The sequence below is a fragment of the Periophthalmus magnuspinnatus genome, chromosome 21 (genome assembly GCF_009829125.3).
Source record: "Periophthalmus magnuspinnatus isolate fPerMag1 chromosome 21, fPerMag1.2.pri, whole genome shotgun sequence".
Lineage (NCBI taxonomy): Eukaryota > Metazoa > Chordata > Actinopteri > Gobiiformes > Gobiidae > Periophthalmus > Periophthalmus magnuspinnatus.
In genome coordinates this window covers 28,522,874-28,667,052 of record NC_047146.1, presented here as the reverse complement: position 1 = coordinate 28,667,052, position 144,179 = coordinate 28,522,874, and the positions used below count along the sequence as shown (strand labels likewise).

The 144,179-nt window shown below is 39.9% G+C and overlaps 5 protein-coding genes and 1 long non-coding RNA gene across 10 annotated transcripts in view; 5 read left to right on the top strand and 1 right to left on the bottom strand.

Moving 5' to 3' along the window:
• LOC129457312 (uncharacterized) overlaps positions 1-7,603 on the bottom strand; it is a 348,575-nt gene extending 340,972 nt beyond the window's left edge. The window contains exon 1 of the long non-coding RNA XR_008649187.1: positions 7,471-7,603. This is a non-coding gene — a long non-coding RNA (uncharacterized LOC129457312). The remainder of the gene's footprint in view (positions 1-7,470) is intronic.
• The window catches only part of mphosph8 (M-phase phosphoprotein 8), a 44,505-nt gene extending 21,008 nt beyond the window's left edge, over positions 1-23,497 (top strand). The window contains exons 9-14 of the mRNA XM_033987593.2: positions 900-986; positions 5,739-5,896; positions 14,811-14,962; positions 17,416-17,540; positions 17,623-17,706; positions 19,241-23,497. Coding sequence (XP_033843484.1) covers positions 900-986; positions 5,739-5,896; positions 14,811-14,962; positions 17,416-17,540; positions 17,623-17,706; positions 19,241-19,291 — 657 coding nt within the window. The 3' untranslated portion in view covers positions 19,292-23,497. The remainder of the gene's footprint in view (positions 1-899; positions 987-5,738; positions 5,897-14,810; positions 14,963-17,415; positions 17,541-17,622; positions 17,707-19,240) is intronic.
• Positions 23,498-38,707: 15,210 nt separating this feature from the next.
• zmym2 (zinc finger, MYM-type 2) lies at positions 38,708-80,602 on the top strand. The gene is made up of 27 exons (XM_033986515.2): positions 38,708-38,796; positions 44,568-44,663; positions 48,157-48,349; positions 50,677-50,876; positions 51,904-52,036; positions 52,679-52,800; positions 54,588-54,736; positions 55,437-55,599; positions 57,566-57,778; positions 57,940-58,090; positions 58,808-58,932; positions 59,954-60,076; positions 60,571-60,721; positions 61,031-61,203; positions 61,465-61,630; positions 63,301-63,329; positions 63,713-63,848; positions 64,107-64,228; positions 64,318-64,417; positions 66,090-66,179; positions 67,758-67,870; positions 70,572-70,710; positions 71,248-71,393; positions 73,465-73,579; positions 77,303-77,626; positions 78,847-78,952; positions 79,358-80,602. The coding sequence occupies exons 2-27, from the start codon at positions 44,583-44,585 to the stop codon at positions 79,575-79,577; spliced, it is 3,783 nt and encodes a 1,260-aa protein (XP_033842406.1). The 5' UTR covers positions 38,708-38,796; positions 44,568-44,582; the 3' UTR covers positions 79,578-80,602.
• Positions 80,603-84,988: 4,386 nt separating this feature from the next.
• crfb1 (cytokine receptor family member b1) lies at positions 84,989-108,961 on the top strand. 3 transcript variants are annotated; one of them, XM_055230740.1, is made up of 9 exons: positions 84,989-85,085; positions 87,243-87,418; positions 88,288-88,405; positions 96,179-96,330; positions 96,809-96,975; positions 97,068-97,218; positions 97,285-97,415; positions 106,921-107,113; positions 107,874-108,961. In XM_055230740.1, the coding sequence occupies exons 2-9, from the start codon at positions 87,373-87,375 to the stop codon at positions 108,260-108,262; spliced, it is 1,347 nt and encodes a 448-aa protein (XP_055086715.1). In that variant the 5' UTR covers positions 84,989-85,085; positions 87,243-87,372; the 3' UTR covers positions 108,263-108,961. The 3 variants fall into 3 exon arrangements, with proteins under 3 accessions (XP_055086715.1, XP_055086714.1, XP_055086713.1); XM_055230739.1 differs by having other exon boundaries at positions 85,010-85,085; positions 87,135-87,418; positions 107,874-108,960; XM_055230738.1 differs by having other exon boundaries at positions 85,015-86,963; positions 87,135-87,418; positions 107,874-108,960.
• A 741-nt stretch (positions 108,962-109,702) lies between these two features.
• Positions 109,703-124,877, top strand: crfb2 (cytokine receptor family member b2). 2 transcript variants are annotated; one of them, XM_033987483.2, is made up of 8 exons: positions 109,703-109,844; positions 112,140-112,222; positions 113,233-113,362; positions 113,473-113,645; positions 118,502-118,647; positions 118,721-118,877; positions 118,973-119,085; positions 122,493-124,877. In XM_033987483.2, exons 2-8 carry the CDS (start codon positions 112,177-112,179, stop codon positions 122,991-122,993), a joined length of 1,266 nt encoding a protein of 421 aa, XP_033843374.1. In that variant the 5' UTR covers positions 109,703-109,844; positions 112,140-112,176; the 3' UTR covers positions 122,994-124,877. The 2 variants fall into 2 exon arrangements, with proteins under 2 accessions (XP_033843374.1, XP_055086716.1); XM_055230741.1 differs by having other exon boundaries at positions 118,559-118,647; positions 122,493-124,816.
• Positions 124,878-127,515: 2,638 nt separating this feature from the next.
• Positions 127,516-140,996, top strand: LOC117389760 (interferon alpha/beta receptor 2-like). Of its 2 annotated transcripts, none has more exons than XM_055230745.1 (6): positions 127,516-127,652; positions 131,488-131,614; positions 132,782-132,957; positions 133,837-133,985; positions 138,341-138,494; positions 140,179-140,996. In XM_055230745.1, exons 1-6 carry the CDS (start codon positions 127,616-127,618, stop codon positions 140,286-140,288), a joined length of 753 nt encoding a protein of 250 aa, XP_055086720.1. In that variant the 5' UTR covers positions 127,516-127,615; the 3' UTR covers positions 140,289-140,996. The 2 variants fall into 2 exon arrangements, with proteins under 2 accessions (XP_055086720.1, XP_033843375.1); XM_033987484.2 differs by having other exon boundaries at positions 140,170-140,996.
• Positions 140,997-144,179: the final 3,183 nt, after the last annotated feature.

The following is a 144,179-nucleotide window of genomic DNA, read 5'->3' as shown; positions in this document are numbered from 1 at the left end:
AAAAAATGTTACCTTTATGACACTTAAACACAATTGCATAATAATTTGAAATGCGGTGTATAATTGTTGTTGTCATTTTTAATTTCACTTGCAGCAAAAAACAATAAAAAGGTGATTGCTCAGACAAATTGTAAGGTCATTGATGTTTTTACTTTGATTTAATAATTATCATGATAATATTGTTCATTTTGGTCAAAATAACCGTGAATCTAAATTTTAATATCATCCAATACTTAATTGTTGTGCTGTTTCGTGCATAAAATTAGTCACAAGCTACCCAGCTACTATTAGCTAAGCTAACAGCTTTTCAGTTAGTCACTCTCACATTTTTGGAGACAATTTAACAAACATCAACCAGAACCATAAATGTGCACATTGATCACAGGCTCCTGAAAATGTGTTGTTTAAATCCATTTTATATTTTGTCTTGAGTTTTCAGATGATTAAAACATTTTGGCAGTGTTTACTAATGTATGCATAGTGTCTCTATAGTAACTGCTGAACTTTCTACTATAAAGATACATGTTGAACACCCCCAGCGTGATGTCACTGTAAAGTATCAATATTTGTTTAAACCCTCAATCGTTTAGGTAGGTTCATGGTCCATAGGTGTATACGTGTTCTGATACAGCACAAGCTTAGCTCATTCTAAAGAAAGGTTCATTTTTGTCCAATGGATGTGACTTTTTTTTAGTATCAATACCTGGTCAAATCAGTATCTAGTTTGGATACTAGCTAGTATCAATTCGTATCTGATTTTCAATACTAGACATTTCTAGTTTGGTGGCATATAAGAAACATATATCATAGTTTTACATCAGTGTCTAGAAAAAATATTTAATAAATAAATCTGTGTTCATCCGTAAGTACATACAACATTAACTTTTTTGTTCTTGTAGAATTTTCTGACCACAGTGGCCATCTTGCTGGAGGCGGGGGCATATGTCAATGCTCAGACATTAGGAGGAGAGACTGCACTGATGAAGGTAAGCATGCCTATATAGGTCTTATCTTTTGCCAGGTCAATAATGCTTTGCCAGGTCAATAATGTATTTCATAAAGTGTATGTGGACAGTGATATTTTTCTGAATGTCTGTCATTTTGTAATACTCAACATAATACTGGGTGTACCTCTTAAATAGGGCTGGGTATCATTAAGAAGTTGCTGATACAATTCATACATAGGCCATGATATGATATGCATCTTGATACAGTGCACTTTCGACTTGTTACAATTCGATAAAATATGTAGGCAAGGCAAGTTTATTTGTATTGAACAATTCACACACAAAGTAATTCAAAGTGCTTTACAGAATAAGAAAGACATTAAAATCACACAAATCAAAACATAAATGATCACAAATAATCATCAGAAAATTAACATTAAAACAGACGAAAAAAGAGAAGGGTGCAGAATCAATATGCAGAGCTAAACAGAACTGTTTTGAGCCTGGATTTAAACATTGTCAAAGTAGAGGCCTGTCTCACATCTTCAGGAAGATTGTTCCAGGTTTTAGCTGTATAAAAGTGAAACACTGATTTCCCATGTTTAGTCCTGACTCTGGGCACCAGCAGGAGGCCGGTCCCTGAAGTCCTCAGAGTGCGAGATGGTTCGTATGGCACTAACATGTGGGAGATGTACTTTAGTGTCCAGGCAATGTAGAGACTTGTACACAAGCAGAGCTGCTTTAAAGTCTATTCTCTGCGCTACAGGAAGCCAGTGCAGAGACCTGAGCACAGGACTTATGTGCTCGTACTTCCTGGTTCTAGTCAGAACTTGAGCAGCAGCGTTTTGGATGTACTGCAGCTGTCTTAACACTCGTTTGGAGAGGCCACTGAGCAGACTGTTACAGTAGTCTAACCTACTGGAGACAAATGCATGGATAAGTCTCTCCAAGTCTAGTTTTGACAGTATACCTTTGAATTTTACAATGTTTTTAGATAAAAGCTGCATTTGTTATTGATTTGATGTGGCTATTAAAGTTCAAGCCTGAGTCCATTATTACCCTTAGATTTCCACCCTGGTTTGAAGCTTTTAGAGCGAGAGACTGGAGGTGACTGCTGACACTTTCTCTATGTTTCTGTGGACCAAAGACCATGACTTCAGTCTTGTCTGAATTATATATTTCAAATCGATTTGGTTCAGTAAAAAATAAGGGCTCTGGGCCCTTCCTTATTGATCAACCCAAATTTCACAAAAAAACAAATAAATAAATGTTGCATTTATCTTCCATTTCTTGAAGATAATGAATTGAAAACAAAGTGCATTTGTTTAATGCATGTCACTATCTAGAAGAATACATAAAATGCTTATTCATCCTTAGCTTATATAAACTCAATATTTACTTGTACAAAGCAGTAGCATGCAGTTACTTTTATGGGTAGGCAAGCAGACTTGGGGTGTAAGTCAATATTTAGTCGATAACCTTAGTATATTTATTTTTACTGTCATATTAAATGCGTAAAGAGCCATTTGGAAGCCTAGACCTACATAGTTTATTAATATTTGTATTTAACACCCTGTTTTTACAAAGAGGACTACTCAGTAGACTATTTGTTTCTTCACAAATTTGTCCTACTCCTACACCTCATTTATGCAGTTCAGCTTTTAGCACTATTGTTATCTATGTAATTATCATTATGCATCTAGAAACCATATTAGTGATGTATGACAGCTCTACAAGTGTGCAATACTTACTACACAAAATGTACATTCATGAACAACAATGCACTACTCAGACAGGTGCACTGCTCAGACAGGTGCAAACATCCCCTTAAACACAGTCCTGTGTTAGAACAGCACACTCACACTCACAGATTCAAATCAAAGCCATGTCTTTCTTGAAGAAACTGTTATCGTCTCCTGCTGCACATGTACACTTGGATCTGGACATGGATCTGTAAGATGGGTTTATGCAGCACTGTTTGAGACGGCTATGATCCTCCGTAAGTCTTTAAAACAACTGACTGGCTCATGGATTTATTAAAATAGCTGGATAGGGTATTGCTTAGAGCTGTCTTGAGTTGAATTAGTGGCCACTCATTGGGACTACAACAAAAAAATCCCTCCTGCCAAGAAAATATTTTTCTCATCGAGCGCAACGTGATTAAAAACTGCTCGAGTTCGGCTGACAGGGCACCTACAGCTTACACAAAGGTCAAATTTGGTCACAATTTGTACCTATTTTCAGATCATACATTTTTTCTCAGCTCAAAATCTGTTGTCTTAAAAACACTTTTTAATCATTAGCTTTGGCTACATTAGAGAGGTCACGTGGTACGACATGTATGAGCATGTGAGCAATGTGAATGAGCCGAGCTGTCATGAACGAGCCGAGCTGTCATGAACGAGCCGCAGGTTTAGAACATGGTTCAGAAGCGCCCTGAAAGCATAAAGATTATAATTTATTATTTATTTATTTATTATTCCTTTGCCAACTTTGCGCGACAAGAGTAAGTGCAGCAGCCACAAAGTCTCATGGCGAGTAGTACCTTAAGACTAACATAGCGACATGTGCCATTGAGCACGGCCTAATAACTTCATTGGGCAGTCATGTTTAGGCCCCGGGGCTTGGACTGGCTCTACAATTGTAAAAGCACATGTTGAGTGTGTGACGTGGCACAGCCTCGATAACACATTAAAACAAAACAAGTTAACCGTGTTTGCTGCGTCGTGTTCTCTTCCCAGTGGCCTGTAGTTTGTAAAGGACACTGACTTCAGTGGGATTATTTTGATATAATTTGTAACTATTTAATTATACTTTTGATGCGCAATGATTTTAGATTGTATTGGACAAGCAATGCTTGCCTTGATTGCCCTGGCTGCATGCCACTGGTACAAAGGGACATTACCGTTTAACAGCTCGAAAAGCTCACAAGATTACCACTATATCATGTGATACTAAAAGCCTTTGTTAAACCACTACTGGTACGAAGTTAATATGAAATACGCCCATTTTAATAATCAAAACAGTGAATATGTGAAATATATTGCATAAATTAGTTTTCTTCCTCTAAACAAGCAACAAAATTGTCACGCTGTCACATCTGGTAGAATGTACACAAAAATACACTTGGTTATATATCAATACAGCGGCCCATGATATTGACACTGTATCATCAAATCATACAATATATCGATATTTCAATATTTTTGCGCACCCCTATTTTTAAAAGCTCTATATTATGCAAATTTGACTCTTGAGCTATTAACTATATTATAATGTTGTTGTCTCAAAAACATACCTGGAGTTGTGTTTAAGTTTCATTCACATATGTTTGAGTAATCCTGGAATTTACACCTAGAGTTGCAGCAACACTTAACGCATGCAAATGTGTATATTTTAAAAGCGTTAATTTCCACCAGAGGCATCACAGCCGCTCCTGCAAGGCTAGCCTCTGTATATTCTCATGTCTGAACACCAAATTGTTTTGTACTGCTTACATATTAATTGTTGGTCAGATGAATTACGTTTTAAAACTATACTAGTCATTCCTCAGCTATTGGATACAACGCTTATTGTTTACGCGGCTGTAGTGGTTTTAGAGAATGAATTTTAAAAAGGCATCAGAAGTTTCCGTTTTCCTGTCTTTCCCCTGTTGAGCCTGAATACGTTCTTTGACTGTGAAATATTGGAACGTCGACGTAATTTTAGTGGTACATGTGGTGTAATTAAGCCCCTTGGATGCGCATATGAGATTGCTGGTGTAGAGTGTCCGACCTGTTAAAATGAAAAGCGATTCCTGCTGCGCTTTCATACTGTTACTGCTTTGGTGTAAACTGGAGATCGTTTCCAAAGCTCAAAATGCTCCATTCCACCTTGTGATGTAATTTTGTGGTAGTTTTACAGTTATGCACTATTTTTAACCTCAATTAAACTCAACAACTCTGCAATACACTTGAATAATTCTACTACTTTAAAAAAAAGTTTTACCTTTTTGTTCAGTTGCAAAGGCCACAGAAAGTAGAAATGTAGTTTCAAATTTTGGCAATTCCAAGGCTGAAATTATTCAAAGAATTCTACTGAGGACATGTGGAGTTTAAAAACACACGTTTCTTGTATCGCCACTCAATGACATCACAAGGTGGAAAGCAGTGTTTTCAGTTTGATAGGCCCTTTAAAGGTCCTATATTACACAAAATCTACTCTGGTAAACTTTAAGCGATAATATAATGTTACCTCATCAAAAACATATCCAGTTTTTTTCCAGAGTTTTGTTTTGTTTCATTAGTACCTGTTTGCGCAACACTACATTATTAAGCTTTCTACATCCCCCAGCTCAAAATGCTGTGTTCCACCTTATGATGTCATGAAGCTGCATCAAGTTAACATCTACCTTTTACCTTTAATTCAGGAAAGATTGGTTTCCAGGGTTGAAATTATCCAAATGATTCTAGTGAACGTGTCTGGAGTTTAAAAACACAATGAAGCAGATCTTTTATTACAACTTAATGGCATCACAAGATGGAAAACATACAAATATTCAGGCTTTGTGTGTTAAACATGTGTGAATGAAGAAAACACAACTCCAGGTATGTTTTTGATGAGGATACAAAATTATAATGTAGAACAGAAAATTGCGTTATATGGGCCCTTTAAACAAATACAATTGTAAACTCTAAAATGTAGACTTTCCTACAAAATGTGTTTTAACAATTGTTTTTAGCAGGCCATGCTAAGCTACAGTCCACACTAAAGAGCATAGCAGTCAGTCCTCTGTCCACTGTTCTCATTCAGGCCTGTAAGAGGGGAAATCTTGACGTGGTGCGCCTCCTACTGGAATATGGAGCAGACTGCAACATCATGTCCAAACACGGGAAAAACACTGCCATGTACTTCGCCAAACTGGGCAACAACCTGATGGTGTGCGACCTCATCAAGGACCACACCAGCATGTAAGTAGTGACAACACAAGGCCTCAAGTTCAGTGTATTCATCAAAGGCTCGTGGGTTAGCATCTTATTCTTAAAGAGGGTGTATTATGTAAAATCTTTTATTAAAAAAAACCCATTATTGATGCCTCATAAAAAAACATCCCTGAAGAGCTTTTAGATGTCATCTAGGCATGTTTGAGTATGTTACTGATCTCTCCTGGGCCTTATTCAAACCCTCCTTTATGGTTAGCTGTAAGATTCTGTGCAATGCTCAGCCCACAAGCCTATGTCAACCCTACTCCCACACGACATTTCTGCAGAAACAAATAAAAGCAGGACACAAAACTGTACAAAGCAACTTGACCAACATTTTGCAATGTAGGCGATGCACGCTGATTGTGTTGTGATAGTGCTTTGAAGGAGGAGTGATTTAATGCAAGGAGCAAAGGGAGGGGACATTATGATGATTATGAAACTTAAAAACGGAATAATACGTTGTTCTGGGAATATAGCATTTTCGAAACAATTAAAGGTAACACGGTGATCTAAATTGTTATGTTTTACCAGTAAAATACCCCCTTTTTAAAGATGGAGGGCATTCTATTACTGTACACTGTATTACTCTGATTAAAGTGCAAATGATGGGTTGGACTACTCATTCCACTTTTGTAGAATTTTGTTTTTTTTAGAAATTTTGTTCAAAGTTTGATCAAAGCAGGGACAGATCTTTGGATTCAGTCAAAAAAGTAGGAAAAAATATTAATGAATATTTGATGATTTTACAGCTGTTTTTGTAAGACATTTATGTCTTCAGTGTTTTAAGTAGTGTTCCAATACAGTAGCAAAAATTGGGGATTGTCCCTCCTCTTTGTCCTGCAGTCCAGGTATCACAGTGCAGTTCCTGACAAAAGTCTTATCGCTTATCCATTTTGTAGAAACAAAAGCTTATAACCTTTAAATTAATTGATTGGTCTTAGAAATGTCTCATATGAAAGCTAAAACCCTCCCAAATTATGCTCAATATACTAAAATAAATTTGCTTCACTGAAGAAAGATTGATCATTTAATGAACACAGAAAGGTCAGGTTTTGGCAAGACAAAAGTTTTGTCGCCTACAGAAAATTGATAAAATAATTTACTTCAAATACAAAAATATGTTGCATAACGTCAGTGAATTAAGTAGTGGTGCTGTGAGATCCATATTTAATATCTTGTATGACTTCCATGAGCTTGAGGGACTGCATCCATGCGGTTCGACAATGATTCATACAATTTGTTGATGAAGTCATCAGGAATAGCAAAGAAAGCAGTCTTACATCCCTCTCAGAGTTCATCATGATTCTTTGGTTTTGCCTTCCATGCTTCCTCTTTCATTCTACCCCAGACATGCTCAATGATGTTCATGTCTGGTGACTGGGCTGGCCAGTCCTGGAGCACCTTGATCTTCTTCGCCTTGAGGAACTTTGATGTAGAGATAGAAGTATGTGATGGGGCACCATCCTGATGCAAAATTTGACCCCTTTTATGGTTGGTAATGTAAGAGGTAGCTAATATTTCTTGATATTTTTGCCTTCCACCCTGCAAATGTCTCGCACACCCCATACTGGATGTAACCCCAGACCATGATTTTTTCGCCACCAAACTTAACTGTTTTCTGGGTGAATCTTGGATCCATGCGGGCTCCAGTAGGTCTCCTGCAATATTTGCGGCGGCTGTGATGTAATTCAACCGAGGATTCATCCACCTTCTGCAACTTTTCCAGTGTCCATCCTTTTAGCAGGCTGTGGGCCTTGCCAATGCCACACGTTTTTTTTTATTGCCTTTTGTTTAGTGCTGGTTTCTGTGCACTGATTTGACCATGGAGGCCATTTCGAGACAGAATTCTACAAACTGTTCTGGTTGACACAGGGACTTGAGGTGACCAGGCCTGGTGGAGCTCTGCTGCAGTGGAAAATGGGCTGGCCTTGGATTTTGAAATCAACAAACGGTCCTCCCAAGCAGTTGTCTTGCGGGGTCTGCCAGACCTGGGCTTGTCAAAAACATCTCCAGTCTTTTCAGATCTTTTTCTTTTTCTTTGTACTTGATGCTGAGACACATTGAAGGTGTCAGCCACCTCAGCAGTGGATCTGATCTTCAGCCTCTTGATAATTAATGCTTTGGTCTCAGAGTGGATCTTAGGCATGTTGTCAGAGGTCAAGTTGCAGTTGATGTGAAGGTCTGGTGTGCTGGGGTTCTTTTTATACACACCCACTAATTGATTGATCAGTAACTGATCACAGGTGAGGCTGTAATCTAGGATTGGGTGCATCATATGACAAAAATCTGACCTTTCTGTGTTCATTAAATGATCAATCTTTCTTCAGTGAAGCAAATTTATTTTAGTATATTGAGCATAATTTGGGAGGGTTTTAGCTTTCATGTGAGACATTTCTAAAACCAATTGATTAATTTAAAGTCAGGTTATAAGCTTTTGTTTCTACAAAATGGATAAGTGACAAGACTTTTGTTAGGGACTGTAGTGTTCAGGGGGAGCTAGGTGAACTTAATAGCTCTGTTGTTTCGGTTGGTGATGAAATGGGCCACATTTACTGTCACATTTGAAAATTAATAATGCACAATCATGGATTTTTCAACTAGTAACCAATAATTTGTCATCAATAACTGATAAAGTAAAATCGATAATAAATGTAAAACTTTTTTTTATTTGTTTGTTTTTTGGTTCATAGGCCTAAATGTGACTAAATATGCCATATACCATACTGGACTCAAAGTCACATTTAGCACACATAGTTTCGCCAGGGGTGTGACTTATACTCAGATGCAATTTATATGTGAAATTATTAAAATATATAATTTCACATCTTCGTTATTGTCACACTGACAACCACATGAGGGCACTCTAGGCTTGTGTAGCAGTATGGCAGCCATCTATTTCCGTTTCATCTATTTCCGAAGCATACAAAGTTATTCAGAAACGGCACCGAGGATGAAGAATTTAATGGCTTTAATGATTTGGAGTGAGATTGAGAGTAAACTTGTTAGCTTGTTATTTATGCTTTAGTTAACTGTTAATACAGTGAGGCAAATAAGTATTTGAACACTCTGTGATTTTGCAAGTTCTCCCACTTAGAAATCATGGAGGGGTTTGATATTTTCATTTTAGGTGCATGTCCACTGTGAGACATAATCTAAAAAAAAAAATCTGGAAATCACACTCTATGATTTTTTTTTTAAATAATTTATTTGTATGTTACTGCAGCAAATAAGTATTTGGACACCTGTCTATCAGCTAGAATTCTGACCCTCAAAGACCTGTTAGTCCACCTTTAAAAAGTCCACCTCCACTCCACTTATTATCCTAAATTAGAAGCACCTGTTTGAGGTCGCTAGCTGCATAAAGACACCTGTCCACCCCATACAATCAGTAAGACTCCAACTACTAACATGGCCAAAGACCAAAGAACTGTCCAAATGCACAAGAGACAAAATTGTAGTCTTCCACAAGCCTGGAAAGGGCTACAGGGCAATTGCCAAGCAGCTTGGTGAAAAAAGATCCACTGTTTGAGCAATTGTTAGAAAATGGAAGAAGCTAAACATGACTGTCAATCTCCCTCGGACTGGGGCTCCATGCAAGATCTCACCTCGTGGGGTCTCAATGATCCTAAGAAAGGGGAGGAATCAACCAAGAACTACACGGGAGGAGCTGGTCAATGACCTGAAAGAGCTGGGACCACCGTTTCCAAGGTTATTGTTAGTAATACACTAAGACGTCATGGTCCAGAGGAGTCATGGGAGAAAGTCATGTGGTCAAATGAGACCAAAATAGAACTTCTTGGTCTTAATTCCACTCGCCGTGTTTGGAGGAAGAACAATGATGAGTACCATCCAAAGAACACCATCCCTACTGTGAAGCATGGGGGTGGTAGCATCATTCTTTGGGGATGTTTTTTCCTGCACATGGGACAGGACGACTGCACTGTATTAAGGAGAGGATGACCGGGGCCATGTATTGCGAGATTTTGGGGAAGAAACTCCTTCCCTCAGTTAGAGCATTGAAGATGGGTCGTGGCTGGGTCTTCCAACATGACAATGACCCGAAACACACAGCCAGTATAACCAAGGAGTGGCTGCATAAGAAGCATATCAAGGTTCTGGAGAGGCCTAGCCAGTCTCCAGACCTAAACCCAATAGAAAATCTTTGGAGGAAGCTTAAACTCCATGTTTCCCAGCGACAGCCCAGAAACCTGACTGATCTAGAGAAGATCTGTGTGGAGGAGTGGGCCAAAATCCCTCCTGCAGTGTGTGCAAACCTGCTGAAAAACTACAGGAAACGTTTGACCTCTGTAATTGCAAACAAAGGCTACTATATCAAATATTAACATAGATTTTTTTCAGGTGTTCAGATATTTATTGCATCAGTAACATACAAGTAAATTATTTAAAAAATCCTACAATGTGATTTCCAGATTTTTTTTGATTATGTCTCTCACAGTGGACATGCACCTAAGATGAAAATTTCAGACCCCTCCATGATTTCTAAGTGGGAGAACTTGCAAAATCACAGGGTGTTCAAATACTTATTTGCCTCACTGTATCTTACATTAACATACCAGACACATATTCAGTTCCCTGTCTATGCTTCATGTAGCTGAATAAATATGTGTTATGTAACAGTTGATTATACATGTTACAGTTTACTTGTTTGACCAATAGCTGGCACTGGTGTGTTTTTAATCCCTGTAAGAAAATGTATTTAACTCGTTTTCTTCTATACATTTCATATATAATTTCCCATTATTTATTTCCCCTTCATTTAGAAGACCATAGGTTCAGCCTTTTATGCTAATGCAAAGTCTGACCCAACAGAGCACTATTTAAGAAACAATTGAGTAAAATTAAAAAAAGTAAAATATAAAATTTTTGGTATGTGGTATGTATATTTTCCGTTCGTTCATATGCAATTTTGTGTGTATATGATATATGAGCCAGAGCTTATGTTATATTTTATGTGTTTGTTAGTTCTACAGTGTGAACTGTGATGAAGAAGTAAGACCACAGTAAACATCAGTGAAAAGAACTCTCGTGTTTGTAGACAAGCCGGCATATGTTACGTTAGCGTAGTGTATATGACGTATGTAATGCTTTTTATAGGCTTACATTAATTCTCCTTGCACCATTGTAAATGTGTCGTATTTTTCTTATTATTGACCCTCAGGCTTTCCTTTAAAAAAAATAAAAAGTCTCATTTACAACCTTAAGGACACAAATGTTTTTGTTTTTTGGACTAAATACAAAGATCTATTGCCACTCTAATCAAAAATCATTTTTAGAAAAATTAATTTATATTTAACCCTTCAAATGCCAGTTTGAAAACTTTATTTCACATGTAGTTTAAAAATGACCTCTAAAATTGAAACGTCTTCCAGAAAACTAAAGCCGGATTGTAACGGGGTACATTCTTATCTGTGTCCTAGGAAGTTTCAACTTTGTCTAAAACTTGACATTTTTTTATTAAAAAAAAAAAGTCAGGAAAAAAGTTAGCTACTCCATCCAAGGGCTTTATAACAAAGGAAATCAAGAAAGGTAAATTATTACTTTAAAAATGTGCCTTTATTTTTTAAATTTCTTTGGGATTACAATGAAACAAACATCATTTTATTGATAGCTGGTTTTATTTATGTTAAATTTGTCATTTTTGCCTTTTTTTTTTTTTTTTGGAAATTTAAACTTTTGTATCAGTGAATGTGGGGTGCAAAAAATGTGTGTTTTCCCCATTATATATAATGGGGCCTATATAAGGGAAAAGGTTGTATTCAGTGAAAAATGCCAAAATGAACAAATTTAACTTTCCTTAAAAATAAAACCACTCATACCTGAATCTTTGAATATATTTCCATTATTACAGTTTACAGTAGAGTTTTCTCAAGGCTTCATTATAACCAACTAGAAGGACACCCCAGAAGTGATTTTAAACTGATGCTACACAAAAATTTAAAATGCCACAAATTTTAGAAAAAGTTTAAACTTTCTAGGATACATAAATGTTCCCCATTATACCCTGGCTTAAGTTTTCTGGAAGATATTTCCGTTGTAGAGGCAATTCTTATACAACAGTAGCTCAGTTGGTAGAGTGTTTGTCCACTGAGCCAAACGGTGGTGGTTTGAATCACGTGCTCGACATAAACACCACTGGTAGAGTGGCTAGAGCCACTGGCCCACAGGTTGGCAGTGCAATTCCAGCTCCCACAGATTAACCCACCTTACCCCCAGTGTCTGCGTACACTGGTGTATGAGTGTGTGTGTGACTAGGTGAGTGGTTCCTTGATGTAAAGCGCTTTGAAGGTGGAAAAGCATTATATAAAAATATAAGCGTTTACAGTTACCATTTACTATGTGAAATTAAAGTTTTCGATTTGGCAATTAAGGGGTTAAAAACCTGATGATTTTTATAAATTTTACATTTTTATTAGAGCAGGGATCGATTGATGGGTTGGATTTTGTCCAAAAAGTCTGAACAAATATTAATCTATGATGATTTTACAGTTATTTCTGTAAGTGTACATTTAGTCTTCTCAACCAGGTGCAACAACCGTGGAATAAACACCATGCTAAACTCCATTCACAATAAAGCGATGAGTCGACATGGTATTTTGTAGCTTTAATGTGGACTCCTTTACCATGACATGGAGTGAAAACTGTAGTCAAAAAATTTAAAATATTCAGTTTACATGAATTATTGAACATTACAACCATCACCTCCATGCAGTCCCCATTAGCAGTAACCATTGCCACTTCACATTTCTACATTACAATCATCATGCCCCCTTTAACCAAAATTTAAAAAATTGCACAGAATAAACATTGATTTATAAACATAAGCTACTGTATTACGAATTACAGTAACTTACGACATTGATTCATCAGCCCTTAACAGTAGATGCAACTGGATTCTCCCTCTAGCTGCAAGCCATGTGTCTTCCCTCTTTCTAGTGGGCTAACATAACAGGAAGTGATGCGCCTGACTTTGTATAAACTTTATCGTCAACCAAACCAATACAACACTGAAGAGATAATTTAATGAATATTAATCAAGACAGTACATTTATGTCCTTAGGGTCTTAAGTATGATTTTCCTTATCTGATGCTTAACAAAAAACTTCAACAAAAACTCTTTACCATTAACTGAATTGAAATAATAACTAAGTTTGTGGCAAAATAGATGAAAATATCCATTGGGAAGCCTGAGGGTAAATAATATGCTTCAGATAAGCCATAATCTATCTGTGGGTTTCATATCTGTGGGTTTGTGCAACACAGAGGGAAAGGGACAGGTCCTGCAGCCCCATGGCTGCTCCTTTAACACGAGATGGATTCTGCAGCCCAAACCATGGATCTGTAAGAAGAACTAGGCAAGACAATCCCCCTTCGTACCCATGAGAGCTCGATTAATGGCTGCTCCCTAGGTACTGCAGCTTGCGGGAACTCCAGCCCAAAAGAATTATTCCATAAAACACAATTCATTTTTGGAAATTCAAACTATTTTCAGCTGACAAGGCATCCACAGCTTTCACAAAGGCTGTTTTTTGTAAGGATTCTATTCTATTTTCACAACATGAACTTTAAAAAAACAAAAAAACAAACAAATACAATTTAGCTTTGTAAGATTTAGTCAAGCCCGGTATGAGCCCACACTAGCTCTGCTCTGACTCTCACTGTGGCGTGCTCTTCTACGGTCGCAAGAGTTGCGAGGGCCCTTTATCACTGCTTGCAGTTTTAATTGTATTTTGTATTTTGACTTGTTGTACATTGATCTTGAATGTCTTAAAAGGCTCTCAATTAAATATTAAATAATTGTCATTATTGTTATTGTTGTTATTATCATTAATATTATTATTATATCTGAATTACATTATTACGTAGAATTTACCATAAATGTTACCTAGCAACCAGCTATAACTAAACTAGTCTTCATCTTATTTACCCAATAGTTCGTATTTGACAACTAAAAATATGACAGCACCCTTTGTTTTGTTTGAATGTTTAAACTGTCAGAAAATGTGTTCCTCACATGTAAATTGTCCCTGCATTTTGAATAGAAGTGTGTATATTGATGGCAGACCGGGAGATATTCCTTTTTAGAACATTGCTCTTGTCATTTTAAACTCTTTTCTCAACTTACCAAATTCTTCATAACTTGCCACATGACTGATGTAAAGCTAGAACAAATATTTAAAACATGAACTATGCCACCAGAATGTAGTAACAAAAAAATATGAATCATTCACAGTCACTTTAATCTTGAGATTCCGTGGTTAGCAACTCTTGTAGCTGACTGACTAGCCCCATGAGCAGTTTTAATCTGTTTAATGTTTATCTTAAGTTCTGTACTTAATAATTTGGGTTTGACCAACTAAGGAGTGCAGCCTGTGCTGTTCAAAGTACGGAAGTTAAGAACTACCAGATTGTATGATTTGAGCAGTTTGTTTTTCCTGATTCCATGGCAACTTTGCATGGAGCTAGTTATGCTAACCAGCTAACTCTATTGGCCCATCTCATCACCATAACAAAACACCAGAGTGGAGTGAGAGTGAGGCTTAGAAGAGGCTTTCCTGTTGTGTCTCCAAAGTACACCTGGCTCCCCCTGGATACTACTGTAATGCTGCAAGACACAGAGGAAAGATATGTCCTGAGAGCTTTTACACATCTTACACTGCCCTAACACTGGTAGTGTAAGATGTGTATCAGCTTAGACTGATGAGTCTACCTGTTTGAGCTTCTCTGAGGCTTTTGTTGAAGCTTTTCTATTATTGTTGTATTTTACTGTTCTGTATGTTTAAACTGCCCCTTGGGGACAAATAGTTATATTGATTGATTGATCTATTTTTTGTTGCATTGATTCCCACTGGAGATACTTACTGTGTTGTGTTGTCTCTAGGCTGTGCAGTGTGACAGATGAGGTCATCAGGGCGTACTTTGAGTCCCGTCTGGCGGTTCTGGAGCCAGTCTTCCCCTTGGCCTGTCACCGCCTGTGTGAGGGACCAGACTTTTACATGGAGTTTGGATACAAGCTGCAGCCACAACCTGAAGGTACAAAAATATGTTTTGATACTTTACAGCTGATGTCCTCAACATTCCCTGGGGGTGTGATAACTGGAGGCACTGCTCTGTCAGAAACTTAAATTAGATTTTAATCTGAGCTTTGTTTTAACACAATCTTAAAGAACACTTTTTATGCAAGATGGACTTTTCGACCATAACCATTTTAAAGTTAATTCCCCTCACCATTTACTCACCCGAAGTTTTTTAGTTGGAGTGAATTGTGCATGTTTGAGCAATATTTAATCGCATACAGAGCAGTATACACTAGGGATGGGACGATATACGATAATATCGTTAATTGCGATAAAAAACGTCTGCAATTAATTGTTCGTGGTATTTTTTTAATAACCGTGATTATCACACACAATTATAATCACCTTTATGGCATCATACAGCCTCATGTTTGCAGTTTCAATACAATGTTTAGATGTTAATACTGGTGTTTCTCCACAAGGGGGCCTCTGTCATAGCAATTACACTTGTTGGCTTCCGTGCATACTGGGCAGCACAGTTATTGCTGTCTGAACTATATTCTGCCAGATATCAACAATAAACAAAGTCTGATCCGTAACTCTCCACAGGAACGTGCCAGAGCGCACCTCAGCACAGATGAGATGCTAATGTGTATATATCTTATATTTTAAACACCTTTCAAACAATAGACAAATGAAGTCTAATTCATACAGCTAAACACAAATGTGCCAGAGTGCATGGTTCAAATGCGCACTATGAGCACAGAAGCAAAGCTAACGATTGCACACGATATATTTTACCTACAATTATGTCAATAGCAAAATAAACAACGCTTACCGATCGAGAACGGCATCCAATCCATCAAAAATAAGGTCCTCTACTACTCTACTCCTACGATCACGTACTTCCTTTGTTTTTTCAGTTTTGTCATGTTTAGAACGCAAAAAAACAGTGGGTAAAATGTACACACATTATGCACTGTTGTATCCACTCGGCTTTGTTTACGCACTTGTCATGCTCCGTCTGTTTACGGAAAACCACACCATGCCATACATCGTCGTGTTCCAATGCTCATTGGCTGTAAGGGGAAAATGTCACTAAACGTGTGTAATTAGTTGATTCTACAAGGGGTTACTTGATTCTACAAGGGTGCTACAGGTGACTTTCAGTCACCTGTAGCACTAATTTGCTGTCTGGGACTCAAGTATCCCACAACCCCCATCTTATTGGCCAACACTGGTGTCAATCAGAAGCTAACACATTTGGGCACTGAGGAACGAAGTTGGCGCAGTCAGAAGTTTATTATGCCTGAAATCGACAAAAGAAATGCAAAAAAGTGATGGAGCAGATTTCACGTTTGGAATACTTTCCTGCAGCAGATTGGACATGGACGATCTAACTTATTTTGTGGAAATAATTTCTTCACTGGATTATGTTCTCTGGACCTGTACAGAACAAATGAGACGAACTTTCTGAGAATATGTTGATGTTTGACAGAACCTGAGCCCTCAAAGGTAAGTGAAGTCCAAATCAAAATTTTTGGCTTTTCTTAAATACGGCTTTCCTGTCAGTACTGTGGTGATTGCAGGTGAAAATGATTTGCATATTTGGGAAGACAAGCGCCATAGGTTTCATTTGATGTGTAGATTGTTTGTGTGGGTGATGCAAAAGTATATGTACATTGCTGTAGAGTTGTAAAGTAGGGGTGACGGCCCAGGGGCCGGTCGGGGGAACATTAACAGGGTAATAATTATCGTGATAATATTGTTAATTGCGATTATTTTGGTCACAATAATCATGAGTCTAAATTTTAATATCGTCCCATCCCTGGTATCCACCTACTGCTCTGTACTGTTTGTTCTCAAATTTTATTTTCTTAATCTTTGATACGTGTAGGATTCAACAGTAATGTGTAGTAATTTTGTTACAAATGGAAAAAAGAAAGAAAAAAAAACACTTAACGCTTTGTTGTGATGACGTTTTTACGGCAACGTCAGCTCACATTGGGCACCATAGTTTTCTAATGTGGAAGTCAGCGGGCTTGTTCTTTTTTATTGTTATTGTTATTTTAGATGAATATTATGATTTTTAAATATCCAAATTATAACATAATGAACATAATGAACCAATATGTCTTCTTTAGATAACAGCTTTTAGTCACTCACTTTAAAAAAAAATTGAAAATCAAACACCTAAATGGGCCCATGAGCACCTGTAATGATCACAGGCTCCTGAAAAGTGTTGTTAAAATCCATGTTTTATTTTTTCTTGAGTTTTAAGACTTTGATCTTAAAACTGATCAGACCGTGTTGCGTGCATTGTACCATCATGGTAACTGCTGAACATTCCGCCATAGACATACATGAAGTACTCTGCCCACAAGATGTCACTGTAAAATATCAGTGTTGACTTTTGCAGGACAGTGACACAAATGCATGCCATCTGCCCTTACCTATTTCACTGTGCAGGCTCCGGGATCCTCCTGTTCATTTTCCACGCTAACTTCCAGAATGAGATCACAGCTCGCCTGTGCGGCCCCTGTGCGGTCCATGCAGTGGTTCTCAACGATAAGTTCCAGCTGCCCATCTTTCTGGTGCTCGCTCCTTCTCTCTCTCTGTCTCACCCTCTTTGTGAGTCTGCTACTGTAAAACTAACACATGTCTGTGCTCTTACAGGACAGTCACTTTATTTATTCGTTTAGTCCTGTCCCAGGCATCAACAAACTCTTCATTCGCCTGGCAGAGTCTCCCACAGCAAAGGTAGGTTTGCCACTTAGCTTATTCAATTACCCCTTTCACAAAATGCTTATTAAGTCCAGCTGTAGGTATACAATCTTCATTTGGCAGATGTTGCTGCTCTTCTAATGAATAATTTTAAGTAGGTGACCAAATGAACAGTGTTGCTGAAAAAAGTAGAAAAACATCCATTCTTACAGGCTTGCATCACCACAAACCTAACTCTTATTTGGTCTGGAGGATGGTTTCCTCCTTCTTGTGTCCTTGGAAATGTTGTTCCTGGCTATAATTTTCAACAGTATGGAATAAAAATATCTATCTCCATGTTCTGATGTATGGATTTAACTTGAATCATGCAGTTGACTTTCCACCTCCAGAAAGGTACACACTATCACTTGAACCTGAGTTGCCAGTGTCTTAGCCTGCAGATAGGAACGCATCCACGTTTTTCTCATTGTCAGTATGTGGACAGGCCATGTCTCATGTCAAAGCTCAGAACCTATAGAATTTACAGAATACTGAACTGCAGAGACTTCACTAACTGATTAATGATTGGGTGCAGGTGCGGGGGTTTAGGTAGTTACAATCCAGATCAGAGAGATTCCTTTAAGGTTTAAACCAACTGGATTTCAGCCAATTTTTTCCAATTTTTTGTGATTGTTTTGTAAGGACCAAATCAAGTTTAGCTTTTACTGATAACAACTGTGGTGCTGATTTAAACAGTTACCTTGTATCCAGAAACATAGTTAGGTCATTTTAAATAAAAATCTTGCATAAGGATCTTTCAAAATTATTTCCAAAGGAGACAAAACAAAGAAATACACATACTTATTGGCAGCTTAATTGGATAAAACATCTCATTTGATAGCTCAAGAAATAACAGTCCAAAGCCTCTAATTGTCATGTTGAATTTAGCATTTTTGTTTAAATGAGTATTCTGGCCAGACAGTGACACACACCACTGGAAGAGCGACATTTTGTTTCCAATAATGTGGTGTTGCTGGAATGCTTTTTTAGAGGATTCAATTTGGCAAACAGTTGTCAAAAAAAGAAAATCCCCAAGTCCACTTTTATGGACTAGCTATGTTATCACTATATTATTAAAGAGGGGGTATTATGTAAAATGGACTTTTTGGAGCATGTTTTAACATTCCCTCATCAGAAACATGCTTGATGCAAATCCACTTAACAGTTCGCAGTATGATCCTGTCCAATGCTCAGCCTACAAGCCTACGTCACCCATTTTCCATAAATATACAAAAGCATGGTAGAAAATAATACATTGCAACTTCACAAACCTGACATGATGTGCAGTAGTTTCATTGGTGAAAAGAACACTGATTGGGTTGTGATACCACTCTGAAATGGGAGTGAACAGAAAGGAGGGGGATCATCACTGAAACTAAATGTTAATACATTGTTTTTGGCAAATACAGCATTTTCAAAAATGGTAAAAGGTAACATGGTCATCTAAATATGTCCAAATATATGTGTTTGTAGTTAATACCCCATACAAGTGTAATAACTGCTCTTTAACATTAGTTATTTACTTGCTCAGGTCAAGCTGCTCATCTCTGCATACAAAGTTCAGCTGCAGGGGACATTTTGAGGACATCACAGGGCATCTATGGAACACCCAGAGCTCTAACCATGTGCTTGGACATGGGCAATGAAACAATTCTCACTCTGAACACTACTCCAGAGACAACAAGGGCCGGGGGCTCCTTCTGCTGGTGGACGGTGTCGACGTATTTTTTTACATTGCACATTGCTAGTGGTGAAAGACTGGTACTTTTTAGAAAAAAAAAAATTATATACTTGAATCAAGCCAAGTGTTCATAACTTTGGAAAGCTCCTGTTGCTCCTGTTTTGTGAGATTGCTGTTAATATAACCACTACAAAGCAATGTGTATATGTGTGTGTTTGTGTGTATTATGTTTTTGTATTGTGATTCCTATGAGTGAGTCCTATACAACCATTGAAAACAATACGCCCTTTCTAATTAACTGAATAATGAAGTGCTGAATAATGGGAGATCAGACTACTAATTTCACCAATATTTTTTAAAAAATAACATTTTTTTCTCAACATATTTTCCACAAACTGCCACTTAACTGATGTAAAACCATGATAAAAGCAAATCATAATTAGAAAAACACGAAAACCTGTCATATGCATTTGAAGATACAATGATGCACAGGTCCTTGAGTGATCACCTGTTGCCTTCACTATCTCTAAATTATAGTTAAATTTACACAAAATAATATCATTTTAAACACAGAACAATGGTTTCTTTCATTTTATTGTGGCCATGCAACTTCTTAAAAAGTTCCAAGATAGCTTGATTATAATTTAGAGATGGTAAAGACAACAGGAGCCCAGTGAAGGATCTATACCAGTGTCTAACCAGAAAGTAAAATTATAAATGTCACAGAAATTTTAAAAAACGAGGCAAGATTTTTTGTAAAATCTTAAATATAATGATAACTATGGTGCGCACAAATCTCTTTAATCCATGTTAGAATGTTGTTACCTCATCAAAAACATACAAAGAGTTGTCTTGCCTTTTACACATGTTTAAGTAACCCTTTATTATTAGTCTGTTTACACGTCGAAAGTTAAAAATGCTCTGTTCCACTTTGTGATGTCATGAAGTGGTATTTTCAAGTTGACAGCTACCATTTGCAGTTTGTTTAGATTCCAGGGCTGAAATCATCCAGTTGATTCTGGTGAAGGTGTATGAAGTTTAAAAACACAGTGGAGCACTTTCTGTATTACCACATGACATCACAAGGTTGAACAGTGAGTGTTTTCTGTTCAGGAGAAGAACACAACCTAAATATCCAGGGTTATATGCAACGTATGCTCTGGAAGCTTGTATGTTCCATCACTTGCTGACCTAAGGCCATGCAAAGCTTCTGAATGAGTCACCACAGGGCAATATTTGACAGGAGAATTAATTGGGATTTTACCTCTTTAGAGCATGAACCCCTTTAAAAGTCCTATATTACACAAAATTGTTACCTCCTCAAAAACATACCTGGAGTTGTGTTTTGTTTCATTCACACATGTCGGAGTGATCATGCATTATTAGGTTGTCTACATCTTCAAAGCTCAAAATGCTCTGTTCCACTTTATGTCATTAAGTGGAAGTTTTAAGGTGAACAGCTACTTTTAGTGTCAATTGAACTGATTTACTCTACAATACAACAGAATAACCACAATTTGTTCTTTAAAGATAAAATGAATTGTACAAACGCTTATTTTTATGTATACAGGGAGAGTCCTCATGACTCTCATTGCACTTTAACAGTGCCCTGTTAAAATAAAGAGCAATACAAAACAAAAACTAAACAAATAACTGCATAGGTCCAATAAAAACAGCTGCAGATGTGATTATAAATATCACGAGATTATTAAAGTGCATTTGTGGCACCAATGTAGGCAGGCAGGCAAGTTTATTTGTATTCGTACACGAAGTAATTCAGTCCTTTACAGAATAAGAAAGACATTAAGATCACAATACAGCAAATCAAAACAAATAATCATAAATAATCATCATAAAATTAACATTAAAAGAGAAGAGTGCTTTCAGTCATATCCACAGTGAAACAGAACTAGAGGCCTGTCTCACATTTTCAGGAAGACTGTTCGAGGTTTTAGCTGCATAAAACTGAAACGCAGATTCCCCATGTTTAGTCCCAACTCTGGGCACCAGCATGTTTTTTAGATGGTAAAAAGCTACAGATGTTATTGATTTGATGTGGCTGTTAAAGTTCAAGTCTGTGTCCATTATTAGCCCTAGATTTCTAGCCTGATTTGAAGGTTTTAAAGAGAGACTGGAAAAGACTGCTAACACTTTCTCTCTGTTTTTGTGGGCCAAAGACTATGACTTCAGTCTTGTCTGAGTTTAGATGGAGAAAGTTTTGCATTCACACACTGGTTTTGCATCCACACACTGATCTGTTGGATGCAGTGGCAGAGTGAATCCACTGGTCCATATTCACCTGCTGCTAGTGAGGCATAGATCTGAGTGTCATCTGCATAGTTGTGGTAGGACACATTATTGCTGTGTATTAACTGGCCTAATGGCTGCATGTAGAGATTGAACAACAGGGACCCCAGGATTGACCCCTGGTCAGGGACATTTTATCTGAAACACATTTTCCAGTTTCAACAAAGTACTCTCTGTCTTCTAGATAGGAGTTGAACCAGTTTAGTGCAGTACCAGAGATGCCCACCCAGTCCTCTAGTCTGTCCTCTAGTCTCTGTAACAGGATCGTATGATCGGCAATGTCAACATCAGCACTCAGATGTAACAAGATCAAGAGTGAGACTTTGCCTGCATCAGTGTTCAGGCAGATGTTGTTTGTCACCTTGATAAGAGCAGTCTCAGTGCTGAGGTGGGGTCTTAAACCTGACTGGAAAACATCAAAGGAGTTGTTCATTTGGAGAAAGTTAATAAGCTGTTGGTAAGCAACTTTTTCAAGGACTTTGCCTAAAACGTCAGATTTAGGATCGGTTGGTAATTGTTCAGCATTGTGACATCAAGACTGCTCTTCTTTAGGAGAGGCTTGATAACTGCAGTTTCCAAACCTCTTGGGAATGTTCCGGATTGAAGTGACATGTTAACTATGCAAATGAGTGGTGATAGCGAACTGTTGAGCACAGGCTTTAAAAACCTAGTAGGTAACACATCGAGGCAGCATGTAGATGAACTCAGACTGGTGAGAATCTCCTGGACAGTTTTGTCAGTTACAGGTGCAAAGTGAGTTAGCTCTAAGTATCTAGGTGGCTGGAGGGGTATTATTTGGTTGTGCAATTGATGGCATTTTTAATGCCCTAAACCTTGTTTCTGTGTAAACTCCGCACACCCGACTGGGCGACAGGTGCGTAGGAGGTGAAGCACTTGTCTAAAAATTAAAGAAAAACTCCAGCACACTGTCTCACTCTTAATGCAATTTATTCCATACAACGTTTCGGTCTCTCTGATACCTGAAGAAGGTCAGAGCAACCGAAACGTTGTATGGAATAAATTGCATTAAGAGTGAGACAGTGTGCGGGAGTTTTTCTTTAATTTTTAGACAAATGCCCTGAACCTTGTCATTAAAGAACACTGCAAATTCATTGTACATAGACGTGGAAATTAGTTCTAATGGCAGCGGAGCTGGAGCATTTGTTGATCTGTTAACTATTGCAAACAGGATGCTAGAGTTGTTACTGTAACTTTTGGTAATGTAAGAAAAATACCCCTCCCTTGTTCTACATAAACTGTGGCTGTACGTGTATATTTTTTCTCTGTAAATCTCATTATGAACCTGAAGCTTTGACTTGCACCATTCCCATTTGGTCCCCCAGCACTCCCTTTTCTGTGCCTTGACCGAGTCATCATTTCTCCATGGTGCTTTCTGCTTGTCTTTAATCATTTTAACCTTTATCAGTGCAATGGTGTCCAGAACATTTAAAACACTCCAAGTCACGTGCACCATGAACAGTGCACCTATGTTATCATTTATGTGTCTCCTTCGAACAACCGCAGGACCAGCCGCTGGTTTGGCAGACAGGTTAAAGAAGAAATGATCAGACCAAGCAACATCCACTACATTGACATTTGAAATATTTACTCCTTTTGTGATGTATAGTTCCAAAGTGTGCCTTCTGTTGTGGGTGATCTCGCTGACATGCTGAGTCAGACCAAAGGTTTCAAGGACAGAACTGAGCTCTTTAGTTTCTGTCAAACACATTATCCCTGTGCACATTAAAATCACCTGTAATGACTAATGACTAAACTATTAAAGTTTTTTGCATATAACTGAAAGTTTGCATGTTCTTGAAACATTCCATTTTTGGGAAGCAAAATAATCAAACGCTTTTTTTTTCTTTTTAATTCCTAGAGCCAACATCACAAGCAACTTACATGGACACAAAGGAACATGCATTCACACTAGAAATGGACTGATATATAGAATCTCCAGCACAGTTCTCCAGAACACACACACAAATTCTTACATTTCAGTTCTAGTGCAGCCAGTTTTTAGATGTAGACAATCCTGGGATCTTGTATTAATAGTTCCTGCAAGCAAGTTATTCACGCAGTCTATCAAGTAATCCCTTAGAAATACATTTTTGTTCTCTTCTGACATAACGATGGCCAATCTACTTTTTTAAAGTGTACAGTGATGTTTTAAATTCATCACCTGTTATAAAATGAAGGGCTGAGTGAAAGTGTACCTACATTTTTCACAGTAGATGCTGAAGTCTACATGTATATTACCGGAGGGCCGAGCGGGAATGGCGCAAGTCAAAGCTCCAGGTTCATTATGAAATTTACAGAGAAAAGATGCACATGTACAACCACAGTTTATGTAGAACAAGGCAAAGGTATTTTTCTGACATTATTGGAAGTTGTAGTAACAACTCTCGTATCCTGTTTGCAACGGTAAACAGATTAACAAACCCCCCAGCTCCACTGCCGTTAGAACTAATTTCCACATCTAAGTGCAATGAGTTTGCAGTATTCTTTAATGACAAGGTTCAGGGTATTAAAAATGCCATAAATTCCACAACACAAATAACAACCCAGCACCCACCTAGACACTTAGAGCTGACTCACTTTACACCTGTAACTGATAAAACTGTCCAAGAGATTGTCACCAGTCTGAGTTCATCTACATGCTGCCTCGATGTGCTACCCACTAAATTTTTAAAGTCTGTGCTCAACAGTTTGCTGTCACCACTCACTCACATAGTTAATATGTCACTTCAATCTGGAACATTCCCAAGTGCTTTGAAAACTGCGGTTATCAAGCCTCTCCTAAAGAAGAGCAGTCTTGATGCCACAATATTGAACAATTATCGACCAATCTCAAATCTGCCATTTTTAGGCAAAGTCCTTGAAAAAGTTGTTTACCAACAGCTTATTAACTTCCTTGAAATGAACAACTCCTTTGATGTTTTCCAATCAGGTTTTAGACCCCACCACAGCACTGAGACTGCTCTTATCAAGGTGACAAATGACATCCGCCTGAACACTGATGCAGGCAAAGTCTCAGTCTTGATCCTGTTAGATCTGAGTGCTGCTTTTGACACTGTTGATCATGGGATCCTCTTACAGAGACTGGAGGACTGGGTGGGCATCTCTGGTACGGCACTAAACTGGTTCAAGTCCTATTTAGAAAACAGGGAGTACTTTGTTGAAATTGGAAAATGTATATCAGATAAAATGTCCCTGACCTGTGGGGTGCCCCAGGGTTCAATCCTGGGACCCCTGCTGTTCAATCTCTACATGCTGCCATTAGGCCAGTTAATACGCAGCAATAATGTGTCTTACCACAACTATGCAGATGACACTCAGATCTATGTCTCACTAGCAGCAGGTGAATATGGACCAGTGGATTCACTCTGCCACTGCATCCAACAGATCAGTGTGTGGATGCAAAACAACTTTCTCCAGCTAAACTCAGACAAGACTGAAGTTATCATCTTTGGCCCACAGAAACATAGAGAAAGTGTCAGCAGTCACCTCCAGTCTCTCTCTCTAAAACCTTCAAATCAGGCTAGAAATCTAGGGGTAATAATGGACTCAGACTTGAACTTTAACAGCCACATCAAATCAATAACATCTGCAGCTTTTTACCACCTAAAAAACATTGCAAAAATCAAAGGTATACTGTCAAAGCCAGACTTAGAGAGACTTATCCATGCATTTGTCTCCAGTAGGTTAGACTACTGTAACGGCCTGCTCACTGGCCTCTCCAAACGAGCCTTAACACAGCTGCAGTACATCCAGAATGCTGCTGCTCGGGTCCTGACTAGAACCAGGAAGTATGAGCACATAAGTCCTGTGCTCAGGTCTCTGCACTGGCTTCCTGTAGCTCAAAGAATAGACTTTAAAGCAGCTCTGCTTGTGTATAAGTCTCTCCATGGCCTAAGTCCAAAGTATATCTCCGACATGTTAGTGCCATATGAACCATCTCGCAATTTGAGGACTTCAGGGATCGGCCTCCTGCTGGTGCCCAGAGTCAGGACTAAACATGGGGAATCAGCGTTTAAATTTTATGCAGCTAAAACTTGGAACAGTCTTCCTGAAGATGTGAGACAGGCCTCTACTTTGACAATGTTTAAATCCAGACTCAAAACAGTTCTGTTTAGCTGTGCATATGACTGACAGGTTTTTATTCTGCACTCTTCTCTTTTAATGTTGATTTTATGATGATTATTTGTGATTATTTATGTTTGATTTGTGTGATTTTAATGTCTTTCTTATTCTGTAAAGCACTTTGAATTACCTTGTGTACGAATTGTGCTATACAAATAAACTTGCCTTGCCTTGCCTACATGTCCATAATCTAGTACAAAAAGAGAGGTTGCTTGTCGTAACGGCGGGGTTGGGGGTAGACCAAAGACGTGCAGGATTCGGGACAGGTTTACAGTGTTTTATTTACAGTTAGTGAAAAGTACAAATAATAGTTCGATAATCCAACAAGAGCCGCGGGCAGGGTGTGAGCAAGAGCCAGGGGCGCATCGGGGAAAAGCCGAGACGGGAACAGGGATCCGCCAGGAGCGGGACGCAGACCAGAACCAGAGGGAGCCAAGCTAGAGCAGACAGGAGAGCGGGAACCGGAGCCGAGGCGTGGTACTGCCGGGGTCCAGGACGAGACAGGGAGGTGAAGGTAAGGAGTAGACAATGCCAGAGCTGGACCGTGGAGTTAGAAACAGGGCCAGAAGCCAGGAGCTGTGGAGGTCAGGAGAACCGGAACCTGGGAGGCAGCAAACTCCGATTAGCATCAAAAAGGGCAAGAGACAAAAATGCGTTGACACGCGGACGGTCTGGCCCCGAGTGTCTTCTCCCAGCTCTTCTTAAGCACGGCAGGTGGTGGTGATTACCCTGATGGGACACAGGTGCGCGCGGGAGGAGCCGAGGGCTCCGCCCAGTTCCGGGTACAGACAGGTGAGGGAGGGGGTAGAGCACACAGGGGCCGTGTCTCAATTCGCCAAACTGGCCTTAGGATCACCGTTCGAAGTGTGCGTCGAAGGGCAGTTACGTAATTTCCGGTGCAACAAGGGCTGTCCCATTTCAACCCACCCTGCTGAATGCGCCCGACAAACCTGCCCTTCCCTTTCCACGTTTCCATGGAGATCGGACGTAACGTGAAGTGTGCTTCCATGCACACTTCACGCACTTCTATATCCCATCATGCACCGCGACTACGCAAGAAACAGAAGAAAATGGAGTCCGCTGCGCAATATACGTTCAAATGTTTGTACTGGTTTACCTCATCTACAACAGTGTTAAATCTGAATAAAGATCTGTACTGTGTGTTTGATGATTAAGAAGGAGGGGAGTTACATGGAATAAAGGAATGTTCAGTTGCTACACAATAAGAAGGCATTATTATCATTAGAAAATATTACTGCAAAAAGAATAATGTAATAATGTTTGTTTCTATTGTAAGTGTCAAAGACCAAGAGAATGAAACATAAAGTCAGAAGAGTTTAATGAGTTCCACACAGGTAATGTGAACAATGAAGCAATGGACTCTCAGGAAAGGACAGAAGAGAGTCCTGAGATGTGCACAAAATCTTCATGAGTTCCGGTACATTCCATACGTCTGCGCCCCCTCGTGGGCACTTGTCATTTACCGTCGTGTTAGTAAATGAAGATACTAGCTTGATGTAGCGCTGCATTGTTAGAAAATACCTCACAATAATAAGATGGAATGAACTGGCACGGCATAGAAGGTAACCAACGCCCTTTACTGTTATTAAAGTGGTGTAGCCACTGGCCAAAATACTGAATCGTTAAACTGCAATATCCCACTATATGTACCACTAATCAGTGTTCTCTGGTTTATAGACTATGAATGTAAAAATGATACTGTTACCTCTGTCTCTGTTATTACATTTTCACAAGGTATATTTTGTTAAAGTTATGAAGTAGCTACAAATGAGAAAAAAATTACCTCAAACGTTATATTTGCCTATTGATATTCAATCTAAAAAAAAAGAAACGGCTGTGACGACGACATCTCGGCTTTTCTTCTATTAAATAATAAATAATTAAAAATAACATACGTAATGTACGTATCGTACACTCAAAGACAGCGGTGGAAGTGCAGTCCGTGGTGTGGGCCTGTCCCACTTCAGCAAGATGGCGGCTACACTGAAGAGGACAGATTCTCGTCTGGAACCTTCAAACTACACTTTGAAGAGTACTTCGAAGGGTCCCTTCAAAAGGTGCATTTGGCAAATTGAGACACGGCCAGAGAGGCACAACAGGAACAGAAATACACACATCATGACATTGCTTGAACAATTTTCTGCAATTCAATGGAATACAAGATTTGTTTCTGCAATAAAAAATAAAAATGATAACTTTGAAACTGTTACATAATTTTGAGATATGTATTTTAAAGGTCACGTAACAGGCTGTTTATGCTATGTGTAAGGAGTCACTCAGTTGGCCTATTAGGAGCAGACTCCAGCTTTAGATATTGTCACTCAACAGTTTTTTACCTCCCTATTTAAATGACATGAAGTTGGTGGCTCTGACTAAACTTCAAGTCACCGAAACTGGGAGATGAAATTGGACCAGACATTATGCATTGATTTCCCATCTTTAGCACTATGTTTATAAGTGATTAAAAGTCACTGTCCAACGCTTTGGACTGTTGTAGTTTAATGTCACTGGAGCCGATGTGCACTCTCACAGTTGATATGTCCGTACAACTGGACAGTGTCTGTCAGCACAGTGTTTATGTGTGATACCTGAGCTCCAGGGTGGCAATTGTTTCAGCAATAATGGAACATAACAAAGTACAAGTAGTAAAGTACTGTACATAAGTACAAAATTTACACTCACCTAAAGGATTATTAGGAACACCTGTTCAATTTCTCCTTAATGCAATTATCTAATCAACCAATCACATGGCAGTTGCTTCAATGCATTTAGGGGTGTGGTCCTGGTCAAGACAATCTCCTGAACTCCAAACTGAATGTCAGAATGGGAAAGAAAGGTGATTTAAGCAATTTTGAGCGTGGCATGGTTGTTGGTGCCAGATGAGCCGGTCTGAGTATTTCACAATCTGCTCAGTTACTGGGATTTTCATACACAACCATTTCTAGGGTTTACAAAGAATGGTGTGAAAAGGGAAAAACATCCAGTATGTGGCAGTCCTGTGGGCGAAAATGCCTTGTTGATGCTAGAGGTCAGAGGAGAATGGGCCGAGTGATTCAAGCTGATAGAAGAGCAACGTTGACTGAAATAACCACTCGTTACAACCGAGGAATGCAGCAAAGTATTTGTGAAACCACAACACGCACAACCTTGAGGCAGATGGGCTACAACAGCAGAAGACCCCACCGGGTACCACTCACCTCCACTTGGACAGTTGAAGAGTGGAAAAATGTTGCCTGGTCTGATGAGTCTCGATTTCTGTTGAGACATTCAAATGGTGGAGTCAGAATTTGGCGTAAACAGAATGAGAACATGGATCCATCATGTCTTGTGCAGGCTGCTGGTGGTGGTGTAATGGTGTGGGGGATGTTTTCTTGGCACACTTTAGGTCCCTTAGTGCCAATTGGGCATCGTTTAAATGCCACGGGCCAACTGAACATTGTTTCTGACCATGTCCATCCCTTCATGACCACCATGTACCCATCCTCTGATGGCTACTTCCAGCAGGATAATGCACCATGTCATAAAGCTCTAATCATTTCAAATTGGTTTCTTGACATGACAATGAGTTCACTGTACTACAATGGCCCTCACAGTCACCAGATCTCAACCCGATCGAGCATCTTTGGGATGTGGTGGAACGGGAGCTTCGTGCCCTGGATGTGCATCCCACAAATCTCCATCAACTGCAAGATGCTATCCTATCAATATGGGCCAACATTTCTAGAAGAAATTTCTAAAAGAATGCTTTCAGCACCTTGTTGAATCAATCCCATGTAGAATTAAGGCAGTTCTGAAGGCAAAAGGGGGTCAAACACCGTATTAATATGGTGTTCCTAATAATCTTTCAGGTGAGTGTAGGTATCTGTACTAAGTAAATTTTAAGGTGGATACTTTTCACTTTTACCTCATTACATTTGAGAGAACTCAACTATATACTCAACTATATTTTTTAACTGGACAGAAAAGTAAAACTATTTTTTATTATAATTTGAGAGCTCCTGAAAAAGCTGAGGGGTTTTAACACATTCATAGTTCAAGCAAACAAAAAATACAATTAAAACCAGCTAGAATAGTTTCTGTTGAATAAAATTCACCACAAATCTTTATCAAAGGTCGCTGGTATGGACGGGCTTGACTTGGGACACATGGAATGTAGGGTGGATGTGGAGGAAAGGAGGAAGCTGCAGCTGTATGGCAGACGGGTTAATGATCTTCATGATTTTGAAGGGGCCCAAGAAGCGAGGAGAGTTTCTGGGAGTCAGTCTTAAGTGGAATATTTTTTGAAAAAAGCCAGACTGACTGACCATGCTGATATTTAGGAGTGGGGGTGCAGTGCCGGTCTGCACCTGCCTTGGTCCTGGCCCCAGATTGGAGCAGGGCAGCTCTGGTCCCCAGAATCTGCGGCAGCATTGGAGGTTGTGTTGTACGGATGGTACCGGGCTGGTACCCTAGGGAGGCTTGGAATGGGGATATACCTGTAGCAGAACTCACCAGAGAATTGTGCGCGTACTCGATACATGGTAGGACTGTGCTCCAGGCAGAGGGGTTCGCAGATACCACACAGCGTAGCTCCGTCTCCAAGTCTTGGTTGGCCAGCTCCGTCTGTCCGTTGGTAAGGCTGACAGATGTGCCCAGACCCTCGCAGAAGGAGTGCCAAATTTGGGATGTGGGGTCCCTCGGTCCGAGACTATATCCAAGTGAGCCTGAATACATGGTTGGTTATTTGGTCAGCCATCTTCTTGGTGGCCGGGAGCTTCGGTAGGGTGACAAAATGGGCTGCTTTGGAGAAATGGTCAACAATAGTGAGGATGACTGTGTTACCTTGGGACGGTGGGAGACCCGTCACGAAGTCCACTGCCACATGGGACCACGGTCACTTCGGGACTGGGAGCAGTTGGAGCAGACCGGAAGGTGGCGAGTGGGAGGCTGTACCCCTGGCACACCCCTGGCATGCTGAGACGTAGGCCCTGGTGTCCTTGTCAACGGTGGGCCACCAGAAATGATGTCTCAAGAGGGAGAGTGTGCGATTGACCCCTGGGTGACAGGCAAAGCAAGAGCACTGGACCCATTCCAGTACCTTGGAGCAGACTGTATCTAGAACAAAGAAAGCACCAGGTGGGCCATTACTTGGATCAGGGTGGTTGCTTCGGGCCTCCCGGACCAGGTCTTCAATTTCGCAGTGGACAGCCGCGACCACACATGTAGGGGGTATGATGGGCTCCAGAGCGGTGGTGGTGTCCTCCTGAGATAGCGTGAGAGAGCATCTGGTTTGACATTACGGAATCCCGGGCGGTAGGTCAGTATAAAGTTGAACCTACTAAAGAATAAAGACCAACAGGCTTGACGGGAATTAAGGCAATTGGCAGATTGAATGTAAGATTTTTTTGGTCTGTCCAAACCAAAAAAGGATACTCCTCCCCCTCCAACCAGTGACGCCATTCCTCCAGAGTGAGCTTGACTGCCAGCAGCTCTCGACCCCCCACATCATAGTGGGACAGACAACGAGAGAAAAAGGCACAGGGATACAATGTGTGGTTGTGGGGTTCAAACCTTTGGAAGAGGACAGCTCCAAGACCAAGTGTCTGAGGCGTCTACCTTCATGACGAACTGGCGAGAGGGGTCGGGCTGGCGTAGAATCGGGGCCGAGGTGAATAGGTCCTTGTCAAAGGCGCACTGGGCCTCGGGGGTCTAATTGAACAGTCTGGCAGGAGAAGTGAGTTTAGTGAGGGGTGCAACAAGACGGCTAAAGTCCTGGATGAACCGCCTGTAGAAACTGGCAAACCCAATAAATCTTTGAAGTTGTTTTCTGTTATTAGGTGATGGAAAATCAGTAACAGCTTTGATTTTTTCAGGATTAGCTCTGACCTGTCCACGCCCCTCGATGAACCCCAGGAAACTGACCTTATCTGTGTGGAACTCACACTTCTCGGCTTTGACGTAAAGTTTGTTTTCTAGCAGATGCTGGAGGACCTGGCGTACGTGATGCTGATGTTCCTGCGGGGACGATTAAGGAAGTCTTGGAGCATGTCGTTGATAAGAGCCTGGAAGACTGCTGGAGCATTGGTTCATCCAAATGGTGTGACTAGATATTTAAAATGTCCTAAGGGGGTCTTGAAGGCAATCTTCCATTCGGCCCTTCCCGTATGCACACCAGGTGATATGCGTTCCAAAGATCAAGCTTGGGGAAGATGGTGGCTCCGTGGAGTGGCATTTTAAAGGTGGAGTCATTGAGTGGTAGAGGGTATTTATTTTTCACAGTGATGTTGTTGAGGCCCCTGTAATCAATGCATGGTCGTAGTGTTTTATCCTTCTTGGTGACGAAGAAAAACCCTGAGCCCATGGGAGAGGAGGACGGACAGATAATACCATCGGCTAGGGAGTCCCGAATATACTGCTCCATAGTCTCCTGTTCTGGTTTGGAGAGATTATAGAGACGGCTGGAAGGCAAGGGGGGCAGACATTATGGGGGATCTGGCTCATCCGGAGGATGACTACGGATGGAGTTAGCGCCCCAAGCGGGAGACAGGGCAGACTGCAAGCAGTTGGTGTGAGAAGAGGGGCTCCACTCCGAGACCTTTCCCCTAGCCCAGTCAATGACTGGGTTTTAAGCCACCAGCCAGGGATGGCCCAAGAAGATCGGTGTCGTGGGGGCAGAAATGACGTGAAACCGCCTAGTCTCGTGGTGGTTGCCAGACGAACATAGGGTGACGGGCTCAGTGACATGCATTACCTTGTCTAAAAGTCCCCCATTGAGTGCTAGAGCTATGAGGGGCTGTTCAAGTGGCTCCAGCCTTACGCCCGACTGTTCGGCCATCTGCTGGTCCAGGAAATCCTCCTCCGCTCCAGAGTCAATGAGGGCTAAGACAGGTAGTGTAACAGAGCAAAAGCACAAAGTAGTGTCGAGTTGAAATTAATTATTTTTCTTCCCTGGGACACACTAGTACTCCCAGTCCTGCTGGTGGCTAAGAAATGTAACCGTTTGCCACAATACAGGCTGCATAGAAGGCATGGATGGGACTGGAGATCGGGAACAGGGAGAAGCCCTCTCTCTGAAGTTCCTGGCTCGGGGCAGAGAGGAGAACTCGGCCAGCCTCTTATCAATCTTGGAGGCCAGAGCAATCAGAGTCTCCAGTTCCAAGGGGAGTCAGGTCTTTAATAGGTCCCCTTGTGTGGTTCTGGGATTTTTGCTCACCATTCTTGTGATTGTTTTGACCCCATCGGGTGAGATCTTGCATGGAGCCCCAGATCAAGGGAGATTATCAGTGGTTTTGTATGTCTACCATTTTCTAATTGCTCCCACAGTTGATTTCTTCACACCAAACTGCTTCCCTATTTCAGATTCAGTCTTCCCTGCCTGGTGCAGGTCTACAATTTTGTTTCTGACAGAAGAGCCTCTTAAAGAAGAAGTTACAGGTCTGTGAGAGCCAGAAATCTTGCTTGTTTGTAGGTGACTTATTTTAGCAAGGAATTTACCAATGAATTCATTAAATATCCTATAATGTGATTTCCTGGATTAATTCCCCCCATTCTGTCTCATAGTTGAAGTGTACCTATGATGAAAATTACAGGCCTCTCATCTTTTTAAGCCACAACTGGTGGCTGACTAAATCCTTTTTTGCCCCACTGTAAGTGGTCAAAATGAGTTTCCCCCACAGGGTGGCTGAGCACTCCCTTAGAGATAGGGAGAGCAGCTCCTCCACGTCAAGAGGATAAAGGCTCGGGCTGTCTGGGCATGTCTCACTGGGAAAAGACCCCGGGGAAGACCCAGGACATGCTGGAGTAGCTATGTCTCTCCACTGTCCTGGGAATGCCTTGGGGTCCCACTGGAGGAGCTGGAGGATGTGTCTGGGGTGAGGCAGTTCCCCCAACCCAGCCCCGGATAAGCAGAAGAAAATGGATGAATGGTATTTCAATACGTTTACTTAAATAGATTTTTTTACTTGAGTAATTTTTGGTCCGTAACACTTTTACTTAAGTAACAAAATTGAGTACTTCTTCCACCACTGGGTCTCAGCCTGTGGGATGGTTACATGGTGTACGAACCAATGAAGGGCCAACTCCCTTACCAACTGAAGCCGAGCTGATTGACGATTAATCACACGTTGCTGCGGAGACTGTTTGGCCTTTTTCCTTGTTTTATAGTATCTTTATGGAGATGGGAATTACTCCAATTTTGTTGTCATAATGCAGTGGTTGCCGTTGTAATGTCCCGTGAGTAGCTAAGAGGGAATGGTAACTCCTTGTGACTTGATAGACATGGAAACTCAATCAAGAATGTTAAACATATTTGATAGCTCCAATAGGTGCCTCTTATTTGGACTTGCTTGATGATGAGAGTGCTTTCTCTTTTAATTGTAACGAGGGACCATTTGTGTGAAGGAGTAGAGGAACCTTGACAGACCCAAGTATAATACTGAACACAGGTAGAGTTTGACTGAGTGCATTTACACCAAGAACAGCTACAGTCACATCTAAATCATTCATCATGGCGATGGACATGAACTTTGATTTTTCCATTGTCATCACTGAGTCAAGGAGGTATGGTGATCTAGTTCTGTCTTCTCGCTTCTAAGACGTTTCAACAACGCTAAAACAATAGCTGTAACTTCATAGTTAGGCAAGTCCAGGGCTGCAAATTATTCAAATGATTCTAGTGAAGCTGAGTTTAAAACACAGTTGAGTGCTTCCTGTATCACTTAATGACATCACAAGATGGAACAGAGTCTTTTTAAGTTGAGAGAGGAACACAGGAATATGCAGGAATTGTGTGCTAAACATGTGTGAATGAAACAAAACAACTCCTGGTATATTTTTGATGAGGGAATAACATTATAACATGGATAAATAATTTGTGAAATTGGCCCTTTAATACTTAGAGTGCAATTGTCCTGTTCTGTTGTCCATGAAGATGTTATTGGTTTGCCTAGACCATAGGTGTCAAACTCTGGCCCGCGGGCCAAATTTGGCCCGCAGTGTAATTATATTTGGCCCTCAAGGCAATTTCAAATTAATATTAGAGCTGGCCCACCGGTATAATACGGTGGCAGCGCTGTAACACCGCATTCACCACTTATACTACAAATCCAATAATGCTCTGCTGTTGTTTTGGCGCATCAATTAGGACAGAGGCAGACCAACCTCCAAATGGAGCTGATTGAACTGCAGTGTGATGAAACGCTGAAGTCAAAGTTTGATGCTGTTGGGGACGCACAGTTTCCACAGTTCATCCCTGACACGATGCCTCAGCTCCGCACCGAAGTTGCTCAATTGCTCTCCATGTTTGGTAGCACTTACCTATGCGAGCAACTTTTCTCCTCAATGAAGATGACGAAAACGTCTCACAGGAGACGTCTAACTGACAAACACCTTTGTTCAATAATGAAGGTTTCTTCAGCTCAAACCCTGAGCCCCGACATTGATGAATTGGCATCCAAGAAAAGATGCCAGGTATCTGGCTTGGGCGCATCAGAGTAGATCAGTGTGTCGCAAAATGAGCAGTAAATACATTTTCTATGCACTTTTTCTTGCTACTTCAAGGCCTGAATGATTGATTTATTCATAGTTGTTATGTTATTTTATTTTCAAATTTATTAGCCTGTGTAAGAAGCTAATTTTCACATTTACCTCAGAAGGCTGCAAACAGAAAGGAGGCATTAAATTTTTATTTAAATCTTATTTAATATGCCATTTATATGTTTTTATTATTATTATTATTATTATTATTATTATTACTACTACTATTATTATTAGTATTATTAGCAACTTGATTTTGCATGCCTGCACTTTAAAGTTATATAAGCCTTGCTTGTTCAATATTCATTGTTAAATCAAAACTTGTTTGGTTCCACATTAAAAGGTTCATTTGTTCAACCTTGGCCCGCGGCTTTGTTCAGTTTAAAATTTTGGCCCACTGTGTATTTGAGTTTGTTACCCCTGGCCTAGACAGTTCTATAGTATGGGATTAGACACGTATATGTCCATGGAAAGAAACAGGTGACACTACCAGGTCAAGTCTTCAGCTAAAATCTGTGGGGAGGCACACAAACAATGGATGTTTCTCACTGTATTTTTTTAGCCATAAAAACACTGGTAATGGAATAAATGTCATACTGTGAAACATTCCAAAACACACTTTTACTAAACTTTACAAAGACAAGTCGATCTGGAGCCGCATCTTGTCCTGGTAAAAACAAATATGACGGTTTATGAGTAAAAAAGGGCCGAGAAACAGGAGATTTCTGCAGAATCAGCAATCGAAGGACCAGACTCTTATTTATCTCAGGTAAAAGAAGTCATATCTTTTGTTCTTATTGATATGAGAATTGTGAAGAGAAGAGGTCTTCTGCATTTGAGAGATACGTGATACAATGACTGTGATGGGACTGTCCCAGGTTAGGACAGAGGTTTGTCACAAATACAAATTGGTGATCCAAGAACTTACTCAAGTAAAAGTAAAAAAAGTGACTTACTCAGGTAAGAGTAACGTAAGGAGTAACATCTGATTTTTTATTTAAAGTCAATGTAAGTAATTTTTTGTAATGAACTAAATCTGGTATTTTCAAAAGATAGACATAACAATTAGACGAACTAAATCATATCTGAAGGAGTGGTGCAAGAAACACAAATCTTCAAATCATTTAATACTGTCAACATAAAGCTTTTGTCCCTTGTAATCTTGGAGTGGAAAGAGTAACCAGAACTTTTATTCAAAGGTAGGAGTACTGTACTTCAGTAAAATTTGAAAGTATGCTGCTTTCTCAAGCAAATGCAACTGAGTACTACCCACCTCTGCATATAGTTGTACATGTACTAGTGGGGAACTTTATTATTTTTCTGTACTACGAAAAGATTAGAGCTGTAGAGGGTTGAGTAACTTCTGTGACTCGTTCTCGACATATCCTCACTATGAAAGTGTTTCATTACTTCTTGCAGCTCTGTTTTAGTGGTATTGTACATTTAGAGTAGTTTTTGGAATAATTCTGCTTTTTCTTTATGTGCAGAGGTGGGTAGTTACATTTAACTGAGTACCTTTTTAAAGAAATTGTACTTTTCAGATTACTTTTCTGGTAGCATACTTTTACTTCTACTTGAGTAATGTTTTTCTATAAGTAACAGTCCTCTTACTTGAGTAAAAGTTTTGGTCACTCTTCCCACTGTAAGTCTACAAGTGACAAAAGCTTTATGTTGACAATATGAAATAATTTGAACACTTGTGTTTCTTGCACTGCTCCTTCAGATATGATTTAGTTTGTCTCATTTTTGTTTCTGTTCTTTGGAAATACCATATTATGTGCATTATTTAATGTTCTGCCTTTCAAATATGTTAACTAACTTTAAATTATAAACCAGATGTTACGTGCCCACAGTTAAGTTTAAGTTACTCTAATTTCTTGGACCACTGCTTTGTTCTTGAGTACAATTTTGGGCTACTCTACTCTAATCCTTCTGGTCGTGTCAGTGGGTTTCAGTTATCACATATCGTCTTTCTACAACAACATGTCACACTTCAAAATTTGTTACCATGATGGGCCTAGTCTCAATTTTATTTTTAACCAGGAAGAGAGAAGGGCATACACACAGGACCTTCTGTAAGGCAAGAGGACTAACCACTGTACCACTGTGCTGCCCATTTTCACCCAATAGACAAAAAATGGTCTACTATACTAGTAAACCATTTTTTTCACTAGAATAACATCAATGAAAACAATAGGTCTATAATAATAAAGTGTATGCCTTTGTGTGTATTGAGTCAATCTGATGACTAGGCTCTCAGCATATTGTCACACATTATTACTGTATGTAGCCTAATATGATTTATATCATCGTTACCCTGCCTCTCTGATGCCGCTCTAGCTAAATAAACTATTTGCCAAAATGTCTAAAGTCTTCTGAAAAAGTCCTCTTAACATTCTGAGGGTCCACCACTTGCTTTTCTCCACTGAAATGTTATTACTTTACCACAAATGTTACACAATATAGTATTAAATGAATGTGTTTTGTTGAAGACAAGTAGGTGATGAATCCAAGTCTGGTTACAAACACCTGCAATTGAATGAATGCAAGAGGTTCTAGTTTGCCATACCGAGGGACATTCAACATCTCCATGGAAAACTGCCACCAAAAAAGAGTCAGTAAATGTACACACACTGTAAGACACTTGAGGAGCACAGAGTTATAAACATGTTGTACTAGTCCTAATCTGTCTCTGGGGCCCACACCTGGGGCTCTGTAACGGTGGTTCCGGCCCTGCCACTGTGATCACTAGTGAACCCTCTCAACTCAAATCCTGCCTCCTGATTGGTCAGCGGAGGCTCGAGACTCGTGGTTGTGGTCTCTTTGTTAACCACGCAGCCATTTAATAAACGTACGCATCTCCTGAGCTTTTGTACCTGCGAGGCGCAAAAGGCGCGGTATAGCGCCAACTCCGCGTCTCACTGGACTTAATTGCGAGCAATGCAGCCCTTGATTGGTGACGTTGCGCCTGCGCAGTCGAAGTAGCACAGCGCGTTAAATAAAATAGAGGGCTTACACTGTTACTAACACACAGACAACATGGTCATTCACTCATGGAGTCACCGGTACCGTGGGCTTTATTTGATTCTGATGATACAATACAAACTCACTGACATCCCATAATGATGCCGTTCTAGAGACAGATAGCCCAGAAAAGCCCTGTACGTGTTGCATATTTAAAGCATTTTCTGGTCATCGTTGAATGACCAAGGAACATGCGCACTCCACGCAGGACCACGTTGTAAATTCTAGAGCTAGCAAGCAAGCTCTTACGAGAGAGCATTGCATCTGTGCTTTGGAGTTGGCCTTCTGCTCAATAGACAATCTTGGGAAAAAAGTGGAAAGTTGTTGGCAATGCGCATGCGCTCCCTGGGATTAATGTCAAGGCACAAAAGTGGCGCTACACCGTTTGGTCTCCTCCGGTAAGCGAATTTTACAGATGTTTGCTTCCCGCACCCTTGTTCCTCATGTCGCAAACTAAGTGAAGTTAGAAGAGCGGACGTGCAGGGTCACGGGGCGCCCCCGTGAGTCCCACACGGAAATGAGGCGAATACGGGGGCAATAAGCTGTTAAATTGGGCAGATTTGCCCCTGCTCTCTAGTATTGTTCGGTTAATGGCGGACGGTAGGCAGCGCTGGTCTCCACACCGGGTGCAGAGGGTGAGCCCGGGCTCAGAGTGGAGCACGGCAGCCCATGCCGCTTCATTACGCGCCCTGAGCTCCACAAACTCAGCACTTGTTTTCAGGGCCGTTGTTTACGGCTGCATGACTCCAATAAGACTGTGCGATCTCCGTGAGGGCGCTCATGGTGGCGAGTGTAGTCAGTGTCGCTGATTGAGGCGCTGTGTGCGGACAGCAACTTTCCAATTAAAGGCCACTGCTCACCGGTAGACTTTAGCCCGGTGCTCCGGGAAAGACCTATGCGGTGAGACCACGCCGAACACGGACTCAGTGCGTGTACCGTCACAGGGCCGTCTGTGGCTCCGTAAGTTGCGCATATTTAGGCCTGGTTGCGTAGCCTAAGTTGCGGTCGTTTTGACAATGGCGCAGTGTGTGTGAGTGCTGTCCTCTCCTCGATCTGCGCCACAAGCTGAGGGAAACGGGGCTGAATGAAACACTTTTCCAACCTAACCGCAAAGGAGCGACTAATATAAGGTCTCTAGTATAGTCTGTATGCAGCTTTTCTCTGTAACATGTGCATATCTGTGTGTGATTGGTTCTGTACTGAGCTCACAGGCGGTCTCCGAGATGATGCCATTTCATTTATTAGCCTTCACAAAGTAGAGCTAAATATGTAAATAACTTTTAAATTTCATGCTTACCTTGATAAATAACACCTCAATACCAGTTTTAATTTAAGCATTCTAAACGTATATCGTAAATCTATTTTTGTCGTACTTCACTCGTCATCCACACCTCACCTGGTGGTGGTAAGCATTACTGTAGCTCCAGCTCCCTGGGGCAGACTCTTGGACGCAAGGCTGCCATGTGCACCATTGGCCCCTCCAACCATCACCGATCACTCACACACCACATTCATACACAGACTAGGTGGGTGAAAGGTCTTGCCCAAGGACACTACAACAGTATTTATGTCTCTGCTAGAATTCTTTGGAGGACAGTGGCAGAGAGGAGGAGAACGTAGGGACCAGAGAAGATGACTGTGGAGGACAGAGGGAGCTGTGAGAAGAGGAGGAGGATGCAGAAAGGATGAGAGGTGATGGGAGACAGATGGAGCAAAGGGGAGGACCCACAGAGAAGAGGACTGAGGTAGAATAGAGGAGGCAGGGGAAGCAGAGAGGAGACAGGGGGATCACAGAGGAAGAGAGGAGGACAGAAGGAGGAGAGAAGACTGAGATAGAGAGAACAGTTAGGAAGAGAGTGGATGGGGACTGGGGAAGAGGACAGGAGAAAGGCTATTTAAGGGTCATTCCACAAAATTGTGCCTTTTCAAGTTTTTGGAATGTGTTATTTCTTTGCATATTTGAAGTAAGCACACATTAAAATATCCAAAAATGCTAAGGCCCACCTCAATCTACCTTCGTTTTTTTGAATGGGATTGTCCTATTCAAAATTGGCAGTTTGACAACAGGATTGACTGCCCCCCAGATTTCCCAAAAACTTTCCACATTTAAACACATCTACACAATCATCCAACTATGTTTGATTAATTATTATTGTCAATGATTGAGCAGTTTATTTTTATATGGTATTGGAAATCAAGCAGTGGTGATAGTTTATGGGTTTCACCTAAACAGTGTGGTTGTGACATTTGAGTTATTCCTTAAAGAGGGGATATTATGTCAAATCAATTTTTTGAGCTCTCCACCATGTTATAATGTTATTCACTCATCAAAAACATGCCTGAAGAGCTTTTACATGTCATCTATGCTTGTTTGAGTATTTTTATCTTGCTAAAGACTTCTCTTTAGGGACAGATTCAAAAACACAAATTTGTGATTGTTGGCTTTATTTTAATTGCTAACATAATTAATTATAATTAAATATATTTAAATTTGTTTAAAATTATTGAATATAACATAGTATAATTCACATTTAAAAATTTGCTTTCATATACATTTTATGAATGTTAATTACTTTGGAACCATAGACTCATCATAGCATCATAGCAACCAAAGTGCCAATCGAGATTGAGGCTGTTGAAAGTCCACGTTTAGCAACGCTGTCAATCAAACCTGTTACAAATGCTAGCAGGAGCGACCTTGGAGAAAGAAGGTGCCTCAGTGATCTGTTAGTAATATTCATATTTTGATTTAGGAACAAAATTGAGAAATAAACAAGCGGGTTAAAAAAGAACATTTTAATACAAAAATGATGTGCCTGAGAGCAGTTACAGATAGAGTTGCAATGTTTTTTTAACAGAAGGTGAATTGGAGCCAGACTCAATTGGAGCCCGGAAATTCGCCCCTGGTCGCTTCCTATTTGGAACGCAGTGGCTAGCAGGTTAGCTATGTCCATTTACATGTATAGTCTATGTTTAGAAAAAAGCACCAATTTTTGTGTCAGTCAACCTGCCAGGCTTGTTCTGCATGCCATTTTGTTCTGTTCTCTACAAGCAATATCCTGCTTTATGGGTATTGTGTCAGTAGCATAATGACATTCAATATTATTGTTTATCGTCTACATTTTCTTAAGTAATAGATAGTAATTCAAAATTTGTTAGCACAGGTCTACTGTTTGTCAGTAAATCCTGTAATGGCTTAATAAATGGAATTCAACTTTTCTATTCATTTGATGGTTGGGACAATTGACTCCAATAAGGTCTTTGATTAGGAAGACATTTCTATGGAGTTTGCATGTTATCCCCAATTCTGTTCTGGATTCCTTTGGGTTTACTGGTTTCCCCGGCCACTAAAAATGTATTCACTGCGGTCTATCTACTGCTCCTGGTATTTGAACTGTGCTAATGAAGATCGAGATTCATTCATTTCTATTTGTCATTGATATTTTTTTTAATTGTAGAGTCCACAGCTAATCACCTGTGTAAAAGAATCCTGATAAATGTTTTTTGCCATACAGCCCATCCCTACCTGCTCTTCCCTGTGGGCTCTCATCTGAGATCAGCCTGTCTCAAGGTGGCATGGCCATTCAAGACTAAAGTGCACCACAGGACAATTTTGCCCAATTTAGGTCCCCGATTTGCTTCTCCCCAACTTCAGGGAGGCATAACTTGACTTTGGATCCTCATATCTGATTTTTTAATCTGCTGCCCTTCTCGTGTTCAGTGCAACTCTGAACTGCTCTGTCATATCATAAACACAATGCATCAGCGCTACGGTAACAGACAAAAAAAACTGTATCAGTGGCAGACAGAATGACACAGTGGCATAAGAACAAACTCAAGAAATGGCGAGAACAATTAGGCATCTTTATTACTAACCTCTTGTGAAGTTTTTGTGCAGCATTGTCTCCATATTCTCCATTAGAATGTGTACTCCATAAATAATGACACCCAGTCCACAAACCCTATTAATCCAGTTTGAAGCGTTCTTTAAAAGTAAAAAGCAGAGAGTAGAGCCTTACGTGTGTCTACATCCACGCAATGAGGATCAGGGTGAAGCTGCTGCAGATTAGCAATGGTGACTCTACTTCCTGCGTAATTTATCATCAGCCTTCTGTGTATTAAAAAACATTTATATGAACTATTGCACCACATTTTACAAATATTAATAATAACACAGTTTTGACTTGTATCTAAAGTAGAGGTGCAATGCTGTGACATTTGGAACATTTTAGAGCTAGTTGGTTTTACTGTAAATAGGAATTGGCTGACACGAGGAGCACTATAGTTTGGATAGCTCACAACTTATGGCTTGTAGTGCGCTGTCTCTTCGCTGCCATATCCCACTGCAGTCTTTGTACTCTACGATTTCAAATCTCACCCGATTCTCCTCATGTCTGTGGTGTGCGCTTTTTGTTGCATGTTTAAAACTCAGGCTTTAGAATATTGATTGATTCACAAGGGAAATTGCTTGGACACAGTAGCTCACACATTACAACATTATAACAAAGGGCAAAAAATATAAATTGTACAAAAAATCTAAATATGTTGCAAAAAATATATGCGCTAGACGCTAAAATCAGCATCTTGTGATTCATTCTCTCCTCCTATTGGTCAGCATCAGCAATGCTCTGAATGAGTGACAAGCAGCTGCATTTAAAGGGCTCATAGTATGCTATTTTCTGATGATATGTTTCCTCATTAAAAACATACCCGGAGTTTTGTTTTGTTTCATTCACACATGTTTAACACGCAAACCCTGCATATTTAGGCTGAGGTATTTTCTCAAATGAAAAACACTCTGTTCCACCTTGTGATATCATGGGATACAGGAAGAGTTTTTAAACTCCACACACCTTCACTAGAATTATTTGGATAATTTCAACCCCTGGAATTGCCAATCACTACTGAACAAAAGTGTGGATGTTAAATTGAAAAGTACCTCTTAATGACATCACATGGTGAAACAGAGTATTTTGGGCTTTGGAGATGTAGACACACTAATAATAAAGGGTTACTCATATGTGAATGAAACAACTCCAAGTGTGTTTTTGATGAGGTAACAACATAACATGTTTTAAAACTCACAAGAGTCAATTTTGCGTAATACTGGGCCTTTATTTTCAATTAAATTAAGTTTCAAAAGAAGCAGGCGACTTTAGTTTCCTCTTCAAGTCAGTAGTTGGCATATCATGGCCCTACATGAGACCTGTGAAATAAGGCACAATAACACAAACATGTATTTATAACAATAATTAAAGAAGTCTAATTGTAGCGTTTACAATTTGATGAGTTTAGATTAATCTTGTTGCTGCAAATAGGATAGAATGTTTTCATTTGGCTGTGAGAATAGTTTTGGCAGAGTAGCCATGTGCTCTGGGTTTAGACCACATGTGTCAAACTCAAGGCCCGTGGGCCAAATGTGGCCCTTGACAGGGTAAATTAAAAGGTATAATCGTCTTAAAATGTCATTTTACACAGCCATATTTTAACATCTAGCCAAATACATATTTAATATTTGTAACTTTAATAAGTAAAAAATACATAAACAGTTAATTAACAAGTTAAAAAAGTAGTTTATTTTTATTTTTTAGATTTATTTTACATCTGGCCCTTTGAGGGCAGCCGTTTCGCTGATGTGGCCCTCGGTGAAAATGTGTTTGACACCCCTGGTAGACTCTCTTTACAGGCCTCAACAGATAAAATGTTTAATAGACGTCAGAAGCAGCTGCCCATCCTGCCTATGCACTGTGTGTTGTGTGAGAATGTTATGTTAGACAAATTTCATATTTTGCCCTAAAATCAGCACTAAATTTTTTCTGACTTAGACAAATGCCTTTGTATGTTGAGGAATATAAAGGGCTTGTTCATGAACTCTGTTGTGAAAAGCCATCTTATTTCCTTTTAAAACAAGAAAAAATAAAACGACACATCAAGTAAAAAAAATGATGTGAAGTACCCACTTCAAAAAAAAAGAGAGATTTCAGTTGAAAAAAGGTCACATTTTTGACTCTTGAATTTTTTTCTGTCCTTCATGTAAAACCTGTATGTTTAGTTTATGGACAGAAAAGCTAATTTGCTCTTGGATTTTGTGCCTGGGGAGACACATGATCTACCCGCACACCTGTCACCTGACCTCAGCCAATCACAGCATGCCTCTTTCTCTTGGCAGGTGGTTGCCGTAGTGATGGATGGGGAGCTGGACCCGAGTGCTGCCAAAGAGGATGCCTTCTCCCCCGCCACCGACACCAAAGAGGAGTCTCCCATGGTATCAGTATCCTCTACACAAGACACTAAATGCTAAATGTCTAAATGTTTCCATCAATTTTGGAAAATCTTATTGACTTTTGTCCTGACAAATGTAGTACGCACAGTATATTTTAAAGTACTTTGACTGCAGTGTGCCTAAAGAGGGGGTATTATGCAACATAGATTTTTTGGAGTTTACTATCATGTTATAATGTTCCGTAATCAAAATTCGAACCCTCCTTACGGTTAGCAATACGTTACTATCCAAAGCTCAACCCACAGGCCTACGTCACCCATGCTCCCACACGGCCATTTTTCATGAATACCGTATTTTCCAGAGGATACTTCGCTCCGGAGTATAAGTCGCACCAGCGAAAAAATATGTATGAGTCGCATTTTTTGGGGAAATTTATTTTATTTTACTTATTTGAGACCAAGAACAGACATTTTATCTTTAAAGGCATGTTATAATAATAACATTAAAATAGAGGACAACAGGCTGAATAGCAGTGCAGCACACTAACTTGACACATTTATATTTATTCAGCTACATAAAGCATAGACAGCAAACTGAATACGTGTCTCGTATGTTTATGTAAGATGTTAACAGTTAATCAGATATGCTACGCTAACGTAACATATGCCGACTTGTCCACAAACATGAGAGAAATGAGAGTTCTTTTCACTGATGTTGACTGCGGTCTTTCTTCTTCATCATAGTTCACACCGTAGAACTAGCAAACACATAAAATATAACATAAGCTCTGGCTCATATTACATATACTGTACACACAATTTCATATGAACACACGGAAGAAATGCATACCACTTTGGCCTGCTAGTAAACAAACTGGTGAACCAAAACCTTTGTTTTACTTTTCAATTGTTTCTTAAATAGGGCTCTGTCAGGTCAGACTTTGCATGACCGTAAAAGGCTGAACCAGAAAACAGGTAGTAGTTTTCCTGACCTTAAACTAGACTTATGAAAAACTACAGTATTACAGTATTGTTCCAAATGAAAAAAATATCACCTTTATGGTCTTATAAATGAAGGAGAAATAAATAAGGGGAAATTAAATATGAAATGTATAAAAGAAAACAAGTCAAGTAAATTTTCTTACAGATATTCCGAACATACCATCGCCATCTAGTGGTCAAACAAGTGAACTGCAACATGTATAATCAACCGTTACATAACACATATTGATTCAACTACATGAAGCATAGACAAAGAACTGAACTGAACAGTGGTATGTTTACGTAAGGTATCAACAGTTAATTGGATAACTAAAGCATAAAAACAAGCTAACATGTTTACGCTCGATCTCACTCCAAATCACTGAATCTATTGAATTCTTCTGAACAACTCCAAAAACAATACCCTGCTCTGGAAGTAGATGAAGAGCTACTTCCGCTTTGCTGCCATACTGGTACATAAGCCCTAGAGTTCCCTCGCGGAGTTGTTAGTGTGACAATAATGAAGATGTGAAATTATATATTTTAATAATTTCACATATAAATCGCATTTGATGATAAATCGCACCCCCGGCCAAACTATGAAAAAAGTGCGATTTACATTATGTGTTAACACTTAATACCCCATAGAAGTGTAATATCCCTCTTTAAACGCATCCAAGAGAATTTGTATCTAAACGAAGACTGAAATATGAACTGCTAAACTAATTAAAGAATCCCATTTGAACATAATTTATTTTTTATTATCGTAAATTTCGGACTACAGAGCGCACCTCAATATTAGCCGCACCAGCTAAATTTGAAAAGAAAATCAATTTTGTACATACATAAGCCGCACCTGAATATAAGCCGCAGGTTTTCATATCGTAACATGAGATATTTACACAGAAAGACGGTGCACGGACACGCTTTTTTTTAAAACCTGCCTGAAAATTGGCACCAACACGACATCAGCACGGGATGAACACACCTGCAGGTTTAGAAAATAAAGCTGCACCAACATGGAAAATCTGCTTTTATTTCCTGTGAAAACTTTTGTCGTCTTTTTACATTGACCAAGTTGGATTCATTGATGCCAAGCTCACGTGCAGTGGCTCTATTTCAGGGGTCGGCAACCCGCTGCACCGAAGCCGCATGCCCCTCTTTCAGCCTTATACTGCGGCTCTGCGTGGCTTGGGAAAATACATTTTAAGTGTTTAATTGAAGTGTATTTTATTTGTGTTAGCTCTTTTTATTGTAGTTTAAATTGGAAGATTATTATGATCTTAAAATAAAATTATATTTTCTTATTTTTCGTTGCTCAAAATAAGCGTCACACTCGCGGAATAATATTAAAAACTAACACCGCTCACGTCTCACATCTCACAGACACAGACACTGACACAGACACAGTCCTGCGTAAAGAGCCCTGATTTTCAGACACTGTGCGCACAGGGGTCAGGAGCAACTTTCGCCCGTCCCTAATGACACACTAATAAGGTCATCCCTAGATGTATCATGAAAATCCTGCTGGAAATCGCCACAGAAATCTATTTGATGTAGTAGCAAGTATATTATCTGCTCTTGTCTCCGCGATGACGTATCACGTATAACACATCAGACATGTCGCCCAAAAGTAGAGCCACAAGCGAGTGAAAATGAGCCAAAACAAAAGTCTTTGGAGAGCTTTTAACAAAGGGGAAAAGGACAACTGAGGAGCCAGAAGAGGAGACTACGATCTCCAAGAAAAAGAAAGATAAATTTAACAGACAATACCTACTTAAAATCTGGGTTTGTCGCTACAGGTGACTCTCGCGCAGTCCGCTCTGCGTAATATGCAAGAAAAGCAAATGAGGGAATGAAACCTTCAAAACTGCTTTGGCACATGGAGAATAAGCACCTGGGATTAAACGATACGCCTTTGGATAATACGCCATTTTTTTTGGAAAGAAACTGCGGAGCAGAGTAGACATAATCACATAATCAGCGCAGGGCTCCCTCTGATGCAGCGGTTTGGTGAGTTGTATTTTTTTATGCACTTAAGTTGTTTTTGCCATATTTATCTGCCACGTGTAGAAGGCTTGTCCGTGAAAATAAAACCTACATTATTCCGTTACATTATTATTATTATACACATTGTTATCGTCATTTTAGATGTTATTTTACGTGGAAAGTGGGTCCAAATGGCTCTCACGTGTTACAGGTTGCCGACGCCTGCTCTATTTCCTTCTTTATCTTAAAAACGGCATCATATCCATTTCATGATGCGCAAAATGATCGTTCAAAATCAAAACTAGTGAATTCTTCAGAGCAGAATCTTTCCCCACGTCTGTCTCACTTTTACGTTTACAGCTAGAGAGCGCCCCCCAGGGGCCGTTATCCAGTAAAATTCTATAAATAAGCCGCACTGCTGTATAGGCCGCAGGGTCCAAAGCGTGGAAAAAAAGTCGCGTCTTATAATCTGAAATTTACGGTAATCATTGCAATATTAACTTAAAATGTGATGTTTAGTAGAGTACTCTGTGATTTGTGTTGAAAATTGTTCTGTGTGTGTTTAGGAGGAGAATGATGATGATGATGTGGTTCTGGTGGAGGAAGAGACCCAGGACAGGCCCAGCGCAGAGCCTCCTGTGAATCTACCATGTGAGGCCCCTAGCCCCCCTGTGTCTGCCTTGGGCCCTGCACCAGCAGAGCCCATAGTTATCGACGATGAAGAGGAGTCGCAGCATAAATCCCCTTCAGCCAGGAAAAGTCAGTTTTGTTTCAAACTACTGCAGTATCATACGTTTCAGTCATCAGCTGTCCATTCCTCATACTCACCCCTCTGGCCACAAAACTGGGCCATACACATTAGGGACTACGGATTATAGTGAATTGTGGAAACCCTTGTTTTATTAATGCCTCATTTACATAAACTCTGTCAGGTCTGTGGTTCAGGAACAGGTCTGCAGTAACAATTAGAACGTGTTAAAATTAAATGAGACGATTTGAATTTTGAATTTGAATTTTAATTGAGTATGTTCATAAATCATGTAGTACATGTCATTACAGTCCATAAAATAAAATAAATTATCTTCCACAAAAAACATTGAACATTCTCAAAAGGGATGTGGGAAGAAGTGTACACTTATTTAATCCCACCCCGTTCTTCTGATTCAAACTTTGAACAAAAATTTCTTCTTCTTCTTCTTCTTCTTCTACTTCTACTTCTACTTCTACTTCTATATTCATTATTCTTGTTATTCTTATTCTCCTTGTTCATGTTATTATCACAACAATCACCATAATCTTTCCTGTACATCATCACTGAACCATTCTATCAACAAAAAAGTATACATATAACCACTGCTACCATTAATTAGGATTTTCTTTTGGTATATCTGGACAGAATATGACATTTATACAGTTTTTTAAATTGCCTAATATTTGAACATTGCCTTAAATCTTCACTCAGCCCATTCCATAATCTGACCCCACAGACTGAGACACAAAAGCTCTTCCTTGTAGTGTGCACTTTAACGTGTCTAAATTTTGCCATTCCTCTAAGATTATAATTCCCTTCTCGCTCACTAAATAAGTTTTGAATGTTTTGGATGTTTGGCAATTGATAATTTCTTGCTTTGAACATAATAAGCATGGTTTGGTATTCCGCCAAGTCCTCAAATTTTAGTAATCTAGACTGTAAAAATAAATCATTTGTGTGCTCCCTAAATCCCACTTTGTGCACAATTCTAACTGCTCGTTTTTGAAGAATAACTAAGGGTTGTATATTTGTTTTGTAATTGTTCCCCCACACCTCTACACAATAAGTCAAATACGGTAATATCAAAGAAAAGTATAATTGTTGGATAGATTTTAACTCTAATACTTCCCGCGCTCGTGATAATACTGCTATACTTCTAGCTACTTTTGTTTTAATATATTTAATGTGTTCCTTCCAGTTTAATTTATCATCTATTATTACCCCCAAAAATTTCTCTCTCTAAAATAGTTCCTTCCACTGACACCTTTATTTCATTATCTATCTTCCTATTTCCAAAAAACATTATAGTTGTTTTGTGTAAATTTAATGTTAACTTGTTTCTTTTAAACCACACTTGTAACTTTTCCATTTCTGAACTTATTGATTTACACCACTATGTCACGTCTCCAATCTGTCTACGGCTCTGCAGCAAAAAATACGGCAGCAGTCTACTTTTGATGGATGCTGCAATAGTATTCATGATTTTGTACCAGCTATTTATAGGCACACATAAGATAAACACGAGGCGTTTTCATTGGGATTTAATTGTAACAAGACCGAACCTTTCTGCTTGTTTCTGGTAGACCAAATATAGAGATAGACGTGTATACCGGCCAACTTGACTGGCCAAAACTTTATTTGTTGGTGGAGCTCAGTGTTGAGCGTGACTCTCGTGGTCATGCTCAGGACTTATTACATAAAGTAAATCCTGCAAAAGCAAGCGCACACCACCTCTTTCTACTTTTACTTTAAGATGTGACGGTGGGGCACTTATTGAATGTGGAGGGGAGAAAGCATAATGTCTCTGTGGATTTTCACATAACAGTGAATAGAGGAGAGGTTAGAGGAGCAGAGACGCATCTACTCATTGTAAATAGGAATGCATGAAAGGACCACAAGGCAAATGCACGTCTGATGGCGGAGTTGGTTAAAATGAGGCATTAAGGTCCATTGTGTAACTTTTCTAATGGAGGGTCTGCCACCTGTAATATAAATGTAATAACTCTGCCTGGTTTCATTGATACCATTGATTTTGCTTCTTACAAAAACGAAAATTGAATCAAAAATGTGCATTGCTATAGAAATAGCAAAGCAATACCCTCTCCATGGAGCCAAGCAGGTGATGAACCTGATCAGAAAAGTTACATAGTCCCTAATTTAAATCATGACAAAAAAGCAAAGAAATTATAAGAAAGAACTTCAGACTGTCACTTTTGGTGGGTTGTTATTTTAATAGCTGCCCACGTGTCCTGAAATGCTTTGAAATGTGGTGGAACGTATGTGGAAAGACACAACTTACTGTCCTGAGATGTATCTCACTGCTATTATACTGCAGCGCCTTCCTGTGGTGCCTCACCTGCTGCCCTCACTGAGCCGGACTCAGAGATAAGGATAGCCAGTGTGACCACTCTGGGCTCCAGGGGTGTGAAAGGAGGAAGCAGTCCATCCCAAGCCGAGAGCCAGGAGGAACATGACATGGCTCTGAGAATCACCTCTGTGACATCTCTGCAGGATGGAACCTCTGACCAAGCTGTGGTGAGTGCTCCCAAAATCTCACATTACAGCACAGTCCTGTGCTGGAAGAGAGGGCTGTTCCGCCTGAGGGGAGGGATCTGTCCTGTGCTGGGGGCAAGGGGTCTTCTACTTGACGGGAGGGACCAGTCCTGTGCTGGGTGAGAGGGGTCTTCTACCTGAGGGAAGGGACCAGTCCTGTGTTAGGAGAAAATAGTCTTCTACCTGAGGGGGAGGTCCTATGTTGGGGACAAGGCTCTTCTACCTGAGGGGAGGGTGGTCTTCTACTTTAGGGGAGGGACCAGTTGTGTGTTGGGGGAGAAGGGTCTTGTACCTGAGGGGAGCGACCTGTCGTGTGTTAGGGTAGAGGGGTTTTATACCTGAGAAGATGGGCCTGTCGTGTCTGTTAGGGGAGAAGGGTCTTGTACCTGAGGGGAGGGGCCTGTCATGTGTTAGGGGAGAGGGGTCTTGTACCTGAGGGGAGGGACCTGTATTATCGAAGAGGGGTCTTCTACCTGAGGGGAGGAAACAGTACTGTGCTGGGAGATAGGGGTGTTCCACCTTAAGGTTGGGAACAGTCCTGTGCTGGGGGTGAGGGGTCTTCTGCTTGAGAGGAGGGACCAGTTCTGTGCTGGGTGAGAAGTGTCTTATACCTGAGGGGAGGTCCTGTGCTGGAGACAGGGCTCTTCTACCCGAGGCAAGGAACCTGTCCTGTGTTGGTGAGGAGGGAATAGTCCTGTGCTGAGGGAGAGGAGTCTTCTACCTGAGGGGAGGGAACAGTCCTGTGCTGAGGGAGAGGGTCTTCTACCTTAGGGCAGGGAACAGTTCTGTGTGGGGTAAGAGGGGTCTTGTACCTGAGGGGAGGTCCTGTGCTGAGGAGAGGGCCTTTCTACGAGAGGGCCTTTCTACCTGAGGGGAGGGAACCAGTCCTGTGCTGGGAGAGAGGGGTCATGGAGAATACTTCGGCTTGTACACTAGCACTATCTTCACATAAGGCTCCAAGTGTTACCTTTGTGACAGTGAAATGAAGCTGCTGTGTGCATCTGTGCAGGAGGTGGACCACAGCGAGGAAAATGGCCTATATATCAGTAATGCCTTCAGTCTGGACTTGGACTCTTGTAGTGCACGGTTGGGTCCCCAGGGAGAACCAGTGCACAATGGAGACTCAGGCCCGAACAGAACAGGTCAGTCCAATGCTCAATTCTATTTACTTTTTTATTCAGAGACAAAAGAAAAAATATTGTTTTATTTAACACCCACATTACAAGTCCAAAAATGTGTTTTCTGTATGGTTGATTGACATTCAAAAGAAAAAATTAAATAAATTTATTTTTCAAAGTTAAAGTTTTAAAAAGCTTTCGAGCTGCTCCTACAATCACAAGATGGCTGCTGCAACTGCCACGGCAACAGAATCCATGCTTTCTCTAACCACTTTGTTTGAAATGATGGAATTTAAACGGCACATTTTCAGGAGCCTGTGATAAATGCAAGCCTTCACTGTCCCGTTTAAGGGGTTTGATTTTTGACCAAAAAAAAGTAAATGTGACTAACTGAAGAACAGTTGGGCTGATGTAACAATGGTTAGAATATGTTTAGTGTGTAGTCTTTTGTCTTCTACAAAAGCGACTTTTAAAAGACCATAGACTAAACCTACTACTAATTTTCAGTAAGAGTTGGTCGTTCAAGCCAAATAACCATGAATTACTTGCCTGATTGAAAGTGCTGATGTAATGTAAAAGACTAGACAAATGAGCAGATTTTTAACTTCAACATACATTTCTATGAAAAAAAGAAGAAAAAACTGTAATAATCTTGTATGTGCACAGACATGTGGCTGTCCCAGTCCGCCTCTGTACAGCAGAGTGACAAGCAACCTGGAGTGGATCCTTCAGCCAAGCCCCAGAGCCAGCCCACCTCCAGTCCTGCAGGGCCCACCCGCACGGTCAAGGTCTTCACACCACACAGCACACACTGAGCTTAGAGAAATGTCCTCCCAAAACACTTCAAATCAGGAGGCAATCCTTTGCCTGACAGCCATGTAAAGAGCTCGCCATTATGTCGTCATACCACAGGCTTTACTGGAGTTAATTCCAATGTGTCACTGTGACGGACAGGGTCCCAAAAAGTCATTATGAGTCATTATACACAGGTTATACGTTGTGCTCATGGTATATTTTTAAATTTAAATTTCTTTGTTACACAGGTAAAATAGGAGCTTGTAATTCCTCCTTGTAACTTGGTGCTTAAGTAACAGCTCAAGAGCAGTGCAAGTTATGTTCTATGTAAAAGACATTTGGTGTTAAAGCAGAATTAAGTAACTTTCAGCCATAGAGCTTCCTTAAGAACACACTATCAGGGAATGGAGTCAGACTCACTTTTTTTTCTTTTATCTTTTTTTATTGAAATAAGGCCATATAATCACAATCTAAATCATATAACTAAATAAAAAACATAGAGCCAGAGTTTCCCAAGATTGTCTTTGTGTTGGGTCTGCTGGTTTTCCACACTGGAGACGTTTGTAACCACGATTTTTAGTTGGTTGAGCTATTGTTTATTGCAATCAGCGCATCAAGACTGTACACAGAAGAACTGGGCTGCTCCTGAAGTTTGCACATGAATGACAAAACAAACACAAGTACAGTGAAATATATTTGGCAAAAGTCCCAAAATAATGTAGGTGAGATATTATTTAATTAAATAAAACTGAATAACAAAAATAAGGCAGTCCCTTATCAAATAGTTTGACTTTGTGTGAGAGTTCAGTTCATTCCTTTTTTTTAGGATTTAGTTCGGTTCAAAATTCAGGTTACAATTCGTAATCATGCATGTCCAGAATCCACAGACTGCAGGACAAAAACAAAATTGGTTAGTCCTGCCAGCTCGCCATCAGTAGTGGGATCACAGTTCAGTCCCATCAAAAAACCTGACAAGGTTAAAACAGGGGTCAGCTCATAGTTATCAGTAACATTTAATCATTAAACATTCTTAATCCAATTACTGTTGCACAACATCATTTCAGGAATCAAAACATTTACAAAAGAACGCTACAGATTACAAGCCGATAATACTGTCAGCAGTGAGCCATTAGTGTAACAATGGGCCTTTACTGACAATTAATCTCAAATACATAAACAAAAAGCACAGCTTAACAGCGCTGCCGAATGAAAGTGAACATAATAAATTAGGTTGAGACGTTTCATTCATTACTTGATTTATACATTTATAAGCAAACACAAAAGTACTTGCATTATTAGTGGAGCTTCAATCCACGGAAATGAACCACAAGCTAATACGCTCTAAACTCGGCACTAGCTTTGAATTTAGTACATCGTAACAGTATATAGTAAAGATAGTTTGGACAAAACTTGCCATTGAGTTGTAAGTAAGCTAGAATGTGTAAATAAGGCTTAAAGCCGAGTAGTAGCTGACCAGTCCAAACGCCAGTTGCACAGACACCGTATGAGTGGAGTAGGAGAGGCGCAGGAACAGCCAGGTACAGAACTGTACCGGTTATTTATTATTCAACCAATTGGGGCTGAACAAATTAGGGAAGAGCACTGATCAGTTAAGGGTAACCCAAGGTAGCAGGGGTTACACGATGGCTTCTTCAAAGACGATGAAAAACATATTTGACCTTTACAGGGACTTACAAAGATGTTTAATAAGGTGAAAAGTTCTGCTGTAATGATGGGCCACATGCTGAGGGAAAGCCTGAATCTGTGTGTGCCGTTTCAGGTAACTTGTGCCAACTGTAAGAAACCTCTAAAGAAAGGGCAGACAGCCTACCAACGTAAAGGCTCCACTCACCTGTTCTGCTCCACCACTTGCCTCTCAGCCTTTTCCCACAAGCCAGCGCCCAAGAAGAGCTGCACCATGTGTAAGAAGTGAGTGCACAGCAGGAAGAACCAAACCACCTCCATAATACCACATAATGTGTCTTTAAAGGGACGTGTTAAATATTATAACAGCAGTGTTTTCTTTCTTTACAAAAACATCACTGCTTATATAATCAGGTTCGGAGATATTGGGGAGACTGGAACACTATGAAGAAATCCTCTTGGACTAAAATGTCAATACTTGTGACATTAGCTGGGGATGTTCATTAGCAGACACTGTCAAAAAAGTTTCAAGATGGCCTGAAACCTCAATAAAAAAACAAATACCACAAAGTGGATTTAAACAGCACATTTTCAGGAGCCTGTAATTAATACAAGTGTTTGTTGTCCTGTTTAGGAGTTTGATTTTCAACAAAAAAGGTGAGAGAAAACTGTTGGCTAATGCTAGCTAGCTTGTGACTGTAATTTCATGTGTGAGAGATTTGTTTAACAGCAGAAATCAGCTCACCTGTTGTAGTTCCAACTAAATCAGCTCTTTACGGTCAGATTGTGCTGAAATAAAACTCAGATCTAAGTCTAATACAGCTTCTGACATGGTAGTGCCCAGGTAGCATCACACTCTCACAAAATGTTGATGACATCAGCTACAATAACCAGCATAGGAACTGAAGGAGGACACTGTTTTGGTACCAAAGTGCTACTATATTATAGTGATTTTCCATATAGAAATAGCCTGTTTCTCTCTCAGGGACATCACCAACATGAAGGGAACTATTGTGGCCCAGGTGGACTCCAGTGAGTCTTTTCAGGAGTTCTGCAGCACGGGATGTCTCGGTGCCTACGAGAACAAGCAAAACCCGCCCAAATCTGGAGTCAAGACCAAGTGCACAGTCTGCGGCAAACTCACTGAGGTTTGTTCTTTTCTCACATAGACACATACACTTTTTTTCTCACTGACATGAAATCAGACTAAACTGTTTTAGGTCAGTTAGATCGGTCAGGCAGTTATTGTTTCTATTTGCCAAATGCCAGAATAATGATGATGGAAGTTTTGGAAGCTTCTGATAGGTTTATAGACAACATTTAAGTTAATTAGAGTGGGTGTATTTGAAGGCACACCTAAAACGCACTGCTTCTTTGTGTAACATTCTTGGAAAGTCAAAAGAAATCATCCAAGATATCAGCAAAAGAACTGAGGACTTGCGTATAATTGTAAACATCAGACATCTTGAAATTGCACTCAAGAATCAACCAGACTTGTGCAAGTATAGACACCATGGGAATGTCCAGCTATTATACCGCTCTGGAAGTAGATGGGTTCTGTGTCCCAGAGATGAACGTGCTTTGGTGCGAAATGTGCATATCAACCCCAGAACAAAACCAATAAGCATTGTGGAGATGCTGGCTGAAGCTGGTAAGAGTGTGTCATTATCCACAGTTTAATGAGTCCTGTATCGACATGGGCTGAAAAGCCAGGAAGAAACCATTACTCCAAAAGAAACATAAAAAAACAAATGCACACAGGGTCAAAGACTTTAATTTTTGAAGATATGCCCTGTGGTCTGACGAAAAACAAAAATTTAACTGTTTGGCCCTAATGAGCATCATTGCGTTTGCAGAAAAATGGGAGACACTTGCAAGCCTGAGACGACCATTCCAACTGTAAAATACAGGGGTGGCAGCATCATGTTGTTGGCTTGTTTTGCTGCAGGATGGACTGGTGCGCTTCAGAAAATAGATGGCATCGTGAGGAAAGAACATTATGTGGAAATATTGAAGCAACATCTCAAGAGTCATCAGCCTGGAAGTTAAAGCTTGGATACAAATGGGTCTTCCAAATGGACATTGACTTAAAACCTACTGCCAAACTGGTTAAAAAAGTGGCTTAAAGATAATGATGTCAGTCTTTTGGAGTGGCCATCACAAAACCCTGATCTTTGTGCTACTGGAAACTTATGAGCAGACCTGAAAAGGCATGGGCAGTCTACACCCTTGGTTCAGTTACATCAGTTCTGTCAGGATGAATGGGCAAAAATTCCTGCCAGTCATTGCTTGTGGCTTGTGGAAGGATATCCAAAAGTTTGACCCAAGTTTAAATACAATGGTACCAAATACTAATGAAATATATGTAGACCTCTGACTTTGAAGAAAGTAATGAAAAAATGTCTAAAAATCCTTCACTCATTATGCGGGTGTTTAGCAAATAGAAATAAATCCTAATTGACCTAAAACAGGAAAAGTTATATCTGATTTCATGTCTGTGGGGGAAAAAAGCACATGTCTTTTTATATTTTGTATATAAACTTATGATTTCAACTGTATATTTAGACTACCAGTTAGAAGTTTGGACATACTTTTTCTTTTATGATTCTGTTTTCATGATTATTTACATTGTAGATTTTTACTGAAAGCATCAAAACTATGACACATATGGAATGTATTAAACTAAACTCAAAACTTATCTTAGATTTGGGATTTTAAAAAATGGCCATCCTTTGCTTGGATCACTACGTTGTACTGTGGCATTTCTTGACCCAGACAAGGAACAGGTGTGAAATGAAAACACATTTTAGGGGACTTTACCAAGAAGCTCATTGAGAGAAGGCCAAGACTTTGCAGCACTGTCACCAAAGCAGAGGGTGCCTATGTTATTTTTTTTTTACATTTTATATTGTAATTCTATATTTAGTTTTTTTTTTTCTTTGCTACATAATTCTAAACACCTTGCTTCATATATTTGGCATCTTTAGTATGCATATAAAATGTAGAGAGTATTGAACCTAAAGAAAACTAAATGAGATGGTGTGTACAACCTTTTGACTGGTAGTGTATGTCTAATGTCAGATAGCTGTTCTTACTGTACATTTACTTTCTCAGATCCGCCATGAGGTCAGCTTTAAGACTGTGACCCACAGAATCTGTAGTGACACCTGCTTTAACGTGTATCGCCGTGCCAACGGCCTTATCATGAACTGCTGTGAGCAGTGTGGGGACTACCTACCCAGTCGGACCTCTGCCAACCACTTTCTCCTGGTGGATGGGCAACAAAAACGCTTCTGCTGCCACAACTGTATCAGAGATTTCAAACAGGTGTGCCTCTTCCCCAAATACACCTCATAGCATTCCATTTCACATCGCCTTAGAGATTAATCAAATAACTATTCCCTACGAGCATTTTAAACACATTTCATTAAAGATGAAATAATTGACTCTTAAATGTTTTTGCTAACCCGTCCATCTTCCTTTTCCAGGCTCATAATAAACTGGCGAGCTGTGTCACATGTAAAACCCTCATCAAGACCGGGGAGGTCCTGCACAGTATTGTAGCCAATGGAACAATGGGCTCCTACTGCTCCATCACCTGCATGAACAAGGGCAAGACTTCCCCAACCTCCCTGCAAAGTGAGTTTGTGCTCCGACCACAGCCAGAATATCATTGTTCCCCTCTCCTACCATCACAGTGCCCCTTCTCTTCCCAATGTTTTTTTTTTTTTTTTTTACACTATGGCACATGAAGCATGCCCTCTGATTCGTAGTCTTTTTCCTGTGTTTCAGTTGATCTGTGTCAGGTTTTGGTTAGCCAAAAGACTGAAATGGGAAAGAGAAAAGATTTGGGCTAGCGCAGGGTTCTGCAACCAGTCTCTAAAGAGCCATATGCAGCTCTTTAAAGCCTCCAGTGCTGATCTTTGCACTTTGATTGAGAGAAAAAAAAGTTTTGAAATTGGGTTTACTTAATTTTGTATTTGACAGTGTTTGAGCATATCAAAGAGAATTCTGTTTATTTATTTAATTTTTTTATTATTCATCTGAACAAATCCCATGCATAAAATTGTAAAGAATAATGATTTTGTAGAGTAACACACATAAAATGCACTAGAATGCAGCAAATTACATATAATTTCCTCAAAACCTCCAGACCTCCTAAAAACAACATACAAACAGTCGACTTACTTCTCTTAAATTATTTTTTAGTCACTTTCTCGTTCCTTGTAAAAAACATATGGCTCTTTTGGACTTAAATTTTCGTAGCTGCGCCATTCTCACAGTAAAAGCCTCAGAGTGTGTTATTGTTTGTGGGCGAGTTTGCTGCAGGGCCTTACTATGTGTTGATGCCTCTAGACTCTGATGCCAGAGAGCCTATGTGTCACTTCTGTAAAAGGAACGCCTTACCACAGTACCAGGCCACACTGCCCGAGGGGACCGTCCTCAGCTTCTGTAGCTCTCAGTGTGTCACCAAGTTTCAGGTTTGTTTACTCTACTGACCTCCACAAACATCATCTACTGTCATCACCGTACACATGTCAATGGGGCCCAGAATGTACACTGGCGGTGGTCTGAGCGTTACACCTTTATCTAATTTTTCTCACAAACTCCATGGCCATGAACTAATGGTATGCCAGAGATTTTCAGTGCAAACCAATCAGCACGCAGCAGCACGTGGCTGTTCACTCACAACACAAAGAAACAGTGTCTGGAGATTGGCTTCATATGAGAATAATGCACGTGTGAGAAGATGGTGAACATTTGCAGACAACAAAACCGTAACCTTTTGAGTCAACACAACACCACCACCACCACGTGGCTGTATATTTAGAGTTAGTTAAAGATTTCCTGAAATTACGATATTACAACAGACATCCACACCAACTAATTATTCTGTTGGTTTCCTTCTTTTGTGGATGCTTTTGGTATTGGTGATTATGTTTGTAAAGTTGCTGTGAAAGATGGATACAGTGTAGTTATTTTATAATAAATACATGATAGATACGAGCCTTAAAAGGCCATGATAAATGTAAAATGTACTTGTGCTGCTCCAACTACCCAGCTTTGTACCGTGCCCCACAGAGCACATCTTCGGTCATGATTGAAAGCACGGCAAAAGTTGAACAGGTGGGTGGTGTTTGAGCCGGCATGATAGCAGAGGATATGTAATGTATTGCGATAGCTTTCTAAAGTCTTTGCCTCAAAAAGTTACCAATTACCAAAAAACGTGCAAGGCACATTGATTTTATTCCCTGATAGATGTAGATCATGTCTGTAGACAACGAGGTAGTCCCTTGGTGAAGATCTGTCAACTGCATCAAAAAGGCTGTTGGCCCACTGGATAACTATAGTGTAGCAGATTCAGACCTTTTAAAGGTCTTTAATTCACATTTGCAATGAAACAAAAACAGGATGTAAATATGACAAACATTAGAATCATAAACGTCAGAATCATAAATACTAAATGCAGTGACTTGACTATGTCCTCTTTACTATTTACAGAATACTACTCTCCAAAGCAGCACTAATGGACAAACAGCGCCCTCTGCAGACAGTGCTGTACAGCTCAAATGTAACTACTGTCGTGGATCCTTCAGCCTGAAGCCAGAGGTGCTAGAGTGGGAGGTGAGCCCATGTATCATTCTGAACCTCACTGCATTTTTAAGAGATTTGGAAACTACATACTTGTAAGAAATTGCAATAATTATCTACAATGACCTCTTAAATGAATCTTGTTTTATGTTATGGCTCTACATGTTTAAGCCATAAAACATGTAGACATGTTTAAATATATTTAATAACATACTATTAATACAAATGTCTCATGGCAGATTTAGACTTTAGTGATCTTCTGAGATGTTTTTTTCATTCTGATGCTGATGTACATTTCTCAGAATCCAGAACAATTTGATGAGCTCTGGACAGTATTTTGGGTCATTTTGAATATTGAATATACATTTTAGGTCATATTTATTTTTAAATCATAACAGCAGATCAGATGTCTATCCTCAGCTTTTAGAACCCTGGGCTTGGTCATTATTATGCATTATAAACCAATTGGAGGTGGCGGTATGGCTGTGCTCAGTGAAGTGACGCTAACCCTGTGTTACTGTTCTCAGGACAAAGTTTACCAGTTCTGCAGTAGAACGTGCTGCGATGACTACAAGAAGCTTCACTGCATTGTGACGTTCTGTGAATTCTGTCAAGAGGAGAGGACTCTGCATGAGACAGTCAAATTCTCTGGAATCAAAAGGCCTTTCTGTAGTGAAGGTACGGCCCTGTCAAGGCAGCCTTCAGCACCTTGCCAACTAGACACTGTACTTTCTGAAGAACTACACGGCTCCAGATTGCATCCAAATACATAAACTTGTGGCGCCTGTGAGAGTTTTTCAAAACCTTTCCACATTTGCTACCTGATTTTTTTTCTGTTTTTTATTATGATTTACAATTGTTCAGTATATCTGTTCATGCAAACGTGTATGTATTTGTATTTGCCTGTACACCAGCTGATGAGGGGTCTGCTTTATTATACCTGCTCTCTCACCGTAACTGTCATTGACATGTGTGTGTTTGTGTCAGGCTGTAAGCTGCTCTACAAGCAAGACTTCATCAGGCGACTGGGGCTGAAGTGTGTCAGCTGTAACCATTGCAGCCAGATGTGTAAGAGAGGAGTGACACAGACATTGGGCGGCATGACGCGGGACTTCTGTAGTGACACATGTGCGCACAACTTCCAGGAGTGGTACAACAAGGTGCGCTCCAGTGCTCCAGTGGTCTGCAGTCTTCTACCTCCACACTGCGCCTTTTCTGCTCCCTGCTACTCTGTTTATTTTTATATAAATGTGTAATGACTTTTCTGTAACAATGTGTTGTGTTTACAATAAGGGGTGTTTGAGCTGAGCCCATGGTGCTGCAGTCCTGACTTTGTGTTGTGTTTACAGGCTGTGCTCTGTGACTTCAGTGGTGACAACAGAGCCCATGGTGTTGTTCTGACTTGTGTGTTGTGTCCACAGGCGGCCCGCTGTGACTGCTGTAAGGTGCAGGGGGCACTCACAGAGACTGTCATGTGGCGCTCGGAGGTGAAGCAATTCTGTGACCAGCAGTGTCTGCTCCGGTTCTACCTCCAGCAGAACGAGCCCATCATGGAGACTCAGAAGGGCCCAGAGAACTCTAGTGCAGGTGCCACTCATTCCCACTGCTCCTGCTTTTCTAATGTTTGGATAGGCAATTATATTAATAGTCACCACTCTGTATGTGTTGTAAAATAAATTGTAGTAGTCCGAGAGTTGTAGAGAAGAGGCATGACGCTGGAGTTGTAACGCAGAAGTTAATTTACCATCAGTACAGGACCCAGCACCTGGAAACATGAACCCTTAAGACATTATGATAGTGTTGTCCATCTAATACTGTCCAGTCTGTTGTAGGGAATATTATGTTTCTGATGGAGTAGGCCAAGATAACAAAGACTAAGCTGGAGGTGAAAGCCCTAGATACAGCACAGAAATGGAATTTCTCTAAAAGTATGAGGTAGAGTTTAAATCAGGCCCATACAATGTATAATTAAAGCTGACTAAGGGAGTGTGATGTCACCCATGATGTTTGGTGAAGCTTATCAAGGCTAACAGTTACAGTGGCTAATCAGCAACCAGGGACCATATTTGGAAATTGAATATGGTCCTTGGAGAAAATACGGTAGTCTATAGTAGTGGTCCCCAACCACCGGGCCGTGGACCAATTGGTACCGGGCCACCGGCCGTCCAAGAAATAGTTATTTCTGTTGTATTTATTATCTGAGTGTGAACAATCGTTTATTTTGAAAAATCTTTTATTTTGCAAAATGACCGGATTCTCTCGGTTACATTTCCGTCACTTGAGCGCCGACAACTTAACCCACAAATTAGCAAAATGAGTAAAAAACAGACGTCTTTGGAAAGTTTCTTTTCAAAGGGGAAAAGGCCCAGTGAAGAGACAGAAAAAGAGCCAACTTCCAAGTAAAAGAAAGCTTTTAACAGACAATACCAGGAGTTCTACTTGAACTATGGATTTATCGCGACAGGTGATTCCCACAGACCAAGACCTCTGTAATAAGGCAATGAACCCTTCAAAACTGCTCCGCCACTTGGAGAGCGCCCCCCCCCCCATAGGCTATTAAACATAAACATAATCAAATATGTTTTTCACATTTATTTATTTATTTTTAAAATGTTTTTGTCCAAAAGTCTGTCAGTGTATTACCACATCTCTGCCTTGTCCCCAGCAGCAGCCTCAGTAGGCTCTCCTCCCTTGTTCCCTCTGATAAGAAAAACTAAAAACAGACACACTTGCTCTCCTTACAACATGTTTAATGGCAAAAAGAGAGAAGTAACAATGTCTAAACGGATTGTTTACTAAATAAAATGTCGGCGATGGTGTTTGAAAAAAAGAATGCAGTAGCTAATGACTTACAAGCACATTTGATTAACATGCATAAAGTAAAAAAGTGTTTTCAGAGTGTTTATAAGAATATAGCAGCAGTAACCCTCTACATAGCTGTTTACTTTGTGCATCTGTGAAAGGAGCTTTTTTCCCAGCTTTTCCTGCCTGTGACAAAATGGAAACACAGCGCGCATGGAGAGACATGTGAGAATTTAATGCAACACGAAACGATTTGAAACATCAGAATCTAATCTCTAAGAATCATCCCCTGGCTAGTGGTGGTGACTGTGCATATGAGCATATCTGGTAGCGAAGGAGCAGCGTGTTGAGTCCCAGTGTTTAACCTGTGGCTGGTCCAGTGCAATCTGGGCTCTCCCAGCACACAATCTCCAGCGCGGGTCTCACTCAGTTGTCTCTCTCTCTCTCTCCTGCAGGTTTAGACGTGCACAGTGCCAAACTTGGGGTATGTACATTATTTTTCACACTTGTTTTATAAAACTACTGATGGCGAGCATTAGTTTGGACTAGGCAGGTTGAAGGCTGAGAATCTAAAGGGTTTCAATGGCTTTATGTTTTAAAAGGGTGTAAGTGAAGTAGTTGACTAATTTCAACAATTAATCTTGTAATTGTATTATCAATTTTGCTCTTCAGAAATTTGCAAAAAATTCACTAAGTTCAAGTAGTTCTCAAGAGATTGTGCCAGACGTTTCAAGTTATGGTTGTAACACTTGTGCCCTATTCTCAGCCCCTGTTCTTTGCTTCCCGGATCCATTATGAAGTACTAGACAAACAACATAACCTAAGTAAAGCAGACCTACTCTAGTACATGTTGTTTCTCCCCGTTAGCTGGTGAATACGGGCAGCATGGGCTTTGGAGGACTGCTTCGAGATGTGAAGAACAAGGCAGTGCTTTGCAAACCTTTGACTCTGACCAAGGCCACGTACTGTAAGCCCCACATGCAGAGCAAGCCCCTGCAGACAGGTACTGATCTACTCCTCCTTCTCTGCCCCCCTGCTCATCCTCTGCTCTTCCTTTGCTCATCCTCTCCATTACCTTTGCTCAGCCTCTGCTCCTCCATGTCTCCTCTTCCCCTGTACTCATCCTCTGCCCCTCCGCTGCCCCTCCGCTGCCCCTCCGCTGCCCCTCCGCTGCCCCTCCGCTGCTCCCCCTCTGCTCCCCCTCTGCTCTTCCCCTGCTCTTCCTTTGTGTTTTCATACAAGCTCTTCTGTGTGCCCTCAGATGTGGATGATGGCTTGAAGAGGGAGTACGTGCCTGTGCCTATCCCGGTGCCCGTATTTGTCCCGATGCCCATGAACATGTACTCCCAGTTCACACCAGCGCCCCTCTCTCTGCCTCTGCCGGTAACATAAAATGCATTTCCAACTGCTCATGCTTTCTCACACTGATCACTGGTCAGTGATGTCACCAACAATATGTTTGTTTCGGTCAGGTTCCTGTGCCTGTGTTTCTGCCCACCAGCCTCCAGGGGGCAGAGCAGATCATACAGATCCTTCGTGACCCTCAGTTGGGCTCAGATGAAAGCAAGCCAGGTACTCAGTCAGATTATAGAAATCAACTTTTTGCAGCTTCTACCATGTTATAACGTTACCTTATCAAAAACATGACTGAAGTTGTTTTAAATGTCACCCATGCATGTTTGAGTAATCTTGTAATCTCTCCTGGGCCCTATACAAACCCTGCTTACAGTTAGCTGTAAGATTTGTCTAATGCTGCGCCCACAAGCCTGTGTTACTCATGCTCCTACATGACAGTTGTCCATATACAAATACATTGTACAAAACAATACAATACAGTTTTAAATGATGCACTGTAGTAGTTCATTATTGGAATGCATGCCTGTTTTAATATGATGGTGCTCTGAAGGGGGAGTGACTTCCTGTATTCCCACATGACATCACAAGGTGGAACGAAAACTGAAAGTGAAACTTATAAAACTTATGTTAATAGTTTTTCATTTGAATTTTGCATTTTCAAAACAAAACATGGTAACATGGTGATCTAAATATGTTATGTGTTAGCACTTAATACCCCATAGGTGTAAAATACCCCCTGTCTGAATAGTCCACCAAGTTAGGAAGAGTTGAGAAGAGAAGCATGCATGCTTTCTTTCATAGCTCCTTTAGCATAGGAACCTTGTGAGCTCTATAACAGAGGTAAGGACCTTTGGGGCATCCTACAATACAGTGCGTATTTCCTCAAAGGTTTCTGAACACAGCTTATCTCTGTGCAATGAGTTTGTTTCATTGACCCATAAACTACCTGTATAAACCCAACTTTATGTAAGAATGAAAATAAAAGCTTTTAGTTCATCACACATCATGCATTTTATTTTATTAGACCATATTATGAAGTGCATGTATTGTAAAGTGTTTTGTGGGTGTTGTAGTTTTTTTTTGTTTGTTTTTTTAATTAAGTAGCTGTTCGATCACATGAGATTTTTGGTGTGCATCTTAACCTTCCACTGCTTACGTTTAGCACACAAATATAGCTATTACATTTTTGAATCTAAATCAGTAAGAATAAGGAACAAACGAGAGAATGTCGTAGCAGTGAGGCCGTTTCAGTGGACACAATAGAGACACAAGGACCTCACATCTGAAGCTGGGCCTTGGTGGAGACTGAATTTTGAAGGTAGAGGATAAAATTTATATTTTAATATTATGGCTCATTCTGAATAGTTCGGATCATAGGTCCTAGCACATGCTCTTAGCCACTAACTCCTTTAGCTTTTGAGCTACACCATGGGGTCCATCTGATCATTCTAACCTAAATCCTAAATCCATTAGATTTAGGATTGAGGTTAGCTCTTGTGTTTCTTGTGATGATGCTTAGGGCGACGTCAGGTCCCATCGGGCATCGCAGTTTTCTAACGCGGATGTCAGCTGACTTGTTTCTTTTATCAAGTCATTTTAGATGAATACTGCGATTTAAAATGCCCAAGTTATAACATAATGATCTGCAGGTGTTACATGTATGTCTGTGTCTATATAGCAGACACAATCACAATGGGGCTTCTTTATAAATGTATTGTTTAACTCACTTGTCACCATGTTTTTGATAATCTGGTTTCTCTTGAGCTCTAATTATCATGCTTTTATCAGATTTGTCCTACCTAATGATGTGTTTAATGTTTGTAGCTGAGATGTGGATTTGACTTTGGGGGAATAGCTGACAGTTGTGTGTTTTATGCGCTGAGTGCAGATGTGAAACAGGAGCATAGGGAGTGTGACAAGGAGCAGTGCGAGGCGGACCTGGACCTGGAACTGGACCTGGAGTCAGACCTCTGTCCTGGTACTTGTCTGTGTCTCTGTGTCTCTCTTTTGTCATCTCATTATCGTCTCATTATTTGTCTGTCTCTCTGTGTGTCTCTTGTTGTCTCAGTTTGTCTTTCTCTCTGTGTCTGTCTCTGTCAGTCTGTCTCTGTCTCTCTCCATCTGTCTCTGTCACATTGGCTCATTCACAGACCCTCATTCAATTCAAGTTATTTTTGTAAAGCCCAAAATCACAACAGCACTTGCCTCTCAGAGCTGAACACAATTACTGATTCAACCAACAGAAAGTTAGAAAATCAACAATGAAACAGACACTGGTTAATAACAGACACTAATTAACATTAATCTACACAATAGGAGCAAATGGATAACTGTCCCAGAACATCCCCTGTCATTAGATCTTCCTACTTGGCAAAGAAAAAGGGAAAACAAATTTTTTGAAGGGATCCACTAGATGGACAGGCTGCAGATTTGTCCAGGACTGATGCGCATCCATTTTCAGATAGAGTTCAAGTCTGGCCAGAGCCCACTCAAGACTAAGGTACAGAGGGGGGCTTATCCATGGTAGGATGCAAGTCATCCAGCCAGGTGAGGGAAGGGGAGGATCTGGGTCCACACAACAGGATCAAGGTATAGGAGGGGCATCTAGGGGCCAGTCATCACTGGCCCCAAAATGCCCCTCTTATATCCTGAGGGGCATCTGAAACAGTTGTGCTCCCCCAAAGGGGAGTGGGACAGAGAACAAACATGTTGATAGTGATGAACAAGTTACAGGTGAACTGAATAGTGAAAGTAGGAGCAAAGGGAGAATAGCGCTCAGGTTACCATACTTCTCCCAGCAGAGATGCTTCCAAGCCAGCTTAGCTGAAACTGTGGGTTTTATTTCTGTTCCTAACTGGCCAAGCATAAGCTAATTTAAAGATAAATGTTGGAAAAAAGCAGCTTTGCAGACTTGGTTTATATGTGCTGTGAATGCGAACTTTTGGTCAAATAAGACTCCAAGGTTCCTTACAGTAGAGCTTGAGACTACATTGACATAGTCCAGTGTGACCTGGTCAGAGATCCTCTCAGGCCTTTGGGGTCTAGAACAACAATGACCTCTGTTTTGTCAGGGTTAAGCAGCAGAGATAACCAAGTGTTATTCAGGTTTTTATGTCCTTTACATAGGCACTAAGTTTGTCTACTCGTTCAGTCTGACCTGATTTCATTGATAAGTACAGCTGTGTGTCATCAGCATAACAGTGGAAGTTAATGTCATGTTTTCTGATGATATTACCTAACAGCAACATATAAAGTGTGAACAAGATTGAACCAAGTACAGAACTGTGTGGCACACCGTAGGCTGCCTTAGAACACGGTGAGGAGCTCAGTTTTACATTCACAAACTGGTACCAGAGAAGCAGGATTTAAACCAGCTGAGAACTCCCCCCCTACCACCCCACCACCACCAGTCCATTGTCACCAGCTAATAACAAGCAATTTGTGACTTTGACTAGTGCACTGTCAGCTTTGGTGAGCGTTGAATACAGATTGAAAGACTTCAAATAAATTATTAGACTGTAGCTTCAGCTTCTTGACATGCTGTGTTTCCCCTCAGAACCCTGTGCAGGTCTGGGCTCACCTGACCTCCAGGAGTGCACTGATCCTTCCGCTTCATCTGTGGAAGAGCACCAGGACAGCACTTGTCTACTGCCGCAGCCTATTAAACTGGTATGTGACCATCTACTGCGGGGTGGGGCCATATCTTTTGGGTTGTCGAAAGAATAAAAAATCAGATAGTAATTGATGCTACAACTGGTACTGAAACTACTTATTCATTTTAAGAAGTTTTGATACAAAAAAAGTCAGATCAACCAGACAGAAAAGAGCCTTTCCTGAATAGCTTTAGAATAATCTTGAGCTATTTCAGAATGATAAGACTACACAGACTAGTGTACGCCCATGGATTACTACGGGACATTGAGGGATTACATAGATATAAGGCCACATGGCAATGTAAAAATGAGTACTACCATTTAAATGGTAAATGGTCACATTTTATATAGCACTTTTCCATCTTCAAGGCACTCAAACCGCTTTACATCAAGGACCCACTCACCCATTCAGACACTATTGTTTGAATGAATGTACCAATAATATTTATAATTAAAACTTTTTTGTTCAGTATGATGAGAGGAATATGTGTACCAAATTTCAATGGTCTATGACAAAGTAATTATTTTTCATCCCAGTTAACCAAAGCCCATGTATTTCAATGAGAAATGTCAGACGTTGCCATGGCAACACCTTTCAAAATAGAGGTATGGTGTCATTGACTTTTTTGTTCAGTATAGGAATAGGGATGTTCATGCCAAATTTCAAATGTTTGTGACAAAGTAATTTTTTTACATGCCATTTAAAATTTTCAAGGGGGCGCTGTGGAGCAATGTAATATTTGATATGTGTAAATTGCATATCTATTCAGATCAAGATTTTGAACAAAATGTATATTAATGCCGGGAAATAGGATACTGCATGTGTGAGTTATGCACATTTTAACACTTCAAAATATTACTTTTTTATTTGCAGGCTGGCCACACCCACATTTTATGATGTAGAAAAATCCAAGACAGTTCCCTATAATCCCACATGGGTCAAGTTCATTTTGACCAATTTGCAAGTTTCTTGAATGAAAATCCAAGGCGCAAAAAATCCAAATGTGAGAGGTAAAATTTTGGAAAAATGGGGTTCCGCCCACAATGGCCGACTTCCTGTAGGGTTTAGGGTGGGGTCATAATATAATTTTTTACTTGTCTTGACATGTTCTATGTTTGTACCAAATTTCATTTGTCTACAATGAAAAAGGTCTCTCATTGCCGTAATGCATTTTGATTTTTGAGAACTTGAATTTTGGGTCCAATAAAATTGAGTTTTCGTTAATGTTCAGGGGGTCAAAAATGACTTCAAAGCGGTAAGTATAATAATAATAATAATAATGGAATTTTTTTTTCCACCCATTATTTTTCTCCTAAACCATAACAGCTACAGTCATGTGACTTTCTCACATTGTGCCCCATCACAATTAAGGCCCCTGTGAATTTTTTCTGAAGTCCACGACAAATCGATTGTCTTCTACGAATTTTTGAAAATGAAATTTGAAGAGGGCGCTAGAGAGCCATTTTGTGAGAGAGTGCCTTGATTTGCATATCATTGCGTTCAACTCACAAATGTGCATAAACGCTGTATTAGCGTTTTCCCAACAAAAAATGTGTGAAAGACAAATATTTTATTGAAATATTCTAAAATTTGCGATTTTGTTGAAAATTCACCCTGACCACACTCAAAGTCATAATCAAAATGTAATTGATAATCTTTAATCACACATGGGTTTAGAGGGATTTGACCAAATTTGACGTGTTTCTGATGAAAACTGGGCGAGAAAATGTCCTGAATGTGAGGGTGTGCACTTTTGTCGTTCCCGGGTTTGATCCAATATGGCCGACGTCCTGTACATTTTAGGGCGGGGCCATAATATCATTTTTGTCATGTCCCGACATATACTATTTTTTGATGTGAGTTTCAGATTTTTACGTTGACCTTTTTCCGAGTCGGCTCCCATTGGCCCCATGAAAATCAAAGTTTGAGGTGGCGCTACCGAGTCGTCTTTCGTTATTTTTTCTCGGGGTCTTTTGTGACAATTAGAGCTCGTCGAGTTCTAATTTTTGACACCACTCACTGCCATGTCGGGGCGTGTTTACTACTTGATTTTTGCCATTTTCCACGCTCCGGACGCGGTTTTAATGAGTCCCTCGCCGGGACGGAGTCCCAGGCTCGGGCCTAATAATATGAGAGCGAGGATTTGAACCGCAGAAGCCAGGGGCAGAGAAGTATATAATTAACATTAAAGTAATGTTACTTCAGAAACGCGACCTTTACTCCTTTAAACACCTTTGCCTTTAAAAAGAAAAAAAAAAAAAAAGAAATTACACCATTTTGGTTAGTTAAAAATGACAAATTATTGAATTTACACTTGTCCAGTAGATCTATCACTGGAATTTCTGTGCCTCTTTACATTTCCAAATATGGTACTCGGCTCCAAATTTGTCTGCTAGCCCCAACTGGCCTCATGTGGCTGCAGCCGAAAGCTATGGGTGATGTCACACTCCCTTAATCCACTTATTTTATACAGTCTATGGTTACTTTACAAAATAAACAAAGCAAATAAGTTAACTCTGAATGTTAGCTGCATAACTTGGCCAAATTTGCTACATCCACAACACAAATCCTTTCTCTATCATTATTTATTATTATTATCTGTGTTTAAGCTGCTCCAGACGTTAGCTGTACCAATCAATGTTCATCACTTACCACAATTGCACCGGTATTTCTACACTTGTATTGGTGCCAGCTCAGAGATGCTAGTGTTTTGCAGAGGAGTAAGAAGCGGGCGGTGGAGGGCTTTGCTCCGCACTCCAGGCTGCCCTTGAAGAGCCGCTATGGCCTGAGTGCCTGGAGACGCTGGGCCCAGGCCAGTCCCAAGCAATCAGCAGAGACCAAAGACTCCAAACCAGGTTAGTGCCAAACCTCTTTTGGTTTACCTCGTCCATTACAGAGGAATCAGTTAGAGCCATATACAGCCATCATGAGGAGGGGTAGTTTAGAGGACTGTCCATCATGAGGAAGGGGTAGTTTGGGACTATGTCATGAGGAGGGGGAAGTTTAAGAGAACTGTACATTATGAGGAGGGGGTTGTTAGCAGGACTGTACATCATGAGGTGAGGGTAGTTTAGGGCTGTATATCAAGAGGAGTAGTAGTTTAGGACGAGTGTACATTGTGAGTAGGAGGTAGTTTAGGATTGTACATCATGAGAAGGGAGTAGATTAGGGGGACTGTGCATCATGGGGAGGAGGTAGTTTAAGGCTGTACATCAAGAGGAGGGGTAGTTTAGGACGAGTGTACATTGTGAGTAGGGGGTAGTTTAGGACTGTACATCATTAGGAGGGGGTACGTTAGAACGGTATATCATGAGGAGGGGGCAGTTTAGGAGGACTGTACATCATGAGGAGGATGTAGTTTAAGAGGACTGAATGACTGTCCATGTGGTTAGAGTGCAGCAGCAGATCCAGCCTCGTGGAGCTGTCGTCTGAGCAGCTGAGCGTTGCTCTGTGCTCGTTTGTGAGGGAGGTGTGCCGGCCCAACGGGGAGCGCTACAGCCCAGATAGCATCCTGTACCTCTGCCTGGGCCTTCAGCAGGTGGGTGCCTCTGCTCTGTCTGGAACAGTAGGAGATCTCATACATATTTCCCATTTAGAGTGCTCTCATTTCATGTTACATTCTCTTATAACCTTTGACAATGTGGAAAGAACCCCACACACAATCAATCACCATGCAACGAGATGACGGTGGGGTGTCTAAGGCGATGACGGACGTTTGGAGAGGGTCACTGGAATTCTGGAATTTTTGCATACCAGTCTTTGCTTTTGAATTGTCTTTGACACCCTCATTTTGTTTTTATTTTGTATTTAATGTTATTTATTTAAAAATGAATAGACAATATTTGCTTAAAATGAATAGACATATGATAAAGTCTTAAGTTTACCAGATGCAATACACGATTCCGTTTTAAAATGAGACTCAAAATCATTTACATTGTTTCATTAGAAACAGTAGTGTTAATAGTATGAGTCACATAAAAATGTGAATGCATTTTTTTTGCAGAGAAAAGAATAGCCTATGGGTGATCTTGGCTAATCCTCACATTTGAGACCTGAGTATTTACAGTTTTCTAATCTATTAAATTATAACAATAAAACCTAAGAATATCAGCCATCTATATTGCAAACTTCACACAATTACAAAGAAAAATTGTATAGTCTTGGGCCCCAGTGACCCTGTTGATGACACCCATATCAACCCATTCACTCTCCCCTAAAATGGCCACTGGTTTTTATTGTTCTGAGATGGAGGAGACCATGCTTTTAACAAATTAAAAAATGATTACAAAAAAGGAAATGGTAGAGATCAGTCCCCTTTTTCTCTTTTCTGAAAAAATGTCTCAAATCATGTATGCTTTGTTCTGTCACTAAGACCAGTCCTATTATTATTATAGAGGACACTTTAGGAGGGGAACTAAAGTTTGGAGCTTAGAGCAGTGGTGGGAAGGAGATTAAGGTGGCACTTCCTGTTGAGCAGCAGCAGCAGCACCAGCAGCAGCAGCAGCAGCAGCACCACATGTCAAACATGGATCTATGTCACATGCCTGCATGGATCTGTGCACTTTTTGATACTTAGAGGATTCAGCTATTCAGAGCACCTTCTCTGTAACATGTATGTATGCACTATGTGTGGCCTTTTTTTGTCACTTTGATTTGGTTGTGCTAGCTTTGTAAGCTTTTTAACACTAATCGTGTCCAGTGATTAGAACAATTTGCTGTTCACATCCTGAGATCTGTGCTGACTACTGAAATATGAGGACACATGGAATATCATTTATAAACTGGTGGAAAGTAACTATTTACAAATACTCGTTACTGTCTGTTTTTGGGGTAATTGTACTTTTTGAGTAGATTATTAAACCTGTACTTATAGCTGAGCGTAATTCTAACCATGTAATAGTAATTAGTAACTTTATATAATTTAAAATAAGTAAGTACAGCACAAGTTCCAAATGTCCCAATCCACGACAGTCTCTGCTCCTTTCTACACCTACAAACTTGCATAATAGCGCTGCATTGCCTACTCTGACCTGCCAGAGAATACACAGATAGCAGTTTAAAACAAACTTACGTTTTAAACCTTTTAGATCACAATTTTATACAAAACTTGATCAAAATTGCTTACATAATGGTGCTTAAAAAGCAACAAGTAAAACGTACACATGAAAAATACTAAGACTACAATTTACTAGAGTACAAATTTGGCAGGAGTACTTGTAACTGAGTACCGTACATAGCCATGCAAGTGTACTTTTAATTGAGTACATATTTTCATTACTCTTTCCGCCACTGTTTATAAACCATATAAAAGCATACCAATGTTTCCTATGGGGTTATACTAAGGCTATGGTGGCAGAAGAAATCCATATTTCAATACATTTATTTAATAACATTTTAAATGTCACTTATGGTCTTTACTGATTAAAATAGAGTTAGTTCTTAATGCTGTGGAATTGACATAAACAAAGCATAATTTGTATTTGCAAACTTTTGTTTAGCTTGTATTTAGGCTATGGAGGTCCACCATAGTCTCCTCTTATTAATGGGAAACACTGTGTATACTGCCAATATGTAATGTAATATGTATTTGTGCTTCTGTGTCAATGTAGCATCTTCACTCCAAAGGCCGAGCAGATGACTTGTTTGGAGACGCTTGCTACCAGCCATTTGTGGAGGAACTAAGTCAGGTTTTGAGGAGTTGGCAACCCCATATTCTTCCCGATGGTCAGTACCGTCTCTGCTCTTCACCTCTGTGTGGGAGTAAGCCTGTCACAATAAATATTATATCAACTTAGCATTCAATAAATAATAGAAGAATATTTTTTGTGGATCAATTTTTATTATGGGTATTTTTTCTTGGCACAAGGAGAAGTGGCATGGAATTTCTCTTATTTATTCAATCCTCTACAGCTCAAATTGTATTGTACCACCAAAAAAAACCCTTCTATGATCCAATATAGATAGCAACTATATACTTAAGTATGTCATTCTGCTATTTATTTAAAGTAGCTGATGTTATTTTAACCATATATTGTACATATTTTTTGTGGGATAATCCTCTAGCATTTTGTCAGTGGCATTATATTTTTCAATATTATCGTTTTCGTTTATCTTTTGATATTATCCTCAGAAATGCCAAAAAAAATTTTTGTCGTGACAGGCCCTTGTGGGAGCCGTCCAGTGATTAGAACTTTTGCTGTTCACATCCTGAACTCTTATGATTGCAAAGAAAATTCTGAGGACAGCTCCAAACCTGTCACAATAGTTATGCTACTGGCGTTAATAAATATGGCAGTTATTAGGTGCTAAATTATAGAGGTGAGTAGTACTTTTCCAGCAGCATACTTTACTGTTACTTCAATAAAACTATTACTCAAGTAGGTGTACTCTTGAGGAAAAGCTATAGACTCCCTCATAGTGGGAAGAGCCACAAGTGTCAAAATAATTTCATACTGTCAACAAAAGCTTTTAACATTTGTGTTTGTGCACTGCTCTTTCAGATTTGTTCCATTTTTGTCTATCCTTTGAAAACATCAGATTGTGTACATTATTTAATGTTCTGTCCAGCAAAGTACGTTAACTTCAAATTATAAATCTAATGTTAAATGTCAGGAGGGGGAAGCAGTGCTTCACCAACACTGTTTACAGTGCGGGTGGAGAGCTGCTGACCTCGACTGGGGATGTTGTCGGGCGGTGGAAGGAATACTTTGAGGATCTCCTCAATCCCACTGTCACGTCTTCCGAGGAGGAAGCAGAAACTGGGGACCCAGAGGCGGACTCGTCCATCACCCTGGCTGAAGTCACTGAGGTGGTTGGCAAGCTCCTCGGTGGCAAGGCTCCGGGGGTGGATGAGATCCGTCCTGAGTACCTCAAGTCTCTGGATGTTGTGGGGCTGTCTTGGCTGACACGTCTCTGCAACATCGCGTGGCGGTCGGGGACGGTACCTGTGGAATGGCAGACCGGGGTGGTGGTCCCTCTGTATAAGAAGGGGGACCGGAGGGTGTGTTCCAATTACAGGGGAATCACACTCCTCAGCTTTCCCGGTAAGGTCTATTCCAGGGTACTGGAGAGGAGAATCCGACCGATAGTCGAACCTCGGATTCAGGAGGAGCAGTGTGGTTTTCGTCCTGGTCGTGGAACACTGGACCAGCTCTATACTCTCCATCGGGTCCTCGAGGGCTCATGGGAGTATGCCCAACCAGTCCACATGTGTTTTGTGGATCTGGAGAAGGCATTCGACCGTGTCCCTCGTGGTGTCCTTTGGGGGGTGCTCTGGGAGTATGGGGTCCGGGGCTCTTTGCTAAGGGCTGTCCGGTCCCTGTATGACCGGAGCAGGAGCTGTGTTCGCATTGCCGGCAGTAAGTCAGACCTGTTCCCAGTGCATGTTGGACTCCGCCAGGGCTGCCCTTTGTCACCGGTTCTGTTCATTATATTTATGGACAGAATTTCTAGGCGCAGCCAGGGGCCGGAGGGGGTCTGGTTTGGGAACCACAGGATTTCATCTCTGCTGTTTGCAGATGATGTTGTCCTGATGGCTTCTTCGAGCCAGGACCTGCAGCAGGCACTGGGGCGGTTTGCAGCCGAGTGTGAAGCGGCTGGGATGAGAATCAGCTCCTCCAAATCCGAGGCCATGGCTCTCAACCGGAAAAAGGTGGTTTGCTCTCTCCGGGTGGGTGGTGAGTCTCTGCCCCAAGTGGAGAAGTTCAAGTATCTCGGGGTCTTGTTCACGAGTGAGGGAAGGATGGAGCGAGAGATTGACAGGCGGATCGGTGCAGCGTCTGCAGTGATGCGGTCGCTGTATCGGTCCGTTGTGGTAAAGAAGGAGCTGAGCCGGAAGGCGAAGCTCTCGATTTACAGGTCAATCTACGTTCCTTCCCTCACCTATGGTCATGAGCTCTGGGTAATGACCGAAAGGACAAGATCGCGGATACAAGCGGCTGAAATGGGCTTCCTCCGCAGAGTGGCCGGGCGCACCCTTAGGGATAGGGTGAGGAGCTCGGTCACACGGGAGGAGCTCGGAGTAGAGCCGCTGCTCCTACACATTGAGAGGAACCAGCTGAGGTGGCTCGGGCATCTGCTCAGGATGCCTCCTGGACGCCTCCCTAGGGAGGTGTTCTGGGCATGTCCCACCGGGAGGAGGCCCCGGGGAAGACCCAGGACACGCTGGAGGGACTATGTCTCTCGGCTGGCCTGGGAACGCCTTGGGGTCCCACCGGAGGAGCTGGAGGACGTGTCCGGGGTGAGGGAGGTCTGAGAGTCCCTGCTTGGACTGCTGCCCCCGCGACCTGGCCCCGGATAAGCGGAAGAAAATGGATGGATGGATGGATGTTAAATGTTAGTTGAGTACTAGTTTTCCCAAATGCTTTTTTAGACCAATACTTTGTACTTCTACTTGAGTAATATTCTTTTGAAATTAATGTTACTCTTGAGTACATTTTTTGGCTCCTCTACCCACCTCTGCTAAATGGCAATGATTAAAAGTTAATATGTACAGGTAATGTGCAGGAAATTAATTTCTGATTTCTTTTTGGCAGACCATCAAGTCGTAGACACTGAGAATGCTGAAGGCTATCAGACTGGCCTCATAAATAAAAAATAAAAAGGAACATTAAACGACTCCCTTTAATGATGTCTCCATCACTAGTTCACAAGTAACAATTATAATATATTAATCATGCTATCGTGCTCGTTATTTATTTCAGCTCATGTTTCATTTGAAAAGGTTTAGCTGGGATAACCTGCTTTGATGTATAAAGAGCATGAGGTAGTGTTGTCCTACTAAAATTTGTTGAAAGACTTTATTCCGATACTAGGGAATGGACTCAATTCTGATGCCACAATGAAAATAAAAAGGCACTCTTTATTTAGACATTAGAATGGCATTTTCAACATTTGTTAAATTTGTTTTGATTGTTTTATTTGGATTATAAATATTTATATGGGACAGCAGCAGAAAGGAAAAGTTGGAGAGTAAGTTAGCTGAAGCTTTGGTAGTGTTTTCTCAGTATATGTAAAAATGCAGATTAAACTCATGATTCACAAGTTTAATCTGTCTTTATTTATGCAGGAAATAGCAAAAGCAGATATATTTACCTTGTTTCCTACACTATCGGCAGGACATGTTTAGTAGACTAAAACCCTACTCCCAGGTATGTTCCATAGTAGTCCATGGGCATATGTGGTCTTACTTGTACTGTTCAAGATCATACTGAAGCTATTCAGGAAAGGTCCTATGAATGTGGCTTTTTTGAGTCAAAACCTGCTCAAATGGGTATCTAGTTTCAATAAGTTTTAGTATACATTAGTATCTGATTTTTGATACTTTTGACATTAAGTGGTCCTCAGTATTAATATTTTATTTTCAATCAAATAATTTCCTTCAAAATGTGTTACTGAGACAGGCCTCTCCCTGTGAGATGGTAACTAACTCTGAGCTGTGTGTTCCAGGGTCCGTGTGGGGCCGTGTAGATGAGCAGGCGCTGTGGAGCAGCCAGCTCCTGGGGGCCCACTCCCCGGCCTCACTGCTCCGCTCCCTGCTTTACCTCAACACTAAGTACCTGGGAGCCCGCAGTGTGGAGCAACACCTGAAGCTATCGTTCAGCCGGATCTACACGGAGACCCAAGTCCGGTCCGAATCCCGGTCCGAATCCCGGTCTGAATCCCGGTCCGAATCCCGGGCCGAATCCCGGGCCGAATCCCGGTCCGAGTCCCGGTCCGAGTCCTGGTCCACCCCCAGTTCCTATGTGCCTTCAGCCTCTCAGGACCCACACGGTACATAGGCCTTTAGCACACAACACACATGTAGGTAGAGATGGGAGATGTAATGATATTTATTTACCCCATCTCTTAAACATAAATTGTTCATGTGTGTGGTCTAGAACCAGAGGATATTAAAAGGTTTAAAAAAATTTGATTAGAAAATGTAAATAATTTTTTATATATATATATATATATATATATATATATATATATATATATAACATTTTTGAAATAAGGCTATCATGTGACTTTTTGTAAAAAAAAAAAAAAGAGCGTTTGGCTCCATTGGATGCCCCTCTCTGAGTGCTGCTGTCAGGCTCATCATTTTGGTCTTAAAATGAGGTATGGTTTGAGATTAATATCTATTTGTAATTTTTGAGACAAGCCTTGCGATTGTGATGAGATTAATGATTTTATTTTTTTATGTGATTTTTCTATTAGTTCAGGTTTCTGTCTGAGTTTCTGGTGCTGTGAAATGCACTAGTAACAGGAAACTACTTTCTATTGTAGTCTTTTTCCTACATTTTGTCCTCAGACTTCTGCAGCTTCATTTCCACTGGAATGGTGGAATAATGGAATAAACTGGAATTAATTTAGTGTTTATGATAGCTTTAGCCTCATCTCTCACCGCCACAAACTTGAAATACTGAATGTCTTTGTGATTCAATGTGATCAGCCTTAGAGTGTAATTCAGATATAATTTAGATTTTATTACGTTAATGTTAGTTATGTCGAGGTGAAGTCAGTTCTTCACGTTGCAGAGCCCTACCCCTTCCCCCTTCCGGACCCCTTTGGAAGGTAGTACTTCCAACACTGTGCAACGGATTTTTGTGTATATAAACCTAATAGATTCACCTAAACTGTACATTTTAAAGATACCCAGGGATGAAAATATGATTGAATCAATTTCAGCAAAAGTTAAATAAAAATTACAATTCATAAGTCTGTAGAGACTTAAGAGTTTTAGACATCATCAGAGCATAAAATAAGGATCAATAAGGAGTAATCTGTTTTGGATACACACTGTTGTAACTGTTACACAAAATGGTCTGTTTGCTCAGGAGGTGACCTAGTGTGTGTTCTGTCTTTGTGTCCAGTGATTAGAACCTTTTGCTGTTCACATCCTGATATCTATGCTGACTGTAAAAATATGAGGACACATATTTCTTAATGTCAATATTTTATCCAGATTTGAATGTGGTAGATGGACTTATTGACTATGGTGTTTCCAGGACAAAACCAGTCCAGGAAAAGAAAGCTGGAGGAGGAGGGCTCAGAACTGCTGGACCGTGTGACAGAGCGTGAGCGGGGCCTTTATCAGCTCTACAGGGACAAATGGTGAGCTCCACTTAGACACATCCATATGCTATTGTCTGTGATCACGGGCAGTAGCAGTGACATCCAATTAGTTTAATATTTGCAATGCTTTTTATATCTAATATTTGTCAATGTATTCAAAAGACACAATAAGAAATTGTAAAGTTGCTATTAGTCAATATGATCAACAACATAGAGTGATCAATAACATAGAGCAGGAGTGCATCTGGTTCTTGTGAGTAAACACTGAAATATTAACCAACACATGATTTTGGGCATGTTCTGTGTGAAATCTGTGACATGCACAAAACTCATTTAGATTTTTTTTGGAAAAAAGGGTAATTCGCAATAGCAATATTTAAAAATGGAAAATTCAGTTGAATTCGATTTGACTTAACCTGACTGTCTTTGTGCTTTTGTGTCCAGCCCAGCATCAGTGAGGGAGAGCCTAGATGTTCTGTACCTGCTGCCGGACCCACAGGCCTCTCCAGAGGGACTGTGGTATAGCACAAGCCCCCTCCAGGCTCTGGCTCTGGAGAACCTCCTAACCACTGCCCTGGTGGTGCAGGAGCTCTATGTAGAGCCATCTCAGCGGGAGGACAGGGCACTACAGGAGGACCGGTCACAGCCATCCAATGGAGAGTAGCCCTTGTCTGCAAAAGTCTTCATCCCACGTCCTCATTTGGACAGCTGGATCACTCAAGGACAGAGCAGAGAGCTAAACTCAACACTCCTCTGAACACTGACACATGCACAGATTGAGAGCATGGGCCTGCAGTATGGCTCTCATCAACAGCTGCATCCCTCTGCAGGCCTTCACTGCGGCCATACAGCACGTTTGGACATTGCTGTAGACAGACCAAATCCTGATCCAAACATCAGACCAAGTCAGCCTCTTTGGTCTAGTGCTGTGGTAAATGTTTGAAATGTTGGACTTAGATTTTACTGTACAATTACAAGGGTCAAGGATGAACGATGTGGAGAGTGGACGTGGACGTAGGCGGGTGAAGGCCGGACCTGCGCTCTGCTGCTACTTTCACACTGCACCTTCAGCTGATGATCAGCTCTCTCAAACCAGACTCACCAGCGCCACCTGTCTCCTTTTCAGAAGCCTGCATCAGTCTCTCACAACACTTGTTACAACACAGGCTATTTTATTTCAGTTGTTTAAAAATATGATGATCATGCCTAATTCCCATTTGCGTATGGGCAAGAGGTGTCACAGCTGAGTTTTACCAACATACCTGCAGATTTCTTCAACACTTAATTTTCTTATTCTGAAGGTCTGGGCCAAAACACAGTTCCACAGGAGACTGAGACTGGCTTTGCAACTGGTTCTGTCAAGTAGCACCCTGCCTCTGGTTTGCCCTGATAGTTATAGTGATAAACAGGCCTATCCAATAAAAGCCACTCAGCGCAAGTCCCTTGCCGCATGAAACACCAGTGACTGTGGGCAGAGGGTACAATCTTAACTATGTTCAATACACTACGGTTTGAGTGGAAATGCCCTCACAGCTGGAGGTGACTGGGGAGTGGGAGGTCTGTGCAGCTGTTTTTTTTTTTTTTTTACTGTGTTGGAGCCAACCTGGGTACAGCTTCCACAACTGTTCACCTTTCATACTTTATGAGTTAAGAATTTGTCCTTTTTGTTTTAATAAATCTCTAAATCAATATGTTGATGCTACTTGATTTTTGCCCAGCTCTTTAACAGGTACATACACATATAAAGTTGGTTTTAAGAGTACAGGGAAGCTGTGCCAAACAAGCTATGGTTAATGAAAGGGTTAAATATAAAATCTGTACGCATTTCATACATGAACTTACAACACTCAGTTGTCAACACACTATGAAATGTTAGATATATGAATCATTTTGGAATGTCTTAGGAGGACCTGACTCTACAGATGGTAAATGTGTGTAGTCTGATGGTTCTGACGAACGCTCCTTCTGGATTAGTGTTAGCGAGGTAATTTCGCCTTTTGACTCATCTGATGAGAATTCAACTGCTGCAAGCCTAACGAACGGAGCGCGGAACATGAGGAAACCTATATGGCGCATATTCTTTTGTATCTGCACGGATTTATAAAGAGGAATGACACTTCAACACACGGGTTCTGCAGTCTCCGCCGAGTGTTGGTGTTTGGCTCCCCTGGTATCTTTGCCGATGCTCTTCTGCGCTGTGGTCATGTATTGATCCATGTGCCCACTTAGATAGATGTCGCTCGACAGGCATCCATCCATCCATCCATCTATCCATCCATCCATCCATCCATCTATCCATCTATCTACTCACTCACAATAAGTTCACAAGACTCGGTGCATGTCATACATACGGTGTTTGTTTCACTTCAGAGATTTTTGAGATAGGGAGGCAATTGTACTGGGGTGATAGACACACCTCATTTTGTGTTTTCCACGTAATGGTCTCACTGTGTACAGTGTGCCTTACATATTGGGGCCAAAAAAAGACAACCCTTTTCAATGTGGCATCAATTTCAACATTCTGTGGGTATAAAAAGCTGGTATTGTCAATCATTCCAAGTTCATCATTCAAACAGCCATGGACACACGACGCCACTTGACAGACGAGCAGCGCCACCTGGCCATAGCGCGCCTTCGGGTTGGTGGCAGGCAGTCAGATGTTGCTCCTGAACTTGGTGTGTCTCAAAGTGTCATCAGCAGACTTGCATCAAGACACAGAACTACTGGCAGAGTTTGTGAAAGACCCAGGAGTGGAGCCCCACGAGTGACAGACCGCAACGATGACCTGTACTTAAGGACCTATGCACTCAGACATCGTTATGCAACTGCCACATAGCTGCAGGCCCGTTTACGACATGTGAGGGGTACTAGGGTTTCCAGACAGACCATTCGCAACCGACTCCACCGCTTTGACTTGAATGCCAGATGACCGTTGCAGGTGACTCCACTGACACTAAGACACCGCCGTGAACGTTTGCAGTGGGCACAAGACCATGTGACCTGGACAATGCAGCAAAGGTCTACCGTCCTGTTCACTGATGAGTGCCGGGTCACCTTGCACAGAAATGATGGTCGTCAGCGTTGCTGGAGAAGGCGAGGTTAACATGGTCCTCAGAGTTCACTTTGGTGGAGGAGGTGCAACAGTCTGGGCAGGCATCACCAGTCAGCGCAAAACAGATTTGGTTATTGTAGATGGCTCAGTCATTGCGCGTTCTTCCCTCAGAGACATAGAATCCATCATCATCCCCCAATTCCGCCAGCACACCCCCAACTTTCTGTTCATGGATGACAATGCTCCATCACATCGCGCCAGAATTGTCACAGCTCGAATTCAGGAAGTCGGAGTGCCTCATATGGGATGGCCAGCAGTGTCCCCTGACCTGAACCCCATAGAGCACGTCTGGGACCAGCTGAAGCAGAGACTGGATGGTCGTACCCCACCCCCACGTGACCTGGCAGAACTGCGTGTGGCACTTGTGGAAGAGTGGAACGCATTGCCTCAGAGCAACATCACGGGGCTAGTGAGGAGCATGAGACGTCGCTGCCAAGCTGTCATTGCGGCAAATGGTGGAAACACCCGCTACTGACATTGTCAATTTTTGTTATTTGGGGCTATCCTTGTTATTGTCTAAATTTTTGTGGTAATAAATATTAAACTCATGAAAATGGTGTTTCCTCTCATTCATTATTAGTAATATCAAAGGAAACTTGTCCTTATTTCATTAAAATTCAGACCAAATAGGAAAAGCACTCCTTTAAATAACAATATCCCTAACTTGTTGCGAGTAGTGCACTTACCATATATACACATAGACATAGACTCATTCAATTCAATTTAAATGCAGCAAAATGTCACTGACAATAATTTTGATGTACAGTGTTACTGTCAATAACACGAGGCTTTTTAAAATTGCAACAGAAAGAAAAACATACCAACAATGGTAAGAACAAGAATACAGCAATGGTAAGGAAACAATACGCATAAGGTAGAACCAACACCGATAGAGAGAAAGTGCATTATGACTTTATATTTAAACTCTGTAGTCAGACCAGACCATGTCTTTATATAAAAACTTTATGAATGGTTCGGCATTGCTTTTGTTTTAAATCCAGAGCATTGCACACTTTCACCCCACATACAGTCACACAAAACACACTGCATCAGCGTACGAAAGCTTCTTTTGCACTGGGACTCGCTGGAATTGTACTTCTCTTTTCATCACCTCACAGCCTCCATACGCCACACTGTGGTCTAGGCCGCAATTACAACACTTCAGCGGCTTGGTTTTGACGCACTGCTCGTACTCTGCTGCCGCGCACCTCCTTTTCCCTTCACAGTTTTGAGCTGTGTGCCCAAATTTTTGGCACTTAAACAACCGAAGAAGACATGGAACAAATTCTCTGACAGAATAGGTTAAGTAACCCATAAACACTTTAGAGGGAAAACTTCCTCATCAACTTTGAGTAGAATGCTTTCACTAATTCTTTTTTCTCTATTTTTTAAAATATAAAGTCTCATTACTCTTTAAGTTCTCCTCCTCTCAATTTTGCTTTAATTTACTCCACTGAAAAGGAAAAGGGTTTAGGAATCCCCCAGATCACTCCCTTGCACGGTTTGAGACATTTTTCCACAGGACTCACGCTTGTTACTTTATTTTTCTCTATTTCCTTGAACTTGCATGCTCTATCTTGCACTTCAGTATTGCAAATGACAGTTAGGTCCTCATCTCTCAAAACGTTTCTCATAGTGATCTCTCCAGCTTGGTTCCTCAGGATTGTAGTTATCTTCACTGGATTAATTCAATTTTCCTCTCGAATCTCACACGACTTTAAACTCCTTTGTTTCCTGTCCCATTTCCACTTCTCTTCCCCCAGGTCTTTGCGCCATCCAGTGTATTATTTTACTTTGTGTAATTATTTTACTCATTAAATGTTGGCTGATTTGTAATTATATTTTTAACAATTACCCATTGTTTGTTATGTTAATGTTCTTCAATTTTTGTGATTTGCTTGGCCTAATATAATATTTTGTATCTCCTTTTGCTGTGTTCCCTTCATTCATTTGGTTTAGTCCATGAGAAGCAAATATTTTGAACGTGAATTGCTTTGTAAATTTAAGTTGGCTACAGTTGTAAAATGAAATGTTGAAATGGCGAATGATGAATTCTGTTCATTATTTTTCAATGAATCAACTGGTTAGGAATACAAATGTTCATCTAATAGTTTGAACATAATCAGGCCAGCCCAGCCTATAAGCAGACTGGGAAACATTAAAATCCACCAGCAACAAAGAAAAAATGTCTAGAATTAAGAAAAAATCTTGACCTCCCTCATATGTTAGTCTGATGTTCTTGTGACTGTTGTAGTTGTGACATTCTGGATGTTTTCAGTCTGATGTCGGTCATAGAAATACAAATACAATTGGTCAAGATGATGAGAGCAGAGTAATAATAATAATAATAATAATAATAATAATAATAATAATAATAATAATAATAATAATAATAATAATAATAATACATTTTACTTATATAGCGCTTTTCAAGACACTCAAAGACACTTTACATAGAAGAACAATTTGAAAAAGTACAAAGATACAAACATTTAAAATCAATACTCATAATAATTAAAGATTAAAAGCAGCTTTAAACAGGTGAGTCTAGGTGTTTTTTGAAGATGGTGAGGTCAGTGCAGTCTCGGAGTTGTTGTGGTAGAGTGTTCCAGAGGGTGGGGGCAGCGATGGAGAAGGCTCTGTCTCCCCAGGTTTGGAGCTTGGTCCTACAGGGGAGGGAGAGGAGGTTTGCGTTTGAGAAGCGGAGGGAGCGAGAGGGAATGTGGTGATGGAGCAGATCTGTGAGGTAGGAGGGGGCCAGGTTATGGAGAGCTGTGGTCAAATGGTGATTCACAATGTTGTCAAATGTGAATCACCAATAGCTGAGCCAAGAGGCATCCGCTGTCGGGGGCCCCAGAGACAAATTCAGCCTAGGGCCCCCTGAAAGCTCGGGCCGGTCCTGAACATAACACATTACAATTGTGTTCGCTTTCTACTTTCACTTTCAGGACGTCAGAGCGTGCGTCAGGCGAGAGGGAGGCACGAGTTGTTTCATTTAACTTTGACCGAGCGGGATCTTCCTGTGTATTGCAGCGCATTACACGGTCGACCAGATCTCCGGTAAGTGTTGCTTTTAATGGTTTCAGTGGGCATTGATCTTTGGTAAGAACACCGTAGATCTAGGCGCTCTATGTGACGCCATTTCATTTCGAAAAGGCAGCCTATTTTTTGTTTGTTTACGTCAGCCATGCCCAAACTGTGGCCCGGGGGTAAAATGCGGCCCTCAGACCAATTTTTCTAGGCCCTCAAGCTTCCAGATGAATTGGCCCAAATTACCTTAAATAGTACTTTTTACTGTATATTTCTGAAAATCAGCTTTAACGAGCCCATATCAAATATTTAATATGTCCCATTGAGGATGTGAGCATGAATAAAGGTCTAGTGGTCCAGTCTAACTTGTAATAATAACGCAAATTTAAAGTATTCACTGTAGTGGTGACCAGTCTATGGCCCTAAATCGTCTCTCAGCTTTGTCTGTGGCCGTATATGTGGCCCTTAATGAGAAAAGTTTGGACACCCCTGGTTTATGTCAACAGTGCTACTCCACAGTTAAAAACGTCCTTATTCCCTATCACAAACTATGGCTTCCTTTAAGAGCTAGGCCTAATGTCTACCTACCAGAGTAGTCAAGGCTAAATAGTTTTCTGATAATTACATCTTAGCGGCATAGATGGACAGTCTGTGTGTGGAGGCGCATTTATGGTCCAGGCTCTACGCACTTCTGTTTTAATGTTTGCAGTGTTCTGACTTTGTGTTACGTGCGCGTGATGTCGCACCTGACTGCTTACGGTAAAGGGTTCAACATACAATTGTCTTAGTTGGGTTTGTGGTTATTCATCTACAGAACCGTAAAGTTAGCATCATAGGCTATCCCATGCAAAGTGTCTTCTATTACACAGTGTATGGTACAATAATAATACCACAAATCATAGAAATGATAACAAATACAGTCAGTGGTTCCAACCGGTTCCAGCAGTCCCTGGACTTTTTAAATTTTCTCTTTAATACTTTGATAATTGGGCTTTTTGTAATTGTACTTTATCAAATGCCCATGTTCTGCCAAACTAATATGAACTAATCTGGCAAAAACTATTTTTCATTTCTTTTATAGTAATAGCCTACATGTGAAGTAAACAGAATAATTATCTATGGATGTGTCCATGTAGTGTACTGACAGGCACAGTTTTGTTATGCATAAAATAAGATAAGATAAGATATGCCTTTATTAGTCCCACAGTGGAGAAATTCCAGTATTGCACCGCACAGTTCAAGAACAGCAGGAAAATGGTAACATGCAATAAAACAAGATAATAGATAATAGCTTAAAATAACTTAAAAATACACTTATAAACTAAAAATAGACTCTAATGTAACACACTGTTTCTTATTATGTACAATAAGAGTAACAGTGCAGCATATAAACAGAATAAATCTCAGTAAAGTGACTTCAGTAAATATAGACCAGTGCACTGTTTTTATTGTGAAATATATAAATATATATATATATACAGTTGGAACAGTCTTCCTGAAGATGTGAGACAGGCCTCTACTTTGACAATGTTTAAATCCAGACTCAAAACAGTTCTGTTTAGCTGTGCATATGACTGACAGGTTTTTATTCTGCACTCTTCTCTTTTAATGTTGATTTTATGATGATTATTTGTGATTATTTATGTTTGATTTGTGTGATTTTAATGTCTTTCTTATTCTGTAAAGCACTTTGAATTACCTTGTGTACGAATTGTGCTATACAAATAAACTTGCCTTGCCTTGCCTATATAGAGAGAGGTGGATTCTGTTGCCATGGCAAAAAAGGTAGAAAATTAATTGATGAAAAAGTTTGAAGTGGTTTACAGGTTGAAGTGAAACATTCATTTCTACTCTCCAAATTGGAGCAAAAAGAAGGCGTTGCATATCATCACAAAAGGGGAATTTGTGGTAAGAAATCTGTAGACCCAGTAAAAATGTGTCTGAATACTTCTGAATGAGTGCCAAGTTTAGTATTTAGAATCTTAAAATCTCCATTGATGACATTAGATTGTGTGAAAGCTCTGTAAAGTATAACAATATAATCTTGAGCTCTGTTTTTCTTGTGTTGTTTCTGTATAGGCCTGTCCTTTCCCCATTCAAAAGATATCATATTTGCTTAAATGCAAATGGCCCAGTGGTACAGTGTTACAGTCTATTGCATGACACTTCCTATAACGCTGTCCCCAGGATGTTTCTCTGTTCACACAATGCCTGAGCCTGAAGCCTCTGCTAACAGTGGTTGTCCAGTGTAATGAACCTACCCCAGCTGCTGAGGTGTGTCGGCCCAGAGAATCCTCACAACAATGCCCAGTAAAGAATGAATCTGCTCCTTCTGGCATGCCTCATGGTATGCCTCTGCACAGGTCAGAACGCATTTTTAGAATACACTCAACCAGGCTAATCATCTGGAGCTAAATGTATGCTCAAGTCTATCGGTTATGATATGGGGTTCTTTAATATGGATGAATATAGAACATGCTACATAATACATTTTAGATAGTCCTGTCTGCAACATCCAACTCTTGATCAATAAAGCTTGTTCTTCAAATGTGGTCAAAACAGCCAAAAAGTGTTTTTCCCCATCTCAGTTCTGGTACAGAATTATACACTCATGCGATATTGTTATGAATGATCCACCCAGCTGCCATACATTGTAGTTCTTTGTAATTTGTAGTTCTGAGGGTGTGCCACCTGTTTGTCTAAGGCTATGCCTTGAATATTTCACAAATAACATTAAACATCTAGAAAGAGAGACAGAGCCTTTGATGTGTACACAATCACACATAATGAATTAAGATGATTACCATGTTACAACCTTTAAAATTTCAGATCTTGACTAGGAATATCAGGTTCCACAGTGACTCTAGTCTTGTTGTTATGCCCTTAAAGCTAGACACTTCACCACACTTCACTGTTCTTAGCATGAATGTGGTGTGGTGGTCAGATGGCACAGATAGGCAGCATTGCTTCAGTCATCATTGCTTGCATTGGTTCTATCCAGGGCAACTATTGTCTTCAATTGTTACTGACCACCACTGAGTGTAAAGTGTAGAGAGTGATGCATTGCAAAGCACTATTCTTATAGTATGTATTATAGTAAAATTGCAAATAGTGCACCTTAGAGATGTTTTTCTTTATTTATTTCTTTATTTCATATAATCCTACTTTTGAGAACTATAAACCAGGTGAAGCAGTTGTCTGGACAATGACATGTTGTGTGTTCTGGTTGCAGCTCTGGTACCTCCTGCTCCACACAGTCTATACATGTGGAGTTTTAACTTCAGACATGTACTCCACTGGACTGCAGCTCCCGGCTCTCCTCCAGGGCTCGAGTATCATGTTTATAACAGGTAAGGCTAGTGCTATAAAATTCATATAGTATTGTGTGGAGATTGATTGGGTGCACTTTATTATCTTATCTTTGTATTGTTATCTTTGTATTCTTTATGATTTTTTAACTGTGTGCAATTTGTGTGCAATTTGTGTTGTGTCTCTGTTTTGCTGCTGGACAGGTGAATTTCCCTGGCTGGGGATAAATAAAGTATTTATCTATCTATTTATCTATTTATCTATCTATCTATCTATCTATCTTATGCAAAACTGATTCATGCAAGCTTTCATATATGTTATAATAGTGTTACCTCACCTCATACCTGCAGGTGAAGTGTGTGGAGTTTAAAAACATAGTGAAGTGCTTCCTGTGTTACCACTTAGTGACATCAGAAAGAGCGTTTTCAATTTGAAAATAAAACACAGGCTAAATTTGCATGGGTTGTTTTTTTAAACATGTGTGAATGAAACAAAACAACTCCAGTTATGTATGTTTTTATGACGGAGGATAAAAGTCACATTGAAAAGATAAATTAAATTAATAAATTAAAATCCTAACATTTCGACATTAAAGTTGTAATTTAAAGAGAATAAAGTCAAAGCCAGAAAAAGTACGTTCAAAGTGATTTAATGTGAATAAAGTCGAAATTTTACGAGAGAAAAGTAGCTCTATAAGAATAGATAGATAGATAAATTTTATTAATCCCCAGCCAGGGAAATTCACCTGTCCAGCAGCAAAACAGAGACACAACACAAATTGCACACAAATTGCACACACTTATAAAATCACAAAGAATACAAAGATAACAATACAAATATAAGATAATAAAGTGCACCCAATCAACAAGAGCTGTTATACAGTCTTATAGCAGCAGGAATGGCTGATCTACTGAACCTCTCAGTTCTACAGTGCAGCGAGAGAAGCCTGGTACTGTGGCTGCTTCTCTGAGCTGACACAGTCTCGTGCAGCGGGTGTCTGCTGTTGTTGAGGATGGTCTGCATCAGACTCCTCATCCTCTTCTCCACCAGAATAAAGTCGTAGTAGTATGAGAATAAAGTCGTAATATGCTGAGATCAAAGTTGCAGCCAAAAAAGACATAATTTTACCGAAAATAAAGTCGTCATTTAATCTGCCAAATCAAAGCGGATATAGACTGCAAATGACTAGTGCTTAGATGAGTTAAAGCTTACATAAATGCCCATAAAGGAGGTCAGACTTTGAAATCCTGACATTTTACGCATACCATATATTTTAAAGTTATTAAACAGATCGCCATTGCTCCCCGTACGCATCAGTCACAAACTATTAAATGAAGTAGGCCACATTTTATTCCTGTAGAGTGACTGGACTCCTCCTTGGAAAAACCCTGCAGCGTTTAGCACTCCGTGGGGTTCAGTGGGCAAGACACAGGCTGTGCTCTGAGCCACAAACAGGTGGATGTATGATCTTTACCCGTACTCCGCTCTGTGTAGCTTTGTTTCTCTAGTATTCATCCTCCCTGTTCTTTGAGCAACTGAAGTGTCTCTAATTTGAGTTTTGGTTTCCTTCCTGCCCAGATGAAGTCCACCATGGCTTTGTTAATTACTTTTATATCTTCAGATTTTAAAATCACAAAAAGCACGCAAGTAGGGTACAATATTTTGGGCAGGATAATCATTTTTATTAGAATGATTCGCCCCAGAATGAGATTGGTAGTGCATCTTGTCAACATCTCACAAATACTCACAATCATTCCATTAAAGTCTTCCTTGTATAACAGAGTCAATGTTGGTGTAACCTTTACTCCCAGGTATATAAAACCCGACGGCTCCCAGTGAAAGGGCTTAATATACACAAACTCAACACTTATCGACTCAGCCAAAGTGAGTGTTGAGTGTTGGTCCCCCAACCCGAAGGTCGGAGGATCGAGTCCTGCTCGGACCAAGTTCTGTCATTGTGTCCTTAGGCAAGACACTTCACCCACATTGCCTAGTATGAAAGTGGTGTGTGCGCGAATGATAGGTGGTGGTCGGAGGGGCCGATGGTGCAGATTGGCAGCCTCGCTTCCCTCAGTCTGCCCCAGGGCAGCTGTGGCTACAATAGTAGCTTACCATCACCAAGTGTGGAAATGAATGAATAATGACTATAGTGTAGCGCTTTGAGAGGCTTTGAAAAAGCACATTACAAATGTAAGCCATTATTATTAGGCCCGAGCCTGGGACTCCGTCCCGGCGAGGGACTCATTAAAACCGCGTCCGAAACCCGGAAAATGGCAAAAATCAAGTAGTAAACACGCCCCGACATGGCAGTGAGTGGTGTCAAAAATTAGAACTCGACGAGCTCTAATTGTCACAAAAGACCCCGAGAAAAAATAACAAAAGACGACTCGGTAGCGCCACCTCAAACTTTCATTTTCATGGGGCCAATGGGAGCCCGACTCGGAAAAAAGTCGACGTAAAAATCCGAAACTCACATCAAAAAACAGAACATGTCGGGACATGACAAAAATGATATTATGGCCCCGCCCTAAAATGTACAGGAAGTCGGCCATATTGGATCAAACCCGTGAACGGCAAAAGTGCACACCCTCGCATTCAGGACATTTTCTCACACAGTTTTCATCACAAACACTTCAAATTTGGCCAAATCCCACTAAACCCATGTGTGATTAAAGATTATCAATTACATTTTGATTATGACTTTGGGTGTGGTCAGGGTGAATTTTCAACAAAATCGCAAATTTTGGAATATTTCAAAAAAATATTTCTCTTTCACACATTTTTTGTTGGGAAAACGCTAATACAGCGTTTATGCACATTTGTGAGCTGAACGCAATGATATGCAAATCAAGGCACTCTCTCACAAAATGCCTCTCTAGCGCCCTCTTCAAATTTCATTTTCAAAAATTCGTAGAAGACAAGCGATTTGTCGTGGACGTGTCAAAAAATTCACAGGGGCCTTATTTGTGATGGGGCACAATGTGAGAAAGTCACATGACTGTAGCTGTTATGGTTTAGGAGAAAAATAATGGGTGGAAAATGCGTTTCCATTATTATTATTCTTCTTATTTTGGTCGCGACTTTGAATCCACTTTTGACCCCCTGAACGTTAACGAAAAGTCAATTTTATTGGACCCAAAATTCAAGATTGGTGAAAAATTAATTATTTTGATGTTCAAAAAAATTAATGTATCAAAATGACTCAATAGCGCCACCTCAAAATTTGAAATACATTACGGCAATGAGAGACCTTTTTCATCGTAGACAAATGAAATTTGGTACAAACATAGAACATGTCAAGACAAGTAAAAAATTATATTATGACCCCACCCTAAACCCTACAGGAAGTCAGCCATTGTGGGCGGAACCTCATTTTTTCAAAATATTACCTCTCACATTTGGATTTTTTGCGCCTTGGATTTTCATTCAAGAAACTTGCAAAATGGTCAATATTTACTAGATACATGTGGGATTATAGGGAACTCTTCTGGAATTTTCTAAATTATAAAATGTGGGTGTGGCCAGTCTGCAAAGACAAAAGACGTTTTTTGAAGTTTCTAAATGCGTGTAACTCACACAGTTAGTGTCCTATGTCCCGGCAGGAATATACTTTTTTATTCAAACTGTTGATCTGAACACATAGATATACAATTTACACAGGTCAGACAATAAATTGCTCCACAGCGCCCCCTTGAACTTTTGAATTGGACCAAAAAAATTACTTTGACATAAACATTGGAAATTTGGCATGGACATCCCTATTCATATACTGAACAAAAAAGTCAATGACACCATACCTCTATTTTCTATGTTACCGTGGTAACATAATAAACGTGTCATTGAAATGAATGGGGTTCAGAGTACTGGTCTTTGTTGTAGACTAAATAGATGCTCTACACTCATCAAACTATGGCCTAAAAATCAAGATTGGAAAAAAAAGTTGTATTTTGATGTTCCAAAAAATTAAAGTATCAAAATGACTCAATAGCGCCACCTCAAAATTTGAAATACATTACGGCAATGAGAGACCTTTTTCATCGTAGACAATTTAAATTTGGTATATACATAGAAGATGTCAAGACAAGTAAAAAATTATATTATGACCCCACCCTAAACCCTACAGGAAGTCGGCCATTTTGGGTGGAACCCCATTTTTTCAAATTTTTACCTCTCACATTTGGATTTTTTGCGCCGTGGATTTTCATTCAAAAAACTTGCAAATTGGTGAAAATGAACAAGACCCATGTGGGATTATAGGCAACTCTCTTGGATTTTTCTACATCATAAAATGTGGGTGTGGCCAGCCTTCAAATTAAAAAGCAATATTTTGAAGTGTTAAAGTGTGCATAACTCACACATGCAGTGTCCTATTTCCCGGCATTAACATACATTTTGTTTAAAATCTTGGTCTACACGAAATGATACACAATTTACATATGTCAGAATTTTTTTTGCTCCACAGCGCCCCCTTGAACTTTTGAATTGGACCAAAAAAATTACTTTGATGTAAACATTTGAAATTGGGCATGGACATTTGGCTTGGCAAACTGAACAAAAAAGTCAATAAGAACATATCTCTAATTTCAAAGGTGTTGCCATGGCAACGTCTGACTTTTCTCATTGAAATACATGGGTAAAGGCACTCTCTCACAAAATGGCTCTCTAGCGCCCTCTTCAAATTTAATTTTCAAATATTCGTAGAAGACAAACGCTTTGACGTGGACGTGTGAAAAAATTCACAGGGGCCTTATTTGTGATGGGGCACAATGTGAGAAAGTCACATGACTGTAGCTATTAAGGTTTAGGAGAAAAATAATAGGTGGAAAATGTGTTTCCATTATTATTATTATTATTTTGGTGGCTGAATTGAAGCCACTTTTGACCCCCTGAACGTTAACGAAAAGTCAATTTTATTGGATCCAAAATTCCAGGTTGGTGAAAAATTTATTATTTTGATCTTTAAAAAAAATTATGTTTAAAAATGACTCAATAGCGCCACCTCAAAATTTGAAATACATTGCGGCAATGAGAGACCTTTTTCATCGTAGACAAATGAAATTTGGTACAAAGATAGAAGATGTCAAGACAAGTAAAAAATTATATTATGACCCCACCCTAAACCCTACAGGAAGTCGGCCATTGTGGGCGGAACCCCATTTTTTCAAAATTTTACCTCTCACATTTGGATTTTTTGCGCCTTGGATTTTCATTCAAAAAACTTGCAAATTGGTGAAAATGAACTAGACCCATGTGGGATTATAGGGAACTTTCTTGGATTTGTCTACATCATAAAATGTGGGTGTGGCCAGCCTTCAAATTAAAAAGCAATATTTTGAAGTGTTAAAGTGTGCATAACTCACACATGCAGTGTCCTATTTCCCGGCATTAATATACGTTTTGTTTAAAATCTTATTTTGAGTGCATAGATATGCAATTTACACATATCAAATATTACATTGCTCCACAGCGCCCCCTTGAAATTTTAAATGGTACACAAAAAAATTACTTTGTCACAAACATTTGAAATTTGGCATGGACATCCCTATTCCGATACTGAACAAAAAAGTCAATGACACTATACCTCTATTTTCAAAGGTGTTGCCATGACAACATCTGACATTTCTCATTGAAATACATGGGTTTTGGTCAACAAGGATGAAAAATAATTACTTTGTCATAGACCATTGAAATTTGGTACACATATTCCTCTCATCATACTGAACAAAAAAGCCAATGAACACATACCTCTATTTCCAACCGTGCAGGCGTGAAAATGTGATAAATGGTGTCATTGGAATGAATGGAGTAGTATTACTGAGACGTTGATTTTGGGGGGGGGAACGATGTAAGCGGGAATGAAAGGCAGGATCTCCGCGGTGGCGTGTACCCCGCAGTCGCAAGGGGTGGCGAGGGCCTTTATCACTGCTTGCAGTTTTAATTATTATTAAAGTCATAGTAACAGATTTGTCAAAGTTCACTTTGATATAAGGCCAAACTCTCCAATACATCTAATCAGTACTAGTAGAGATTTGGAAGGATCAGTCAAGGTCAGAAGGATGTCATCTGCATACAGCAGTATCTTATGTTCTTTATCCCCAATTTTGACCCCATGAAGATTTGGATTTTGTCTAATGGACAAAATAATAATAAAACTAATAAAACTTGTTTAGTCTGCTTCCACTATTCCGCTAGGGAGCCTAGCTTCTTCAAAAGATTTATTATAAACTCTAAGTAATAAGCTGCCCATTTTCCCCTTTATAGTCTTAAAAAACTCTACTGGAAAGCTCTGGACATTTTTCCCAGACTGAAGTGTAGATATTACTTTGTCCAGCTGAGTTATAGGTAACTCCAACAGGTTAAATTGAGCATCAGATAGCTTGGGAAATTCCAGGTTAAGCCTTAAAGTGTCAATCTCAGAGCTGTACAATTTTATGTAGAAATCTCTAAAGCTTGTGTTAATCTCTCTGTTTCCTACATGCCTAACTTTATTAGAGTCCGTAATTGCTCTTATAAAGTATTTGAAGGAGCATTTCTTGCAATACGAGCTAGAAAATGGTTAGGCTTATTAGCTGATTCAAAAAGCCTTTGTTTGGCAAACTGAATATCTTTTTCAGCTTTATGTGTTATTAAGCCATTCGAGGCCCAGGACCTCCAGTATCCACTTTTGAAAAATGTCCACTGGCAAGGCACACTCCTCACCCTCTTGCAATTCCACGATTCTTACGTTCTGCCTATGGCTCTGGTTCTCAAAACTTTCCAGGCTCTCCATAGCACTGTGAAGCTAAGCCTCCAAAACGCTAATACGAGGCTCGCTCGGCATCGTCCAGGTCCGACACCCTCTGCTCCACCGTATCAATCCTTACTAGTAAATACTATTTACCAGAGAGTTCGTTCAAAGGCTTTAGCTTGTCATCCAGTATTCGGGATATAGTAGCAGTAACCTTATCCACAATAAAATTGTTTTCATCTCGATAGTCTCTCACTAGGCCCACATCCTCGGTGTCATCCATGACCTGGTCCGCTTGGCTATTGCTTATTATTGTGTCGTTACAGCTTAGATCCTCGTTTACCCATTTCTCGCTTCTTGCTTGTGCCAGACTGAAAAAGTCATCCAACAACATCACACACCCAATGAGGCAGTTTATATTTAAAATGAAAAATACATATTTTACAAGACATTTTGTGCACAGCTGAAAAACACGCATCGACTCGGTGCATTGCCTCTCCTCCATAATTAATTTTTTTAATATGACCGTTATACACCTTTGTCTGTTTTTGATGAGTATGCATTATAACACAGATCAATAATGTGTGATATAGGCCCTTTAATTAAGAACTGATATATATATTCATTTTGACAAGGTTATTTAATAGTATATTTTAACATTAAAAGGGCTGCGCAATTAGTCAAATGCTTATTGAAATTGAGATTTAGTTATTTCTAATCTAATGTCTAATAATATGCTTGGGTCTTTTTTAAATGAGAGGTGCTCTGTCAGTAAAAGAATGTGATCTGGAGCTGACGGAAGACCTTTGAGGTACAAATTGGGCTATTTTTGTGTTAATTTGTACTTGTACTAAATCTGACTTGTTTCTTTTCGTGTAATCAATATTGAAATATATTTTATTTTGCTTTTGAAAATTGTTCCAAATGATACATTTTTACCATATTGTCCGGTCCTAATTTAAATTATTATTACTACAATGTCTTGTAGTCCGTGTTGCTGTAATAAATAATATTGTAATCAAATATTTATGTAAATATATTTTTATCTTTCTATGTATCACAAAAATATTGTCCTTGTGTTGTCAAGGTGTCAAGGTGATAAGGTGGGTACCACTAAAAAGACTTGGGCTGCTGTCCAACTGAAACCTGAAGACAAATACAGACTCTGTGTGCGGAGCCACTTCAACATGACGCTCTCTCCTCCATCCAAGATCATCTCTTTCACACCATTCCTGAAGAGTGAGTCCTCATGTTAGCTTTACCTCCTCTGTACCTTGGCCCTTCCAAATTGGTTAAATGCGCCTTCCTTATCACTGACTTGGACGTGTTCCATCGTCAGCCATGACAAGGACCATCTGAATTCATCAGTGAAGTTAGAAAGAAGCAAGGAAAGGACCAATTATGCTTCCTTTCATAGCTCCTTTAGCATAGGAACCTCGGGAGCTATGAGGCATCCCACATTTCACTGCGCAGATCAAACTGAAAGTTTTTAAATACTAATTTACAAGTTTTACATTACAGAATGTTAAAATAAAAAAAATCTGCATAAGTAAACTCATCTTTACAACATATTATAATGGCTTACATAAGCAGCAGGTTTTTGTTCACCCAAATCATCTTTTGGAGCACTTAAGTGAAAATCACCCAACTCAAATTTTTAGTCTGGAGCCCTGCCTTTATCACTGCTTGATTAAATTGTATTTGTTTTGATTTTCAGCCAACATAACAGCACCTAATTTGACCATCTCTGGTTGCGGGACATGTATTCAGATGAATATTTCTCTGCCTAAACCTCATCACACATCTGGGCTCCAGGACATACGGGATATTTACAGAGATATATCTTTCAATGTTTCCCTGATGAAGAAGGGGCAAGAGACTAGAGTAAGAACTGTGATAATTTATGTCAGATGGCTCTATTTTAATATGACTAAAATTCTCAGTCATATTAACCTTCATCTGCTTGTGACACTCAGACCTTCACAGAGACTAAGAGCCAGACTGTGGTCTTACAATACTTGTCTCCAGGCACAGAGTACTGTGTTCAGGTGGAGCCCCGTTACCAGGACATTATCTTCCAGCATTCATCATGGACATGTGTTTTCACCAGCCCAGCTCGCTCGTCAGGTAAGCCACACTCTGCATTCTTTGTTCATGAAATAAGCTCCAGTGACAGCTGTTTTGTGTGTGAAGTGTTTGCAGGTATGGTCTCAGTGGCTGTTCTAGTGGTCTTCCTCCTCCTTGCTGTAGGCTTGGTGTTCTTTGGTCTACAGTACACTGGGATCATCTGCAAGCTCAGAGAAGCCAAGCCACACACTCTCATTGTAAGTCTTAATCATAATGGTAAACAAACCTAAAAACGTAATAACAAAAAAATGGCTACATTACATATATGGCGCGAGATTTGATATTTGCAAGTAAGCACAGTGAGGATAGGTGAAACAGGCATTTTCTTTCTCAAGCCTCAAAAGCAAGACAATATAGAATTACTGAAACCGATTAATTTTATTAATTTATTTATTTCAGGGACAGTGCATATTAATCAACATTTCTGTAAATATGCCAGAATTAGCCAAAAGCTATTTTTCATCCATAGTCCATTGACAGCAGATACTGTCCATCTAAAAACAAGAGTAAAAATTACAATACAATAAATACATAGAAGACAGCCGAGAAATATATACAATATTACATAAGATGGCAGACTCACAGCAATCATTCAGGTACATACCACCACTCATAAAGAGAGCAAATACATACACACGACAATCGCACACAGACACAGGGCAAGAGGGCAGCAGGGGGCAGCGACAGCGGATAAAGTCAATGTTCACACATATGGTTTGCAATTAGCCATTGTTTTAACTGTATTTTAAAGGTGTGGTCAGTGTTAGTGGATCTGAAGGTTGTGGGCGTGAGGTTCCAATCCGAGGCAGCACGAACAGAAAAAGCTGTTTGCCCATAGGAACTTTTCCTGAGGGGAATGATGCAGTCTCCTCATGCTGCTCCTCTAGTTCTACTGTGGCTGGTGGTTCTGATGGAGATAAATTGACTGGGTGGTGGAGATGATAGACCATGAATGATTTTATAGATAAGGCAGAGACTAGAGTATTTGATCATGTTATCCAGGCTAAGTAAGGGGTGTTTTTGGAGTATTGGACAGTGGTGAAAATGGTTTGGTTTTTTATCCAGAATTTTAACAGTTCGCTTGTAGAGTGATTGCAAAGGTTTCACTGTTGTCGTATTTGCCAGGGACCAGACGGGTAAACAGTATGTAATGTGAGAGAGAATCATTGAGTGCATGAACATTTTAGCTGCTTGGGTAGACATTTGATACTGAATGTGTTTGAAGTTGCAAATACTGAATTTTATATGATTACTTATTTTATTAAAGTGAGATTTGAATGATAATTTTGAGTCTATTAGAATTATATTAGAATTTTCAGTCTATTTATATTGTGGGACAATCTGCAGCTGTTCTCCAGAGACAAGTATGTCTGGAACTGTATGGGAAGTGTTGTTGGATTTACTGAAAATCATTGCTACTGTGTTGGATGTATTCAATTTAAGACAGGAGTGATTTAGCCAAGATGAGATTTAAGCCATGGAGTGAGTGAGTTTCTCCGCAACCTGGGAGATGTTATTGCCGTGTGTGTATTACCGTGTCGTCAGCGTACATTAGTATGTGGACATCGTTGCAAACGGGGGGAAGATCATTAATGTATAGTGAAAATAACAGTGGCGCTAATGTTGACCCTTGGGGAAGTCCGGTGGAGAAAGTCAGTGCTGAGGATTGTTGAGAGAGATTGTTAAGATTCGATCCATTTCAGTGTATCTGGTGAAAAGTTAAATGTACAGAGTTTAGACATCACATGGTTCCCGTTTACAGTGTTAAAGGGCTTTTTTAGATCTAAAAATACAGCCCCCACTACCCCACCCCGATCTAGCAGTCCTATGATGTTTTCAGTAAAATAACAAGTTGCTCTTTCGGTGGAGTGATTGGTTCTGAAGCCAAACTGCATGGGATGGAGAGTATATTGTGTGGTGTTCAGATGTGTGGTAATTTGATTTGCTACTATTTTTTCCGCAATTTTTGAAACTGTTGGCAGAATATGGGAATTATAACATTGGGAGGATGGACAGATTGATGAGTTTGCTGACAGGTCATGTGATGGATGAGGATATGTGCTTGAGCATAACTGCATTCATGCCAAAAACGCCTTTACATCTGGATGGTCTAAGTGCTTTGATACGTCTGTTTCTGTAATGGGTTGGGTCTGGTGAGTTGGAGTCCACTGCGCGTGTCTTTGGGATTGCAGGCATAAAACATTTAGCTATGTTGGCTACAGATTCAATAAAGTAAGAATTGAAGGCTTCAGCTATAATAGGAGAGTCATTTGTAAGTCGGTCATTTATTTTGATTTCCAGGTTTTTGTTATCTTTTGTATGCTGTCCTGTTATTTTCTTTAGTTGATCCCATATCAGTTTTGAGTTTCCACTTGCTTTCTTGATTAAACTGAGAAAGAAATTCGCTTTTGCTGTCCTTAATGCTCTTACTACTCTTGTTTCTTAACATGGCAAAGAAACCTCGATCATGAGTGGTTCTTGTTTTTAGTGCTTTTTTAAAGGCATGGTCATGCTCTTTCATTTATTATATCTGTATTTATCCAGGGAGTAGTGTTTTTGTATTGCTTGAATCAAATTTTTTGAGTGTAGTCCCCTATGGTTTTCTGGAGGGTATTTTGAAATGTAATGCTGTCCTTCTCACCATCAATGCCGGACAGTACGCCATCCCGATTTAATTTTATTTTGGGTATCCCAGTGGTTTCGCCTGACTCAGCAGATGGATAGAAGCGCTTTTTGGTAACTTTCCTGGCCACTAGAGTGAGATTGTGGTCAGATAGACCTGTTAACATGTTGAACAATTTGACAATCCTTTCTGGCCGATTAGAGAATATTAGGTCAATTTGTGTGCTGGAAGTTTCATTTTTTTTCTTGTGGATTTATCTTCCCAGTTTATATTAAAAGCTCCCATTATTAAGACTTCCTTTTCGAGATTATATTCGCTTATTTTTTCAAGGTTGTCATAAAAACTATTCAGCTAATGGGTGTCGATAGAAAACAACATCAAAAGACATTTGTGGTAAGAGTAATACCTTCAGTATCCAGTCTCGCGTTTTTACGCGGAGAAGTGACGGAACAGATTTCACTTTCCTGCAGCAGATTGGACATGGAGGCTCTAACTTCCTTTGTGGACATAATTTCTTGACTGGATTATATTCTCTGGACCTTTACGAAACGAATGAGACCAACTTTGTGTGAATATGTTGATGTTTGACAGAACCAGAGCGCTCAATGGTAAGTGAAGTCCAAATCCACATTTCTGACTTCTCTGTAAAAACGGCTTTCCTGTCAGCACTGTGGTGATTCGAGGTGTAAATGGTTTACATATTCAGAAAGATGAATGCCGTAGCTTTCATTTGATGTGTAGACTGTTTGTGTGGGTGACGCAGAAATACACGTACATTGCTGTAAAGTTGTAACGTGTAACGCGGGCGGGCCGTCGGAACGCTAAGTGGTTAAGTTGGCGGCGCTCAAGTGACGGAAATGTAACCGAGAGAATCCGGTCATTTTTCAAAATAAACTATTTTTCAGACTCAGATAATAAATACAACGGAAATAATGAATTATTTCTTGGACGGCCGGTGGCCCGGTACCAATTGATCCACGACCGGTACCGGTCCACGGCCCGGTGGTTGGGGACTGAAGTATTATTGTATTACGAAAAAGGATGGAGACTGAAGTGTTAAGAACTAGGTAACTTTAATACACGTCCAGAGCATAGGTAGTGTTACATATATATCACTCCGCGTAGCTCACTATATTCTTCGTATACAAGACATATTACAACATCCCCTTTGTTTAGTTAACTCTCACATTCAACAAAAATAATCACATAAAGTGGCTAAGCTTTTCTTCAGATATCTTGACAAAAATATAATCAACATTTTGTGCTACATTCTTTAGAGAACAATATTAAACATAGCATTCTGATTTTAACAATATAACTTTTTTCTTTAGCTTGCATGTAGGCTTAACAATCAAATTAGTAACCATTAATCACTCACAACCAACAGATTAGTTTTTTTTCTAAACATAGTCTTTGTATTGGGTTGGCTTGTTTATAACTCTGCCGGATCTAGTGTGTACTTGTTGTACAAGTTTTTGTTTTTCACAGTTCTTGTCTGTTTCACGTGGTGTTTCATGGATTGCTTCTGCAGAGTCGTTGTGACCTTCGTGAGTTTCAGCTTGTTGTAGTGGCTCTGCAAACTGAATCCTCCTTGTGTTGCTCTGTATGGTTGGTTTGAAAAGTTCTCTTAAGTGGCTCCTGCAGCGTCTGATTTGGTTCCCATTTGGTGTTTGAACAATGTAACTCCTTGGCTCACTGCTCTTTTCCACAATGGTTGCTGGGTGCCACGTTCCCCTTTCTTTGTTCAATACAGTCACATGTTGTCCTGGGTGAAGAGGTGGTAATTCCTTACGACTGTTTCTGTCATGATGTTCCGTCATGTCTGCTGTTCGTTGTTCCAGTTGCAATCTGTGCTCTTCTCTGCCAGGGTCTGTTCGACTTGGTAGAAGGGTAGTGATGGGTCTGCCAAAAATCAGCTCTGCAGGTGATGAGAGTTTACTGTCAATCGGTGTTGCTCTGATCTGTAGTAGTGCCTTTTGCAGATTTCCGCCAATCTTCAGTGTCTTTTTAACAATTGATTTGATGTGTCGGACGTGTCTTTCAATGAATCCATTGCTTTTTGGGTAATGGGGGGAGCTTGTGATGTGTTCAATACCCCATTCCTCTGTGAACTTTTTGAAAGCTTCTCCTGTATACTGTGTTCCGTTGTCCGTCAATATTTCATCAGGACGTCCAAATAGTGACGTATACATTTGCATCTTTTGTGCTACTGCATGACTTGACGCTGTGTGTAGCTCATCTACTACAGGAAACTTAGAATATCTGTCCACAGTCAATAAATATTGACGACCGTTCACTTCAAATAGATCTGACTGCCACGGCTTGGTTGGTACCTTATGTGGGTGGAGAGGCTGTTTTGGGTTTGCATCCTGGTGTTCTATACATATCGCACAGGATCTGCATATCCTCTCAATGTCATCATTCATTTTTGTCCAGTATACACTTTCTCTTGCAAGACGACGTGTTTTCTCGATTCCTTGATGACTTGAATGTAGTTGTTTTAATATACTCTCTGTCATCGAATCAGGAATAAGCACTTGTCTGCCTTTGAATATGACTCCTGCCTCTATAGCAAGTTCGTCCCTGAATGACCAATAGGCACGTAGATTTTTTGGGAGATCAGATATTTTTTCTGGCCATCCTTGATGAATCACTTCCTTCAGTGCATTTAGTTTGAGATCTTTGGTTGTTTCTGCACGAAGAGTGTTCTGTTTTTTGGGAGAAAAGTTGATAAGTGCTATAGTGTGCATTTCAGGGTCTTCTGTTTCAAGAACTATTCCATCAATACGCTCGTCCAGTTCTATTTCGCTACTGTTCTCAGGATTTGGTAATCGGCTAAGGGTGTCAGCCAGGATCACCTGTGGTCCAGGCCTATACATGACCTCGAAATTGTAACCTTGCACTTGCACCAGCATTCATTGTAACCTTGGTGGAGCCGCATGTAGTGGTTTTCGACATATGGTTACAAGTGGCTTGTGATCTGTAATCACTATGAATGCTTTGCCGTACAGATACGTGTGATACCGTTGTATACCATAGACGATAGCTAGCATTTCTCGCTCAATGTTGCTATATCTAGACTGCGTATCTGTGAGTGTTTTGGATCCAAAAGCTATAGGTTGGCTGTTTTGCACGAGTGCCACCCCTAAACCTTTCTGTGATGCATCTACTTCGAGTGTTAGAGTCGTCTTAGGATCGTAGTATTTCAAACAGGCATCTTCAGTGATTATTTCTTTCAGGTCATCGAAACATTTTTGGTAGTTTGAGTCCCATGACCATGGTACGTCATTTTTTAGTAAGCCTCTTAAGGTGTGTGCTTTGTCTGCAAACTTTGGTATATAGGGAGACAGATAAGATAACATCCCAATGAATCTGTGTAGTTCATCTTTGTTTTGGGGTGTTGGCATTTTTTGAATGTCTCGGATCTTAGTCGGATCTGGTCGGACCAAAAAATGAGATTTGGTTTTGCTTGATATTGCATTTATCACTGTTGAACACCAAACCTGTGTTTGCAGCACGTTCCATCAGGCTGATTAGGTTCCTGTTGTGTTCCTCCTCATTTTCCCCATAAACTGCAATGTCATCAGCAATGCTCACTACTCCTTGTAGTCCCTCCAGGATCTGATCCATCTTGGCCTGAAAGATATCTTGAGACACACTTAGTCCAAATGGTAAACGTTTCCAGCAGTATCTGCCGAATGGAGTGCGAAATGTTGTTAATAGTTGTGAGTCTTCATCCAAATGTATGGACCAATATCTTGCCTTTGCATCTAATTTGCTGAATATTTTCGCTTTTGCAAATTTTGGGTTGAGCTCCTCAACAGTAGGAATCTTGTGTGGACACCTCTTTAAACTGTTGTTTAGTTTTTGAGGGTCGAGACATACTCGTAGGCTTCCATCTTTTTTAGTACTATATGCTAGGCTGGAGCACCAATCTGTGTGCACTTCTACTTTTCGTATCACATCCTGCTCCACAAGACTATTCAACTCTTTTTTGAGCTTGTCTTTTATGTGAATGCTGCATTTACGTGGTGGGTCTTGAAATGGTTCAGCGCCCTCTTTGAGCAGTAGTTTTGCAGTACCATTGAAGTTTCCGAGTTTGTCAAACTGGTCTGGAAATGCTTTTTTTTAGATCTCCTACAGTGTTAATGCAGTTTGGTGTAACTACTTTGTTTTGTATTGTTTTAGTCTCTGTGTGTGCTGTTTTGCTGGCATTAGTCACAGAGTCCACATTCACAGTGACAAGTTTAAGCGCTTCAGATGTAGGTAAGCCAACTATTGCCGGACCTGGTACATCCACAACATAGAACATGGCGTTAACCCACTTGGAATCTTTCCACTGACATGGAATGTCTATTTTTCCATAGCAGTGAATCCTGTGTCCACTGTACGCTGACAGTTTTGCATGGCTCTTTTGCAATCTGTTCATAGCCTGACGATTTCTGCCGTACATTTGTCTGTATGTACGCAGTGGGAGGGTATTTCCTGATGCACCTGTGTCAATCTTTAGTCGCAGTGTATATTTCTGGTGTGGTAGGTCAGGTGGTTTCACATTTAATACTGTATATGCTTCGTCTCTTGGTGCTTTAGTATAAATACTGTGCATGCATTTTTCGCTAACTGTGACACAGTGAAACTGTCTTTGATACATGTCATCCTCACTTGAGTCTGTAGTTTGTATGGCGTACATTTTATTTGCCTTTTTGTGGTCATTCTTGTATGACTGTGACTTATTTCTTTGTTGCTGCTTGGAGTGCTCTTTATGCTTTAGTTGCTTTCTTTTTCTACAGCATTTAGCCCAGTGTCCTTTGATGCCACATAAATGTCACACATCATGGAAAGCAGGACATTGTCGTGGTTTATGGTCTGATCCACATTTTTGACACTGACGCCCTTTAATAATAGCATCCATTTTTTCTTTTTGCGCAGTTTTGCTTACCTCCAATTGGTGCAGTTGGAGATTTCCTGCTGTTAGAGCTTCATGTCAACACTTCAGCGAGGGAACAACCTTGTGGTTTACTGTAAAGCTCATTTCTGAATGCTTCGTGTGGTGTACTGGCTATAATAAGTTCAATGAGACGTTCATGGAGTTCCTCTTCTGTGAACTGACATTTTAGTGCAAGAGTTCTCGCTCTGGTAACAAAATCATCAATACTTTCATCTGGTTTTTGTCTATATTGCATGAGATGAAGTCTCTGAATCCTGAAGTTAACATCAAGCTTTAACTGACCTTCGAAAAATGTCCACAGTTTTGACGGCACTTTTTTTTCATCTGCTGTTAGCCCGCTAGCATTTAGCCTCTTTAGCCCCTCATCTCCGATACCTCGGCATATTTTCCTCGCCTGCTTTTCTTCGTCTGTTATTTCCTCATCCTCTAGGTACAGACACATTTTCTGCTTGAATAACGAGATCGCCTCACCCAGATCCGGGTCAGACCAGTTCATGGTAGGTAAATGTGATGCCATCTCGTATCAGCAGTTATCTTTAGCGTGCAGTGTGCAGTTAGCAACGGCAATTATCCTCGGACAAACCAATCGCTTCCATATACGCCGTGGGAGAGGAGTCGGGCCTTTTTTCTTCATTCCTCAACTTTCCGCTGCCACCATGAAGTATTATTGTATTACGAAAAAGGATGGAGACTGAAGTGTTAAGAACTAGGTAACTTTAATACACGTCCAGAGCATAGGTAGTGTTACATATATATCACTCCGCGTAGCGCACTATATTCTTCGTATACAAGACATATTACAACAGGGACCACTGATGTAGTCCATTGTCGGTTACGCGCTGGCTCTGTCTTTATCCGTTATTGTTTGTATAATGATGGGAATATGAGGGTCATAGCCAGAAGGTGCTTCCCATAGCCAAAGTTTGGCTTTGCGTCGTACTTTGCTTGTTTGTGGAGCAGTTCCAGGTCGGTTGGATAATGATTCCGATAAAAATAAGGTTGTTCCTTGTTTGCATATTTAGAGTAACAGATGACTGTCGGTGGTTTAAAGTTAGCAACCAGCATGTTCAGTAGGAGAGAGCAGTAACTACACCAGCGCATCCTGCGGCCATCTTGTTCATGTAATCGATCAGAATACAAATTTGAATAAGATAATGATGGAACACCATTACATGGTTAAAAGCTCATTAAAGTTGATATTACATAATGTCAGATGTCAAATACACATAAAAGCTATTATCTACAATTTTGGAGTATATCCATTATATGTGACTATACCCTCACTGTAATTTGGAGTGTGAAAAAGCTCACCTTGCCTGTATTACTTTGCATGTCATCAACATTCCCTGGGGGTATGATGCAAACTATAGGCATTGCTCTATCTGCGTCTTTAATATGATCTTTATTTTAACACAATCTGACCAAAAAGAGCTGACTTAGTTAGAACTACAACAGGTAAGATGATTGTACTCTTAAACAAGTCCCTCTTGTTAGGGAAAATAAGTGTTGTCGTAATGAGTCCAAAGTTGTAAAGAGAGGCAGGAGACTCTGGATGTCTGAGGCAGGGGAAGTTTATTTACCATCAATTCGGGACCTAGTGACTTGAATACTCTACACTGCACGTTAGTATTGGCTATTCTAGCCTGACTACACAAGGAGGTTTAAATAGGAGCTAAGAAGGATAGCTTGGAGACAAGCTGGCCAAGATAAAATGAGAAATGCATAGCATACCACTTCTGAGATAAGTTGACCAAGGAAACTGATGATGTTAAAGAAGGGCAAATTCTGTAATAGTCCACAGTTAGTCACTCTCACCTTTTTAGTTGAAAATCACCTAAACAGTAACATGAGCGCTCATATTGATCACAGGCTCTTGAAAATGAGTAATTTAAATCTATTAGATATTTTTTCTTGAGTTTTCAGACAATGTGTGCATTGTGTCACCATGGTAACTGCTGAACATTCCACTAGAGAGATACATGTAGAGCATGATGTTACTGCAATATGCAGTGGTGCTACAGAGGCATTTTGCCATGCTTTACACATAGCATGTTTTGTGGCCTCAGTTTGTGTAAAATTGAGCAAAATAATTATAAGTTATTAATCCAAATAACTTGTGGTGTTTGGATAGACGAGTTTAAGGCAGCACTCCCTTCTGGTCGTAGAGAGAACTTTCCCAGAGCCCGTGTCCATGTCCCCGCGACCTGAGAGACTGCAGTACAGTCCTTGGTACCAGGAGGACCAGGAAGGCAACCAGGTGGAAAACCAGCAGGAAGACCAGGAGGAGGACCTGTACATGGATCGAGGAGTGGACTTGTCCTCAGGTACAAGCTAGATCTGGGGTGCTAATTCCTGTTGTTTGGATTTAGTGTGATGCATGTTGTACATCAGTTGAATTATATGTTGCTAGACAAGAAACCACTAAGGCATCATTGTCAAATCTTTATAAAATATAAAATGGTAAACTTTGAGAATTTGATTGTGTATTTGGATGTGTGATTAATACATTTAATTTTAAACAATGTTGCATCTGCACCACTTAAAAGATTTGTCCAGCTTTGCTCTGAACAGAACACTAGAACATCCAGGGTCCACAAGCCACAATGACTGCAGACTCCTGAAACCGAACCAAGCCTTCATACAGACAACATTATCATACAAGGGCATTAAACAATGGAACCATCTCCAAGACAGGCTGAAACTCTCCTCTGACCTCTGAGTAACTTCTCCTATAATGAGTCCTTAGGTCTTCTCCTAAAAAGTCCTTTAAGAGAGTCAACACTGTCAACACTGATTTGTATTTGCAGGTGGTAGCTTATATGGCAATTTTTGACATAGTATTTGAGGAATTTTAAATGTGGAAATGTGGAGTATAATGTTTTTAAATGAAAGAATGAGAGAATGCATGTTTGACTGTAAATGGGTGTGTCTTTGGATGTATTTTAATTGTTTGTTGTCTGCCTGGGAACTATTGATGGAAACTAGCTTTAGCTAGTGCAAAGCATCTCTTTTATGAAATGAATGTGTTTGGGCATGGTTCCTGTTAAAATAAACCAACTAAAACTAACTAACTTTGTCTTCCAGATTCCAGCTTGAGGTGTGGCCATGTGACTACAAGTATCCAATCAGCAGCAACTGTCACCGATCATTCTGGACATCCAAGTGAAGTGATGGATCAGCAGAGAGAAGAAAAAGAACAAATAATGAAAGCGGATGATCGAGCAGGGAGGAGATCACTGGACAGTAAAGTGTTAGAATGGCGCAAAGTGCTGGAGAGAGATGAAGGTGTGAACCTGTTTTCAGTGACTGTTGCTGCTCTGGATATCAGGAGTGTGGAGGAACTGTCTGATGAGCTGGCCTTACTACACACGCCCTGCCATACACTCCTGCCTCTGCAACCCCAGGACGTCGACATAGACCACAAGTACGCGGCAGACCTACAGGAGAAGAGCAACTATTACATGCGTCATTAATGAACAATTTCATTAAATTATTTTATTTTATTTTTTTTTGGGGGGGGGGTTACTGCTACTTTAAGAATACTTTTTTACCAGTACCAGTTTCTGTATGAATCATCAAAATGCAATAATTATTGTTCAGAAATTCCCTTAATTTGTGGTAACACGGCCTAATGTGTTAAAAGTTATTAGCACTTTTTTTTTTTTTAAACGTTTCTTTTTGGTACTGTAGTGCTACCCAACAATACCTAGCTTTCCCCATTGTGAACTTAAAGTTGAACGCTAAATCAACTTTGTATTTACTACTAAACTGTGTATAGGGTGTTTTTATGGTATTGTCCACTGTTTCTATTCTTGTTTTAGCAATTTTACGGCAAACTACGTAAATTTGTAGTTTTGTGTAAAAAAAAAAAAAAGTCCAAAACTTTTGTGTGTGCTGTTTCCAGCAGCCAATGCCCAGATACAATCAGGTGTTCCTGATTACAAACACCTGACTGGTGTTTTTACCTTATTTAACACATCTCTATATGGCACCTCAGATGTTCTTGGTCGCCCACTTCTCTGTCTATCTAACACTGTCCCTGTCTCCATAAATTTCTTGTGCCATGCACGAATTGACGGACCTGATGGTAGATCCCTTCCATACATTGTTCTGTAGTTTTGGTGAGTCTGCATAACCAATTTTGTCTCAATAAACCATGATACACATTGTGCCTTCTCTTGTGGAGTAGCCATTTCTTAGGGGTTCATTCAAAAGCATGCCTCTTAAAATACAAAAATGCAATGTGATTAAAACGTTTATAACCACTGAGAACTATAGAACACATCTAATTAATATAGCTATCTTATCAATTGCCTTTGTAAATTATAATTAAATTGTAAAGAGACTTTATGAACACCCTGTACAATTGTGAAGAGGATAGGTATGTTTATAAAGTAAAGAACAACACAGTAGAACCTGTTCATGGAAATTAACTAAGTTTACAGGAAGTTTTCCAACAGTAAAGGGACAACGCAGAAGGTAATTTAGACCTCCCAATCTATTGAAAAATATTCCATAAACTTGTTGGGTTTTTAAGGAATCTTTTTAACCAGTTAATTTTTAAAATCTGATTGAATGCCGTAAATATCAAAACATCTAATCTCCATTCAGCCATAAGTGCACTGTTGTGCTGAGCGGTTAACTGTAGATCACGTGCCTTCCAGTTAGTTGCTGCTGCTACAACACGCGATGCCTTCACAAAACTCGTAATTTGTCTATCACGCTGTCGACGTGTATGAATCCGGCTTCAGGCTTTCAGTTCACACACCATTTTGTCAGTTAATTCAAAAACACAAAATATTATTCAGTTATTCCTATAATGAAGCCTAGATAGGCTATATTTTTATTCCGGGCAGTTACATTTTTCCGTCTGTGTAGGAGGGAGGCGTTTAAGTGGAGTCCCTGAACGCGGCATAGTGAGAGCGGGGCGTTGAGAGCGGGGCGTTGAGAGCGTGTGGATCCGTGGTGTGGGCCCGTGTGTCGGTGCTTCTAGCTCATGGTGCTGCGGGAGTGGGGTCGAAACCGCGTCAGATCCACGACATGTCTATCCGTCAGGTAAATGATATGAGTAGAGCCCAGCACCCCGATGCGATGCGTTGCGTGGTATCCGCTAATATTGGTGTTAGCTCTCGGTTAGACATGTTTCCGCTGAGTGGGCGAGGGGATTTTAGCTCACTTCGTTTTTCACAATAACAAGTCTAATATCTGAAAATCCTCGATGTGGCTTGACTTGAGTGTTACTTATTCTTACAAAGCAGAAAAGAAAAAAAAAAAACCTAACAAAATGCCATTGTCAGTGTGTCTGATTTGCAGTGGTGGAACTGAACGCTTTTATTCACGTAAAAGTAGTTATAAGGCTTATATAATATATTACATTACTAGTACAAGCACTGCTGCCAGAATTGTGCTTAAGTAAACTAGAGTACTAATTACTTTTTAAATAAAACTAAATTTTGTGTTTTTAAACCGAAATAATGCATATTATCTTAGCTATGGCCAATCTGTGTACGTATGTGTTTTTGTAACATTATATATATATATATATATATATATATATATATATATATATATATATATATATATATATATATATATATATCGCTAATATTCAGGTTTTTGTCATAATGCAGTGAGTTCTGTGGTCTAGACAATAATAGAAATGATCAGGTCCAATATTTGTGAATTTGCCTTTTAGATCAAGGGTTTCCAAACTATGGCCTGGGGGCCAAATACGGCCCTCAGACCATTTTTTCCTTGTCCCCCTTTCTTTAAAATGTAACTAATTACAATCACATGGCAAGAATTGTTATCAATTACAAGTACAGATTTCAAAATCTAAAAAAGTACAATTACCCCAATTATAGTAACACAAGTATTTGTAAGGAGGTACTTTCTGCCCCTGGCACTTTGTTGTTTGTGGAGTCATTTTTTTGAAGCCAATAACCATATTGTCATTAGATGTGCAATTTATGTAAATAAATAATAATAAATAAATACAAAAGTCGGATACTCTTACGAGTCAACATTGTAAACAATTCCCGGAGGCCTATTAACTTTTCATTATTTGCACTGCTGAACTAACGTTAATTCAAGAATTCTATGTTTGTCTTATAAAAACTGAAGGTATAGACATTTTTTCATAATCAGGATAGGATATTTTGTTTTTTACAATGGACATTCTATTACAAATAAAATTTCTAATTTGATAATTGCATCTACTTACTTTCATGCTTAGCGTTATGATCTACCTGCTGAACCCTGCTGCGAATGACCTTACAAATTTTTCATATTAATGAGACCAGGGCATGTTCCCAAACATTATTATATAGACCCTTTGGCCTCTATCTGTATGACCTTATCAAATTCTACTACATGAACCTTGTTGTGGAATTTTGCATCCTCTGAATAGTCTCAGCAATGCCAAGACTATGCAGGGGATGCAAAATTCCACAACAAACGTGACCTATTGGTCTGCTTTATTTTGTTTTACTTTTATGAACCAAGTCCATCAGGGTCTGGCTGATAATTCTGGTGCTCCTGACTAAGGCCCAGGCCAACAAAGCACAGTGTGACCTTTTGCCAAAACTTGTCAAAGATATTTCTGTTTCTATCACATCATTTGGGTTTAAGTAGGAAAATGTGTATAGTTATACAAATTAAAAGTCTGTGATTTTATATAGTCATTCGATTATAAGACATTTCAAGAAGACTGTGTCCAAAGTATTGATTGTAAAATAAAGTAATATGCAAAGCTTGGGGGTTCTTAATGTATTTGACCTTGGCTCCCCACTTTTTTGGTCCAAAGTAACCTGGGGCCAGTATTAGAAAGCAAATAAATAGGCCTACCGAAAATATGTATATGTATATGTATATGTCCAGTACAGTTACTGTTTCATTTATTGTTATCCAGAAAACGTATAACTCTAACTCTAAACTCAAAGTAATACCGTGCAGTAACTATTTTTGGGTTCAAACTTAATGCTATAGTGACAAAATTGAAAACACTGATCTTTTGGTAAGTGCATGTGTGATATTTTTCCTTCTGTAATTATTCATCAATAACACAACTCAATGTAAAAGTATTCAGAATACTGTACTCTAGTTGTACCATGTATTGAAATACCTTACAAATGCAGATTTTAAAAAGTATTCTGTAACAAAATACTTTTTCTTCCCATCACCACCTGGGCTCTGTTTGCTATTAACTGTTTTATACTTGATTAGTTGTGTTAAGGTGGTGCTTGGGGCCCTATTGTTTAAGAGTCATTGGGCTCTTAGAACAAACACAAATATAGGTGAAGAATATTAGAAGAACGCTGAACTTGGTTTGTGTGTCCTTTTCTGCAACAGTGTGTGGAACTGAGCTGAGGATGGTGCTTCCACAGACATGTATATCCTACTGCTCCTCTCCTGGATCCCACAGGCCGCCTTGGGTAAGTTACAAGACAGCCCAACCTGTTTGTAGAGAAATCACAAAATAACATTTTGTGTGATCAAATATCATACAACGATAATATGAGCTTCAGAATGTATTAATCATTATATATTTTTTGGCTAAATGCATTGCTTTGTTGCAACAGTGCACTAGAAAAGTAGGGGAAGCTACATAGACCATAATCTTTAGCTCCGTTTCAGTGCAGCCAGCATGAGAATAACACTTAAGCACTAAACACTTTAGCATCTTGTGAAATTTGGATATACTGTTATGTCTAAACTATATGATTTACAGGTTTTATAGATATTTTTTGTTTTTAAAAGAGATAATGTTACTTACTAACTGTAGTACTTGTGATTTTAAAACGTGACGCTCTCAAAGACCATGCGGCCATATCTCGTCAGATCTCAGAGACTAAGCAAGGCTGGGCCTGCTTAGTATTTGGATGGGAGACCCTGGGAATATCAGGTGCCACAATGGGGCATCAGTTGCAATAATTGTTGTGTCCTTAGGCAAGTTACTTCACCCACATTGCGTAGTATGAAAATGATGTTCGGAGGGGCTGATTTTTGCAGATTAGCAGCATAATTTCTGTCAGTCTGCCACAGGGCAGCTGTGGTTACAGTAGTAGCCTGCCACCACCAACTATGGAGTGAATAAATAATGCTCTGTAGAGTGTCTTTGAGTGTACAAAGAGTGCTATATAAATCCAATGCATTATTATTATTATTAAGGACACTTTATTCACTCCACAGTCGGTGGTAAGCTATTATTGGCCTGACGCAGACTGACAGAAGTAAGCCTGGTTTTGCCATTTGGTTTCCCATCCCAGCACTTAGGCCCAATCCTGCTTAGCTTCCAAGATCAGGCAAGATCTGGCACTCTTAAGGTAGTATAGCCGTAACAGCTTAGGGTACATAGAATTTGCACTTGCACTATATATATCTGCAATCCTTTTTTTTTTTAGGAAATGGCATTGCATAATTTTTGTGCATTATTTCTCTGTAGTTAAAAGTGTCCCTCCTGCTCCAGTGGGCGTGGTTTTGAAGTCATCCAACATGAACCACATGCTGCAGTGGGACAGAGGTGTGGGAACACCAGCGGAGGTCACCTACAGCGTATCCTTTTACACAGACAGGTCAGACCCCTGCAGCACAGTGTCTCCTATAAAAAGGCGAAAAGCAACTATATTAAAGCCCAAATTGGCTGTTTTAATTTACATTTTAAATTTGCATTATTGTTGTCCAGTGATCCACGTTCCAGAAAGGTGGCTGGATGTGAGCAACTGGTGGAGCCTCTGGTTTGTGATCTGACTAAAGACTTCTCTGACCCAGATCAGACCTACCACATGTGGGTCACAGCCCACCACAGGACTGAGCTGTCCTCCACACGCTTGTCCAACTTCCATCCCATCAGAGACAGTAAGCTCACACACACCAGAGAGGGGCCACAGTTTGTATTCAGTTATCATATTATTATTATTATTTTTTTGGTTCAAATCTCACTCTAGCCTTTTTATATTAGGGTCTGTCTCTAGGAAATGTAAGTAAATGTAATGTCTCCCAAAATTATGGAAACCCAGCAGGGGTGTTGCCTGGGTATGTCAAATGTGATTGTATAATATGAGTACAATTGGCCCTCGCTATATCACGGTTCACCTTTCGTGGTCTTGCTGTTTCATGTTTTGTTTTTTTTGGTGCAATTTTGCATGCTTTTTTACAGCATATGAACGCGCATTGTGTTCTGCGTCCTGATTGGCTAAGGGACTGTCTCCTCCATGCCATGTCTCCTGTACAGTACAGAATCCATTCAGCAAAATTTATGTATATTATTATATGTATTAACATTTATTTGGCTCATTAGTAATTTTTTTATTACTTTGTTGTTATTTTATTAACAATGAATATAATTTATTGTATTACGTTGGATACATTATTTACTTTATTCATAATAATATTGGGTCCTACTTATTGTACTTATTGTGGTACAGCGCATTTGAGGAGGGCACCAATAAAAATGTAACAAGAGTGAATGCGCACAGGGTGCGCATGAGATTAGATGAGTTAAGTTGTTGAATAAAGACGAGCTGTACACTGTCCTGCCGTGTTGGTCTATTTAAGCAAGGAAGACAGCAAACAAATACATTATATTAAATCTAACTGTAACCCGCCATACCCACAGCCTCAAGATACTGGTGAGAACAATATATTAGGGTTACATTTACATAAATGTTTGATCTCTAGCAGGGTGAGTCTGAAGTGCTGTATGTTTGCAAGTTTTCTCATCAACAAAACCCACAATATCGACGAAACAATCTGCACCAACCAGTGACGTGCAGTCAGAGGAGGCAGGTGAGGCTGTGCCTCCCCTGTCATCACAGAGAAAAAATATATGAAATGGTTATATTTATCCAATGATTTTACTGCAAAGTTTGCAATTTTAATTATTATTTTTTATTCAAAGTCGCTGAATTTGTACTTTTACCGTTCAAATACTGAGAAGAGACGGTCATTAAGTATTTTGTCTGCCAATCTCTTGATCTCCCATTTCGTTATGTAGTGCTTTCATGATGGTCTCTGCATGTTGGTGGCAAAATAAGTTTTGTCCTTACTGTTATTTGGCCTCTGATAATGTTGTCGCTGTCCATTGTTAATCTGTCACATTCCGATAACTTTCTTCTGGGCGTGTTGAGTGACTTGTACTCTTAGTCAGAGGGTTTTGTGCCTGAGTGCAGGTAGGTGATGACAGGACCAATACACGAGTCATTCCTCTGGACTTTGCTTATGTCTTTGCTTTGGATGGAAATAAGTCCATTTGAGTTAAAACAGTCATTGACCATTGTGCACTTGAGTCTGTTTTGATCACTTGAACAGTGGTGATGACATTTCTTCTGTACATGTTCTCATTATTGTTTCAATGTCAAGAGGCATGTGTGATACATTTTCATGTCCAGTCCCGAAACTCAAGTTTTCCTGAGTGCAGGTGGTAATTCTTCTCTGACTCATTAAGTGTGTAGGATGTATAAGCTATTACTCTTACATCTTACCAGCTTGCTCCTGGTAGAGGACGGTACTCAGACCTTGGTTTGAAACATCAGTGTGAGTCCCTTTGATTGCCATATTTAAGGAGACACCTTATGCTTTTTTATCTGTCTGTCTTGTCTTTGTTATTTGGCTGTCTGTTGCTTATGTGCCAGCAAGGGCCTTGAGCAGGTGATGGAGAGGACCAGCAATATCTGAAAAGTCTCTTATATTGTGTCTGTAGTAGCTTAGTAGACCCATAATATCTCTCAGCTCTCCTGCTGCTTTAGGCTACTTGTCTTTAAGTGCTCTGACTGCAATAGTATTGGCCAGGTCAATTTTACTGGCCTCTACTGAAACAATACGGCCCAAGTAACGTACTACTTGTTTAAACAGTTCTTATTTACTTGGTTTTAGCTTAATGCCGTATTGTCTGAGTCTTTGTAGCACAGTTCTAACATCATTGACTCATTTCTCTGTAGAAAGATTTTGGCACAGACAGTGCAAGACAGTACAAGTACATTTTTGCTACTGGCTCAGTGTCTTTTAGAAAGATGGATAGTTGTACTATACTTTTCAATACAGCCAATGTTGTTCTCAAATTTGGAAAAAGAAAACATTCTTCCCTTAACATTTTTTGTACTACTGACCTTTCATTTTCAGACATGTGACTCAGGTTGACTAGAGGATCCCATTTTCTTCATCACCTGCCTTTACTTGACTCGGTGTAGCTGGACCTGCAGGAGCTGGCTGCAGAACTGAGGGAGGGTAAACAGCTTGTACAGGTTGCACTGACCCAATAAGTGTTCTCCCAGTGAGTACAATATCATGATCTGTGGGGTCCTGGACATCGACTATAATTTTACCCCTTTTTAACGTTTACTACAGTGTCACAGAATTCAAGTCCTTCTGCCTACTAAGGTTTCACATCAGGCTCAGCAATGAGAGTTGTGTCTCCTTGGCATGGGGGTGCTCATAGAGATGTGTTTAGCTACAGACACTGTTTCTCTTACAGTTTTAATTTGTACTCAAACACTGGATTTGTACTCACTTGTACAACATGTGCTTGAATCTCATGAACTTGTACACTGGTGACGGCGTTCTCAGGGAACAATTTGGATGAGCTGGTCTTTGTTAGTAGTGGCCTGGTTCAGTTCAGTGTCAACAATGAGCGTTACAATATTGGAAACTATGATTGATCTGGCAAGGCTAGAGCCACTCAAAACAAGTGTAGGGACAGTGACCTTAGTTGTAGGGTCTTCATTTGCATGTAGTTTAAATGTTACTTCTAGCCAGCCAATATAGGGCATACTTTCTCTTTTAGCAGTTATTGCCTTCGTATTGTCACCTTCCAGTTTTTCATAAATGTCTCTGAGTTTTACATGTGACAGTTTTTCTTTCCACCACGTTCCATAATGCTTTTGTTTTTTTTGTATTGTATGAAACAGTAAATCAAATACTTTTGTCCAACTATACATAATATGTGTGTTATGTGATACTGTCCAAACCAAGACACCCAAGCATGACACGTCTGCACATTCTTCTTGTGTTCAGTTTGGCAGGATTTGGAACAAAGTAGATTTTTGCATAGTGCACATTGACTGTGTCTCACCTTACTTCCTTCAGCTTTGGAGTTGATGCAGCTCTTGGACACTTTTGGCGTGTGGATCATGGTTGCTCCCACTGAAGTGACCCTTGCCCATTTAAAGGAGGTGACTGATGAGCTCTTCTCATCCTGCAACCTGCTAGGAAATGTTCATCACTGACGTAAGAATAACAGTGTTGATAGTCATCAGTGTTGTTTTGTTGGCAGGCAACAAGCAATGCCTCCTGCGCCTAGAGCAGGTATTGAAAAGCGTCGAGAGATAATGTGACCATACTGTGGATTTTAGAACACATATGGGCTGAACCATGGCATTTGAGGCAGTATTGCCTTGACTTGGAGGTTGATCCGCTTGACCAGATGGCTAGGGTTTTTGCATGAACTCTTTTATTTGCAAGACTTCAACTTTTAAGTTGCTCAGCAGTGTCATGTTAGATTCCATTTCTTTTAGTTTCAATAAAATGTCTGGTTGTACATTTCGTTTATTTTGTGGAGCAGGTGCTTTTTCTTTTCTTACAGCAGGGCTCATTGGTCTGTGCAGTGTGGACAGCAACACAGTGTGGGACTAGCAGCTTTCTTTTATCTTGTCTCTCACAAGCACAGGCAGTGTTCAGCTTTTCTAGTAACAGTTCATCTGAAACATTAACTAGTTGTAAGTACAGCTGTAAATCGCGTTTTATGTTGTCATTCTGCAGACCAGTTAACAGTGTTTGAAGGAACATGTTCTACCCCAGGACAGGGTCATACATCAGGCCAGATTCATATTCTTGAAAAGTATTTTCTGTCTGAGATCTAGGGCATGAATGACAAAACTTTGGGGTGTTACCCTCCTCAGTTACTTTTACACGTCTGTTGCATTTTTCTCTTGTTAATATTCTGGAATATTATTCTGGAATATTCTGGTCAGAGCAGGTACTGGCAAGTTGGCGATAAGTGGCTTCTCACTAGGTGCTTTACTTCCACTTTCTTTTTGCATTAATGATAACTTGAGTTGGAGTGCCTTGATTTCTTTTGCCAACTTTATCCGTTCATCTGGTGTGTCACCTGCCTTATTGTATTACTTGTTCATTAGTCTCTTTTGCATTACTTTGCATTACTTCCACTTGTACACATTCAAGCTCAGGTAAACAAACTCACCTGTATTTCTGTATTTTTGTATTTTTTCTTTTATGTAGAGCAACTCTGACATGCCCTGAATCTCCAGCGATCCGAGCTCATCGCATTGCAATGGGAGCTAATCATTGTTATTAGTGTGGCACGAGCCTTATTCTGTACAAATTCAATTCACGTCCAGGAATGCCTAAGAGTCCAAAAATATCCACTAAATTGTTTTTAGATGCACAGTGCTTGGATCACTTCTAGCTGTAAATCCTCTATGTCCAATACCTCCATCTTTATTACACAATTGTTATGTGACGACACAGGGTTTTAGTGCTTTAGGAACTTTAGCTTAGCTCTAAATATTAGCGTAGCTTTTCTGGTGGCTGTATCTTCACCTTGCAGACTCTGTTGCTGACAATTTTTCACTCTTTGTTGCAAGTCTGGGTTGTTTTGGGGGATGAGAAGCGAGTTGGTAAATTAAATGAAAGGCCATACAAAATTAATCAGAAATTGATCAGTTCATCCAAACTGACCAGTAGATCTCTGTGCCCAGCTGAGCTGCAGCCTCCCATCCTGCGGTTGGCGCATTGTGAATCTTCTCTCTGCATAGACATGGATGCTCCAGTACCTGATCTCTACTCCATTTACAACTCCTTTGGTTATGAGCTGAAGGTTCAGATGGACAGTCAAAGGCCCATGGTACAATGGCACACATTCTTAAATGCTGTAGAAAGGTGAATGTTCCTGCCTAAACCTTCCCTGTGTTCTCTAGCTGAAGTCCCTTTGGTCTCTCGAGAGAAAGGTGGAGCCTGGGGTCAAAGCGGGCTCCCATTACTGCGTGTCTATCCGCTTCTCCGATCAAATAGTTCCCCGCAACTCTGATTTCAGCCCCCCTAAGTGTGTGTACATCCACAGCCCCATCTACATAGGTAACACAAACAGTTTGAACAGTGTTTCACTGGTGCAATGTTCCAAAAGCACTATCAGTTTTTAATGAATTGATGTGCTGCTTCTCCCCTGTCAGAACACCCCCTGGCTGCTTTGGCTGGTCTTCTGGTGCTCCTGCTGCTGGTGGTTCTCACTGTCATTTACTCAGGCTACATCTGCCTCAGACCAAGAGGTCTGCCCTCAGTGCTGGTAAGTACCTCCGCCACTGCATATGACAGGTTAAACTACTATGAAAATCATGCCTAGTTAGTTTTTTGTTGTTTTTTTTTAATTGTGTTGAATTATTATTTTACTGAATGGTTTGAAACGGGCGGCAGATATGATATACATACAGATAATTCCATAACTGTTTAACTAAATTAACTAAATTATTAAGTAGTTATGATTAGACTAATACAAAGAAATGACAACACCATTATTTTGTTAAATAAAGGTTTAAACTGCCAGAAGAATACCTTCCTTGTATGTATGTAAATTTGTCCTTGCATTTTAGATGGAATTTTCTTTGTTGAAACTGAAGGTTTATATTTTAGAACTGACTGCTATATCCTGTATTTTTGTACTTTTCTTCTCAACTTATTTCCCACAAACTGACAATTAACTGATGGAAAACTGTGATAAACATTTACTGCAGGTACTATCCCACCAAACCAAGTCAGACTTAGAGAAACTGTTATATATATTTGCCATCTACCCTCCCACTTTTTCCAAAACATTACTAAAGCCGGCATTCATTTGAACTTTTACATCGATATAGCTAGAAAATCAAAATCACACTCATAATAGCAATCATTTGTGATTCATTAATAAAAAAATAAATACAAATCTGTTAGAAATATTGCATTCCTTAAAACATTGAATGAGAGGTTAAAAAAACATAATTGTTCTGCAACAGAGCTGATGCCGGGTGTGATTATAATAGCCTATGTGGGTTTATGCCTTCAGCTTAAAATACTATGAATGAAAAAACATTTATGCCAGGGTTTTCCCTAATCATCTCTTGATTCATTTAGAAAGTTATTTTAACATGGAATTTTACAATTTCAGTCTGATCGAAAGTGCTAGAGGAAAGATACCACTCTCCCCCTTCAACTCTAGCAGATACAAGAACAAGAGGCTTGCAGCAAGTTTAATGCCAAATATGAAGAATTAAAATATAGCCCTACGTTATTAGAGTTTAAACATTTTAATTCATTAAGACAAATTTTAAAGAGCAATTAAATGATTTTGTGCCTTCGAGATATTGTTTTAATTAAGTATTGTAGGCTATTAGCTTTTAAGGTAAGGTGTACTTTATTATTTTCATGTGAGAGAAATTAATTCTCTGCATTTGAGCAATGGTTCAATCACTGGTTCAACCTGTCAGGAGCAGTGAGCTACAACTGTACAGTGCTTGGGGAGCCATCTCCAGATCTTGAGCTAGTGCTAGCCACTCAGCCAGTTAATGGCTCATACCTATTTGCTGCATGCAGGGTCCACAGATATGTCTTCCCAGTGCATTGGAGCATGGCTGGTCATTATAAGTCTCAGTGTGAATACAGTTTATACTTGATTTTGCCTGTTATTTAACACAGATGTGAGAGTGTTTCTTCAGACAATAAAATTAATATTGACAGTTAGCCTGGCCTAGACCATTTACCTTACTGAGGATTTGATGAGCCTGGATTGTCCAAATAAGACACACTTTCTTCTTTTAAACAAAAAAACTCTCTGTTCCATCTTGTAATGTCATGTGGTAATACAGCAAGTGCTCCACTCTGTTTTTGAACTCCGTACACCTTTGCCAGAATCATTTGGATAATTTCAGCTCTAGAATTGCCAAACTTCATGACATCGCAAGGTGGAGCAGAGCTTTTTGAGCTTTGGAGATGTAGACATATTCATTCATTCAAACATAAGAATGGAACAAAACTCTGTATATTTTTGATGGGATAACAGCATGACTTAAAGCTCATAAAAGTCAGTTTTGTGTAATATAGGACTTTAAATATCACTTCATGGAACAGGCCCACGATAATTTAATGACACATTTTTTGTTGTGGTCAGCTTGATATATAACAGACAACCTACCATATTTACTGTAAATGCATGTGCGATTGTGAGTTGTTTTCTTTTAGTGTTATAAGAAATCTGTGTTTTTTTCTGTGTTTTTTCCGTTCCATTGCACTTAAGCCTCTGAAATGCTGCATGTGGTTTTCAGCTTTCTAATGCATTTGACACTTTCTTAGTAATTCACAGGAAGGGGTTCAGACAGAAACGTATGAACTGAAGAAATTTCCAAAACACTCGACAAAAACAACACGCACTTCACACAAACTTATTTTCAAACTTTGCTTGTTTTACTAACTGAGGAAAATGTGCTCCAAGATTGTATATTATACTTGCCACTGCTTCTCAAACTGAAAGTATCCCAAGGAACCACTGTGGTATCTTCCTCCATCGTGAGGCCATAGTAAATTAATCATTTTAAAACATATAAAAGAGTATGACCAAATGTAAGTGGAAATTAAAACAGTAAACAGCGATAAAGGGCCCCTGCTCTTGCGACCATGGAAGGGCATGCCACAGTGGGACAGCTGCATATCAATCTTGGCTTGACATACCATTCAATAATTCCTGTTTGTCCATTTTAACTTTACAGAGAGTGCTGGAGAGCCATTTTTAAAGATAGAATTTTAATCCAGACATCATTTTGTCCAGCTTATTAAAACAGTACATTGGGTTTATCTGAATGCTATGATGTTTGCAAAAGTTAGAAGATTTTATGCTTCAAAAATAGCTCCTTCGTTAATAGCTCATCATGACTACACACTTAGACTTATGTGAATTCTTTTAACAAATTTTGATCTCAGATATGTCCTGGTGATGCACCCTCAGTTTGGAGTCAATTGGATAAAAACTCTAGGAAAATTTTTGTTAAAGGTCACATAAAGGATGTGTGTACCAAATTTCAGTAGTCTATGACAAACAAACATTTTCTGCCCCATTACAACTGTGCAGGGGGTGATGGAGAGCTATAGATGCATATCACTCTGTCTAGGTCATTAAAATACACAAACTCCACATTGGGCAATTTGAATCAGAAAATGTTTGCCAAGTTTCAAGGATTTATGGACTTATGTAAGTACTTAATGAATAATATATAATTGATTTGGAATGTTATTTATTACCATGCTTAATACTTTTTCTGCAAACCCTCACATGGCCCATGGAGTGTAATTCACTCATATATTAAGGCTATCTTCTCTCTCTGCTTTTACCTGTGCATGTTCACGTAGTCATGGTCCGATCGTCTTTGCTAGACAAGTTTCTAGACTTATCTGTTCTGATGTTGGTGTGTGGGCAAGGCATACTTACCTGGGGCACAGTGTAGATGTGTGGACGGAGCTTAGGACCATCTTAATTTGAAAAATTAAACATTTTGTTCTATTATCAGAACCATTTAAAAGTAATAGTAGTGGGCTGGTTAAATACCTAGAATAAAATAGAAAATAAAACCACAATGTAAAATTATTTAAATAAGGATCTTATGTGCTAAACTTGACAAAAGAATAATACTTTTTGGTTTTCACTAGCCTCCTTTCTGTGTTGTACAGACCTCAACGCGTCACTTGGAGGAAAGGCTGATGGTATTCTTTCATGACCCCATCTCCTTTCTGCACATCATTACACAACTGGTGCCCTCCTATGGACAGACAGAGTGCTGTACTTCAGAGTCGGACAACAGTGAAGATGAGGGTGACTCCAGAGATGGACAGGTAGACGCCACTGATGAACCATACGCAAGTAAAGGCTCACTTTGCTCCGCGCTGTCTCAAAGCCCCTCTGCCCCTCACGGCAAGGAGAGAATGGAGAGAACAGAGGATGAGAGGAGGGAGAGAGCAAAGGAGGAGAGGATAGAGGAGGGGAGGATGAATGGAGCAGAGGAGGTGAACCTTCTCACTTTAAAATTCAGCAGAGACACTGACTTGGAGCTTGACAGTGCAATAGTAGTGTCTGAAATTGACTTTCCTGTCTGTGATGTAACAGAGGAGCAGCATGAGCCAAAGGAGGACTTTGGGGAAGAGTGCTGCAAATCTGGGTACATGAGTCGATGATTCTAATTTGATATCAGAATTTGTTTTCTACAGTCAGAAATGGTCATCTTATTTTCAAAAGATACAAAAACAAAACAGAAGCTTCCTCAGATTCCCACTACCAACAAACTTCCACCAGCTCTGGTAGATAAGATTAAGGTACATTAAGGAATCTGCCTTTTTCTTTTCACCCATCCCTCAGCGCTGCTGGTTGCCTGGGATCCAGAATACAGACTTCTTCAATACTTTATGAACATGTGAGTATGGCCACCGGTGAATCTCCTTATTTTCGGATGAGTGTGATTGACAAGTGTATTAGCTAATCAGGGACACACATGGTCTGTCCATATCAAATCAAATATGGCTGCCTACAAGGAAAAAAAGGAAAAGCTAGGAAAAAATATCACAAGCGGCTGAGAAACATTGCGGATTTCTGCAGAATTAATAACCACTGAAAGCACTGAACTCTGTTAATAGGAGGTGAGAGAAATATAATTTTAGTTCCTTTGTGTCACTGAAAAATTGCACGGTCATGTTTGGTCAGACTTGAGATGCAACAGAGGTTGTGGTGACAAGACTGATATCCCTGGTAATAATAAAAAAAAATAAAAAAATACAGAGATATGTCATTCTGGATATGCTAGGCAATGCTCCTTCGCCGAGCATCGTACACTGTTTTTAACCACGTCAGGACTGACAAAAGATGGATATATTATGTCTAAACATAAAATATGCTGTGTTCAAATAAATGAATAATTAGTTCGGACGATCTTAACGTGGTGGAGGGGTTTGAGCACCCGAATGAGCCTGTGAACTATGCTGTCGGGGGCTTCATGCCCCTTGAAGGATGACCCATGGCAAACAGGAACTGGATGATATGTCTGGGGTGAGGGAAGTCTGGGAGTCCCTGCTTAGACTGCTGCCCCCGCGACCCAGCCCCAGATAAGCAGAAGAAACTGGATGGATGGATGTACAGAAAAACAAACCAATCATCAATGTCCTGCTAGATCAGTGTTGCTGTAATGGTGCACGCTTCAGAGTCTCAGCACATTTTACTATAAAGTTCAGTTTAATTTTCTACAAAGGGTCATTTGTGTTGCTCACAGTGCTGCACGTCACATTTCTCATGGTCTACATGATTTCAACACAGAAATATAACCATGTCACAACTGTGCCATTATTGCACAACCCCAATAAAGTGTTCATCATGTTAAACCTGTCTAGTCTGATATGGACTACATTACAATGGAATGTGCATATTTGTTACCGCTTTTACATCAAAATTATTGAGGAAAAAAAATATTATTAAAAGATTATTACTCCTATTTGTTGTGTTAAAGCCACATTTTAGCCAAGACTAAAATAAAAATATATATGATTGGAATTTAATTATTGATAAAAAAAATACCTTGCAAAATAATGCTGTTTTAAAAAAAGTAGGCAACACTACCAGTTATAAGTAACAGGTCAGATCAATGGAGAGGTGTCCACACTCACAATAAAAATGCATGTATTTCATGTTTATTGCCCATTGTAACTTCGCAGGCTGCTTTGTTAAGAGCTTATTATGACAACACCCTGAGACATGTAAATTGTTTTAATAACTTTTGATCCCAGATATGTCCTGGTGATGCTACCTTAGTTTGGAGCCCATCAGATAAAAACTCCTAGGACAAGTTTATTTAAGTATGAGTGCTACATTTTGGACATCTGTATAATTAGATTCAAAATGGCTGCCTTCTCATTAGTGTGGTCCCCACAGACGTTTTTGCTCAGGATTACATAATGTTTGTGTGTACCAAATTTCATTAGTTTATGACAAACTAAAATTTTCTGTCCCATTAGAAAAGTGTGCAGGGGGCTCTGGAGAACTATTTTAAAAAATAAACTTTTACGTTGCATATCATTATGTCCAGCTCATTAAAATAACACCAGATTGGGCAGTTTGAATTTGAAAACGTTTGCAAAATTTCAAGGAATTTTGTACTTTCAAAATGGCCACTTTGTTAAAAGCTCGTTATGACCACACCCTGGGACTTATGTTGATTGATTAATGTTTGTTTTCATCCCAGATATGTCCTAATGATACTGCAGTAGTTTGGAGTCCGTTGGATAAAATCCTCAGGGCAAGTTTGTTAAAGTACGAGATGCAGATTTTGGCCATCTACATATTTTGATTTAAAATGGCTGCCTTCACGCTAGAGATAGGGTGTGGTCCCCATAGAATTTTTTGCTCAGGGTCACATAAAGAATGAGTGTACCAAATTATATTGGATTATTACGAACATTTTTTTTTCACTTCCCATTGACTTTTTTGAGGCATGGCTATGCAAATGTGGATGTAGAGAGGGCATAGTCTTCTTTGGCGTTTATTTTCAGAATGGCTGTCAAGGCTGTACCAAATTTAATTTGTCTACTGACATACTACTGACATACTACTACTACTACTAGGACAAGTAATGTCTAGAGGTAACAGTGTGATTGGTCTAACAGGCATCCACACTTCAAACTCTGCCTCTGCAGCCAGGTGTCTATAATCCGAAACACCCAGCTGTATCCAATATGTCACCATAGGTGAAATTAGCAGTTGCCACTGGAGCCAAGACACGCACCAGAAAGCTGCAAATATACCTAGTTTGCACTAAAATTGGCAAAAAGCACCACACTATAAGAAAACAGAGGTTTCCTAAAGTTAAGTTTATTTGAACATACTTCAGTGTGTTTAAATAAGTTATAAATGTAAGTTATAATTCAGTAATATCAATTGTTATAACAAGCACCCTAATTTATTACCACATTTTGTGTTTTGTGTTAAATGGACATGATCTGTTTATGTAGTACTATAACCCTGTCGAACAGAGCATAAGCTCAAGTCTTTCTGCTGTGAAGGAGTGTATCAGAATAAAGTCACTGATACAAGTTAATGGATAGTGGATATAGCAGTAGACAAGGACTCTGCAGAGGTAGTGGCTTCTTTAGCCTTGTTTCGATAGGGCCGGTACGGGGATGGGGGGGTTACAGTATGGACCCTGAACATACACTGTTTTTTTTCTCACTGTCTGACATGAACTCAGCCTCAGTCAAAATTATTTATATTTGCTAAATGCCAGAATAATGAGAGGATTTTTTTTGGTAAATTTTTCATTACTTTTTTCCAAGTCAGAAGTTTAGATTAGTAAGATTACGGTATTTTCCGTACTATATGTTGCTCTAAAGTATAAGTCGGACTATAATGAAGCATAATAATGAAGAAAAAAAAACATGTATAAGTCCTACTGGACTGTAAGTTGCATTGTTGACCTTGTGAAGATGCTGACTGAAGTTGGTAAGAGTGTGTCATTTTCTACCGTAAAATGAGTACAGTACCAACATGGGCTAAAAAGCCCATGTAAGGAAGAAGGAATTGCTCCAAAAGAAACAAAGCCAGACACACCCACCAGGAGGAGGCCCCGAGGAAGACCCAAGACACGCTGGAGGAACTATGTCTCTCGGCTGGCCAGGGAACACCTTGGGATCCCACTGGAGGCGCTGCAGGACGTGTCTGGGATGAGGGAAGTCTGGGAGTCCCTGCTTAGACTGCGGCCCCGCGACCCGTCTCCGGATAAGCAGAAGAAAATGGATGGATGGATGAACTGAATATTTTTAACTGATGCTCTGATGAAGAAATAAACCAGATCTGTGACTTCCAGACCAGCACCACTGCAGAACTTGTGTTAAGTTCAATCAGAGCTCTTTGCAGCGTAAAATGCCTCTCTTGTGTAGAGGAGTTCATCTGAACATAAAGACCTCCTGTGTTTCATAGTGTCAGGGGGCTGTTCATTTTACACTGAATCTGACTTTAGACCAACTTGCACTAAGACACTCATCTACAGTTATGTAGCTTTATCAGATTTCATTCATGTTGGCTCTGCACAGACACATTGTGTAATTTTGACACATTTTGGACACACATTGGACATATACGTCTACAAATTGTGTGTATGTGATGACACACAGCAGAAGTGCAGTTTTACTAGAAAAAACACAAATGCTAATTGTAATGATTAAAATTACAGTTCTTTCACATGAAGAAAATAATATTCTTGCCAAAAATGTTATGCCTATATTAAAATATAACAAAATTAAATTAAATCTCAAAATGATTAATCTGTACTATTTCCACAGTGCAAGGCATTACAATTTTACATTTTGTTGAGATCACTCAGACACATAATTTGTGAAGCTTATAACTTGTAAACATATTTTGAAAATGTATAGCTCACATTGTCCAGTTATATCAAAATACAAATGAAAAGTTAATGTAACTTATTGTTCTTTAACTTTTTACAAGAGGTGATGCTATTGAAACTCCATATACATCGTTTAGTAACAAAAAAGTTGATTTAGTGTTTAGTTCCACTTTTAATATGACAAGTTTGTGCAATCTCTATCTGGTAAATCACCCATATTGAGGCCCCTGCCCTCCATCTGAAATTGTGATATCACCAAATTCTAGAACATAAACACAGCCGAGTGAAGGCTGAACTGAGGTAGACCTGCTGTGGTGGAGATGAAGGAGGAACTTCCACAGAAACAGAAACTCTCAGAGTGTGAGTCTGTTCAGATTGAGTTGGATTTTACACTGTAAACGAGGCCCTGTGACCATGTTGTGGACATTCCTCCTGCTGCTCATGGACTACGGTAAGCCACACAACTCTTTACATTGTTATTGTATAAGCTGTAGACTGATGTTTTTTTTTTTTGTTTTTTTTTTTTTTTTTTTTTTTTTTTTTTTTTATTGTCAATGACTTAATTTTAGATCACAAACTTGACTGTCTCTTTTTAACAGAAACTTGGTTGGGTGGAGATGGACCGGTTGTTCTCAATGAGGCCTCCCCCTCTGATTTTAACTATGCCTTTTCAATTAGGGGTAGTAAAAGGGGAGGTGGCACTGCTTCTATATGTTCAAGTACTCTGGCCACCAAACCTATTTTATTTAATAATTTTAAGAGTTTCGAATACCACGCAGTTGTTTTTAATAACCCACAAATTTTAGCAGTAACAATTTACAGACCACCAAAAAAGTGCAGTATTTTTATCAATGAATTTTCGGAATTTTTATCAATTCTACATAATTCTTACAATATGATTATTTTAACCGGTGATTTTAATTTACATGTAGATATTTTAGACCCTGTTGCAAGGGAATTTTTAAATGTTCTTAATTACATGGATTTTACCCAGCATGTGACACAGCCAACTCACAACAGAGGACACACTCTGGACTTGGTCATCACTCATGGCCTGTCTGCGAGTGTGTCCTCTGTTGTTGACCTGGCTGTGTCAGATCATTTCTGTGTGTTTTTTAATATCACTGGTTTTATTCAGCGGGAGACCTCTGTGAGAACTGTGAGGAAGCGTCATCTTACCCCTGAAGTGGCTGCAAATTTTATTCAAATTTTAGAGAACACTCCTCCAATTGTTTTACCTGCCTCCTGTGATTTTATTGTTGATGATTTTAACAGCAAACTTCAATCCACTTTAGATACAGTTGCTCCTCTTAAATTAAGCAAGGCCCCCCCCCAAACCTGCAGCACCATGGAAAACTGAATCAATAAAACAACTTAAACGAAACTGCAGAAGGGCAGAAAGAAAATGGAGGAAAAACAAAATCACAATTAACTTTCAAATGTACACCCAACATCTAAAAACATATAATAACGCCATCAGAAACAATAGAAACTCATATTTCTCCAAACTAATCACAAACAATAAAAACAACCCCAAAATTCTTTTCTCCACTATCGACTATCTCACTAACCCTGTTCTTAACAACTCCAAACTCCCTCCCACTGACTCCCTTTGTGAGCAGTTTGCAGACCACTTCATGGGAAAGATAAACAAAATCAGATGTGACATTTTATCTAACCAAACCACTGTTTTTAACACATCTGATTGTTTGTCTTTACCAGAGGAAACACTGGACAGCTTTGTCCTGGTTAATGCTGAGAGGCTTGATGAAGTTTTCTCCTCAGTGAGACCCACCACATGTCTTGTTGACCCCATTCCAACACTGTTCTTCAAGTCATTTTATGAATCTTTTAGAGACGAGCTTTTAAACATGATGAACTACTCTCTTCAGACAGGGGTCTTTCCCACTGCCTTTAAAGGTGCAGTGGTGAGGCCCCTGCTGAAGAAGAGCAATTTAGATTTTAATGATTTTAACAATTACAGACCAGTGTCTAACTTACCATTTTTAAGCAAAATTTTAGAAAAACTTGTTTTTACCCAGCTTAATTATTTTTTAAACACACAGAACATTCTTGAAGAATGTCAGTCTGGTTTTAGAGTAAACCACAGTACAGAGACAGCCTTGACAAAGATTTTAAATGATTTTAGACTAAATTATGATTCTAAACAGGTGACAGTGTTGGTTCTACTGGATCTAAGCGCTGCCTTTGATACAGTAGACCACACTATTCTTTTAAACAGACTCAAACACCTGGTCGGCCTCTCTGGTACTGTACACAAATGGTTTACTTCCTACCTCACAGACAGAACATTTATGGTAAGCTTAGACACCTACTCCTCTCAGGTTCATAAAATCACATGTGGTGTGCCCCAGGGTTCCATTTTAGGTCCTATACTTTTTAACCTGTACATGCTCCCTCTTGGTGATGTCATCAGGAGACATGGAATCAGCTTCCACAGCTATGCAGATGATACACAGCTTTACATCTCCATGTCTCCTGATGACACCAGCCCAGTGGATGCTCTTTTTAACTGTATTTTAGACATCAAATCCTGGATGGCAGAAAACTTCCTCCAGCTTAACCAGGACAAAACTGAGGTTTTAATCATCGGTCCTGAGGCCCAGAGAGAGAAACTTTTACCCAAATTACAGTCACAGTCTTTTAATCCATCATCACAAGTAAGAAACCTGGGCGTTATTTTTGACTCTGAGCTGACTTTTATTCCACACATTAAAAACATCACAAAAATTGGTTTTTACCATTTGAAAAACATAGCCAGAGTCCGTCCCATTCTCTCTCGGGCCAACACAGAGACGCTGATGCATGCTTTTATCACCAGTCGTATAGACTACTGTAATGCCCTGCTCTCTGGTCTTCCCAAAAAGGCGATTTCAGGTCTACAATTATTACAAAATTCAGCAGCACGTGTCCTGACTAAGACCAGGGGGCGGGACCACATTACACCGGTATTAGAATCCCTGCATTGGCTCCCTGTGTGTTTCAGGATCGATTTTAAAGTTCTTTTACTGGTTTTTAAATGTCTTAATGGTCTTGGGCCTTCTTATCTTACAGAACTGCTTTTATCCTATGAACCCTCGCGGCCCCTGCGCTCCTCCGGCAGCAGGCTCCTAGTCATTCCCAAAGTCAGGACACACACGCATGGAGAGGCCTCTTTCCAGTTTTATGGCCCCCGTCTATGGAACAGTCTGCCGGAGGACCTCAGGGCCGCAGAGAACATTCAGGTTTTTAAAAGCAGGCTCAAGACCCATCTTTTTAGCATAGCTTTTGATTAGTATTTATCATTTTAGTTTATTTCTCTATTTATTTAGTCTTATTTAGGCTGGCTAGTGTGTTTATGTTTTACTTATGTTTTATTTACTTGTTTAGTTTTGACTTATTTTATTATTTATTGATTATTTTATTATTTATTGGTTATTTATTTTATTATTTATTGACTTATTTATTAGTTTTGACTTATTTTATTATTTTTAATCATTTTAGATTTGCCAGTGTTTCCTCTGAGGAGCCCTCTGCACCGGGAGCTGTGGTTGGCTGTGGCTGCTGGGCCCTGGCTCGTGGGCCCTGGAGGTTTGGTCCTGCCTCATCTCTTCTCTGGGCCCTGGGCTGGTGTCCTGTGGCTGTGGGTGACCCTGTTCCTGGTGCAGATGGTTCCTCTGGTGGCGCTCTCTCATCTGGTTCATCTTTATCCAGCCTGTTCCACTTAAACATATTTTAAATGAAACTGAGGTATTTTAACATGTGTTGAGGTGGGGGGTGGGAGTGTGTGTTGGGGTGGGGGGTTGTTTGGTTATGATTATTGATGTGTTGGGGTTGGGTTGTTGGGCTGTCGGGTGGCTGGGTGGGTTTGGTGGGCGGGACTGATTTTAATGCTTTGTAAAGCACTTTGTGTTACTTCTTTTTGTATGAAAAGTGCTATATAAATAAAGTTTGATTTGATTTGATTTGATTTGATTACAATTAAAACTTCATAAGGTGAATTAATATGTAAAGATCAGTTCATTTAACATTTGCATTTGCATTTGGAAAACAATTTGTACAATAAACCTTGCATATTCATTGCTTCGCTGCATGTTACAGGCCAAATCTCTAATTTAATACATATATATCCTGGCCCGGACCCTCTGTCAAATTTTAGAACCCATTGTGGCCCGTGTGTCAAAAGGTTTGCCCACCCCTGGCCTATGCTCACATAGCCGCATGAATACAGATGTGGAAAACCTGTTTACTAGGGGTTGATACAGTTTTTTGGTCTTGTACTGCAGTGCTCTGTGTCCCTCATCCAGTGAACGTTTCCATCTGGTCCTTTAACTTGGAACACATCCTCCATTTCCTACCAGGCCCTGGGACCCCAGCCAACGCCCTGTTTGGCATTCAGGTGCTGAAATTAAGGTGAACCCACACACATGCCTTACAGTTCAATTTCATCATTTGGAAACAGGAATATTCCAGGTTTTATTTCAATTGACCTATTACTTATTGCAATTCTAGGCCAGAAAGTAAGAATGTGTGGCAAGGCGAGTGACGATGTTCAAGAAAAATAAATAAAATAATAACTAAAGTATAGCAAAACAATGCCACTGTGCACCTCCACAAAATGTTGCATTAATATTGTAGTGCAAGAGGTATATCATGAAAATATTATAGTGAGAGCTCTAAATCGGCTCTCCCAGTTAGAATGGTTTCTCCTCATCATCAGCTTTTCCAGACTTGTATTTTGAGCCATACAAGTTTGAATAGTCCTGTGTTGTTCAAGTTGAAGCTTGAGTGCTCAAAAAACATCCATTTGCACATGCCTGTTCCTGGCATCGGCCCTGAAATTATTTGGGATTCTTTAAAAGATTTAGTGTCGGGGTCAGATAGCAGCCTTAGATGCAACAGCAAACATTTGAATCTTAGTGTCTCAGTTATTATTAGTTATTACTCAGTTATCACTACACTGTGAGAATAAACTGAAAAATAGCTTGTGCAATTTGTGGTTGTGGCACCTGTGATTTACCAATAGGAAGTGCATCAAGTGTGTTATTTCTGACGCAAAACTGGTATGTAAATGAAAGTACTCAGCAAGTGCAAACGTTTGTGTACCTCTGTTGCTCTGCAATACGGCCAGTGTCACAGGTAAAGAGTTTATATTTTATTACTGCTGTGTTGAAAATGTGCTATTGGTGCACAAATTGCAGCAGGTCTCCTGTGCAAAAAGTTTGCACCTGCTGGCATTCCGGCATATTAAATTATCATGCAGTTTTTGCTCTCATAGTTGGAATAAACCTGACAGAAGGCGCTAAACCACTTCATTTGCTTTGCCTCGGCATGTCCGCATGTTGGCAAAAATGCTCTGTTTTGCATGTTCATTCATAGGAGCAAAACTGAACTGCACTGAGAGAAATTGCGAAATTGTGTTTTTGCTCCACCTTTAGCCTGTTTAACTGTTTAGTGCGCGCGAGCAAACACTTGATAAATGAGTCCCAGAGGGATGTCCACATACCACCAAAGCAAACTTTCAAGTCAAGAAGGGCCTTCATCAGATAGAAGAACTCTTCACTGCTCTCCTCCCAGCAGCAAGGGCAAATGGAGAGATGTGGCACGGTGTACTAGGATGAATCCTGCACAGCCATGTGATCTGACGCTGGTTTTTAAAGACCCCATGGACATATACCAAGCCAGAGTCCAGGCCTTCACCTCCGACCAGAGATCTAACTGGACTGAGAGTGCCCTCTTCCAGCCGCTGTCGGACAGTAAGCTTTCACCACACCAAGGCTGACAATCTCTGTCCTCTGCTCCTCTGACCTTCTTCTCTGCATCCTCTGCTCCTTTGACTCTCTCCACTGCTCTGTATGACACTCTCCTCTGCATCCTCTGCTCCATCTGACTTTCTACTCTGCTCCTCTGACCCCCTTCTCTGTTCTATCTGACCCTCTCCTCCGCATCCTCTGTTCCATCTGACTTACTCTTCTGCATCCTCTCATTTGTCTGCCCTTATCCTCTGCATCCTCTGCACCTCTGACCCTCTCCTCTGCCTCTACTGTTCCATCTGACCCTCTCCTCTGCTCCATCTCATTTGGTCTTCCTCTGAGCCTGCTGTCTCAACAACCTTTCTTCCCTTGTACTCACCTCCTTTGCACTGTCTCTGTCTAGCCTCTCTGACTGTGTAACATTTAACACAGACTCTCCCTATGTGCTCTATTGTAATTTGGTCCATCGCTCCCAAAGGAAAAGAAAAAACCTCCTCCTCTGGCTCTACTTCTATGGCTCTGCACCTGTCTGCTCCTCTGGCTCTGCTCCTCTGGCTCTGCTCCTCTGGCTCTGCTCCTCTGGCTCTGCTCCTCTGGCTCTGCTCCTCTGGCTCTGCTCCTCTGGCTCTGCTCCTCTGGCTCTGCTCCTCTGGCTCTGCTCCTCTGGCTCTGCTCCTCTGGCTCTGCTCATGTCTGGTCATCTGGCTCTGTTTCTCTGTCCGTGCTCCTCTGGGTCTCCTCCTCTGGCTCTGATCTGCTGCTTTTATGTTAACCTGTTTCATATTCCTTACATATAGACTCATATTTGAGGACAAAATCATGTGGGAGTCACATATAGGTACATACCCATGGGGCATTCATGCCAGGTCAATGTTGTTGTAGCCATTTTGGGCCCTCCATTGCTGATGTTGTCGGGCTGCGGTAACTGTCTGCTGCTCCGGATCTCCCCTCCACTTCTGAAAACAGACCAGCCACTGAACCTATTGGCAGAGCTCCACGTGCAGGTGCAGAGGAGCAGGGATGGAGCTCAGGTAAGGCATTTGGAATGATGTATACACGGGCTTTACTAAACAGGCTGATAGTTGAACTTTTTTATTTTATTCATTTTTTGTTAAAGGGCCCTATTTTCTGATCTATGTTATAATGTTGTTTCCTCGTCAAAAACATACCTGGAGTTTTGTTTCAGTTACGCATTTTTAACACACAAATCCTGCATATTTAGGCAGAGTTCTCAAACAGAGAACACTCTGTTCCACCATGTGATGTTATATGGTAATGAAATGATGAAATGCTCCACTGTTTTTAAACTCAATACACCTTCACTAGAATTTCAGCCTGAGAATTTCCATTCTCTACTAAACTAAAGGTAAAAAGTAAAGTAGCTGACATCATGACATCAAAAGGTCAAACAGAGCATTTTGATTTTTGGAGATGTAATAATAAAGGATTAAACAAACGTGTGAATGAAACAAAATACAATTCTAGGTATGTTCATTCTAACATGGCTTAAACAAAGTAATGTAGTCTACTCCATTCAGTGTAGTGGAGAGTGCAGTGAGTGTTACATTGGACAACCAGTCCATAAGAGAATGCACCAACGCGAGAGCTCCTCTGGATCCCAGTCTGCCATACATCTCCCTCTCAAAGCCACTAACCACTCCTTTGAAGATAATGAAGTACAGATCTAACTAGAGAAAAGAAATGGTTTGAGAGGGGTGTTAAAGAAGCAATTTTTGTTAGGAAAGACAATGCTTCCTTGAAAAGGAATGGAAGCCTTAGACATCATCTGTCCCCCATATATAACTCCATCATCAGACCCAAAACAAACAAAGGAAACTAGAAAAATAGAGCTAGCCAACAGGCCCATTAAAGCTGAATGTAGGCTCATTAAGCTGAAACTGTAAACAATAGCTGTTTACAGTTTCAGTGTAGTTGCCCCTCCTTTCAGATAGATATAAGGCATTGTCTTCCAGCAATCTGACCATAACTGAAGAAACGGCTTTGATGAGCAGCAACGTCTGCACTCCTACACGTTTTTGTCCAGTTGACAGATTTAACATTGGCTTTTACTAAACATGGCTTAAAACTCACCAGAGACAGTTTTGCATAACTTTTAAAAACTTGGAATATGGCAGGCAACTTTTGCTTTTAATCCCATATTTAAGAGAACAGAAGGGATTAAAAGGTAACTACAATAATTCTTGAGCGAGTCCACACTTTAGTGTGATTGGTTAAATCCATCTGTCACTCAGTCATAGCATGACAGTCATTGATCAATGGCATGAGCGGGTGTGTCTATATAAGCATAGGGCTGGATTAAACAGACAACCACTGATTCACGATGATGTCACCAAAATAGCATGCTGGTACATGACTGAGATCACAATTCAATTTTTGTTACCCCAGCCCTAGCACAAACACACTATGTCCATGGCCATGGATATAAGCAGGTGGCATACCATTCACCAGAAAATGTATATAATGTATCTTTAATGATGAATTTATTTCTCACATTCTCTGTCAGGGGCTTAAAGCAGTGCCTTATGTGCGCATACCTTACAGTTTTTTGAAGTTGCTTTTACACACTTGTCCATTCAAAACTGACATTTGCAAAACAGCTCATACAGAATCCTAAACAATTTAATTTTCCTAAACAACATTTGATCTCAGAAAAAATTTGTTTTACATTCAAATTGCCAGTTTAACCTTCAGAACCCTCAAACTTTGGTCATGTCTTTTGCTATACTTTTTCATTCATTTGACAGTGCATCTCAGAAGTCCTGTGTCCTTAGTCCTGTGTTCAGTGATGACAGACAGTCACCATCTTAGTGCAGTCTGACATTGAGGTTCACACTTTACACATATGAATTTTGGATTGGAAGAGCTGTGTTTTTGTTGTCTAGAAGTTGTTGACATACACTATTCAAAACCATTTGAAAAAGATAATTCACATGACCAATTTATGGACTGGATTCGAGTATTTTACAGTTTTTTTCAATTGTTTTAGCAATTTTTTGAAACTTGGTTTAGTTTGACCATTTCATTCAAACATCTAAGCAGAGGCTTTACACAGCTCTCATTCACAAACACACGATCAGTGAATTCACCTTGTTTTTTCAATACTGCAGGTCTGTTCACATGTGGTAAAGGATGTTGGCCCTTACACTGTCACTTTCAATGTAGAAACTTAAATATAACAACAAAAACTGTTAGCACATCAACTCTAACAATCCAAGATTATACACACAAATCAAACAGGGACAAGAGGCTTAGCTGAGAGCAAGACTGTATGACTAGTCCTATATAGAGACAACCTACATACAGTATACACTCACCTGAAGGATTATTAGGAACACCATACTAATACAGTGTTTGACCCCCTTTCGCCTTCAAAACTGCCTTAATTCTAAGTGGCATTGATTCAACAAGGTGCTGAAAGCATTCTTTAGAAATGTTGGCCCATATTGATAGGATAGCATCTTGCAGTTGATGGAGATTTGTGGGATGCACAAGCTCCTGTTCCACCACATCCCAAAGATGCTCTATCGAGATGAGATCTGGTGACTGTGGGGGCCATTGTAGTACAGTGAACTCATTGTCATGTTCAAGAAACCAATTTGAAATGATTAGAGCTTTATGACATGGTGCATTATCCTGCTGGAAGTAGCCATCAGAGGATGGGTACATGGTGGTCATGAAGGGATGGACACGGTCAGAAACAATGTTCAGGTAGCCCGTGGCATTTAAACGATGCCCAATTGGCACTAAGGGACCTAAAGTGTGCCAAGAAAACATCCCCCACACCATTACACCACCATCACCACCACCACCACCAGCCTGCACAGTGGCAAAAAGACATGATGGATCCATGTTCTCATTCTGTTTACGCCAAATTCTGACTCTACCATTTGAATGTCTCAACAGAAATCGAGACTCATCAGACCAGGCAACATTTTTCCAGTCTTCAACTGTCCAATTTTGGTGAGCTCGTGCAAATTGTAGCCTCTTTTTCCTATTTGTAGTGGAGATGAGTGGTACCCGGTGGGGTCTTCTGTTGTAGCTCATCTGCCTCAAGGTTGTGCGTGTTGTGGCTTCACAAATGCTTTGCTGCATTCCACGGTTGTAATGAGTGGTTATTTCAGTCAACATTTCTCTTCTATCAGCTTGAATCACTCGGCCCATTCTCCTCTGACCTCTAGCATCAACAAGGCATTTTCGCCCACAGGACTGCCGCATACTTTTCCACACCATTCTTTGTAAACCGTAGAAATGGTTGTGCGTGAAAATCCCAGTAACTGAGCAGATTGTGAAATACTCAGACCGGCCCGTCTGGCACCAACAACCATGCCACGCTCAAAATTGCTTAAATCACCTTTCTTTCCCATTCTGACATTCAGTTTGAAGTTCAGGAGATTGTCCTGACCAGGACCACACCCCTAAATGCATTGAAGCAACTGCCATGTGATTGGTTGATTAGATAATTGCATCAAGGAGAAATTGAGCAGGTGTTCCTAATAATCCTTTAGGTGAGTGTATATCCAGTGAGATAGAAATGTCTGACTTTATGTAAAGACCACGTGCACCACAATAGTTCAACTTCAGCAAATACTGCAAAATCTAGTCTGCAATTGGTATTGTGTACATTTATTAATAAAAATATTTGTTTCAAAAAATTATGTATTAATTATTTACAGAAAAACAAACAAAAAACACAGCTTTTCCAGCCCCAGATTCATGAAAAGTGTAGCACCCCAATGGTGAACTGAACTAAATCAGTGATTCATTGAGAGCAGGACTAAGACTTCTGAGCTTCACTATCAAATGAATGAAAGAGCACCTGAAAACACATGACCAAAGTTTAAGAGTTTTGCTGTAACTCGGGTAAGATTTTTTGTGCTGTTTTGATGTCAGTTTTCAATAGAGAAATGTGTCAAAGCAAATGAAAAAAAAAAAAAAACAAGACAAAAAAAATAAAATAAATTATCAACATTTATGCTGAAGAAAATTTAGATGAGCTCAGACTCCTCTCCATGTTTGATTCATGTGTGTAATCCTTTGTTATTAGATTTTCAAAACTTTTTGTTTTTCTGTTCTGGTTGAATTTCTATATTGGAAGTAACAGAGTTAGGACTAACATTCTTTACCACATGAGGAACAGTCCTGTAATATTGAAAAATCAAGGTGAATTCAATGATCATGTGTGTTTCTAAATGTCAAGTATTCTGACAAAGAACCAGAGAACTGTATGAACTGATGTGAAATGTTTCAAATGATACTTTCTAAGCCCCTATTCAGATACATGTTTGAATCAAATGACCAAACCAAGTATGACAAAATGTGCTAAAACTGTAGAAAAAAAAACCTGTAATATGCCTGTGTTTTTCAGTTTAACCTGAGCATGCCTTTGAGGGAGGAGATCCGTGTGGAGCATCTACAGCGTGGAGTGGAGTATTGTGTGATTGTAACTGTGCACACTATGTTCAACGAAAACTCCACCCCCAGCAAACGGCTGTGTGCTGAGAGTAGCCCACCCGTCACAGGTCAGACCCTCACTGCACAGGCGCTTCCAGAGTGCATGTCACTCTAATTGTTACTTCAAAACCAAGTTTTTATTTGTGCAATATATGATTCCATCCATCCTTGATCAAATCCACTCAACACTACATTTATATATCTGAGCAGAAATGGGTCTTTGTAATTACTTTGCCTATCCAGATCATATCAAACAGAGATATTAGCCATAAACCAGGTCAAAACATCTGGAGTCTGACAGTTTAAAATAGTCCACCACAGAATTCTGACCTGTCCTCTTGCTCATTATTTATTGTGATATATTATTGTGATGTGATTGTGATAAAGGCAACCTATTAGACTAGTGCTTCTGACTGAATAGCATGACGGATAGAACACACACTTCTTCAATGCTTTATGAAGATGTAGGTCTGGTCAATGGTGAATCCGCCCCGAATTCAGATGGGTGTGATTGACAGGTGGTTTAGCCAATCAGGGTTGAGGAAACAAGAAAGTAAAAAATATCACAGGGGGCTGAAAAACAAGTACAGGTACTTCTCTGAGTAGTTTGCAAACCATACATCTTCGTGAGCAGTTTAACAGTCCTCTTAATTTTGTAAGTTTTGCTTACGCTGCCAGCATCGTCTACAAGTGGCAAAATCTTGCACTAAAGATTATTTTCATTCAGATGACTTAGTTTTTTCAAATTTTTTGCTCATTGCCCTTTGAATATACCAAGCATTGTTTAATATTTTGTCCTTTCCATTAACTTCACATTATAAATGTTACATAAGATCCACTCTTGCAATTACTCTTAATTTAGAAGTAGCTTCCAAGAATACTTTTTACTCTTATTAGTACTTCTACTTTACATTAGTTAGAAGTAACATTTGACTTAAGTGCAGTTTTTGGCTACTCTATTCACTCTGTAGCTGAAAATGAACGTCTGTCTCATCTATTTTTATGTTTTACCCTTGTTTGTCTTTGTCATTATTTAGTCATTATTTTATTAGATTTTGTACAGAAGACATTTTCCAAGTATTGATATCAGAAGCACCTGTGGTATTTTGTTGCTAAACCTTATGTACATTCATTATCAGTCCACACCTATACCTTTTCGCCTGACCAAGTGCAGCTCGAACACTTTTTTGCAAAATAGGCTGTAATTTTAAAGTTGCACTATGTAACCTTACTGATGGCAGTGCCTAAAACACTTCATCTGCCTTACAGAGATATATGAATATGATGTGTATGTAATTGGTGATAGAGGGCAGATAGGCTGTTGGTGCAATTTGGTTTATGGTAATGTTGCATCCCCAGGATCTATTTTCTTATTTATGTATTTTTTATTTTGTACACATTTTAGCAAAACATTACAAGAATAACAAAACATAAAATGGCATAACATAAAAACAGCGAGAACTAAAATATGATAATCCAGGCCCTAAAATAATTAGTTTTGTTTTGTTAGATTAGATTTGTTATTGATAAAATCCACTTATTTAATGTGAAGGTCCTACTTCTGCTGTTTGTGTCTAGGGAATCCATTGTTGGACCCATGTGTAAAATATTAATTCCACAATTACAATATAAATTACAAAAATGGAAATAAAAATGGAAAGTGTGTTTTAAGTATTTAAATTGTTGGAAAAAGTGTGTGCTGTCCCTGTGCTAACAGCCCTCCTCCTCACTTTGGTTTTGCAGCTCCAGTAGGTCTAGTGAGCATTGTGGCTGTAGTGTTGTCTGCGCTGCTCGTCTCTCTGCTTGTCTCTCTGCTGGGATGGCTGCTCTTCTGTTTTTCTCCAGTCTCCAGGGAACTTTGACACCACCGCTCACCTGGACTCTGAAAGTATCTAGGCTGCATCTCTTCCGATTCTTGTGTGTAATGTGGAGAAGTGGGTATTTTACTGCTAACACATAACATATTTAGATCACTATGTTGCCTTTTATTGTTTTCAAAATGTTATATTTACTGAAAACAATTTATTAACATGTTTCACTTTTGTTTTTGTCACTCACCTGTCTGCTCCCTGCTTTAAGTTTTAACTGAAGCCTGTGGAACACAGTTTCTGTAAATATTTAAATGTACATTTTACTATGCCTTTTACTAATTGTAAATGTTGTATATTTTAACTGTGTACTCAGGACTCCCTTGAAAATGAGATGCAATCTAAATGGCACTTCCTGATAAAATAAATACAGTTAAACAGAAGTTTACATACACTAGTCTGTGTAATCCCTCAGTCATCCAGGTCTTATCCATAGTAAAAGTAAAATGTAAAATATGTCAACTGGACAAACTTCTTCACTCCTACAACTTTTTGTCCAGTTGTCTGATCATTTCTGTATCTTTTTTGACCGGTCTTCATTCCCAAACCAGCGGCTGGTCCTGCAGTTGTTCAAAGGAGACATATGAAAGTGGTGTGTGCACGAATGATAGGTGGTGGTCGGAGGGGACGATGGCGCAGTTTGGCAGCCTCGCCCCAGAGCAGCTGTGGCTACAATAGTAGCTTACCATCACCAAGTGTGGAAATGAATGAATAATGACTATAGTGTAGCGCTTTGAGAGGCTTTGACAAGCCTGTAAAGCGCATTACAAGTGTAAGCCATTATTATTATTACTTTGAAAATGCCTGATGTTCTAATGTTGATGATTTGTTGAACTCTGTGACTCCAAGTGTTTTAAATGTTCTGGATACCATTTCCCCAGTTAAATATGAGCAGAAAGCGCCATGGAGGAATGACAATTCAGTCAGGGGATAGAAAATGGAGTGCTGGAGGGCCGAGCGGGAATGGCGCAAGTCAAAGCTCTAGGTTCATTATGAGATTTACAGAGAAAAAATGTACAGGTACAACCACAGTTTATGTACAACAAGGAAAAGGTATTTTTCGGACATTATTGGAAGTTGCAGTCACAACTCTTGCGTCCTGTTTGCAATATTAAACAGATTAACAAACCCTCCAGCTCTGCTGCCATTATAACTAATTTCCACATCTAAGTGCAATGAGTTTGCAGTATTCTTTAATGACAAATTTCACTGCATTAAAAATGCCATCAATTTCACAACACAAATAACAACCCTGCAGCCACCTAGACACTTAGAGCTGACTCACTTTGCACCTGTAACTGACAAAACTGTCCAAGAGATTGCCACCAGTCTGAGATCATCTACATGCTGCCTCGATGTGTTATCCACTAGACTTCTAAAGTCTTTGCTCAATAGTTTGCTATCACCACTCGCTTGTGTAGTTAATGTGTCACATCAATCTAGAACATTCCCATGAGCCTTCAAAACTGTGGTTATCAAACCTCTCCTAAAGAACAGTCTTGATGCCACAATACTGAACAATCACCAACCCATGTCAAATCTGCCATTTGTAGGCAAAGTTCTTGAAAAAGTTGTTTGCCAACAGCTTATTAACTTTCTCCAAATGAATAACTCCTTTGATGTTTCCAGTGAGGTTTTAGACCCCACCACAGCACTGAGACTGCTCTTATGAAGGTGACAAATGACATCCACCTGAACGCTGATACAGGAAAAGTCTCAGTCTTGACCCTGCTTTTGACACTCTCGATCCTCTTACAGAGACTAGAGGACTAAGTGACCATCTCTAATACTGCACTAAACTGGTTCAAGTCCTATCTAGAAGACAGGGAGTACTTTGTTGAAATTGGAAAATGTGTTTCCGATAAAAAGTCCCTGACCTGTGGGGTGCCCCAGGGGTCAATCCTGAGACCCCTGTTTTTTAACATCTACATGCTGCTGTTAGGCTAATTAATACGGAGCAATAATGTGTCCTACCACAACCATGTGGGTGACACTCAGATCTATGCCTCACTGGCAGCAAGTGAATATGGACCAGTGGATTTACTCTACCACTGCATCCAACAGATCAGTGTGTGGATGCAAAACAACTTTCTCCAGCTATGACTGAAGTCATAGTATTTGGCCCACAGAAACATAGTGAAAGTGTCAGCAGTCACCTCTTGTCTCTCTCGCTAAAACCTTCAAATCAGGGAAGAAATCTAGGGGTAATAATGGACTCAAACTTGAACTTTACCAGCCACATCAAATCAATAACATCTGCAGATTTACACCATCTAAAAAGCATGGCAAAAATCAAAGGTATACTGTCAAAGCTAGACTTGGAAAGACTTATCCACACATTTGTCTCCAGTAGGTTAGACTACTGTAATGGCCTGCTCACTGGCCTCTCCAAATGAGCATTAAGACAGCTGCAGTACATCCAGAACTCTGCTGCTCGGGCTCTGACTAGAACTAGGAAGTACGAGCACATAAGTCCTGTACTCAGGTCTCTGCAGTGGCTTCCAATGACTCAAAGAATAGACTTTAAAGCAGCTCTGCTTGTGAGCATGTCTCTCCATGGCCTAGCACCAAAGTACATCTCTGACATGTTAGTGCCATATGAACTATCTCACACACTGAGGACTTCAGGGACTGGCCTCCTGCTGGTGCCCAAAGTCAGGACTAAACATGGGGAATCAACATTTCAGTTTTATGCAGCTAAAACCTGAATCAGTCTTCCTGAAAATGAAAGACAGACCTCTACTTTGACAATATTTAAATCCAGGCTCAAAACAGATCTGTTTAGCTGTGCATATGACTGAAAGGTTTTTATTCTGCACCCTTCTATTTTAATGTTAATGATTATTTATGTTTTGATTTGTTGTATTGTGATTTTAATGTCTTTCTTATTCTGTAAAGGACTTTGTATTACGAATTGTGCTATGTACTTGCCTTGGCTTGCCTTGCCTTGACAGATTTTACATTTTGCATTTACTATTTACATACACTATATAAAAAGACATACGTTTGTTTTGTTTTTTTTCTCACTGTTTAACATGAAATCAGACTAAACTTTTCCTGTTTTAAGTCAATTAAGATTACCAAAATGGTTTCTATTTGCTAAATGCCAAAAGATGGAACATTTTTCATTACTTTTTTCAAAGTCAGAAATTTATATACATTCATTAGTATTGGGTCAAACATTTTGGATGTCCTTCCATTAGCTTTTCACAATAACTGTACTGACTCAACTTAAAATAGTAAGATAACTATAACTATAAAGCTTCTTTGTTTTGAGTTCCAAGCGCCAAATAGTAAATGTAAGTTCATTAAATAAAGACAGAATAAAGTGTTTGCTGGATTTTAAATATTTTTTTCTGGGAAATAATATTCATGTGTAAAAAAAACAACAAAAAAAACCCTTACAAACTAACTGCTTGATAAAGTTAAGTTAAGCTTATGATTATTTAAGCTTAAGGTATTATCTTTAAGCCCAACTGAAGTAATCAAGTACAGACAAGATTTCAAATACAACAGAAGTAGAACATTAAAGCCCATTTATTGTTCTGCATCTGTTGTATTTGCCCATTTATTGTTCTACTACTGTTGTATTTTAAAAAATACAATTTGGCACAAGAGAACAGTTCCAATCTAAATGAGCAATAAACAGCCATACACAATCTAAACTATTATCAATTAATAAATCAATAAACTCAGTTACGCAGTGAATTAAGACTCATTAACATTTTAAAATGTTAATTTTTCAGTTTGCTAGAACAGTCTGTATTGAGAGTGTCAGTTGACGTAAAAAGAGAGCAAAGGCAGTTGGGGACGCACTTACATTGTCCATAACAAGTACTATAGCACAGGGCCTGTCATCATGGTGGGGTGGTGAGGAAATCACTG

Excerpts from the sequence above, each read along its gene's own strand:
- zmym2 (XM_033986515.2), top strand. The coding sequence starts at position 44,583 with ATGGATGGGGAGCTGGACCCGAGTGCTGCCAAAGAGGATGCCTTCTCC. Across the intron at positions 57,779-57,939 it reads GTATCAGAGATTTCAAACAG|GCTCATAATAAACTGGCGAG; the intron begins GTGTGCCTCTTC and ends TTCCTTTTCCAG. Across the intron at positions 71,394-73,464 it reads TCTGCCTGGGCCTTCAGCAG|CATCTTCACTCCAAAGGCCG; the intron begins GTGGGTGCCTCT and ends GTGTCAATGTAG.
- LOC117389760 (XM_033987484.2), top strand. The coding sequence starts at position 127,616 with ATGTTGTGGACATTCCTCCTGCTGCTCATGGACTACG. Across the intron at positions 127,653-131,487 it reads CCTGCTGCTCATGGACTACG|TGCTCTGTGTCCCTCATCCA; the intron begins GTAAGCCACACA and ends CTTGTACTGCAG. Across the intron at positions 138,495-140,169 it reads GAGTAGCCCACCCGTCACAG|CTCCAGTAGGTCTAGTGAGC; the intron begins GTCAGACCCTCA and ends TTGGTTTTGCAG.
- crfb2 (XM_033987483.2), top strand. The coding sequence starts at position 112,177 with ATGTATATCCTACTGCTCCTCTCCTGGATCCCACAGGCCGCCTTGG. Across the intron at positions 112,223-113,232 it reads GATCCCACAGGCCGCCTTGG|TTAAAAGTGTCCCTCCTGCT; the intron begins GTAAGTTACAAG and ends ATTTCTCTGTAG. Across the intron at positions 118,648-118,720 it reads TGGACAGTCAAAGGCCCATG|CTGAAGTCCCTTTGGTCTCT; the intron begins GTACAATGGCAC and ends TGTGTTCTCTAG.
- crfb1 (XM_055230740.1), top strand. The coding sequence starts at position 87,373 with ATGAATCTGCTCCTTCTGGCATGCCTCATGGTATGCCTCTGCACAG. Across the intron at positions 87,419-88,287 it reads CATGGTATGCCTCTGCACAG|CTCTGGTACCTCCTGCTCCA; the intron begins GTCAGAACGCAT and ends TTCTGGTTGCAG. Across the intron at positions 107,114-107,873 it reads AGGAGTGGACTTGTCCTCAG|ATTCCAGCTTGAGGTGTGGC; the intron begins GTACAAGCTAGA and ends TTTGTCTTCCAG.